The sequence below is a fragment of the Paramormyrops kingsleyae genome, chromosome 6 (genome assembly GCF_048594095.1).
Source record: "Paramormyrops kingsleyae isolate MSU_618 chromosome 6, PKINGS_0.4, whole genome shotgun sequence".
Classification (NCBI taxonomy): Eukaryota; Metazoa; Chordata; class Actinopteri; order Osteoglossiformes; family Mormyridae; genus Paramormyrops; species Paramormyrops kingsleyae.
The window spans coordinates 19,906,454-20,013,665 of NC_132802.1; the positions used below are offsets into that span (position 1 = coordinate 19,906,454).

Below are 107,212 nucleotides of genomic sequence, written 5' to 3' on the forward strand. Positions count from 1 at the left end.
TCAGGGTGTTTCTCAATATGTGTTCTTGACTGTACTTGTGTCCTCGTGTACACATCACTTTACATCATCTTCCGTTGCTGAAGACCAGTTCCAATACTCAAGAACAGAAGTACAGAGGACTGTAAAAATTCCAGGATGTCGTTCTTGCACAACCCCAAAATATCAAGGATGCATCTGTGGCATCCTTGTCAAACAAGACAAATCCCATGATTCATTGCACCCCAAGTTCGGTCTTGGGAAGCAAGCTAGCAAGACTGGTTTTGCCAAGACCACAAGTATGATCTTCTCGTTCTTGGTATTGAGAAACATCCTCAGTTTACGTTGTTATGTTCAAGTAAAAGAGTAAAATGGCTGAAGATTAGAACACTGCTATCTAGTGGACGGGGTTTAAATACAACACAAAATGAACCACCGTCTGCCACGAACCATTGCGTGTAAACTATTATTAATTAAAATTCAATACAGTGTTTTTGAGAATCAATACAGAATTATAAAACATAATATCACAACACTCAAGTGTATTGATATTTTCTTACACCCGAACTGCATAGTAGACGTGTGTGTGCATGCACCACAATGTTCCTACAATGTGATTTAAAAAATTTTGACCTTATGACATCTTTTCGGTCCCCAATTTTATTTTATTTTTGTTTGGTTAGTTATGGTTAAGGTTAAGACTGGGTAGGGATTAAGGTTGTCATAAGTGGGATTAGGGTTTTTCCCGTAGAAATGAATGGAGAGTCCCACAAAGGTATAAATACCTTATCTCTCTCTCTTTCTCTCTCTGAGTGTGTGTGTGTGTGTGTGTTAATGACAAAAATAATGCTTATTGTGATGTGACAATAATAATACTCGGGTAGCCAATAGTGGTGAAAGTTAGGGTCTGGTACAGTGCCATTTAGGTGGCAGCAATGAGCAAATGAGGACTTGTGGTGAACTGTAATTGGACTTCTTTGCAAGCCATGGATTGTCCATAATGATCACCATGTTCAAACACAGGGATAAGTGTGCATGGTTCCAGAGCACCCTAGACCAGTGGTTCTGATCCTGAGGGACCCCCTGCCAGAATGTTTTCTTCCCAACCCTACCTTAATCAGGCTCAGATGGTCCATAATAGGTTAGTAATGAATGTGGCAGGTTGAAAGCAGTGTGGGTTGGAATGAAAGCATTCTGGCAGGGGGTCCTCCAGGAACAGTACTGAGATCCACTGCCCTAGAACAAAGGTCACTGGCTGAATTTTTGAATCATCAGTCCTGTGGCTATGTGTTTGGACACTTGGATTCAGTGCATGGGCAGGAAACTGTATGGGCCAGGGTGACCCAGAAGAGCAGTCATGCTCTTAACTAATTCAAGTCACACTGCCAAAAAAAACTCTCCCATGTGTTGACCGAGGCTGGGAGCCTTGAGCCTGACAAACTCTGTTGAAGGCCTCAGTCATTGCAGTTGCCACAAAGTGTATTTGGTGCCCTGCCATGGCAGTAACCTACTGGTGGACACCAGTGGTGAGGAAAGCTGTCAAGATGAAGAAGGACGCCTTTAGGGAAATGCCTGGATGTCTCGTGAGACAGATGAAAAGTACAGAGAAAAGAGCTGCAGTGAAGGCAGTTATGTTGCTAGAGACCTGTGTAAAGAAGGTGTTTGGAAGGCTATGGAGAGAAGCCAAAAAGACAGCTTAGCAATCCTTTCAACATCTCAGGAGGGCAAGCTGGAGCACTGATCAGGCCATGTTCAGCAGGAGTGGGAATTGGTGAACTACTCTGGAGATATTGTTGAGCGATGAAAGGAACATTCGAGGAACCACTTAGATGTAGAAAACTGTCACTCATTCTGTTGTTATGGTGGTCTCTATGGAAATAGATGTACCATCTATGGTAGATGAAGTCCTTCCTGGGATAATTAGGAATTTGTCTTTAAGTACTATGGTACTAGTTGTTGTGGTGAAATGCTGAAATTAAGTGACACATTACTGAACGGCTAACCCGAAGAGACACATCTGGGATTGGACTGTCTCATTCTCCAGAAACTGAAGATGAATAATTGATACATTGTGGTTGCCTCTGATGATTGGTGAGTTTTTTTGTTGATACACATATGAGAAGAAGAGAGGTTGTGTTTGTGTGTTCTCTCCATGTTTTTGAGAATAGGTGAACTGGTGTCTAAATTGTCCGTACTGGGTGTGCCCTGCAGTACACTCGTAAAAAGTGCTTCTTACCTTGTGTTTTCTTGGACAGGATTCAGGAACTTCCATTACTACACATGATCAGCAGAATGGAAGATAGACGTTTCAACATCTCAGGAGGGCAATTTAGAAGTACTTATCTGTGCAGAGTAGAATACTGAGCGGAATGTATCCTATTACTTCTTAATTCCAGCTTCAAATGTTCCACATACAACTTCAGTCGTCTAAACTCCGAATATTTGCATTTACGAAGCCAGTGAGGTCCCACCGAGATTTGAACTCGGATCGCTGGATTCAAATTCCAGAGTGCTAACCATTACACCATGGGACCACCTTCCTGCAAAACTTCATAAAGGAATATCTAAAGTGTTTAAATTGTGTTACGACTATAGTACAGTAATGTCTAATGTTTTATAGAGTATCCAAGACTTTTACAACTTCATTAACAACTCTGCCATAAAGCACCAGCTAAATGCGCACAATTAGAAACTGCAAGCTACGCATTAGTCAGTTTCACGTCTTTATCGCTACTGACGAACTCTCGCGATACTTCCAGCGCTTCTGTTGCTTCCAGTAACATGAAACATTCCGGGAAATGCATTTTTATAATGGAGTGTTAATAGTTGCTTGTGATTCACTGAATAATACTCATTAGCAACAACATAATTTCACCTAACATCTAGAATATATCGTAAATCCCCGTGTGCTATAAAACAAATGTATAAAGGTACCAAATTTGTCACACATGTAACACCATATGTAATATGTAATAATAACAACACATGTCATGACTGGTTACCCATCCGTAAATATCCTAAAACCACCACTTAAATATTTATTGATATTTTTATACATAGACGGGAAGGATGCAGCGTGGGCTGCCCCTAGTGGTCATTGAACGACAGACATCGAGGCGAATCGCATCGCGCATCCCTGTAACACATACAGGTACATCGTGATTCGTGATACATAGTGAGTGCCAGATGCTGTCGCTGTCAGTAAATATCATTTGGCTGAAAAGTGATTAAATACAAAAGAAATACATGGAATACAAACGGCATGTTGTGGTGAATTGGAGATTTTAAATATTTATTTCCGGTGTTTAACGTTATTCGTAAGAAACTTTACAGTAAGCATTATTGTTTAACGTATACAGGGATTAATTAATATATGATGTGGTTAGATCCATCCATCCATTATTGTAACCGTTTAATCCCCCCTGGGGTTGCGGGGGGGCGGAGCCTATCCCGGGAACAACGGGCGCAGGCGGGAACCAACCCTGTGCAGTCGCCAGCACACCGCAGGGCACTCACACTCACACAGCCACACCCACACTCACACAACTACGGGGACAATTTAGACTCACCAATCAGACTACCCTGCACGCCTTTGGACTGTCGGAGGAAACCGGAACAAAAAAATGTGGTTAGATCTAGATCTGCAGGAAAATAAGCGTGAAGGCAGAATGAACTGAAACTTCTCGTCTTTTATATACATACATACACAGACACACACTCCAGAGAACACATCTCCACTGGTGGAGTGCTTTACAGTGCTGCATCCGACACTTTGCATTGCACTTGGTGATGTAAGGCTTAGATGCCGCTGCTCGGCCATGGAAACCCATTCCATAAAGTTCTCTATGCACTGTTCTTGAGCTAATCTGACAGCCACATGAAGTTTGGAGCTCTGTAGCTATTGACTCTGCAGACAGTTAGAACATAAGAACATAAGAAATTTACAAACGAGAGGAGGCCATTCGGCCCATCAAGCTCGTTTGGGGAGAACTTAGCTAATAGCTCAGAGTTGTTAAAATCTTATCTAGCTCTGATTTAAAGGAACCCATGGTTTTAGCTTCCACTACAATAGCAGGAAGACTATTCCATACTCTGACTACACGCTGTGTAAAGAAGTGCTTCCTCAAATTTGTTTTAAAATGTTCTCCCGCTAATTTCCACTTATGGCCACGAGTTCTAGTATTTAGGCTAATATTGAAATAGTCATTTGGCTGAACGGCATCCAGACCCGTTAGAATCTTATAGACCTGAATCATATCCCCCCTTAGTCTCCTTTGCTCAAGGCTGAACAGATTCAGTTCCGCTAACCTCTCCTCATAAGACATTTCTCTAAGACCAGGAATCATTCTCGTAGCTCTTCGTTGCACCTTTTCTAAGGCAGCAATGTCCTTCTTGAGGTATGGTGACCAAACCTGCACACAGTATTCTAGGTGGGGTCTTACCAAGGAATTATATAAGTGTAACATCACCTCCCTTGACTTAAACGCCACACATCTAGAGATATAACCCAACATTCTGTTCGCCTATTTTATTGCTTCCCCACATTGGCGAGAGTGGGACATGGAAGCATCAACATACATACCGAGATCTTTCTCGTGATCAGCTACCTTTATTTCAGTGGAACCCATAAAATACCAGTTGGTGACTTCTGCACACTGTGCGCCTCAGCATGCGTTGCCCCCGCTCTGTGATTTTACACAGCCTACCACTTGTTCCCAGTTGCTTCTGCTTTGTTATAATAACACTAATAGTCGACCATAGAATATTTCGTAGCAAGGAAATTTCACGAATGGACTTATTGCACAGGTGGCATCCTGAGAGCGACCCATTCTTTCGCAAATGTTTGTAGAAGCAGTCTGCATGCCTAGGTGCTTGATTATATACACTGCGGCTATATGGAAGGGATTGGAACACCTAAATTCAATGTTTTGGAGGGGTGTCTCAATACTTTTGGCAATATAGTGTGTGTGTGTATATATATAACTATATATATATATAGTTTAGTTACAACTAATATGACTGATAAACGCAAGGGAAACGTGCCTGAAATTTTACGTCACGCATATTACAATAAAATCACGTAATTTTAGATGTGAATTAGCACGGTGACCCTCGAGAAGGATCAGGAGAAACGTTTAGAACTGAGATAGGTGAAACAATTTTGACCACTAGAGGGGGCGATACGCCAGCATATCCATCCATCTGTGGCCAGTAATAGTTGATAGCCAAGAAAATTACTATTTACACTAAATAAATGTTACAAAAATCGTATAAAATACCAATTTCCTTATGAGAAATCTCGACATGAAGCCACAGTCAGGTGAAACTGAGTACTTCCAAATTGTTATAGAGGAGTCATTGTAGAAAATGAAGAAGATCTGATAACAAGAAGGTCCTTAAGCTCGATTGCTGCAGGAGCACTTGATGAGCCTGCTCTCTGACCCTCACTCGTATGTTGATTTGGACAAAAAATATCTGCTAAATAAATCAATCTATTGCCTGCTTAGAACAGGTATAAGCAACCAAGGATCCAGCAATCAATATGTCATAGACTGGCTCTTGACAAAGTTGCGATGAAAAAACTGAGGAAAAAAATCATTCAAAGTACTGATATGCCTCTAAGAATTAAGATAAAACTGGGCAAAACATTGTATTTTCTGTGGCTCTTTATGGATATAAAACCTGGAAAATAAAGTAAGACAGGAAATTGTGATATTGATATGTTTGAAGTACGTGGCTGGCAAAGACTTGGACTGCAGGGGTAATATACAACTGGATTCTTCATCAAATTAAGCCTGGACTTTCACTTGAAGCACAAATAACCCAATTTAACCTTAGTCCTTTGTTAGCTTTCTGTTATGTTAAATCAGTCGGTGCCGACCCGTGTCTTAAATCAGCCATAAAATACTTCCAAAACAATTGTTTATTATCCAATTTGTTTCTTACCTCTTGGTGACCTTGTTAGGCTTCCTTATCCATGAAAAGATTGGTTTTACTATTTTTGGTGTGGCTTTCTGGACCTTTCTTTTGAAGCATACCTCTCATTTTCAATAAAAAAAAATAATGGTAAAATAAACCTCAAGAGAATTATATAAATAAACGGAATTGGTCTTATCTTGCCTTACATGTATGGGCATGCCTTGCCTTGATTTTGTTTTAATTTATTTTGTTTAAATAGAGGTTCCTGACAAAGTCAAAAAGCCTTGATGCATTACACAAATTTATGTGGTGCCTTTATGCATTGTAAACTTACAAACGGGTTGGTGCCAAGCATAACATGATAGCAAGGTTAAGCTGTCTCATTTTTGGCATATCAGGAGACCCAGTGATTTGGGAAAGATGTAACGTTTGAAAAATTGATGGTAAAAGACGAAGAGGATGACCAGCAATAATGTAGATTGACTCACACATCACAGAAGACCAGACATTCTGGAGGAACATTGTCTATATGGTTACAAGGAATCAATATCGATGTCATGGTACCTGATAATAATACTACAATTCTAATTCCAAGTGAAGGAAAGTATAACACAAGGTCATGACAGACCTGGGGAAGCTTCTGTCACTTCAGTTTTACCGTCATCTTAGTTTTCCTGCAGAAAACATCCCTTCTCTGGCATCAAGCATACATGCTAGGCTACCAAAAAGCCAGTATGACTGAGAAAATATGATGGATTGCGTGTTTTTCAAGCCAAACTTAGAGGACAAGGAATCCTAAAAATGTTAAGCCAGGTCAAGTGCACGAAAGATCACTGGGGAGGGTTTGGGGTTTTTCTGGGGCAGTAGCTGGAGCTGTTTTCTGGGGCCAGTTGTGGTGTAGAAACACACAGGAAAGAGCCTGGATTTAAAATGGAAAAGCTGAGCACAGAAGTAACCCATCGTGTACAAGCACAACATTGAATTTTACCACAATAACTAAAAATAATCAAGGGCGTAGGTCTCGTTTCAATGTTGGTAGAGATTCAACTAGCCCCGAACCCCTCGTCACCATAAACACACACGGTATTCACACAATATTGGTAAGGACATGTCCCTACTGTCCATACCCAAATCTATGACCTTGAAACTAAGCCTGGAATATATACATTTTCAGATACTAATTAAGTTACTAATTTATTTGCTATGATCAAAGAGTTTACATTAGTTTTGTAGTGCACATCAACAGTTTCAAAGTTCATGTTATACACTGTTGCACCATTACACAGTCAGAGAAAAGTACACTGTAATTCCTTTTGAAAATGCCCAACATCTGCAATATAATAGGAAGAATATAACATGTGGAATGGCTGAACAAGGCCATGCAAAATTGACAACGAGCACACATGTATACATCAGCCTCGAGAGGCAGTGGCAGCATTAGGAATTGTTGGGGGGTAAATGGTTGCATGGCTGGCTGTGCTCTGAGGTTCTTGGTGGCATATCTGTCTCTAATGAGGACCAGCAGCACGTGGGCACAGCATCACACAGAAGCTGAGGCAAGAACTCGGAAGTGGTATACAAGTGTGCAGACAGTGCCAAGGGGAAGAACAGCACACGTGTCAGGGAGCCACAGGGACTGAAGGATGTGCAGGACCCAGAGGTGCTGCATGCTCCCTGTAGGTAAACACACTTGGTTCCAGGGAGAAAACATGGGCTAACCTCAGCCATGCTCCCTAGGACCTCAGCCATGCTCCCTAGGATCTTAGCCGTGCTCCCTATGGCTTCAGTCATGTTCCCTAGTACCTCAGTCATGCTCCCTAGGACCTCAGCCATGCTCCCTAGGATCTTAGCCGTGCTCCCTAGGGCTTCAGTCATGCTCCCTAGGACCTCAGCCATGCTCCCTAGGACCTCAGCCATGCTCCCTAGGATCTTAGCCGTGCTCCCTATGGCTTCAGTCATGTTTCCTAGGACCTCAGTCATGCTCCCTAGGGCTTCAGCCATGTTCCCTAGGATCTTAACCGTGCTCCCTAGGGCTTCAGTCATGTTCCCTAGGACCTCAGTCATGCTCCCTAGGACCTTAGCCGTGCTCCCTAGGGCTTCAGTCATATTCCCTAGGATCTTAGCCATGCTCCCTAGGGCTTCAGCCATGCTCCATAGGACCTCAGCCATGCTCCATAGGACCTCAGCCGTGCTCCCTAGGATCTTAGCCGTGCTCCCTAGGGCTTCAGCCATGCTCCCTAGGATCTTAGCCGTGCTCTCTTGGGCTTCAGCCATGCTCCCTAGGATCTTAGCCGTGCTCCCTAGGACCTCAGCCAAGCTCCCTAGGATCTTAGTCGTGCTCCCTAGGGCTTCAGCCATGCTCCCTAGGACCTCAGCCATGCTCCCTAGGACCTCAGCCATGCTCCCTAGGATCTTAGCCGTGCTCCTAGGGCTTCAGTCATGTTCCCTAGGACCTCAGTCATGCTCCCTAGGACCTCAGCCATGCTCCCTAGGACCTCAGCCGTGTTCCCTAGGGCTTCAGCCATGTTCCCTAGGGCTTCAGTCATGTTCCCTACGACCTCAGTCATGCTCCCTAGGACCTTAGCCATGCTCCCTAGGACGTCAGCCGTGCTCTTTAGGGCTTCAGTCATGTTCCTTAGGACCTCAGTCATGCTCCCTAGGACCTCAGCCGTGCTCCCTACGACTTCAGCCATGCTCCCTAGGACCTCAGTCATGCTCCCTAGGGCTTCAGCCATGCTCCCTAGGACCTTAGCCGTGCTCCATAGGGCTTCAGTCATGTTCCCTAGGACCTCAGTCATGCTCCCTAGGATCTTAGCCGTGCTCCCTAGGGCTTCAGACATGCTCCCTAGGGCTTCAGCCATGTTCCCTAGGACTTCAGCCATGTTCCCTAGGACTTCAGCCATGCTCCCTAGGACCTTAGCCGTGCTCCCTAGGGCTTCAGACATGCTCCCTAGGACCTTAGCCGTGCTCCCTAGGTCTACTTACTACACAGACTTCTCCACACTATTTTGCCTGCCAAGGAGGCTGTTTCAATACCTTCCAGTAAATACGAGCTGCCCCCACAGCAAAAGTTAACTATTCACCACAGATGCTGATCATGTGATTGGCACAGCTGAAGCCCGGTGCTTCTTTGCCGGAAGCACAGAGAAGGCCAGTTACTCCTGGCCAGGAAGTGTATCATTAGCGCTGGCAAACAAAGCTCCACAAACCACGAGGCTGGACAGACTGGTCTCCTGGTAAACATATATAAGTTTTTTGGAGGGCAACCTCCTTCCCCCTCTGTAGCAAATCTAAACAGGACTGGGACATGGTAGAGACAAAGGAATTGACTGGCCTGGAACTGTGTACAGGCCTGGTCCCCTGACCATGCCTTATGATCAGCCAAACAGGCAAAGTTTTGGTTTTTAAAGAATTCTTTACAACGAGAGCAAGGTTTTGCGGAGCCACTCCTTGGTCAGAGAGCTGGCTTGCTCTAATGAGGTCTGTGCCATTTATAATCCTTTCAGTCAGGAGTTCGGTGTCATTATGCTTCACCCTGCTATACGCCCCCCCCCCCCTCAAAGGAATTATGCCTTTTTGGAATTTAGGCCTGTAATCACCAACATGGCAACTTTTATTTAAAAGACAAAAAAATATGAAAAATGATAAAGCATCCTGTTTTGTGCTGAGTTGTATTCCTTTTCTGTGTATCACAGAGATTTATGCCTAATGCATAACCAGCATGCATGGACTTGCATTCCTTCACCAAACATCTGGCCTTTTTTCAGGACTGCTGGTGGATAAAAACGTTTGAAAATCACCAACTGCTTGTGATATCACAGAGTGGAATGTTTCATGTGTAACCTCTATTGGAGTGATCACATGCCGAAAGGCTGTATGCTTTGAGCCTCTCCCTGCTATTGGTGTGCAAGGGTTCTCGCACGAGCTTCATTATACCAGCTACCAACAGAGTGACGGCAGTATGATGGAGGGGTGGGTAGGTGGGTATTGAGTGAAGGGTGTTTTTCCACTCTTGTGCAACTCTTGACATTGATCTGGAGCTAATGAACATTGGGACTGCAGTTGATTTAGGCTTCACTATAGATTTCAGAATCATTTTCCCTCTCTTTCACACTCTTCGTGCATCCGTCTTCCAGCTCTGCAGCTCACGGTATCAGACTACAGTCAAGCAGGCATTTTGTAAATTCATAGAAGCTGCTTGTCTGGAAGGCAGGAGATGATGCGAGCATGCTGATTTATGATCATGTGATATGATGTTGCACCTGCGCAATGGTGCTTGCCTTTGATGCAAATCAGTCGGGTCAAAGTGTAGCTGCTGATTTCATGAAAGGAGGACGGCCAATGGCAGCAGTTAAGGGCCGCAGTAAATTTCCACGAAATGGAAACGGGCAGGTACTAAATAATCAAATCCTTGGTTTAGAGAAAAACTGAAATCTTTGCATCACTTTCCAGTTGCAGATCAAACGGTAACAGTATAAGCTTATGTGCCTGCAGACAATGTTACTGCAAAATATATCCTGTTAGTCCCTAGCTGATCAGTTTCTTAGCTTTACATTTAAGAGAGAAACACACGTAAACAGATAAATCAATTTCTTGAATGTCTTCTTGGAAAACCGAAAGAAGGTCCGGAAAATGTAATCCAGTACTCTCTCTTTGGCATTTACAAAAGCAAAAACTCAAAAAAGATCATGTTTACATTGACAAAAGAATTAGTAATACTTTACTTAAAGTAGTCATAATGCATTCATAAAGAATTATAAACATGGATATTAATATTTATCAAAAGGATATTAATATTTATCATAACACATTATTCTGCACTATAGATGCCTTTGTAATGCATTATAATGGTTGGTATAAGTATCATGGGTGCTTTGTACTGCATTATAAAGGTATCTATAGTGTATCATAGATGAGAAGTTCATAGAGCATTCATAATGCATAATAAACATGGGTATAATGTGTTATGCCTTTTTATAAATAATTATAGCCACATTTATAATGCTCTATGAATGCATTATGATGAATTATGAGGGTATAACGCATTTATATGACTGCTTTAAGTTTTACCAAAAATTCTCATTAAATTATTTACCAATAGCCTAATGCCTTACTTATACTGGACATTAGATGCCTGTCACCGTTCACTTGACACTAAATAGACTGAAGAGTCAGGGTAGGCACTGATATACCTAAAGCATTAAAGAATGAGGGAGCTGTACAACTACATTTACAGCGTGACCAAATGAAGTGATGCGTATGGGATCACCAGTGCAGACTATTCAGTGATGGGAGGACGGTTAGCACCACCACCGGACCGCAGAAACCACAGAAAATCACAGAGCTGCAGATTGATTGCAAACTCAGTACAGACACTGTGCATGTGGATTGTATTGTCTAGACTGTATGTATCAAGGAAGGAAAATAAGGCTTGTTCTGTGCTGTACAGCACTGGCACACCTGCCCTCTACAATGGCCCACCACCACAAAACATCTACCACAGCACGAATAACTGCATATTGAGTATTTTATCAGGGAAATTCACTGCCCAGTACTTCAAATCAATGACATACATTCATCCCTCAATGTGCTTACTTACTCAGTAAGTACGGAACCATTAAATTGATCCAAGTGTCTTTTATGTTTTTGTATAGGGTTTTGTCTTTGCTTTTGTGTTTTACAAGCAGGAACATTTCTAAATAATAACTAAAATAATATCGAGTGCTGAAAAGAGGCTTCAGAGCAGGGTGAAAAACAGACACATAAAAACATAAGTGTTCAGTGTTCACAGGCACACTAACACGCAAGCACCAGGACTCAGACATATTCATAGACAACAAAGTTCGAAGTTCAGGTGCTGCTGGGGAGGTGGGCATTACTGTTATGTCCTTCAAAGTAAAAATATTGAGCTTTAAATTAAAACACGTTAACTTTATATATCAATACTAGCCAAGAAACAAAATTATGTAAATAATATAGAATAGCATTAAGGTATCGGTACACAACATAATACAAAGACACGTGCCATTCAGCACTTCCGGCATTGCCATGTGGGGATCAAGCACGGTGTGATCACATGGCTAAAGGGCACAGCGAGGTCAGAGGAAGCTGGAGTGAGTAGAACAGAGGTCGGTCTCTTTCACCTTTGCCTTATATTCAGAGATTTTTTGACTTAAGAAAGTTTTACTTCAGTTCATTAAGTGATAATCAGCGGCACAGCGGTAAGTTTCTAATGCATTGATTTTGGCAGGCTACTAAAATTCATAACAGTAATGTAATTAAAGCGTGTTCGTGATTTTTCAATTTTGAATTAGACTGCAGAGAAAAGACAGGACAGGACGGTATACATGCAGCAACCGTATAAAATGTTTTCCCGTAGTTTATCAGTGGGACCTCTATACAGCGCATGGGCATAATAATAAGTTACTGCAAAACGTTGTGCATTTGTATATTTTATATAGGAATGACACCTTCAACCTCACGAAGTCCCAAGTTGTTTACCTCTCAGCCAGTTATCTGACGTCACGACACACCCCTATTTCGGAGGGGCGTTGTCCCGTGTAAGTTTACAAGCGTTGGATTCGACCAAGCAGAATGCGGCTGTTAAACAATTAGGCCAATAGAAACGGGGAATGCACTCCGAGCCGGCGCTCCGATTGGCTGTTTCCGTCGTCATGAAGCGCCATCTGTCTATATGCCAATGTCTGGGGCGGGGTCAAACAGAAGTGATGTCTAACTATTTAGTGGCTGTCCGGAAAGATAGGACTCGCTCCTCGTGTGAGTTTGATTAGTTTTTTCTACGCTTTGTTTTTTGTTTTCTTCCCGTGCATAGAGTTTTTCTGTTTCACGTGTCGGTAATATGCGATCGCAGACGTAAAGGTGTGTTGCAGTGTTTTAAATAGTAAGATATGATCCAGCGTAGCCAGCTACGGACCGTGTGTTAACGTGATCAGTGCTGATCAGAAACTTAGTAACGTGAACGTTGGGGAAGGGGCCTGCCGGCCGATGCGTCAGGAATGGTGGTTTCTCGGCGAGCAGCAGTAACGCAGAGTTACATTTATTCAATCACTAGAGGTGAGGAGTCAGCTCGATTGCTGCCTAGCCTATGTAGAGAGATAGAGTCATAGATAGATAGAGTGTTGCTGACTGATGTGCTCGCATGTCGGCAAAGTCAGATACTCCAGTTTTGCGAAAGGCTGCTATCTGTCCGGCCACCGGGTTGGTACTTAGACGGCCGTAGGCTGCAGATCTTGGTGCCGATGTGCCGTATATTATACATTTACCCAAGTGGGTCAAAAGCACGTTTGCTTGGTTCTCTTCGCTTCGCTTTTACATTCCCGGCTGAGTAATGCAATTTCTATGTTGTTTGCAGATCTCTGCAGGATCGCGAAGAGCGCAGTTTGTGGCTGACGGGCAGGCGGCAGCCGGGGTCCTGTTACCGAGACGCGGGCGCCCTGGCGGAAACGACATAAGCCAGCTCTCATATACAGACTTTACGGTGATGCTAGAGCAGGTAAGTCATGCTTTTGTAATTTGCTCTGTTGGTATTTTTAGATCATTATGATATACATATCCACGTTTCTGATTAATGACGTGCCGTGGCAAGTGTATGGGAACAGTGAGGTGATACGATCCTTAACTTTTCAACAAGCACTTAATGGGGAGTTGGTTGTTTTCCTGTTGGACATGATTTCACGTGTAGCTGAAATGCAGGGAATTGCGGTCTGTGCTATCAGCACCGAAAGCGGGACATGCTGTTCACCTGTGAAACGCCATCATCTTTCATAGATATATTATATTATATTAAATTATATTATACTAGTAGCTGGACAAATGAACGGGTGGGGAGCCGAACCACCTTCCCGGATGATCCCAGACATAATGGAAACTTCCTTTTCTGACTGACCTCTGAAAACATTTTCGAGCAAATCTGTTAACGTGGGATCAACACCGTCAGACCTTGGACCTGTCCTATTTTTTTCTTATCTCATTAATAACGTCCCCCCCCCCTGCCTCCGTGTCTCCAGCGTATCCATTGGGTTTATAAAGCTGGTATTCCCTTACTGATGTTTACATTGCCTCTCCTTTATGTTGTCTGAGATATAGTTTCTCATGACTCAGAGGAGCATAACAAAGGTGAAGTGTAGTTTACATGATGGAAAAATGCTAAATCCTACTGGCCGAGGACTATGATCCCTGTCCCAGAAAGACAGTCATGGGAAGGTACATTTTATGAGGTATTGGAAAAACTAAGATAAAAACCATATTTAGTTTATAGTTTGTAATTGGGGTCACTTTCCCTTTTAAGGTTTATTCAATGGGGGGGGGGGGGGGGGTGACTGAAAAACAGGAAACAGAGACTGTCTGCTCTGAGAATGAGCACCTTGAAGCACACCACTGGTCCCAGGACACTGGAATAATGGTGGTTGTGGTGCCCCCCCCACAAAAAAAAAAAAACAAAAATTAAGTCATTGCTTAAAATGTACGAACAACAAAACCTATATCCCTAAATATATGAATTCCTCTTTGCATGGACTGCTGAGCTATGCTTTCATTGATCAGAGTAGCAAAACTGTGGATGTCACTTAGCAAGCACTGTGATGGGAGGCATTTAGGGGGGCAAAAAGGGGCATCGCCTGCACATCTCACTCTGGCCGCCCTTTTGCTGATGTGTTCTACCGTCTGTGGGCCACTGCCAGCCTCCTGGAACTTACAGGGTGGGTGATCATTTTTCCAGGTGCTTGTCTCAAAGGAAATGAGGGATATTTAGCCTGATGGACTGTGTGCAGCCTTCAGCTAGGTGCTGTGGCTGTTAACGTTAAATTACTACAGACACGCACCCCTGAGCATAAGCCAGCAGCCGTTTTTATATGCGCATGCATAATGCATGCAAATTTATAGCAGGCATCTTAAAATGTTGGTGTTTTCCGGTAGTGAAAAGTTCAGGCCCAGAAAGTATAAATCCAGACCAAGATTTTGTTCCAACCAACCAGCTGAACATAAAGAGTCACAGTCAGAGTATTTAAGTGGTTGGTTGGAACAAAACCCTAATCTGGATTTGTACTTTTCTGACCTGAACTTTCCACCTCTGGTGTTTTCATCTGATCAGGTGAGATCATGATTTCTTGTGCTGCTCATGAAATTTTGTTTGATTTTAATCAGTCTTGCTTGTGTGTGGCACTCAATGGTCATGCACCTGTGTGGCACAGAACTGCACAGAGCATCCATGTCTTGTTGAGTGGGGGGGGGGGGGGGAGGGACGGACGCTCTTCGTTGTTGCATAAAACAAGCAGGGCCTCTGGTGCTGAACTGCAGCAGAACTCTTAAAAGCCAGTGTGTTCCACTCAGCTGCAGACGCACGTACATGCTGCTGACTGCCCAGGCAATTAAGATAATGGAGATGGCAGTGAAGCACATGTCTGTGATTCAAAGTCATTTCTGTTGGCAGGAGAATTGCTAATGTGAGTTTTTGTGAGTGGGGGGATTGCTCCGGTGAAGTTAATTTTTACCCGAACTGGACATGAATTGCATCCAGCGCAGACTGCAAAGGGGCAGTCTGTTCTTGTTTGAAGATATCGATCCACTTGAGTGAATCATTGTAACAACCTTTGTTCTGCTTGGTAGGTGTCCCCTTTATCTGTTTTTTGTTGTTTATTGCTCTTAACCATCTTACATGTATGTAAGGTACAGCATCACCACCGTCATTGTGCTGTAATTTTATGCTGTTCGTTGCTGGTTTGCAGTTTATATTCTATGCGTGGTGCTGGGCTGGGCTGGGCTGGGCTGGGCTGGGCTGGGCTGTCGGTGTGACTGCGTGGCTCTGACAAAGCTAATGGGTGGAGATGGGAAATTCTGGTCACCCTGTCATTAATCTATTTTAATATACATGTACACACACACACACACACACACACACACACACACACACACACTGAGAACTCCAACATTTGCTGCAGAAACCTGAAAGGCATATGACTTAATAGAAAGGTTAAAGGTTGGCACTGTGTCGACTCACAGCCATCTGCATAGACCAAGACCAGCCGCAGCGCCCCCTTCAGGGCCCATGCTGTTCGTGCGGAAGGCCTGCGGAATGTCCCACCCAAGCAGGGGCTCTGCCGCAGGGTGCAGCGCCCAGTCAGAATTACGAAATGAACCCAGTTTTATTTGGGGCAGGCATGGGGCCCCGTTTATTTGTACTTATTTTCACTGCTGTACTATAATTTATCATTTTAATTAATTAGAAATGATGTAACTGTGGCAGAAAGGCAGAAGGGGCGTCCCCATAGCCTTGGGCCAGGTCCAGTTTGCGGTGTTGAGTGGCATTGGGAAGGACATCTTCAGGGCAAGTTTCAGTCTTCACTCATAAGCTGCATTTTGCTCCAGCGGTTTGTGAACTCCCCGGCCGGCGGTCGGAAAGGCAAAGAATCGCTGAGCGAGTGCAACTGCGTGGGAGGCATGGTTACCAGCATCACAGAGAGGCACCTGAGTCACCCTGGCTGCGCGGGAAGACTGCGCATCTGGATGCGTTTGGAAGGCCGGCCGCCCGGGACGCGTAGCTGCGGGCTTGGCGGCGGAGTGGACGTCGGGGAATGTGGAACTCCCACGGGGCCGTGTGCGTGCAGTGTAGGCGAAACGCGTAATGCAGGAATTAGCATACGGCCGTCTGAAGTGCATCGCTGGTTTTACTGTCTTCGCAGGCAAATGTTCAGTTAAGCCTAATGAATCACTTTTAAAATTGCAGCATTCCAGTAGCAGCATAGGTCACTTTTAGATGAGGCTAATCACTTCCATATGGCACTAATTTCAGCCAAACAAAATAATCCTAAATACCGTTTGGACCTGTAATGGTTTTGATGGTTGTTCTGTAATTAAGCCCAACCCTGCAGGCCTTTGAGAGCTCTGTGACGTGTGGTTTCCTCTTCCGTTCGGACAGCTTTTTTTCGCGATTGAGTTTAAAATATCTGGGCAAGAGCAGTTTTCTGAACTGGATGAGATCAGAATGAATATTTTTGCTGGTTTGATCTCCAGTTGACTCGTCACTTGCTGTATTCGCTTTGACTTGCGTGCTGTTTGGTTATTGTTCAGTCTTCTCTCGGGCTGTTGAGCACGGTGGAGGATGAGGAACCCTCCCCAGTGGGTCGGTATTCGTGTACCATAGGGTACGGGGGGGGGGGGGGGGGGGGTTTACAATAAGTCTACCCTCTGATTGGTTCTTCCTTCCCTCTGCCCTTTCTATGCGTGAAATTAATGTGATGAAATGTGATAAAAACCTGTTATTCTAACATTGTTGGGACCATTTTTTTCAGTCCCCAGAAGGGGAAATTTGATTTTATAAAAATCTGTCACTGCAGCCAGAAAAAAGCTAAAACTGTGTTTTGTTTGGTTACTTATGGTTACGGATAGGGCTGGTAGTGGTTTTGCCCTTAGAAATGAATGGGAAGTCCCCACAAAGATATGAGTACAGGTCTGTGTGAGTGTGTGTGTGTGTGTGTGTGTCTGTGTGTGTGTGTGTGTGTGTCTGTGTGTGTGTGTGTGTGTGTGTGTGTCTGTGTGAGTGAGTGAGTGAGTGAGTGAGTGTGTGTGTGTGTGTGTGTGTGTGTGTGTGTGTGTGTGTGTCTGTGTGTCTGTGTGTGTGTGTGTCTGTGTGAGTGAGTGAGTGAGTGAGTGAGTGTGTGTGTGTGTGTGTCTGTGTGTGAGTGAGTGAGTGAGTGAGTGAGTGTGTGTGTGTGTGTGTGTGTGTTTTCCAGCCTTAATTGAGATTCAGAATTTACCCTGGGGTGGTGCTGTGCCCTGGCTGCCTTTTGAGGCCCCCTCACTCTGTCTAAACTTGCATTCGGTCTGGCAGAAATGCCCCCCCCCCCTTTTATTTTGATGCAGCTACAAGAGGTCACTTTCTGTCCGATCCCGAGAATTCCTCCGCCGTCCGTAACGGGGCCAGCTGAGGTTCTGCCACCTGTGCGTGCCCAGCTTGCTCACCCCCGATGAGATAATGCCATTCTCCCTGCCCGCAGTAGTTACCTTTGCCTCTGAGATGCCGGTCTTGGGCAAAATACAAAAGGCTGTCCTGTGGAATTCTGAGAAAGCACATGACAGTGGGTCTTGCTATGTGTAGCATTTGAATTGCTGTGTAGTTTAAAAAGTGGAGTCTAAGAAAGACTCCTTATTTAGACATTTGCTCAAAATGTTACTCATTAATTATGTCACTAAGAAATCTGAATAATTTTACCTTATAATTTCTTTATTAAAAGACAATCAGACTCATCTCACAGCCAGTGATTTAAAGTGAATCAGGCTGCAGGATTAGTTTTGTTGGATTTAAGCTGCAGCAAAGTTAATCATTTTATTGTCTGAATTCAGTGGGATAACCAACCATAGTGTTTCTTTTTTTCTTCTTTGTTGAGTCCACACCAAGGCCAACTTGGCGGAGTATATATTTTTTTCGTGACTGCTTTTCAACTTAATTTGTGCAACCAACAGGAAAGGAGCTCATTAGGCGATGACGGGAGATTTTTTGTTATTTCATTATTTGTGTTATCTGATGTGGCGCTCGCCAGCCGCCGGTGCACCGGGAGCCGTGCGACAGTGTAAGTCAACCGGAGTCTCCGGGACGGAGGCGGTCTGTCACCTGATCGCACGGGCAGGTGTTTCATGAATGATCCACGACTCTCCCTTTGCCGCATCTCACCTGGCAGCTTGTGTGTGTGGGCCTTGAAATTTATTTATGAATATTTTAGGTCATCCAGCTTGCTGGGTGGACCCACACCTGTCAGTAGCCCCCCCCCCCCCCCCATCAGGGTCTCCCGTATGTTTCTATGAATTTACTCAGCATCCCCCCCCTCCATGCCCATGGGGATGATGCTGTTGTTCTGGCAGTAGAGACAGACTTTGCTCACTGATTTAACAACAAGATACACATGACATGGTAACCCCCCCCCCAGACCCCACCCCCATTCCATTCACCCCAGAGGTCATGCCAGGTGACCTCACGGCCCCCTCCCTTTGGAGCTCCTCCATCCATTAGATCCCAGCAAGATCTCTGTGGGCGTCGTGGTTTTTCTTCTCATGTAGCAGAGGAGAGGATGAGTCACTCGCGTTCTAACTTACCAAGCCGTTGTTTTCCTCGTTTTTAATTGACGCCAGAGTTGTGGGCCGAAGGGAAACTTCAGCAGGCAGCCTGACAGAAATTGACTCGACTGACTTGGAAGGGAGTGCTGCGCTGGCTGAATCTCTTCCTTTGACTGGGGACGGACCGTGCTTTCCTGTTCTGCAGGTAGCACAGTTTTGTATAGGGAGAAATTTTCAGTGAGGATTTTCACTGCTTGTACTTTTGATCTTCTTTCAGTCATTATTCTCAGCCCATGACTATCGTTGAGGGTATAGATGTTGATTGGCTGGTAAATTGCAATCCTTGTCTGCAGACTTTGCTCCCAGTTCACTACCATGTATCTGCACAGTGCCCACTGCAAACTGCAGTCACTGAACCAGTCTTGCAGTAAATCTCATCTTCCCTCTCTTATGGTGAGCATGGTCTTGGAGTACTCGGTGAGTACTCAGTTCTCAGTGAGTGAGTGAGTACTCAGTTCTTCACTAAGGGCTCACTCTTCCTTCTCACCATGACATCATTCTCATGCTTCTCATCCCTGTCTTTTAACACTCAGTGCTGAACTGCTCAAGTATGTCAAATGAACGACATAGTTTGCAAATGACAGGGATGTCACAACTGGCCACCCATGCTGGATGCCATGGCTGTGCTTTGGTGTGTTCTTAAAACGAAGAGCAGAGATGGGTTACACCCTTGCCAAAGGCCAAAAACCACTCTGACTTTGTTCCATGTATGTAGATTGCGTTCATTCAGGGAGCGATTAACCCACAATAGCAAACCCAGTACGCTATATTCCCACCAGCAGTCTTATACCTTCTGTAGGTCCACAGATGTTTCCAGCAAACACTGACTGCTTCTCTGGATCTTGCGGGTCCATCCAGCCTCCTCCCAAAGTGCTGAACCTCCCAAAGTGCCTGAACCTGGCCATCATTTGATAGGTCTGTCCCTCCAGTGCTGTGCTGTCTGCTGTCCTATACATGGGCATGTGACAGTTTGCCACTTGGGTGTAGATGACGAGGTTTGGATCCAGACGAGCGGTGCACTATGTCTTGTATACCAAATATAAATAACATAAAACTTAAGTAAAAAGGTTGGAACTTCAAATATCCAAGCGACCTCACTGTGCGTGGTTGAACTATAACGTTTCCCTGGTTTTGTTTTCCTTCCTAATGGGTGCAGGTGGTTGCCTGGTCAAAATAATCCTCTAATGTAGCTAAATCCTCCCACACAAAACCCAATTACTGTGTTTGTCATCAACTCTTAGCATAGGGGTGAGCAGAGTATAAGCAAAGGTGATGATTACTTTTAAAGAACATGCCTGATATGATGTCACTGTTAGGCCCTTGAACAAGGCTATTAAAAGTACAGGCTGGCTGGATTAATGGCTGAGCCCCCATTTACTCTCACCTGTGTGTGTGTGTATGTGTGTGTGAATCCCATGGTAGAGCAGTGCTTCTAAATCCTGTTCCTGATACCCCCCCACCCCCACCAGAATGTTTTCATTTCAGCCCTACCTTAATCCGGCTCATATGGTCCATAATAGGCTAATAATGAATGTGGCGGGTTGAAAGCAGTGCGGGTTGGAATGAAAATATTCTGGTGGTGGTGGGGGGGGATTAGGTGCCAGGAACAGGATTGATAACTACTGTGGTGGAGCAGGATGGGTCAAGGAATGCCCATGGACCTGTCCTCGTACTTGTGCAAATAGCAAATAAAAATATCTCTGAAACCAGTAAATGATGTGCAGGTATCCAATAACGGGAATGTGACATGAGATTCGCCTTCCTGCCCATCCTGTTTGTCTCTGTGCTAGTGATGGCCAGATGGCGGGGCCAGGGCGACCGGTCCTGCTCGTGTGACTGCTCAAGCTTGCCTGCTTGCTGTCTTTCGCCCTCAGGACGTGGGCCTGCACTCTGAGGCACAGCCGCTTCCCACAGCCAATCAGACGGCGCTCATTGTTCTCGTTATCTCCAGCATCGCCTCGGTTTTCCATTTATACCGGCTTCATCTCCGTCAGAATGGAAACGTTGTGCTTTGCTGCTGCTTTGCAGCCATGTCTGGACCTGTGAGAGAGTGAGATTGACCCTAAAGTATGCAGGCACATGAGAAGCAAAGAGCATAGGCCCACAGATGCCCTGCGGCGCCTGCCCCGGGAGCTCTGCGCCGCCCGCCCAGTGAGCTCTGCGCCACTTATCCAGTGAGCTCTGCGTTGCCTGCCCAGTGAGCCATGCTCCACCTACCCAGTGAGCTCTGCGCCGCCCGCCCAGTGAGCTCTGCGCCGCCCGCCCCGGGAGCCATTCGCCGCCCGCCCAGTGAGCTCTGCGCCGCCCGCCCAGTGAGCTCTGCGCCGCCCGCCCCGGGAGCCATGCGCCGCCTGCCCAGTGAGCTCTGCGTCACCCGCCCAGTGAGCTCTGCGCTGCTCGCCCCGGGACCTCCTGCGACTACCCAGTGAGCGCTACACCGCCTGCCCAGGGAGCTCTACACCGCCTGCCCAGGGAGCTCTACACCGCCTGCCCAGGGAGCTCTACACCGCCTGCCCAGGGAGCTCTACACCGCCTGCCCAGGGAGCTCTACACCGCCTGCCCAGGGAGCTCTACACCGCCTGCCCAGGGAGCTCTACACCGCCTGCCCAGGGAGCTCTACACCGCCTGCCCAGGGAGCTCTACACCGCCTGCCTAGGTCCCAGGTTGTCTTGCAGTCTGAGTGACATTACAGAAGTTCTGAAGGTGAAACCTTCCCTTCAGCTCGGCATGCTTTTGAGACAGAGCCCCAGGTCAGTCTGAGCTGACAGGTAGACTAGTGTTGCAAACCAGTTTCCCAACTCATACTCTGAAAAAAGCAACAAAGGCAGCCCTTAGGAGCCACCTACAAGATTATATATTTAAGGAAGGTATTGTACCTATGAAGGTTTTTGTGTCCAGCTGTCATATATATGTACACATTCACCCTATGGGATGACCGGTGCTAACCAATCATACTAAAATTATAGGGTGGTTTCAGTAATTCCACTGAATGTGGTCAGGGGCTGCACATGTATCCACACGGTCACTCCTCTCTGCTTTTTCTGGGTTTGTATTATCTCGTTCCTGGCAGAGGTATGTATTTAGCTTTGGGGTGATCGTTGTGTCAATCATGTTGCATGCTACGAGTTGAAGGATGGGACTGACGTATAGTTGACTTCCACTTACAGTACAAAGGGGTGTCTCTGGGTTTCTCTCTAAAGGGGTGTTTACAAAGGCCTGGCTGACTAGGATCTTATCAGGAACTCACTGAAATACTTATCCAAATAATTAAAGTTTTTTATTTGTTGTGCACAGATATGTTATGGTCATTAGTTGTTTTAAAGCTTTGTTGAGGTGTGTATAATCCTTCAGATTGATTGTGTAAGTTGCTGATACACTGAGGTGTGGGAGAGGGATACCAGCGGACGGGGCTCTGTTTTGATATGAGCTCCTGGCTCTCTTCTCGATGGTGCAAACTAAACTATATGGCATAAACTAGACCCCCCCCCCATGGCCTTTACTACACTGTCTGTGCCCCCCGTGCCCTTTACTCCATTGTTTGCAGCTTTTTCTGTGCTGTGTACAGCCCCTACGGCATTTACTACGCTGTCTGTGCCCCCCTCCCCCCTTCACTTTTACAGCACTGTATATAGCCCTCCTGTGGCTTTTACCTTGCTGTATATGGTCCCCCCCCCCCACTGCTGTCTGCATCACCCCCGCAGCTTTTACAACAGTGTCTGCCCCCCTCCCCCACGGCCTTTACTGCACTGTCTGCGCCCCTCATATGACCTTTACTGCTCTGCGTACAGCCTTTACCGCACTGTATGTGCCCCCCCCGCGACCTTTATCACACTGTCTGTGCCCCGCCCCCGCAGTCTTTATCGCACTGGATGCGCCCCCCCACAGCTTTTACTGCACTGGATACGCCCCAACCCCCCCGTAGCCTATATCACGCTGTCTTCGGCCCCACTGTCGCCCTTAGAACACTTACTCTGGCCCCCATGCCTCCTTTACCGTGGTGTCTGAGCCCCCGCCCCCCCCTCCTCCTCCCGCCCCCCCCCCCTGCACTGCTGTCCATTTTGTGTTTGTCCTCCACATCACTCCCGCTGAAGCGTGGTGTGGTGCTGCAAGAGATTAGACAAGTCACTGTGCCAAATGGAGTGGGGGAGTGGGGGAGTGGGGGGGGCGGCAGCGAGTGGAAACACGGCCAGGCACTGATCAGTATGGGCGGGGGCCCAGCATGCAGGACGGGAAGGTGAAGGTGTCACTATGCTTCACTGGCAACAAAAGATCTGTAAATCAGGAAACCGGGCCAAGAGCCAGCCTTCCCCCCCCCCCGGCCATGTGCACAAGCCACACTGTCCCACGCTTCCCCACTAAACCCCCTCCACGTCCACGGGGCTGCCTCCCCCCCACATGAACTTCCCCTGCCCTTCTCTACTGTGCTGGGAAGCCTCTGCTGGCTTTGGTCCCCCCAGACGGGGCCGCGGCGGGCTGACAGCATTCCTGTCATGCCGTGGGCGCCGTGCCCAGCCTGGCCTGGCATGTAGGTGACCCCTCTCATATTCACTTTTTACCTTCTTTAAATGGCTCCTGTTTATCCTTTCCGTCAGATAGCACATGCTTCACTGTTTGCTGTTTTTCCACCTCAGAATAAACCCATTCCATCCTTTTGCGAAAGTGCCAGAGAGTCCAGACGCCGGAAATATTTCCTAATTTCTTATTCCCCGAGTCCCAGTCTCTGGCAGACGACCGCAGGGCCCCGCTGGCCTTCTTTTACAATCCGCACATTGATGTTTGGGATCGATTAACTTGGTCTTGTGGCTATTTACATTCCACCAGCCTTTCTCTTTAAATCTGAATGCTTCAGCGGGTGGATCCGTGGCGCCTGGCCAGGCCTCGCGTCCTCATTGCCGGTGACTGCTGCTGTCTGAGCCACACTTTGTGTCAGGGATTTAGCCACTTCGCACAAGTTGAGGCTTGGGCTGGCCGATATAAACTCTATCTCCTATCTTATCGTCGAATCAAATCTAAATGATAAGAAAATGAGAAACTTCCATAAACTGTCAGTAAGGACCATTGCTCGATGGCACAGGTCAGCCAATCACATGGCAGAGACAAATGTAATTCTAACCAATCATGTGGTAATCTTTTAAGAACAGGCGACACATACACCCAATAAACGCACAGCAAAGTGGACTGAGCTAGTGCCGCATGCCACATGCTACCGTTTTGGTAAGATCATGGAAGAGACGAGTGCTTCCTCAGAGGAAACTTCCGTGTTGGTGAGGAAGGCGACGGATCAGCAGCCACAGCATCTTCTAAGAAAGGAGATACTGAGCCTAAACATGGTAAAGAGACGCTGTTGGTCTGGTGCTACTTTTTGCAGTTTAAGTCCCAAACATGCAATAGACTGGTGCTATGTACTGTGAACTAATACTGAAGATATGAAAAACCCATTTGCATTACCATCCTGTGGAACAGACAGAAGGCAAGTTACTGTAAGAAAACACCCCTTTCAGTCTCAAGGAATGAGACAAATCTCATCGCGTACTGGTTAAAAACCAGACACATTTTATTTTTCATTGCAAGACAGGTGACAACTGTACCAGTTATGTCAAGCCAGCGTCCTGGAACCATCAGCGAGGCAGTCAGAGAAAAAACCCAGCAACTAACCGTACTGTTGCTGTTTCATAGTGTTACATCCTATGACATTTAAAAAAAAAAAAATGTTTGCTTGTTTATTAAAATTAGATTTCACTCCTTTTTGTTTGTTGTGGTTTTTCATTTTGTAAATCTATTCTAAGGGATTTTTTGAATAAAAATGGAGCCTCAAAGTAAAGAAGTAACAGTGTATATCGTGATAATTATTGCTGTCGACGGTTATGTAAATGAATTACCATGATAGATTATTTTGCCATATCACCCAACCCTTAGCGTGTTGCTATTGTGGAAGGATGAGGAAGATGGAGGCCTTTTTTATGGTGTAGAGTGGGCAGGACGTTGTATGAAAGGTTAAGCCTGTGTGCTTCTGATGCACCATCCTCTGGGTCTGTGGCCTTTTCATGCTGTGCATTGTGGGTAGTGCCTGCCCTCCAGCAGCTGTCAGGCTGTGTCTGCTTTTGCAGAAAGTGCCTGTTAGTCCTGTTGTAGCCCCCACCGCGTCGGTGTGTCGCCACCAGCCCGTGCTTCCTCTATACTGCACATTTTTGTTTGGTTTTTAGTCCTCAATGGTCTTTTTGTGCATCTTTTGAGCCAGGAGAACCACACTGGGGTTTAATTTTGTCCTTGGTCACGTGCCAGTCCCGGCCCGGATCCCTAACGCTGTGTGTCCGGCGGTTTCAGGCAGCTGGAGCTGTAGCCGTGGCCATGGAAGACAAGGCATCGCGATGGCCGCCCTGCAGACAGCAGCGCCTTGTGCCAGGCAGCAACCAGCTTCCTCCCTGGCGGAAAACCCGCCATCGCCATGACTAAAATGTACAGTGTTCACAGTGTTCGTCTAGCCTCTGCGCTGAACTTTCACTTTGGGAAACGCGACGAGCAGAAACCTTGGGGAAAAGGAGGAGATATTTTTTCACAGCTCCTTTTAATAGCCATTATATAAAGTTTTTCTTTAATACGTAATAGTCTTTATGTGAGCTTGCTGTGTGCCAGGCTCACCAAATATAATTTCCATAACCGCCGGACCACAGGCCGTCAACAGGCCTGTATTGCTTTATTCCAGGCCTGCGTAGCTGCCTCCAGTGGAATCCAGGGGTGAATCAATGAGCTCTCTTTACCTGAAGAAGCACTTAGGATGCCATCAGACTCAATGCTCTCTACTGTCCGTGTGGTCGCTGTCTGGGAAGCCAGTTTCCTGGCCCTCTACGTTTCCATGCCGACTGTCTCCTATGGCGACGCATGAGGCATGTCACGTAGCCACCAGGTCCCCAGATTATGCTGAATAATCAGCACGCCGGCTTGGATTTCGATCTTGTAAGCATTCATTGCATGTTGGCAAAAGTCCACATAATATATGAATAATTAACCGCTTCCAGAAGCTGGTTTCATTTGCCGTGAGGTAAATAACCTGATTGCAGTCTGATCATGCCGGTTGATTATTATTGATGACTGAGAACTTAATGACTCTCTGGAAAGTGTGAGTGAAAGTTGCGTCCGCATTACCTGGGTTATTGATGAACCCCCGGTGGTGTAATTAAGTGTGAGGCCTAGCTTGTAGTCATATGGGTGCTGGTGAAGGGAGCTTGTTTTGCGTTGGGGCAAGAGGTCCATGATCGGGGGGCGGGGGGAGAGACGAAGATCGTGAATTGCCAGCCTCGTGCCGAACACGTCCGATTCCGAGCGACTCGAAGGGCTCTTCCTGCACTGTGGTCAGGGTGACCCTTCTGGGATTTAAAACCCCATTAGCTAATGCCATTAAAGGGTTTTTTTTGTTCTTTTAATCATTGGCTTAGTGTTTTTCCTTAACTACCGAGCTGTTTATGTTCTGGACGAACTTTTACTGCTGGGAAAGAGCGGTAATGACTTCCACGCCGTCTCTAAGCGCGTCACCAGGTTTGCGGAGTGGGGCCGATTATTTGCAGGAACACCGCGTATGGGATGACGGCACACGTAGTGGCGAGTGGGGGGGGGGGCTGCGCACCGCGGGTGGCGGGGTCATTTCGGGCTTCCCTTCCGGGTGCGAGGGCGCCCTCTCGATGAGCCTTTAACAGGCGCCGCTGCTGCATGAGTCACTTTGGCCGTTGCCATGGCTTGGGGGGGGGGGTTTGCCATTCAGTGTATCGATCCCACATAGGTCAGCGGATCGGAGGCACAGACCACAGTCCCCCCACAGAACCACTGATCTTTCCTCTGGCCTCTGCAATCCCAGAGATAACTACAAACAGCTCAGATACAGCTGACAGTGTCACCCATTGTGAGGAAAAGAATAAGCTCATAGGAGGACAGTAGGGGGCGCTGTAGATAATTCCCATCTGCATTTTTCCAGGGAGAGATTGTCCTTCTTTTGCTCCGTCTACTCTGACTTCCTGTGTTGTTTTGCGTCGTGCAAGAACCCCCCCCCCCCCCCACTCACAGTCTGAGAAAACCAAGGTTTCATCTCTCTGTCTGTTTTTGTCATGAAAACCGATACCTTCCCCCCCCATTGCGGCCATATTTGTGAAACAGGGCTCACCGGGTCACTGGGGATGACGTCCTCTGTTATTTTTCCACCCGTGGGGGAGGGGGGGGGGGGGGGGGGGGGGGCAGATGTCCAAGCGACTGCCCCAGTGAAGCGTTCCTTAGTGGTGGCGCCGTGACACTCAGACTCACTCCAGAGCAGGAACAGCCGCCCCCCCCCCCCCCCAATCTGCCATGATCAGCAACAGCAGCCCCCACCCTCTTGTGGCTGGGTGCCGGTTAAACATTCGCAGGGGCTGTGTGGAGCCGCCACCAGCCGTATGTGTGTCTGGTTGTTGACCCCGCAGGTGGACTCTCCCCTGTGGGGGGGGGGTCCTTACGGGAAGCTGTGCGTGTGTAAGCAGTCTGCAGGATCACGCAGAGTGCTTCGCTTGGGTGTGTCCTCCCTGCACAGCCCTGCTCTACTGACGCTCCCTCTCCTCTCCCACGTTGTGGCATGGCAGTCCCTTCTTTCCAGTTTCACCCACAAATGCCTGCTTCCTCTGTCCAGCCGGCATCGAGAGGAGCGCTGAAGTTCAGGGCTGCAGTGGTGTCTCTTTGAACCCAGGGCCAGTAGGCAGACTCCGACTCGGGGCCTCTCCGGAAGCTGGGGCTCCCCCCTCAGATCCCCAGTGGCTCTGTGTAGCTGGGTGGGGGCTTACACAGTCGGGCCCCTGGGTGGCCCCTGGTTAGTCCCTGCACAGTGCCTGACTCCGCAGGCGTCCACCTGAGCTCTGTGTTTACACTGTTTGTTTGTTTTGCATTTCTCTGGGAATCTGATGCACTCTCATAAGGGCTGCTGCTCTGAACCGCCGGCTGTCAAAATCGGTCATGTTTGTTCTGGTAAAACCAACAGGGGAATGTTTTTGGGAGAGGGGAGATCTCTGCACCCATCTCAGAAATATGTCGTAAAAGACAGACACACACACACACACACAAACACACACATGTTTGTCTTTATATTTTTGTGGGGACTCTATTCATTTCTATGGGTATAACCGTAATCCCAACAATGACGACCTTAACCCCTACCCAGCCCTAACCTTAACCATAAGTAAACAAACAAAATACCAGACTTTTAGCTATTTTAGGTTTTTGATTGTGGTCACACATTTTTATAACATTGAGTTTTCCTGTGTGGACACTGAATAAATGGTCCCCATGAGGTCAAAATAACAGGTTTTTATCACAATGTGGACACACACACACACACACACACACACAGTACTGTGTTCTGCTATCCCGATATGTTAGTTGCAGTAAATGTTTTATTGACTAGGCAGTGTGCTGCCCGCTGATTCCCATTTAGAATGCTGCATGGATGCTTCCCAGCCCCATGTGTTGGTGATGATCTGTTTGTTCCAGTACCTCCTGGTTACCTGACCCCCCTCCCATAGAACGGGGCCCTCACAGTGCTGCCACGCTCTCGGCCGCGTTCACCGCAGCGGCGGCGTGGGCACAGCGCCCCTCCCGTGAGATGATGGAGGGGGCCATTACCGCCTTCTCAATTATTCAGCACTTTGCCAGACATGCAGGTCTCCCCCCACCCGAATGCGGATGTTGAGCAAACCGCTCTGCCCCTCTCATATGTTTACTGCCTGCTCAACCGTGAGGTTTTGGCAGTTGGATAGTTTAATTTGGGAACAGCAGTTCTCAGGGGACAGATACGCTTTTTCAAGGGCTTATGGGTGGGGTGGGGTGGGGTTTTGGAGGGGTCTGTAGATGTAGAATAAAGCCCCTTGAAACCAGTCTGTAGAATTGAAGGCTGTTCAGCTTCCCCCTTGCTCTCTGAAAGGCTTAATCAGCGTCTGGTAGCCAAGGCCTGCCCTGTTGCCATCCTACCTCCTACATCCTACTATCCTGCTTTCATACATGCCTACATCAACAGGTTAATTGCAAGCTCTTTTTCTTGTGGTGGGTGAAAACCTCTGCTTAGGTGAGGAAAGGCCTCGTATACTCTCCTCCCCCGTCTGGAGAGTGACATGCACTTCCATGAAATCAGGGTGCCTTGTTTGCCTGAGCATTAACCTTTCAGTGTAGCCCGAGGTGAAGTCAAGCTAAAAGCCAACAGTGTTGTGAGTGGAGAGACTCTGAATGACTGTCCTCCGCCCTGTTCCTCCACCCTGTTCCTCCAGGCCGCCCCTGTCCCCTGGCAGATCCTGCTAAATACTCTCTGCCTTACTTAAGGCTGCTGTCCAGGCCTTATAAGAGGCTCTGTTAAAAAGTACTCCTTTGTGAAGAGCCAGGTCTTGTGTGGATTATGTTTTGTCCCTTAACCCTCTGGAGTCTCGGGGTAGGGAACACACTTTCACTGACTGGGGCATGGTCAAACATTTCATTCAATATCATAAACTTAATTCATGGCAAATAAATTATTTCTTATATATTTGTTTTGACTTTAAACTCATCTTTATCTTAGTGTACTTTGTAAATATGTCAGATTTATGTTAAGTTTGTAATTTGACATCAAAGTATAGACATTGCAAAATGCAGTTTGGAACAATTGCAGAAACATTATAAAAGTACATAGTAAGCAATGCTGGCAGTTTGTTTTGATCCCAGATATCTGATCAGCAAAGTCTTGGCTACATGAAGATGACTAAATGGTGTAGTTGTTACATTCAGTTGGATAAATAAATAAGAAAAACCGAACTCGTGTCAGTATTTCTGGCTCCTTTCATTGAATATGTAGCAACTTTCATGTGTATGAATGAGCCATTGACACCTGGCCACGTCCCCAACCCCCTTTTATAGCGCTGATGGGGACGTATCTGGATCGCGTTTCACTGCTGCGTTGTTCATCACATTACCATGCGAATGCAATTTGAATACGCGCTACTGCGGCTATTTAGAATGTGAATAGCGATCTTCGGGTGAGAGCGGTACTACACGCCCCCGATGTAGGTAAAACAAAGTAAGGTGACATGGTTTACTTTTTTTTTTTATTTTAAAAACTTTAATACTTCCGACAATGGAAGTTTTGAAAAGAAGACCGATTACGGATTTAGTCTGCATCTTTTTCATGTTTCTATAATAAGATTTCAGCGAGTTATGAACTGAAACACACGAGAAAGATACTCTGCATCGTCGACGATGCCGTCGAGTCCAGAGGGTTAAAGTCTCCCCTTTACCAACCCCCCCCCCCCAGCCCAAATTGTCTGCTTCCTCTGATCTCCATCCCCACATTCATGCCCCGTGGACCGTGGTAGCTGACCAGAGCATGTGGGCTTGCTGGCCCAGCATCAGCTCTAGCAGACGTGGTGAGTGACCTTGAAGGTGTTCTGAGCTTCCAGTGACCTGCGTCGCCCTCTCCTGCCCGCAGTGATGGAAGCCATGGCAGTGAGCACCTCGGCATCCAGCCCGGACGAGTTTGACCGCAACGTGCCGCGCGTCTGCGGAGTCTGTGGGGATAAGGCCACCGGCTTCCACTTCAATGCCATGACCTGTGAGGGCTGCAAAGGCTTCTTCAGGTGGGTGCAGCATGCCGATGATGATGATGATCATGATGATGATGATACCCGCAGTCGGAAGGCAAACGCATCCACACAGCCCAGGGAGGGACGGAGATTTTATTTTTGGGGTTTAAAAAACAGTGGGACTGGAATAAACCCTTAAGCCATTTTAAAATCTATAGCTCGGCAGGTTAGGACCCCATGCTATGATCAGAAGGTCGCTGGTTCATATCCCATGTGTCAGTTTGGCCCTTAAGAAAAACCCCTAAACCTAAATTGCTTCAGAGACCATCTAACCTTACTTTCTCAATAATATGTTACTTTGAATTCTTGATGGATAAATTGATTGTTTGATGGATGGATGGATATTAAATCACTCAATAAACGGTAGATAGGAGATTTGAGATGTTGGGACCTTATATCTGCAGGGGGTTTGAGAATGAACATCAAGGTTTATCGGAATTATCAGTGATTATACCCAGCTTGCGACTGTGACTGTGAAGCTGACTGTGAGGGTGACAGTGAGGGTGAGGATGACAGCAAGGGTGATGGTGAGGGTGACCGTGATGGTGAAGGTGACAGTTACAGTGAGATTGAGGGCGACTGTGATGGTGAAGGTGACAGTTACAGTGCGATTGAGGGCGACTGTGATGGTGAAGGTGACAGTTACAGTGAGATTGAGGGCGACTGTGATGGTGAAGGTGACAGTGACAGTGAGATTGAGGGCGACTGTGATGGTGAAGGTGACAGTTACAGTGAGATTGAGGGCGACTGTGATGGTGAAGGTGACAGTTACAGTGAGATTGAGGGCGACTGTGATGGTGAAGGTGACAGTTACAGTGAGATCGAGGGCGACTGTGATGGTGAAGGTGACAGTTACAGTGAGATTGAGGGCGACTGTGATGGTGAAGGTAACAGTTACAGTGAGATCGAGGGCGACTGTGATGGTGAAGGTGACAGTTACAGTGAGATTGAGGGCGACTGTGATGGTGAAGGTGACAGTTACAGTGAGATTGAGGGCGACCGTGATGGTGAAGGTGACAGTTACAGTGAGATTGAGGGCGACCGTGATGGTGAAGGTGACAGTTACAGTGAGATTGAGGGCGACCGTGATGGTGAAGGTGACAGTTACAGTGAGATTGAGGGCGACCGTGATGGTGAAGGTGACAGTTACAGTGAGATTGAGGGCGACTGTGATGGTGAAGGTGACAGTTACAGTGAGATTGAGGGCGACCGTGATGGTGACTGTGATGGTGAGGATGACAGTGACTGACTCCTTCAGGGGCAGCAGTGTCAGCAGCCGAGCCTTGGCCTGTAACCCGACTCACCCTGACCATGGTATTTTTGGGTCTCTGACACACCAGCTCTGGGCAGTGAGCGAGAATTTGATCCTCGTCCTCTGTTTACTTGCGTGGATATATGCAGCCCCCCCATCCCTCCTTCTTGTGGAGCAGTGTGCCGTGGCGGGGGCTGTGTGCCAGGTGTCTCCGTGTGAAGGGTGATGGAGAGCACAGCACCGCGCCACAGTCGCACAGGCTGTCCTAACCCCACGCTTGCGTAACGTCGTCGGGCTTTCTCCTGTGTGTGAGCTGTGCTGCCGCTAACAGCCCCCCAGCCATGCTGGCTTCGGTCCATATGGGTGGCTGTCGACCCAACGCTTTCGACTAGAGGTTGGCTTGAATGGATTGCAAAGATGCCTGTTTACGTCTGTGTGCTGTGGCCTCGGGCTCCTCGTCGCCACGAGCCGCAGTCAGCTGCTCGGCCATGGAAACGCAGTGAGGCTCCCTGAGCCGCCGTGGGGACCAGCAGAGTCACAGAACGTCATCACAGAGAGAATGTGGCTGCAGGAAGGGAATGGTGTGTGTGATTAGGGCGCATTGGTCCGACGTTTTCAATTTTGTAACTAGTCACCACGGGGATCTCCAGCAAACATTTCCTGTCCTGGGGGCGGTGTGGTGGTGCAGTGCTTAGCAGTTTTCCCTCACACCTCTGGGACCTGGGTTTGAGTCTCCGCCAGGGCTCCATTTGGGTGGAATTTGCATCTTCTGCCCGTGTTGTCGTGGCGTTTCCTCCGGGTACTCCGGTTTCCCCTCTCAGTCCAAAAACATGCTGAGGCTTATTGGAGTTGCCAAATTGCCCATAGGTCTGCATGTGTGAGTGAATGGTGTGTGAGAGTGCCCTGCGATGGATTGGCGCCCCATCCTGGGTTGTTCCCAGACTAGCACCCATAGCCTCTTGGATAGGCTCCAAGATGGATCCTGTCAGATGCCTGGGTGCCTGCAGATGGATCTGACACACGGGCCTGGAGGTTCATCCTCTCCTCCAGGCTGCTTCAGCTTGTCGATTATTCCTGGACTGGCTTCCAGGAGCCGTGGTCACAGCCTCAGTTGGGTTTTTCCTTCTCTTGTTGACGGCTTTCCCGTTTACCGCCGTCGTCGCTGATCCACGATGCACGTTCCGTTCAGCGTGAATCCCGCCGGATCGTGTCACTGTGATGCAGTGATCCACGTTCCTTGAGAAACTGTAACACCTGTGGCTACCCGAAACAATGACGGTCCCATCAGTGCTCTTATGGTCAGGGATGTGGTTCGTTCTGTCAGGACAGTGTTTCACTGGCATTCGAGGTAACGTTTCACATCTGTCCATCTGCTTTATTGTCATTTGTGGGCTGGATCTTGCTCCCGTGTCCTGGTGGATGCTGCTCGCGCTCCCTGGCAGCTGGGGGAGCACACAGCCTTCCTCCCCCCCCCCCTCCCCGGGCTCCTCAAGGGCTCTCGTTTAACACTCATTGTTCTGTGTTCCTTGGACCCTTTAGTTCTGACACGATGAGACTGTCACAGACAGATCTTCATAATATCCTGGAGGTCCTGGGGATTTCGGGAGTGGGGGGGGGGGGCATCTTCTCCCAGGAAAACTGATTTGCCTGGATTTTCTCCATTTGAACATTATCTCCCTACCCCATCAGGCCCAAACAGGTTTTTTAGTCCTGATCACCAACTGCTCTAGGTATGAAGTTCTCAGGAAAGGTTCCAGAAATCTGTTATGACGAGCAGAGGCTGACACTGTGTGTGTGTGTGTGTGTGTGTGTGTGTTTGATAGTTATATTGGGAAGCCCCCCCTGGCTCTTGATTGCCATCCTATTGACTAACTCAATGCCGGAGCCGGTTATTCTAGAGGCTGGACAGAGACAGCAGATTAGTGTGAACATCACTTCAGCAGCTCATGGTGAGCGGTACCCGTACACGTGTGTTGGGACTCATTTAGGTGATGATTAGGCCCTTATCTTCCATCAGGTAAATACACAAAAATAATGGGGTGTGTGATCTGGGTACTCACGCCCTTTTCTATGCCCCCCCCCCCCCCGGTGCCGCCTGCAGGCGCAGCATGAAGCGCAAGGCCACCTTCACCTGTCCCTTCAGTGGCAGCTGCACCATCACCAAGGACAACCGCCGGCACTGCCAGGCCTGCCGCCTCAAACGCTGTCTGGACATCGGCATGATGAAAGAGTGTGAGTCAGTCCTGCCTGAGGCCACGCCTCCCCGCTCCAGCTCCCAGTGTGCCCTGCTGCCCTCTCTGCCCGCCCGCGCTGTGTGCTCATACAGGCATGGCCCAGAGGTCCCAGGGAGTCTGACACACTCTGTGACACCGCACACACACCGTGACACAGTACACTCACCATGACAAGGCACACGCACTGCAAAAACGGTACGCAGACTAAGACTTGGTACACCGTGACGCGGTACATACACCTTGACAAGGCACACACACCGTGACACGGTACGCACACTGCTAAACATACACAGATGGCGAAATGGCACACACACACACACACACACACCATGAAATGACACACTCACTGCAACACGGCACACACACAGTGAGACATACACAAACCGTGACACGGCACATACACCTCCAAGCAGCACACACACCAAGAGGAGTTTGGGTTTCTCCTCCAACGACACTCTGTGTCAAGATGACAGACAGGCATGGGGGGGGGGGGGGGGGGTCACAAATAGCCACCCACAGCCTTGTCATGAGTTTGAGAAATCTGAGCCTAGAGACATGTGGAGAGGAGTGTGCTGGCCGATATGGGGAACAAGGGAAACAAATGGAGAGGTTAACTGAGGGACTGGAGAACCAGGGCTGACGATAGGGAACACTGTTCCCTATCGCATCACAGAAACGGATGCAATTCTGACCAATCATATGGTAGGAGATATTGTGGATAAACAAAGCAAAAAGATGTCAGTGTTATGGTGGTACCTTGGCGGTTTAAAATGCGACATGTAAAGGACTGCTGCTGTGTACTGTAAACTCATGCCAAGTAAAACTGGAAATACGGCAAACGTCGCATTGTATGGAAGCACGTTTCTGCCATCTGGAGGAGGGAAAAAACACATCTTAGAATTCTGATTTAAGTCGAAATTCTGACTTTTTGATTTATCTCCTTGAATGAGCAGCGAGGCAGTTAGAGGACAAAAACAGCTACTAACATACTGTTGGCGTTATTAAATTTATTAAAATTTAATTTCAGTTTGCAGTTCAATCTGTAGCATTTTTCATGTTCTGTATCCGTTTAAGGGGAATTCTTAGGGAATTTTTAATAGAAACAGAGCCTTGAAGTACAGAAATAATGAGTTGAATAATATGATAATTATCAATATTGACTGATATGAAAAATGTTGTAATGAAATATTGTTGCATATTGCCCAGTCCTACTGAGGCTTGAGAAAAACATCACAATATCACTCTTGCCTTATTTCCACCAACACAGAGCTGGAGCCGGTACTGGTGCTGGTACTGGGCTGGTTCTTGCTTGGTGCCTTTTGAGAAACTGCCTGTGTTTCACTGGTTTCAAAACAGAATGGAATGGAAACATTTTGTATGTGGATTGCCTGTATCCAATTTTGTCTGTCTGTGTGTGTGAGTGAGTTTATTCTCACTTGCCATTTTCCCGCTGGCCTTTTAAGGATCACGCAATAAAAAATTTTGCTTACCAGATGCCAGAAAAAAATAAGCTGTCTGCCTCATGATCTCTGCCTCTCGAATACCACAATATTTTATTTATTCAACCTGTGACATGTTTATTATTAAATCTGGCAAACAAATCAATCTTTTGTTTTCCACAGAATAAAAAAAGGATGTAACATTAATCAATCCGTCCATCCATCCATTATCTTCCGCTTGTTCGGGGTTCGGGTCGCGGGGGTAGCCGCTTCAGGAGAGATACTCAGATGTCCCTCTCCCCAGCTACCTCTACCAGCTCCTCGGGGGGGATGCCGAGGCGTTCCCAGGCCAGCCGAGAGATATAATCCCTCCAGCGAGTCCTGGGTCTGCCCCGGGGCCTCCTCCCTGTAGGACATGCACGGAAAACCTCTCCGGGTAGCCGCCCAGGAGGCATCCACACCAGATGTCCAAACCACCTCAACTGGCTCCTTTCGACGTGACAAAGCAGCGGTTCTACTCTGAGGCCCTCCTGGATATCCAAACTTCTCACCCTATCCCTAAGGGAGAGCCCAGACACCCTGCGGAGAAACCTCATTTCGGCCGCCTGTATTTGCAATCTCATTCTTTCCGTCATTACCCATGGCTCATGACCATAGGTGAGGGTAGGGACAAAGATGGACCAATAGATCAAGAGCTTTGCTTTCCGGCTCAGTTGTTTCTTAGCCACGACGAAACGGTTAAGCGCCTGCAAAACTGCAGATGCCGCTCTGATTCGTCTGTCCGGCTCTCGATCTCACCTACCCTCACTCATGAACGAGACCCGGAAATACTTGAACTCCTCCACTTGAGGCAGTATCTCCTCTCTGACCTGAAGAAGGCAATCCATTCGTTTCCGGCTGAGAGCCATGGTCTCGGACTAGGAGATGCTAATCCTCATCCCCGCCGCTTCACACTCGGCTGCGAACCACCCCAGAGCAAGCTGGAAGTCCCCAGCAGATGAAGCCAACAGGACGACATCGTCCGCAAAAAGCAGCGAGGCAATCCTGAGGCAACCAAACTGGACACTCTCAACACCCTGGCTGCGCCTAGAAATCCTGTCCATAAATATTATAAACAGGACCGATGACAAAGGGCAGCTCTGGCGGAGCCCAACCCGCACTGGGAACACGTCCGACTTATTACCGGCAATGCGGACCAAGCTTCTGCTCCGTTCATACAGGGCCTGAATCGCCCACAATAGTGGACCCCGAACCCCATACTCCCGAAGCACCCCCCACAGAGCACCTCGGGGAACCCGGTCGTAAGCCTTTTCCAAGTCCACAAAACACATGTAGACTGGATAGGCAAAGTATTCCTTCCACCTCTGGGTGATGTCCCCTGCTGAGGTCAACAGCACCCCCTCTCCACTATAAATAGTAGGAACCAAGAGCTGCTTCCCCCTCCTGATATTCCGGATGGTTTGCCAGAACCTTTTTGAGGCCGACCGAAAGTCACTTTCCATGGCCTCACCGAACTCCTCCCACGCCCGGGTTTTAGCTTCTGTGACCGTCCGAGCCGCGTTCCGCCTGGCCTGCCGGTACCCGTCAGCTGCCTCCGGAGACCCCCGGGCTAATAATTCCCGGTAGGCGTCCTTCCTCAGCTTGACAGCCCCCCTCTCTTCTGGTGTCCATCATCGGGTACGAGGGTTGCCGCCCCAACTGGCACCGACCACCCTGCAGCCACAGCTCCGTACGGCCGCTTCCACAATGGAGGTCCGGAACAGTGTCCATTCAGACTCAATGTCCCCAACCTCCCCCGGTATACAGTTGGAATTCTGCCGGAGGTGCGAGTTAAAGCTCCGGCGAACAGGAGCCTCTGCCAGATGTTCCCAGCAGACCCTCACTATGTGCTTGGGCCTACCAGGTCTGACCGGCTTCCTCCCCCGCCACCTGAGCCAACTCGCTACCAGGTGGTGATCAGTTGACAGCTCTGCCCCTCTCTTCACCCGAGTGTCCAAGACAGAAAGCCGTAGATCAGATGATACGATTATCATCAACCTGTAACCCTGGGCATGTTCGTAGTATGTCCACTTATGGACAACCTTATGCTTGAACATGGTATTCATTATGGACAAACCATGCATTGCATGGAAGTTCAATAACGGAACACCACTCAAGGAGTCCAAGAAGGCCGGGTACTCTGCACTGTCATTTGGCACAGATGACAGTCAGAGACCTATCCCCAACCCAAAGGCACAGGGCAACAGCCTTCTCATTCATTGCGATAAACTCCGTTGTTAATGCACCGAGCTGTGGGGCCACCAGTAGCCCCACCCCAGCCCCGCATCACTCACCTGCCACAACTCCAGAAGAAAAGAACGTCCAGCCCCTCTCCAGGATATTGGTTCCAGAACCCACGCTATGTGTTGAGGCGAGCCCGACTATATCTAGTCGGTATCTCTCAACCTCACGCACAAGCTCAGGCTCATTCCCCACCAGAGATGTGACATTCCATGTCCCGAAAGCCAGTTTTGTCAGCTGGGGATGGGACCACCAGGGCCTCCCTTGGCCGCCACCCGATCCACAATGCACCGAACCCCTGACATTCCCCTTGCGGGTGGTGGGCCCACCTGGGGACAGTCCCACTTGCCTCTTTTGGGCTGAGCCCGGCTGGGCCCCACGGGCCAAGGCCCGGCCACCAGGTGCTCGCCAACGGGCTCCTCCCCCAGGCCTGGCTCCAGGGTGGGGCCCCGGTGACCCTAGTCCAGGCGAGGGAAGAGACCTTGGTAGAATTCTTTGTCATAAGGGTTTTTTCAGATTGCTCTTTGTCTGGCCCCTTCCCTGGGACCTTTTTCCCTTGGGAGACCCTACCAGGGGCTATTGCCCCCTACAACATAGCCCCCAGGGTCACTGAGGCACGCAGACCCCTCCACCACGATAAGGTGGCAATCCAAGGAGGGGAATTAATGTAACAGTAATTCCGCTAATAAGCTGGCAAATTGTTCCCAAGTCACTGCCAGCACTGGTGATACTAGACAAAACAGTATCGGTTATTTTCCGGGTATTGGGAAGGTTTAGACACAATATCCCATCCTACTTTCAATGATGTTAAGGTTCCAAATTCTGATACCAGGTTTTCTGTGCTGCAGTGTTGGAGTAATTTTTTTTTTGCCCACAGCCCACGCACAGAACTAGTTCCGGATTGGGAAAAAGCCTCGCTCCGGCTCCAAGTTGGTGGAAACAATCTGGCATCTGAGGATGTGTGTTTCTGTCTGTCTTTGTCTTGTATTTTGTTTGGTTGTGGTTAGGGCTCGGTAGGGGTTAAGGCCGTCATTGTTCGGATTAGGGTTTTTCCCATAAAAATGAATGGAGAGTTCCCACAAAGATTTTGAATACAAACATCTGTGTGTGTGTGTGTGTGTGTGTGTGTGTGTGTGTGTGTGTGTGTGTGTGTGTGTGTGTGTGTGTGAGAAGCAGACCAAAGCTGAGATGACAGTCTCTCACTCACTGCCAATGCATGTCGTATGGCCTGTCATGTAACCCCCCACCCCCCCCCCCAACATTTTAACATAGCAGAACGTGCTGCAGGACATGTGCATCAAGCAGTCAGACCTTTTCCATGCGATTCTTATCCCCCCCCACCCCCAATCTTCTGTCCACCTGTAGTCATCTTGACGGACGAGGAGGTGCAGCGGAAAAAGGAGCTGATCCTGAAGCGGAAGGAGGAGGAGGCCCTGAGGGAGGCGCAGCGGCCCCGGCTGAGCGCGGAACAGAACCATGTCATTGCCACCCTGGTGGAGGCACATCACAAGACCTACGACGACTCGTACTCCGACTTCTCCCGCTTCCGGGTGTGTGAGCGTGCCTTTCAGGCTGGGGGGCCACTGCGGGGGGGCGCCGGCCCAGTCCTTAACTCGGGCATCTGGTCCGCTGTGTGTGATTGAGCCAGTTTGCTGTGTGGCAAACAACTGCATACAAACAAAAACATTAATAAATAACTAGTTTGTTAACTGGTTGTTAATTAAATATAACAACTCACAAAGTGGTGGTTTTCTGGAGCACCTGAATCATCAGTGTTTTTATTTACTTATTTCTCTTTGTCTGTGTTTGTGTTTGTGTGTGACACCCAGCCCCCGGTGAGGGAGGGCCCAGTCACGCGCAGTGCGAGCCGTGCCGCCTCGCTCCACTCGCTCACCGATGTCTCCTCGGACTCCTTAGGCCACTCACCAGGTGAGGCACCCGACCCTCGGCTCACTAACCTTCAGTCAGGGGTCTTTAGAGAAATCTAGCGGGGTCTTCGCTGCAGGACCGCCCTGACACTAGAGGCTGTGTGCGAGGAAACCACCATTTCAAACAGGCCTGTCCAAATGCAGGCCTCAAAAAACAGTTTACAGGTAGGAGGTGAATGTGAGTGAGGTGAATCTGGAGTTTGGAATTCTGAAAAGCTTGCCCCCCCCCCCCTCCCCTTTAGGAATCTTCTCTCTGTGTATGAATCAGGTCTGAGACAGGCAGCTGCTGATAAGGAAGCAGAATTTAGTGTGTGCAGTAACTGGTAAACAATGCAGAGCATGCAGTGTCTCTGCGATTTGGTGCAGTGCCACTCAGACCATGTGCTTCCAGGCGTGCAGTGTCTCCTTCTTCTGCTCATTCTGCTGTCAGGGTGACTCCTGAGGTGATACGTCTGTCTTTACAGCCAGGAGTGGCCTCACGTGTGTGTTACAGATCCAGTGTATTTGTGACGCCAATTGCGTTTTAGGTTCTGTGGCTGAAACTGCCACCCTGTCCTCCTCTTCAGAGTCCATGGACCCGAAGATGAACTTCGCCAGTCTTCTGATGATGTACCAGGAGAGCAACAGCAGCCCTCAGAACAGAGAGGAAGACAGCCAGCACCTGTCCATGCTGCCCCACCTGGCTGACCTGGTCAGCTACAGTATCCAGAAGGTCATCGGCTTTGCCAAGATGATCCCGGGGTTCAGGTGGGAGCCCCCTGTCTGTCTCTCTGTCTGCCTGTCTGTCTCTCTGCCTGCCTGACTTTCTGTCTGCCTCCCTGTCTGAATTTCTGTCTGTCTGCTCCCTGTCTGTCTGCCTCCCTGTCTGCCTCCCTGTCTGCCTCCCTGTCTGCCTCCCTGTCTGTCTCCCTGTCTGCCTCTCTGTCTGCCTCCCTGTCTGTCTCTCTGTCTGTCTCTCTGTCTGTCTCTCTGTCTGTCTCTCTGTCTGTCTCTCTGTCTGTATCTCTGTATGTCAGCAACTCCTGAACAATCGACACTATGGATAAGTTCTATAACAAGAAAGCTTTCCTCACAACTTTTTTCCAAATCCAGAAGGAAAAGGGGAAGTGCCAGATCCGTTAATCTGTTTTTCAGATCTGCTGGGGAAGTCAGAAATCGTTATTTTTCAAATACCGGATTAAAATAAAAGTAAATGGGAATTAACCACAAAGAAGGAAATGAGGAATTAGAGCTGCATATGGCTTTCTGTGTGATATCGAACCAAAGCTCACCTACGGATATAGTACAACCTGTATAAGAGTGTTCAGGCGCAAATCAATGGAGCTCCATCTGTCGTTTTGTCCAAACTGTTTGGCTTTTAACCTGCCTGCCTTATGAGTGCAATGGCACCCGGACCCCTGTCGTAATACTAACTGTGAACAAGCAGCTGAATGTCAGTGCCTTTAGAACTGGGGAAATGACCAGAAACCTTGGTCATTTATTAGGGACATTGTTTCAACTGATCTGTCCCTTTCACATGGAGAGAAATTATTGGCAGTGGGACAAAATTATAAAAATCACACGCTGTGAACCAATTAGAATTTCAGCATTCAGTCGTACTGTCATTGAAGTGAGTCTAACAAAAAGTGATCCACCAGAACCACGTATAAAATACATTGTAATTGTGGTCAACCCCCCCCCCCCCCCCACCTGAGGGGGTCCAAAAACAAGTCCATCGTCACAGCGATGGAACTGGCATCATCGCTGTTGCCCTAAATGCATCGTGAGCTTGCTGTGTAATTGTGGATCTGTTGTTGTCTGGGTAACGATGGCGTACTCTGGAGCCCTGGTACATCCTGTCCCGCCGACTCTCGCAGACTCTGATCAGCGCCGCTGACGCAGGCAGCCTGTTTACGTGGTTCTCTGTGTTGCCTGCTTGCGATGGTCAGCTGCCCCTCCCCCTCTTGCCCACAAGACCTGACCGTCTGTGATAGTTCACACTTGTTCTTCCATCGCTCCACTATTTCAGGCCAGACTGCTTCCCCCCCCCCCCACCCTCCACCGCTCGTGGGAGTTTTACGTACGCTAAATTGTTCTGAGGGCAGAAGGAAAAATGAGAAATCAGATTATAAAGAAGGTGGGTCGAAGCAACTAGAGGAGGCAGGACCAGGACAACTGATTGGTTAGTCCTGCCTCCTCTATATTCTGATTGGTCATGTCTTGGAACCAGTCATTTTTGCTTCTGCCCTCAGAACATTTTTGTATAAGTAAAACTCCCATGTGCCCCCCACCCCGACCGCCCAGCAATCAGTGGGTCCTCACTCCCCCCGTGACCCCGGCAGTGGTCCGTCTGTTCCACAGAGAGCTGACTGCAGAGGACCAAATTGCGCTGCTCAAATCCAGTGCCATTGAGATCATCATGCTGCGCTCCAACCAGTCCTTCAACCTGGAGGACATGTCCTGGAGCTGCGGGGGCCCTGACTTCAAGTACTGCATTAACGACGTCACCAAAGGTGAGCTCTACCCTTACTGGCCCCTGACCCCTGCCCGCTTTGCTCCCCCCACACTGACTCCAGCTCCATCTTCTCTCCTTCCAGCTGGACACACTATGGAGCTGCTGGAGCCACTGGTCAAGTTTCAGGTTGGGCTAAAAAAGCTGAACCTCCACGAGGCTGAGCACGTTCTGCTGATGGCCATCTGCCTCCTGTCCCCCGGTACGAGGCCCATGAGCTGCCCCACCTCCCTCTCCTCCTTCCCCTCTCCATCCACCCATTCATCCATCCGCTCTGCCGTTCCCCTTCCCCAGACCGGCCCGGCGTGCAGGACCATGCCCGTGTGGAGTCCCTTCAGGACCGCCTCTCGGAGGTGCTGCAGGCCTACATCCGCGTGCATCACCCCGGCGGCCAGCTGCTCTACGCCAAGATGATCCAGAAGCTGGCGGACCTGCGGAGCCTGAACGAGGAGCACTCCAAGCAGTACCGCTCGCTGTCCTTCCAGCCCGAGCACAGCATGCAGCTCACGCCGCTCGTGCTCGAGGTCTTCGGCAACGAGGTCTCCTAGTGGCTGGCTGAGGGAGTGCTGGGGAGTGGACAGGCTGGGGACCAGGCGGTCAGTGGTGGTACCCATATAGTGAAGAAGGGACTGCAGGCAGATTTAATTATACACACACACACACACACACACACTCACTCTATTAGGGGAGCAATACTCGCATGGGTTGCCTTTTGGGGGAATGACCCCAGGTAAACTGGTGCAAACGCACACTCACGCCTACTATAAATAGGGCACGGTCATGCCGTCTGTGTCCCGTGTTTGTGTAAGGAGATATTTCACGACCGCTGTTGGGGGGGGCGCAGTGTTACAAACAGCCCCACATACAGCTTTGCCAAGTGCCCTCTTACCCAGATTTCCCAAATGGAAGCCTCTGGTTCTGGCTGTGCCCCCCCCCCCAAAAAGCTGTTGCCCAGTTCCTGGTCAGATTGCCCCTAATAGGACAGAAAACAAAACTGCCTCTGTATTACTTTAATTGGCCGAGGGACAAATGGGGGCCGGGTTTAATTGCCCTGCTTCCTCATAGGGCTGAATCGAGCATTGCTAAGTGCCTGCACCTCGCGCCTGGTGGCCCAGCTGTACTTCTGCGGCTCCCCCAGCCCAGGATGTGTGACTGCAGCAGGGTCACTGCTTTGTGGGCGGGGCTTTGGCAGGAAGTGCAGCTGCTCACATGCATTCATTACATTTCCTCTGTATTGCATAGCTTACCACACTCTAAGCTTTACAGTGCTGTTCAGCATCGATTGTACCAACAGCCTTTTCCCTGTCTGTGCAGTTTTTTTTTTTTTGTAATGTCTCCCCTATCAGATACTGATTTAAATGATTCAGTGCCAAAAAGACTTGTGGTACCATGTTAGTAATAAGCTGATCCTATGCTGCCATTTACTGCTGCCCTCTAGTGGTTACATGTTGTAAATATTTTTTTTTTTCTGTACATAAGTATGGCGAAGTAGCTCTACTACTACTAATTAAAGTGTTAAGTATATTCTGAAAATATATGCAAATGTATGGGGAATTCTATTTTTTTTCTTGAAATAACATATTTCTTAAGCAGGTATATCTAGCTGCCTTTTTAGGTGGGATTGTGTTGTCTAGGATGGTTTATTCTGTGCAGATTCTGTAACAGTTTATTTTGTGGTGGGGGGCGTGGCATTGAACTGTTGCTCTGAATGTGTATTTCTAATGGAAGATGGGAGAAAAATTTACACTAAACATAATGCTGCTGTCTAATGAAAGCCATAGATCTGTACGTTTGGGACTAGATGTGCTGTGACTGTGCTGTTCTTGTACTGATTCCATACAGCTGAAGCGGAGAGCTGTAGAATCGGCCCAGGCTGTGTGTGTGTGATGCCTTTATATTTGAGGATGCATAGGCAGGGGGGCGGGGTGACTGGGCCAGCTTACCTGTGGTTCCTCTATGTATGGGCATATGTACGATATGTATGCACACGTCTGCATGCTCACCCTGTGTTCAGGGTGCTTTTCGTGCAGCTGTCCAGCAGCGCCACATAAAGGCGTAGCTGGTGTCATGCTGGATGTCGCGTGTTAGAGGAGCGTGCAGCCTGACACTTGGGTGCCCCCTGCAAGGCATACAGACAAGCTGCAATGCTGGGCTCCATCAAGAGAATGAGCATTCTGGCATTCACTCACTCACCCCTGGGGGCCCCAGACTGAGGAATGTGACCTTTGTGGGTGGGCTTTGGTGGCCTCTGCCGGTCCTATCCCAGGAATGGCCAGCTCCGGTGCCCAACGTATAGTAGCGTCATTGGCTGGATAGTCTCACATCAGTCTGCTTAAAATGCTGTCCGGGGGCCATTTTAAGTGTTTTTCCTACAGCTGCACGCACGGACATGCATCGTTTTGCCATGACTACCCCTGTCTGGGCACTGGGCAGGCTCCGGCGGCTCAGTGGGTGGAGCTGAAGTCAGCTGGGGCGGGGCCAGGCTCTCCTCCTCCTCCTCCTATTGGCTGTTTGGTCATCAGCTTCCCTGCTTTTTCCAGCACAGAAATGCCGAAGGAAGGGCCTCGTGCATTATCCACAGCTGCAGATACTTCAATCCAAAACTCTCCACAACTCTGCTTTTTTTCAATATTTTTATAATTAAGCTGGAAATTTTGACCGTAGCGCCTCAGGCTGGGTGACTCCCCCTAGGGGTCCCCGGCTCTAAATCAGCTGGCCTTTTCGGCTGCATCGTCACCCCCACAGAAGCTGCTTGCTTGTGGCCATTTCCTGACAGGAAGGAGTCAGAGTAAATAGCCAATCACAGTAAGGCAGACTGTGACACTGACTGGCTTCCTGTGTAGAAGTCCTACTTGTACCAGGAAGTGCATTCAAAAGGTCTGATTTGTAACACATTTCCAGGCTGCCCTCTCACAAAGTGACGTCCTTCCCTGCCCTTTTAGCTGGACCTTCTGTGTCCTGTTCCATTTTGGCGATCTCACATGATTTCCTGTGATACGCGACACAAGTTGAAAACTTTTTTTATTATTATTATTTTTTTTTAACAAGAGTGTTAGGGGAGCTGTGACTAAGACAAACTACCTCTGTGATCCACATAAGTATCCTCACACAAAGGCTTATAATAATAATAATAATTATTATTATTATTATTATTATTATTCATCTTCATTCTATATTGTTTACCTCAGAGTTGTTCGCTGCAATGTGCCCACAGTGCTGTGTAAGGTGATGCGATGACTCTATCTGTCCTACTTCGCTTGTAGGAAGTGTGACATCTCCCTTAGAACGGTGCGTAGGGATGGATAGTTAAGAGAGGCAGAAATGAGGCCCAATCCCCCCCCTCCCCCATGCACACTGTCTGTAATAGTCATGTGTAGCTGCTGGCCTGAACAGCTGTGTTTTGTAGTTTTGTGTGGGTGGCTGGTGGATCCCAAGCTTAGTACATAATTGTTTATGTAGCGTGTGTGAAGTCACATACCTTGAGTCACACTCTTGAGTTTTATACTTGAGCGGGTTTTTATGAATAGTCTGACTAGCACATTGGTCTTTTCATTACGTCTCTGCAAGACAGGTGGCGCCACTGCGAAGGAAAGGAAGGGTATTGTGTGCCCGCATGCCAGTGCAGTGCCCGGCTGATTATATACCCTCATCTGTCTATAAGCAGTGACACGATTCTGCTTTACATGCCAGTTCCTGCTCATCGGGTGGCACTAATGCATTGATTTAGCGATTTTAACTTAGATCCCCGGGCAAAATTGTATGATCATGATTTTCTACTGAAACAGAATTATTTGGTGTTTTTCTTAGATTCATTTCCACATTATTCTTGTTCAGATTCCTCCAAAGCAGGGAGTGCTTGTACAGTTACGTGTTCTTGGGGAACCAGTTACGGTAATTCTCAGAACCTCCTCATTGAGCAGTTTTATGTTCGCTGCAGACTGGCAGTCTGAACCCAAAGACGGTCACCACACGTCCACAGACAGATACTGACACACACCAACATTCATGCCTCACAGGCAGACATTCGGGAGACAGGAGAGAGGCAGGTGAGAGCTGATAGTTCCTTTGTAAATATGTATGCTATTTAAATGCTTTTGCATCGCTGCTGGTCTCCTGTTTCTCCTATAAAGCTGAATTAAATTGTAACGGACTGACACTGTGCCTGTTTTTAGAGCAAGCAGGTCTCTGCCCATCTGCTCTTGTATGTTTTTGACACTGGCCCTTACATCTACAGTGTCCTGTTATGTTGCTTTGTCACACGGGTTCTGACCTTGTGTGTGCAGCATGAATGTTTGCTAGCTTTCCTACCTCTGTGTGCCTCAGAGTGACGGCAGGATCTGATGCCAAGCAAAGGCATCCATCCGTGAGTTTGCTGGCGAGGGTTCCCTCACTGTGCGATGGGTGGGGGAAGCCCTTGGACCTTTTGTGTGAGTGTGGGTGTACAGCTATTTGATGCAGATGCATAGGAGATGTGCATTCCCATGGAATGTTTTCTTTTTTTTTGGGGGGGGGGGGGGTCCTGGTTGGTTGGATTGAAATGTCAGAAGTGAATGCCTTAATGAAATGCCCAACAGGCATTCAGCCAACGATGCTGGACTGTCCACAGCGGAGGGCCGTGCCGCCCACGAGGGGCCGCTGATCCGATTAACTCTGACAGCGGGGGGCTTTTGTCACGGCCGGTTAAAGACCCCCACCTCTCCAGTGCCAGGGCTGCATCTGTTGGTCATGCCTTGTCGCCTTGTTATGTCTGTGTGTGAGTGACTCTTTTTTTGGACCGGGACACCAAGTATATTCTGGCCATGCTGATAAATATCAATAAAATATGCTATTGACGTAACATGGACCTCTTACTGTATTCAGTGCTGGCTGTATACGCCTAATATTATTACTGTTCTTGTTCTTTTAGCTGTTTTTAATGTTTTGTGCTGTTTTTTGTCATCTTTGTAATTGGTCTAATCGATAGTATCATTGCAATGCCCTCTGTACACTTACAGTCTTTCTGTTATCCGGAAAACTTGATTGTAAGCTGATTGTGTGCAGCATGTATAGAATGTGAAATGACTCCCAAATCAAGCCGCTGTACATACTGTGGCAGTATCTCTGTGCGCTGTTTTCTTTTTTTTTTCTTCAGTTTCACAATCCCTAAAGGAAAGAGAGGCAGAGTTTCATGGGTGAAAGCTGTGTAAATTCTCAGTCTGTATTTCACTGTTATGTCAACAAGTGCTTGCTGGTCTCTTCGTGACATTCTCTGCCTTACTTTAGTATCCTGATCTGCATGATGGTAAAACTGAAATTAAACAATAAAAAACATAGTTACAGATTATGGGCAGACATTGACTCACAGCTCAAGATGGACCAAAAGGTTTGAAAATAGCGAGGTAAGTATCCCCCCCCCCCCTACATATATATGAATATTTGAGTACACTCCTGTGTTCTTACCTTAGCATAATGGAAATCATTAATTAAAAAAAAAAAGAATCTGAGGCATACAGTGAAGCTTGAATGTATTTGTGAGGAGCAGTGATTCGGGATGAAGGCTACAGGCCATTTCTGTACCAAATAAAGGAGATCAGACGCCTGGCTTGTTTACAGAAAGATGAAGGAAACGAGCTATTGTGTGGTGTGGCGCTCAGTGTCTGTCTTGGTGCGAGGATGGTGTGCGTGATTAAATGTTCACAATATTCATATTCAGCTGGGGGAGGGCAATTTAATCAAACCAAAGAAGAGCTGTTCTCAAATATTAAAACTTTAAGATTTTTTCAGTGTTTTTTTTTTTTTTTTGAGCCCCCCCCCCCCCCCCCAGAGCTGGATATAAGACATGTCTGTCAGGTCATTCTTCTCCCCCCCCCCACACAGAATTGACCTGTCAGTCCATCGAGGGCCACATACAGTGCCCTCGACAATTATTGGCATCCCTTGTAAAAAAAGATTAGAAAGGGTTAGAAATAATTCTGTGTGTGAAGTAACTTCATGTCATGCTGAAAAAAAATGAGAAAAATCCAACCTTTCACTGAAATAAATTTAATCAAAGAAAATGAAATAATTATTTTTTGACAAAAACACACGTCCCACAATAAGCCTCGTCTGTCAGCTAACACAGACGTAAGTGCCTGAAGTTTGCAAAACGCTACATCTTTGACTGGAACCATGTACTATGGTCTGATGAAACAATGTAGTTTTTGGCAATAAACATACAAGGTGGGTTTGGTGTAGAAAGAAGGATGGATATAATGAAAAGAGCCTCATCCCAACTGTAAAATTTGGTGGAGGTTCTGTGATGGGCTCCTCCAAAGGCCCTCTGTGAAGAGCACCTGGTGGACATGGCGTGGAGTGGAACAGTGACCTCACGCTTCTGGAGTCATGTGATCGATGCCCAGCTTTGATGCTGTGTGTGTAGAATTCACATATGTAGATTTAATTGAAAACACTCTAGTTGTCTCCCACAGGCCTCAGAAACACATTTAGGCTGATTGGCGGCTCTGAATGTCCATAGCGTGTGTGTGTGTCTGTGTTTGTGTGTGTGTGTGTGTCTGGGTATGGATCAGCCAGATTAATAAATAAATAATAATCAAATAACCGTCATAGCATGGCCCACTGCCAGTGAACTGAACAGGGCTGCAGATAAGCTGCAGCTGGCCCTCATGCTCCTCCTGCGCTGCACTTTCGTGTTTTGCTTAATAATATTTCTGCAGTGGGCCCTGGGTGGGAATTCCCTGATGACTAACAGAGTAATAATGAGGCATCGGCATACGGCACCAAGAAAATACTGGTCCTTCCCTGCAACTGCTTCTGCAGGCCTAGCTGACCAGCTAACTAGCAGAAGCTAATTGTTCCACTCCCTGCTAAGGCACACAGTCCGTTTCAGCGTCTATATTGCAGCACTCATTATGTCATTACATACCACGTAAGTTCACCGGCCTAGGTATGTTGTATTTTAGACAAAAAGTTTGCTGTTTATGGAACAAGCCCTTACCTGATAGTGTCAGTCAGTGACCGACAATTCTATCCCAAGTTGTTTTGATACAGAGATGTCTGAAATTGCTTTAAACACACACTTGCCCCATGATAATCACGCACAGTGTCAGCAATCACTTTTGGCATTGTGAAACATTACACGACTAGCGAGCGGTGCTCACTGAGCCGTAGTGACAGCCTTCGGCCTGTAGGTGGAGTCTTGCTCTTCCCCCAAAGTGGCGACCTGACCGCTCAGCCTCTATTTGTGTCTGTTTAAAGGGAGCCAATGTGGCTGTGGTTAGCACCCCAGAGAGCCGGCAATGCTGGGGATGCGGGTGATGGCTCAGCAGCGCCCCCTGCAGTGTCATGCGAGTGATGGCATGCTGACGCGCCTTGCCAGCTGCATGCGCCTTGGGTTGCCCTTCGGAGCCACATCATATATAGATGTGATGGGCACCCACTAGCCCTCTCAGTCTGCCTTTCTTGAAGCGATGTGGATTCCAGCGTATAAGCTCTCTGAAGGCTGGGCCTTGGATCTCAGGTGTCCTGAGAAGCACAAGCAGGTCCTTCAGGCGTTTGCCAACCTTCAGCTGTCGAGTAGATTCTCCGCTACCGTTTATTTTTAGTTGTTATAATTTCCAGCTGTGTGGAGCAGGACATTCATACAGGGGCTTCTGGCTTCAGGTCTGGTGCAGCCTTTCCTGGGACCATCAGGTTCAGATAACATCTGAATTGCAATTCCATGTCATTTTAATGCAGAATATGATGTGATCTTCAAGTAGGGAGCAGGTAAAAAGAGAACAGATAAAAAATATATTTTATATTAACATCCATTCACTTCATGTGAATTAAGTGATATATATACTGTCAAAGGATTGTAAGTGAAGGAAGTTACTTTAATAGTCAAAATACATAGATAAGTGTTAATATACGATAAAACGTGCATTATGCATTTTGAAATGTACAGAGTGCTGTAACCTGCTTATACCACAGCTACTACACATTTACTACATCATTTTCACGTTTATAAGTTGAATACTGATTTATTAGTGAACTTCTCTCATAAGCTAATGGTTAAACGTTTATGTTTAGTTCGTTTTAAATTGTGTGGGGACATTTTGGTCCCCACAAAAGGGACTCAATTTTATAAAAATCTGTGTCTGCAATCAAAAAACTACAAATACCAAAAGTCTTGGGGTTAATGTTGTTATTGTTGGGATTATGGTTTTGCACATAGAAATAGAGGGAGAATCCCCATAAAGATATAAATACAAACATGTGTGTGTGTGTTTGCTTGGCAATGCACTGGCATCCCATCCAGGGTGTACCCCAGCTTCATACTGCTTGAGATAGGCTCCAGGTCACCCTGCACCCTTGACCAGAAAATGGATAGCTGGGTGTTGTGTAGCTGGTGTGGCATTGTGGCCCCACACCTCTGGAGTTTGGGGCTGGGGGGGGAGGTTAAATCATTGCCCTGTTCGGTGTTTTTCTGGGTGTGTGTCAGTTTCTTCCAGCAGTACAAAAACACACTGTTAAGCAAATAGGTGTCTCTAATTTGCCTGTAGTTAGTGTGTGTGTGTGTGTGTGTGTGTGTGTGTGTGTGTGTGCATGTGTCCTGATTCTGTTTGCAGTGATCTTACTACATAATACCACATTCACACTAAAACACTCGGATGACTAATACCTGCTCCACATCCCTGCATCAGCCAGCTGTTCATTTGGGGTCATGGGGACCCGCTAAAACAGAACCCTGTGTGTTTATGTTTTGGACACAAGCCACAGTCGGAGAACACTTTGCGAGGTTGACTATCACAGAATAGTTACAGTAATGAGGGTCCTTGACTCGTGTCCGGACGCACCTCTGTGTTATCAGACTTGGCTCCAGCAGTGACGGCACTGCCGCGGGCCCTGTGCTCCGCAGTGGAAATCGTCCTGACATGGTTACTATGATACGGTGACCTGACCCACTGCAGAAGGTCCCCAGTCTGGGCCTGGAGGCTCCGGGAAGACGCAGAGAGGTTACACAGAGATAAACACTGAACCCCAGGGAGAGAACCTGAGTCAGAGACGTCTGCAAAACCAGCTTCTAATGACTGGTGAAAAAAGTGAGCATTTACACAGACCCTTTTGCTGTTTAGTGGGGGCAATCTGATCCTGTACCCTACCATTACCCTAGGTGGCTCCAGACATTCTGTTTACAGTGATGTGGTGCAAATGGAGACAGCTTATCATTACACTGATTTCTGCATCATTTTTGTTTCTTTTTTTTTCTTTTTTTTTTTTTAAAGAACCTGGGAATTGGTGAGTTTCCCAGCAGGACACTGGCTACCAGATTACCAGTTTGCTCCTTGTCTCCTGCCTGTAGCACTGAAGCCCTTAATCCCCTGGGTGACAGCTTGGTCTCAGGTGGATGCTGGCGTCCACAGAAAAGTCACATTTTCAGTGTCCCCCTTCTATAGCTCGAACAAACATAGCGGGAGTGTCTCTGCTTATGACCGCCGGGCTTGTGAATTCAGGCCGCACCTCACAGTGTCATGCCGGTGTGGGTATCGGTCACTTCTGAGAACATAAGCCCCTCCTTTGGGCCCCCTCTGTTAGGGGAAGAGGCATCCCATGCCCAGGCCCGTGTATTTGGATGAAATTAGCCTCCATTCAATACAAAAAAAACCAAAGAAGTGAACGAACACCTACGCCCAAAGATAATGAGACTGGGATGCCCATCAGTACCATTCATGTATCCACCCAAAAGGAACATGTCACCCGTGTGAGTACCCCAAGGCCAGTGGCATAGCACGGGTGATTCAGTGATATCTGGGATGTCATATTTTCTCTGGGTTTGTTCATTTCAGTCCCACTTTGCTGTCATGTGTGTCCTATGCATGCCTTCCTTTACATTCTTAGTGACATTACAATGTAATCACATATAATGACCAGTGTCCTGCAAAGCCTGGAAAACAAACTGGACCACCCAGAAAGCACAATTAACTGATTATCTCCTGACCAGTCACAGAAGCAAGTGAAGTGCTCATTTTAAACAGGCAGTATTAAAATGTATTTTTCAATAGAATGCTCGACTGTTTGAACGGCATTGAGAAAAACAATATGACTGCTTGTTTCCTTCTTATTCCTGAATTTCCACACAAATGTCAAAGGTCACACTGGGGCAGGGGGTGGGTCAAATCTCCCTGAGAAGCTGATAGTGGATAGACGGGCATTATATACAAAAGATTTCCTGGGAGGAAAACTGGTTTTGTTTGTTTTGTTTTTTTAGTTCTTCCTTGCAGACAGTCAAATAGTCATCCCTCAAACAACCACCCTCACTTTACCTCTTCCGTTTGATGATCTATGTATGTTTTTTTGGGTTTTGTCAACCTGCAGGCAGTATGTTGCCTCTGTCCCCCATCCTGCCTCCCTCATACCATTGGTTGGATCAGGCTTCCTCTTGTTTGCTCTCCTTCCTTGGCCATATGCACCTGCTTGCTCTGAACTGCATCTGTGCGCTTGATGAATCCACAGGTGATCTTCAGGTAGGCGAGAGCAGAGACACGTCAGTCAATAACAGGACTTCTTTTGTAACACAGAAGTTTGAGTGAGACATGGACTCACCGGCATAACAATAATAAAATCAGGAATGTGTTCTGAAGTGTCACAAGTACCAATTTAAGGACCTCAGTGTTAGTTCAACAGACCTAAGAGCCGCTGACCAATTATATTTCAGTTATTTATAATTTTTTTAAATCTGAAATGACATGCAAGCAAGTATAAGAACACAGGGTCAGCCAGTGTCCCTGGAGCAATTGGGGTTAAGGGCCTTGCTCAAGGGCTCGATGATGACATCACCATTCCAGCTACAGGATTTGAACTGACACCCTTCCAATCGTGAGAGTTCTAACTCGCAGAGCTACATTAAATTAAATGAAGAATTAAATGTTAAAGAATTAACAGTGAAGACATGAAATGTTCTCAAATTGTTTTTGGTTTAAGTATAATCTGATATATATATATACTGAATGAAAAGCAGTGTTTCCTGGCAGAGGCTGGGAAAGGAAGTGCCCCTTTGTCAGGGCTGCGTGGGGTTGCTGCCGCCCGGGATGCCTCATTTCCTCTTCTCCCAGGACAACCATAGCTGCTGGGGATTATTTAAAGCTGCATTACCTGACAGATAAGCAGGCAGACAGAGGGACAGATAGACAGGTAAGGAGACAGCCAGTTAGGTAGGTTGGCAGATAAACAGGCAGAAAGACAGACAGATATAGAGAGACAGATATAGACAAATGGGTAGACAGACAGATAAACAAGTTGAGAGACAGTTATACAGACAGACAGGCACACAGATCGACTGACAGACAGGAAGAGAGACAAATAGACAGATATAGACAAAAAGCAGACAGACAGGCAGGAGACAAATAGACAGATATAGACAAATGTGCAGACAGACAGGCAGATATAGACAGAGAGACAGGCAAACAAACAAATGTACAGACATAGACAAATAAGCAGACGGACAGGTAGACAGACAGATATAGACAGAGACGGACAGATACAGACAAATAGGCAGACAGATAGACATTATACAGACAGACAGGAAGACAAATGCAAACAAATAGACAGGCGGACAGACAGATAGGCAGGGAGACAAATAGATATATAGGCAGACAAACAGGCAGGTAGACAGACAGATACAGACAAATAGGCAGACAGGCAAGGAGACAGATAGATACAGACAAATAGGCAGACAGACAGACAAACAGATATAGACAAGGAGACAGACAGACAGGGAGACAGATGCAGAGAAATAGGCAGACATATAGGCATTATACAGACAGGAACACAAATACAGGCAGATAGACAGACAAGGAGACATATAGGCAGACAGAGACAGATATCCAGACAGACAGGAGGACAAATATAGACAAATAGACAGACAGACAGGCAGGGAGATGGATAGCCAGATACAGACAAATAGGCAGACGGACAGACAGACAGATATGCATGCAGACAGACAGACAGACAGGGAGACAGATACATACAGACAAATAGACACACAGACAGACAGGCAGGGAGACAGATAGACAGGTACACACAGACAGACAGGCAGATAGCCTGATAGACAGATAAGCAGGCAGGGCTTATTGAGCACTACTGAGACTAAGCACAGCAGCACAGGTTTCATAAGGGAAGATCATAAGGGAACTGCTCCTTGTGTTTTGGGTTTATGCTGTCATCCCATTCCTGAACCCCATGGGGTGTAGAGCTATTCATAGAGTCACTTCAGGGAGCGTGGCAGCACGTGGGGGGCGGAGCCATGATCACCCACAGCACATAGTCATTGGTGGAGCAGATGATAGAGGTGGGCTCACAGGCCTGTGTTATGCGCTGGCATTATCGGTGCTGATTGGCTGTTCAAGTGCCTGTCCACGTATGTGTCCATGCTGGTATGCCACTGAGGGCCCCCTTGTGTTCGTATGGAGCCCTGGGTTGGGGCCAGGGTCTGGTATTTATAACCTTGCTGTCAGGGCTCTGCTGCAGCCTGGGAGCGTGGGAACGCGGCAAGGGATTTCTGTGGTATTTTTAATGTTTGTTATTAAATATTCCCATATGGGACCACGACCAAACCCCTGGACCCCGCCCTCAACCCAGTCCCGGGATCTGCCAACAAATTTTGGAGAGACTTGGGCATGGGTGATGGGAGTGGGGGTGCTGCTATGATTGGAGACATCTTATGGGGGGGGGGGGGGGGGGGGGCGGGGTTCCTTGTGCGTTAACAGCTGTTTCTCAGCTTGTGAGAGAAAACTGAGGAACCCCCCCACTAAGGGAAGACATGAGCTACCGCGCCTCTGGCAGACATTCTTGGATCCTCTACCTGAGAGATGTATTTTGGGTCAGTTGAGCTGAACATTAGTTCAGTCATTTTATGACAAATTCTGGACCCACCCTGACAGGCTCATCCTCCAGGCTTGACGCTGGCGGGCCGCAGAGAGCCCAGGGAGGAATGACATACTGCGTTGACGATCAGCAGCCTCTGTGAGCAATAGACAGAGTCAGTGGAAAATACGCATACATTCACTGACACTGCATGACGGCTTTCTGTTCACACAACAATCACCCCACAGGATCCAGCCCTTTAGCAATTTCAACAGAAGTATAATCAAGTTAATCTTCTTGCCTTCAATGCTTAGTTACCTTTTCATACCTATACTGGTGCATCACTGGATATGTATCTATTAGTTGCATTGGGTATTGTGGTGCTATTTCTTGATGCATGCTTGAGTTTACTATTAGTAAATCTTAAAAACAAAAGATTTACTTCGGTGTGTAATTTTTGTCTTTACCATCTCCATGTTTCCTCTTTCCTCCTTCCAAATGGTTCCATATGTCTGGCAGAACCAGCGATTGGGTGTCCACAGGGCATGCAGCCAAGCCCAGGGCTGACTGTGAGGAAAAGGCCTGCTGTGCTGAGCTGAGGCCTACACATGTCTAGAACTGCCTAGACCTCTAGTCTTGAGTTTGGAGTATGTGAAGCTGATTCTAAGGCATTTAGTAGGCCGTTCTAATGTAGTGCAAACCTACTGCTTCAGGCTAGATCCTGCTGTCCAGGATGAGATAAGAGCCCAACATTCATATAAATAGGATAATAACTTTAGGCTATACCTGTAGACAACATTGTGAATGTCTACCTCTCCAAAATGTGAAGGAAAATAATGGAGCTCTTCGACACCAGGGTTACCCGTGCGTGGGGCTGCCATCCCTTTTAATACGGGATTTCCCACATTATAAGGAACAGGAGGCAGCCCTACTTGTGCTTCGGCTGCTGGTTTAACATTTATTTACGCTCTCGTCCATCCAGTCAATAGGATGTTGTCTTCTTGTGAATGTGCCGTTTCACCGTAGGAAAAAATACACAGAGGATGTCAAATGTAAGTGAGACAACCCCGAAGATGACAGAAACGATAGCCGCATTAATGCAACGTGACTCTGACTGCCAGAGGCTCCGTCCACATTACATCGGGGAGTGTTAAACAGAGCACAGGAGATGGAAAATGGAAAGTAGGACAAAAATGCAGAGAAGAGGGTATTTAGAGACAGGCTGCTAGCTGATGGTTTGTGTTGTTCTCATTCTACCAGGTTAGCTCATTTGAGCCATGTTGTCATAACGGAATAAGAGGCACAGACTAGACATAACGTTACAGGTAGTAGTTTGACTCCATCCTAGAATAGAACACTTATAAACATTACATAGAGGACCAGTCTACAGTCAGACTCCCCCAGGATGTCCACTAGATTAAAAGTGATGAGACTGGACACCTGCAGTGGGGAAATGAGTCCTGCAAGGGTGGGTGGCTTCCTCTGCGTGACCCCGAAGCGAAGCTGGTCACCACACCAGCTGTCACAGGTGTCTGGGCTTCCAGGACACTCTTTTCTAAGTAAATCCCACAGGGGTTTTTCACTCGGCTCGCACAGACAGGAGGAGACACTGGCCTGAATTTGTGTGTGTGTGTGTGTGTGTGTGTCCCTACACACTGCCACCATGCTATAGTGTCCCAAATATGTTTAGCTCTTGGTTCCCTGGAACTGAGAAACCACTGAATGCTACAACTGAGGTCATGGTGATTTAATGGAGGGCATGGCTTACTCGCCGATGTCATGAGATGACCAAAGCGGTGCGGTATTCTCCTGAATAAACCTCTGCATGGAGAGAATGACCAAGAATAATTTAAACCTTTACCCATGCTATGTTCACACGGACCACAGCTGAGTTAAAAGAACACAGAATCATCTATCCATCCATCTTCTACATACGTATCTTGGGTAAGATCATGGGGAAGATGCAATCATCTAGAATTAAATTAAGCTTAAACACTGAATGTAACTTTATGGACTCTTGTGTCCACACACACTCATGCAGTACTGGCTAACTTATACATTAATCATATAATAAAACTCCTCCCTTGAACAGTACAATGTATTGTACCTTAATATTTAATTACAAGAGATATGCAAAATAGATTGAAACACATTTGCAGAAATGTATTTATATTTTTTCCCCACAAATCCCCTGTTTAGTGTAATTAAAAATCCCATTTTACTGGACTCCCCCCTGACAGCTTCCTGCAGGTTAATAATGCTCTCATGTGTCATGTACAGAATTATGCAAAACCAACAGGGCCCAGCTAGCAATCAGCTGTGACAGCTCATGCTTACTTAGTATCTATTTAAAAGCCCAGACATTTTAGCAAAAAGATGGTTTGGGCAAAACTTTAATAACATTAGCATCAGATTATCTGAACACAAACTGTTGTGGCTCAGTTATCTAATGACTAATTCAACCCTTGAGGATTTTAACCACAAGTTGATTGTTACAGACATGAAACAAAATAGCAGAAATCGAGGTGTTTTTCTCATGCTGATCCGTGAAATGTTTTAACAATTAAGGTAAAACTAATTGTTTTGCTTTTTACTGTGTTTCCCTAGATCAGTGTTTCCCAATCTGGTCTTTGAGGACCCACAGATAGCCCACATTTTTGGTCAGTTCCAGTTCCCGGTAGGGAGCTTGGAGGGAGCAAAAACATGGACCGGCTGTGTGTCCCGAGGACCGGATTGGGACTCACTGATCTAGATAACCAAAGACTCGCTCAGTTACAGTTGGAACTGGTTTGATTCTGGCACAGACCCACAGATCCTGACTTCTCACCACAGCAGGAAAGTCTTTGTTCTGCGTTTTCTAGGCATTGTTAAATTCAAGCCGTAGAACTATCATCAGTTCCCCCTTTTGTATTGACATATTTTCCCTTCCTGCTGCCTGGGTGACAGGGGAAGAAGACGGTGTTTGTTTGGATCCTGTAGGCTTAGTGAACGAGGGTGTAGATAGAGGGTTTTGTGCTGGAGATGCTAAAGAACAGGGGAGCACCTGATCTTGCCTAAACTGCACGCAGGCTGTGCCCCCCCCCTGTCACCACAGCGCCCTGAGTGGGGGATTTGGGTGGTTGCATCTGTGGGGGTGTTTGAAATGAAGGTTGACTTTTCCTTTTGAAAATGCAAACATTACATTTTCTTGTGTCGACAGTCACCGGCCTGCTTCCCACGTGCTGCGTCTTTACTCAGCTTGGAGTTCTAACTGGGCGTCCTGAGGGCGTGGCAGCTTGGCTGAGGTTCTCCTCGTAGTGCCTCCATTTGCTCTTTCCTTTCAGGCCTCACCCCAAAGACCAATCCACTGTGAAGAGACGGTGACACATGTTGGTCAGTGAATGGACTGGGGTTCTCTTCCTTCAGCCCCCCCCCCCCCCCCCCTTATTTTGGGGGCGGCTTTTGCCTCAGACATCTTTATCAGTGTAATATCTTCCCTCTATTGTGCAAATGTCCTTCCTACAAGAGATTTATTTTCTCATTCATTCAAACATCCACATTCTAGTATCATTTAAAAACCGTGGACACCGTGGGAGCATTCAGCATGGCTAATTATTTCATTACCGCCGTGCTTTGCAACCCCACCCGAAATATGTGTAAACAGTCCAATTAATATCTGCATTTATATTGTAAATAATAAATATTGTAACCGTGTAATGTTTGCTGTGGAATGTGTGTTTTCATCAGCATGTAATCGTGTAATTGTATTGCGTAAATTGTTGGCTTCCATGTCTGTACTACTGCTAGTTTTTAGATTAATAGTGAGTCATAACTGACGACTGAATGTCCATTTTTAAAAAGCTGCCATCTCCTTTTATTAAAAGGACACACACACTCACTACACTGCCTCTCATCTTCTCATCGTCATGCTTTGATTCCATCTCGCTCGTTAAGCCTTAAGGTGAAAGTGCATTCACACTTAAGTGTTTTAACCATTTCTAAGGTCCCCACAAAGATCTGTGAATGCAGTGAAAAAAACAAAAATTTTTTTTTTTTTTTTTTTAAGGTTGTCATGTTGGGATTAGAGTTCTCCCCATAGAATCAAATGGAGAGTCCCCACAAAGATATAATTACAAACCTGTGCGTGTGTGTGGGATGTATGTGTGTGTGTGTGTGTGTGTGGGTTTATCTTAGCTTCAATCTATTAACACTACCATTACAATCATTAGTTTAATAGACCAAACTCTAAATACTAAAGAGTGTGAATTTAAATGACAGTAATGATAGCAATTTTAACTATGATAGTAAAGAACTGATAAATTATATGAGTTCATGGATTTCTCTTCAACTGCCTATTCTGTACAGTGTCGGGGGGAGGGGGAACTGCACAGGGCAAAAGGCAGCAATATGCAATAACCCCAACCCAATAGCCTGGGCAGGATGCCAGTCCACTACAGAGCACAGCCACTTCAGGTTAACTGCACGTCTTTGGGCCACTGGAGGAAGCCACCACAACACAGGGAGAACATGCAAACTCCTCAGACATAGCAGGCTGGGATCTGAGCCTCCAAGCCTGCAGGTGAGAAGTGACAGTGTAGTGAGTTTATAGATGTTTATAGCAATTAATTTTCGCTTGCTTATCTTCCTTCTTCCTTCCACCCCATCTATTTGCATGAATCATTTGATGTAAATTTTACCAAATTTGTTAAAACCAGGTAAAAAGTATAGAAATGAAACATTTGAGTACTAACAGGAATGATCACTGCAATGGCAGGAAGCTGACCAAATGGCTCATGTACTTGGTCTGTTTCTTGCTCTCCTCCTCTCTTTAAGCTCTGCACCGAAGGGATAGACTCTGTTTAATCATGTTGGAAACTGTTTTTTACCCCGCCCCCCCCCCCCCACTCCCACCCAGGCCCGCCTGCTCTCCGCTCCCAGAGGAAGAGCAGCTGGCGGCCGGAGCAGGAGGAAGTGTGTGGGGGGAGATAGGAATCCTGGAATGGGAAAAGCCTTCGGCATGATGCAGAGGGCCCAGTCCCCACACACACTCGTGCACGCCCACACGTACCTATAGCAGCGCACAGTTTGCCTGTTAAAGGGTCCAAGCGGGCAGTTCAGCCAGGTCACATTACACAGAGTCACAGGGAGCCATGCACCAGGACACGCAGATCACACAGAGTCACAGGGAGCCATGCACCAGGACACACAGATCACACAGAGTCACAAGGAGCCATGCACCAGGACACACCGATCACACAGAGTCACAGGGAGCCATGCACCAGGACACACAGATCACACAGAGTAACAGGAAGCCATGCACCAGGACACACAGATCACACAGAGTCACAGGGAACCGTGCACCACGATACACAGATTACACAGAGTCACAGGAGGCTGTGTACCAGGACACACAGATCACACAGAGTCACAGGGAGCCACGCACCAGGTTACACAGATCACACAGAGCCAAAGGGAGCCACACACCAGGATACACAGATCACACAGAGTCACAGGGAGCCACGCACCAGGATACACAGATTACACAGAGTCACAGGGAGCCACGCACCAGGACAAACAGATCACACAGAGTCACAGGGAGCCACACACCAGGATACACAGATCACACAGAGTCACAGGGAGCCACGCACCAGGATACACAGATTACACAGAGTCACAGGGAGCCACGCACCAGGACAAACAGATCACACAGAGTCACAGGGAGCCACGCACCAGGATACACAGATCACACAGAGACAGAGAGGGAGGATGTCACCTCACAGCTGACAGAGAGGGTGTAGTTGAAAAGGCACAGAGGGACAGGCCTGTCAACAGAAGGCATCAGGAGAATGATTTGGAACAAACGTGGTGAGGATTATCAGCATGACAGGAGCACACTGGGGTGTTTGCATGAAAGTTGAAAGTGTCCCCCCCTTGACTGGGTGGCACAGGACCAGGCTACCTGCTCTCACTAGGCACTGGGAGCTGTGGTCAGACTGGAGTTGGCTATCCACTGACAGTGTTTGAGCTCCGCCTGAGGTCCCCCTTCATCTGCTCCCTGCAGCTGCCCAGGAGCCTTTGGAAGCGGGGAGGGCACCATGGGGTTTTTCCGTGCCCCCCCCAACTCTGTTCCAGCCGTGGGCAGCTGTCCGGGCTGTGGGGATGAGGCGCCGTCGCTCTCTCACTGGAAAAGGTGAGGTAGTGGAATAGGCTGGGGGGTTTGGGAGGCTCAGCTGAATCACACCCGGCTGCAGGGAGCTGCTGATGTCTTTGGGGCTCATTGCTAAAGCACCTCTCCCAATTACCGCCGGTCCCAGAGACCCCTGTGCGCCCCGCTGCTCCAGCTCTATGTACACAGCAACTTTTATACTCCATAAGAAATCACACATGCAAACACTCAGGTGGTGTGTTTGTGTGTGTGTGTGGATTATGTTTATATTACATTGTGGGACCCAAATGTCCCCCACAATGTGATAAAAACTTCTTGTTTCGACATTGTGGGGACCATTTTTCAGGTTCCCACAAAGATCATTGAATGCAATCAAACAATTAAAAATGCCTTGTCTTGTATTTAGTTTGGTTACTTATGCTTAAGATTAGGACTGGGTAGGGGTTAAGGTCGTCATGTTGGGATTACAGTTTTGAATGGAGAGTCCCCAGAAAGATACTCTGCCCGGTCAAAAAAAAAAGTCACCATTTGAATTTATATCAGCAAATGACTGGATCATTATTACAGCTCAGCAATGTTATGCAACAATAAAGTGAAGTCAGCTGAGAACCTGAATCTACTGGCCAGGTTACACAATGGATTTTTTCTTCCATGTTGGCATGAGCATATTCCAGGACAGGAATGCCAAGATTCATCGGGTTCAAATTGTCAAAGAGTGGTTCAGGGAGCATGAGGAATCATTTTCAAGCATGACTTGGTCACCACAGAGTTGTGACCTTAACCTCATTGAAGGTCTTTGGGATGTGCTGAAGGAGGCTTTATGGAGGTTCAACTCACTTGTCAATACAGGATCTCGGTGAGAAATGAATGCAAATCTGGATGAAAATAAAGGGTGAGATGTTGCATAAGCCTGTGGAAACAATGTCATGACAAATGTGCGCCATAATCAAAGCTAAAGGCGGCCCAACAAGAAATTCAAATGGCGACTTTGTTTTTTTTGCTGGGCAGTGTATATTTATGAACCTGTGTGTGTGTGTGTGTGTGTGTGTGTATGTACATGCGTGTGCATGTACATGTTGGGGAGGTGTAAGGGTCTGTGAAAATATCCTCCAAAAGCACTCCAGAAAAACACACCATGTGTGGGAAAAACAATCAACCTCATTTTTAGAAGAAAGTGCCAGAACTTTGTTTATTTTGCTCTTGCTTGGTTTTTCACTAATGGGGTCAGGGATCATTAACTCTGTTAAAGTAAAAGTCAATAGGAAATCCCCATGAAATTAGAGATGCATGTGTGTGTGTATTGCAACATAATAGAAACACATAAAAATAATCCTGAAATCTGTATGAGAAGCTTCCACCAGCTTCTGAAACTGTTGCATGCTCACTGGCCTCACTGTGCACTGCACAAAGTGCACTAATGACTGCAGTGACTGCAGTGACTGAAGGTGCTTGCAGAGATCCTGGCACAGTTGCAGGACTGGACCAGCAACTGGAGAAGGACGCAGCTCTGTGAGTCAGAACGCTGTTTTTGAGGAAATGGGTTCACAAGGCGCTGCACTGCAGGACCTCACTGCCATTGTCTGTCTCCTTCTGCTGCTTCAAGGCTTCAAGTGCCCCATTTATTTTTGTTCACTTGCGAGAGTTAAAAATGGAGTGTTCATGTAACATAAAACATTTCCTGTTTTGATTACCCCCATTGGCCACCTCCCCACAAATCCCTCAAAACGGCTATTGTCAGTCCTTGTTTGTGTGTGTGTGTGTGTGTGTGTGTTCATATTTATGCTTCCCATCGACTTTCGGTTATTTGTGAGTTTAGTCTTTTTGAGTTGGAACGTAGCGGGAAGACGTAATGGTGTGTAAGCGTGTTTGTTGTTTCGTCTATTTTTTCTTTTTTCTTCATGTATGTCGTGCACACGTCATGTCACCATGGTGGGATGAGGGGAGAGATAGAGAGAGGGTGAAGGAAATGAGGGGGGAGAGAGAGCGAGAGAGAGAGGGTGAAGGAAATGAGGCAGGGGAGAGAGGGGTGAGTGTGAGAGAGGAGTGAGAGAGGGTGAAGGAAGAGGAGGCGCAGACAGGTGGTGCCGTGAGAAAGCTGTCAGACACCTCAGTTTGCACAGGTGTGTGGGGACGGGGACCTCGTTCTCACCACATCGATGGCAGATAACTCGCACCCCCTCACACGCCGCCCACCAACGTGCCGCTGGAGGTACGCTCCGCTGTGAGAACATTATTACAAAACACGCTTCTTGTAAAACATGTGATTTCACTATAATCGCTGCTTCTGGGGTGCAGCCAGGTTTGTGTGAGCCCCCCCCACGTCCCCCCACCAGGGAGCCCTGAAAGGACGAGGCAAAGCAGCAACATTAAACAAGCCCTGAGCTGCCAGTCCGTTCCGGGAACATGCTGTGGTGCCGGCTGGGGGATGTAGTGTCACATACCTCCGCTCTCAGCATCAGAGCAGTGGCACCACCGGGGGGGGGGGGGGGGGGGGGGGGGGTCACGTGACAGGTGCTTTTTGCAGTCCAATGAGCAGAGTTTTGATGTGAATCATTAAATAATAATAATAATAATAATAGATTCAGGGAAGCCCTGTGCTACCTGGGCCAATGCCGCTGTTCTTATCCATACAGACTCACAGCCCCTCTGACAGGATGGTTTGACGCATTCGTTTCGCAGCCCAGGTCCTGCGTCTCTGCCCACTCAGCCCGACCATCACATTGACCACTTGAAACACATCCAGATGGTCCCTGTAAGGCCTCATACAGCTGTTCCCTCTCTTCATGGAGCAGCGCTCTTCACAGTTCTACTGTGTGTGTGTGTGTATGTGTGTGTGTGTGTGTGTATGTGTGTATGTGTGTGTGTGTGTGTATGTGTGTGTGTGTGTATGTGTGTGTATGTGTGTGTGTCTCAGCCTGCACATGTGGTTAATGGCTCGTGTGTTTCTGGTTTGCAGACTTAGACAGGCACATGACAGCTGCATGCGGGCTGCACACAGCCTCCACCTCCCCTTGCAGCCCCCCCCCCCCCCCCCCATCTCTCCCCTGGCCAGCCTTCCTTGCAGCTTTCATCCTGCTCCACCTTCCTGCTCACTCTCCATTTTTAGCTTCCTCTGAACCAGACTGCGGGGAGAGCAGGAACTCCAGTGGGACACTTTACACAAACCCAATGCTGCAGCTCATAATTCCACCTTCTGGCCTTTATCTTATAACCTTCAACTTACATGAATTTACTCATAACTCCAGCTCAACTGAACTCAACCCAGCTCAACTCAACTCAACCCAGCTCAACTCAACTCAACTCCTCAACTCAACTCAACTCAACTCAACTCAAGCTTTTAGCCCCTTTTTCCTCATTTCTAGCTTTTGCCTTTAAATCATAGCCTTCAGTTCTTAGCCTTTGGCTCACAGCCTTTAGTTCTTAGCCTTTAGCTCATAGCTTTTAGTTCTCAGCCTTTAGCTCATAGCCTTAGCTCATGGCCACCCCATACCGGCTCATAGCTCTTAACCTTGTCATCCAGTTCTTATCCCTATTATAGCCCACATGTCATAGTATGAGGTCTTTAAACTTCAGCCCTTCTTCCTGTTTATCCCCCAAAAGTCACACGGCTTGTACCACACAGTGCATATTATATAGTAAATGTGAACGTTTGCAGTGAAGATGCACCACTGTGTTGTACCCCGCTGTCTTGTTAAGTCAAGTCAAGTTTATTTCTATAGCACATTTACAGCAGTTGTAATACTGCACCAAAGTGCCGTACAAGGATCATAAAAGAATCATAAAAAAAAAAAAACGAAACAGCAACAAAACAGAAACAGCAAAAGACATAAATGGAAATAACTTTAAAAGTCTGGAAAGGCGATCAAGAACAAATAAGTTTTAAGCCTAGATTTGAAAGCAGAGGTAGTTGGAGAAATTTTAATATCACGTGGTAGCTGGTTCCATAAACGAGGCGCGGCAATTGCAAAGGCTCTACCTATCACCCTTCTGTTGTAGCCCAGAGCGGGGGATGTGCAGGAGGGCCCCTTAATACCCCAGAAAGGTGGATATTGACAGTAGTACATCTTGTCTTGTGCTGTGAACTGGATGTGTGTCTTTATGTGTCTGAGGCATAGTTTAAGTAGTGTATACATGTCTATGTGTGTGTGTGACTTATGTCAGAACCCAGTGGGGAACCGCAGAGTATATGTGGTCCAGTTCCGGAGCCGTAGGAAGCCCCGACCTCATCAGGAGCTTTTATCCCAGGAATCAAACACAGCACTTACCCCCTGGGGCCAGATGACAGTAATAAACATTACCGCCTTCCAGGAGTATTAGTCTGTGCTGCGTGTCGCTGTTTAACGAGGAATAAAAAGGAATATTCTCATTTGAAAGCCAGTGCCATTAAACTACTGGGCTGGACATTAACAAGCAACAACGTGCTGATGTTCACATGGCATACTGAGTGCCCAAAGCGGTCATGCTAAGGCTGAGAGAGAGTAAGGGCATGTTAACTGGCTGTTGTAGACCGACAACTCTACTGCAAGATTTCTAGCAACTAGGCCACTGATGTGTTCCAAGTTCCTGATAAGGTGAAGCCCCACCCACCTGCCACACCGCCATAGACCCTAATGGGAAAAAGCATCATTGGTGCCCCCTACTGCCTTGGAGGTCACACAGCACATATTAGGGCATCTCCTTCTCTCTGTCCACTGTCATGTAGCATCTCTAAATCCCTTTTTGCTTTCAGGTGCCAAACTTTTAGCAGCATTGTTCCCTTTCTGATAATGAGATCTTCCAGCAAATTGAATTATATTTTGACAAACTGTGCCTCCCCCCCCCCCCATTGCTGAAGGCACTGACAAGGTGCTGCACTGCACATGAAGTCCACTGGTGTAGTAGGGGGTGGGGGGGGGGTGTCAAGGTAAAGGTAATTCCCTCTCCTATCAGTCCCCCTGCCTTATCAGCTTTCATTCTCCTCTGTTCCTTCATTAAGGCATCTCAAAAAATGCTGGTTGCTCCAAAGAAAGAATGAAAAGTGCCCTGTGGACTGCTAATGGCCTCCGAAGCTGCGGAGGATGTAGCGGCTGATCCACAGTAAAGGGGACTGGGACCCTTCATATTACATCCTGAAGGCTGGTTATTTCACTGCATTGTTTGAAAAGAGAAGGTGGCCATGGCCCTTTAAGATTGTCACGTCAAATAACTTCATATTTTAAGGTTTTTTCCTCTTCACTCTCTCCCTTTGCATTCCAGTGCTGCTCCTGCCAACAGCAGAGAGAAAATATCACAGTGGATGAAAACCATTTCCCAGTGAATTCCTCCGCCCTGAGTCCAACTGATAATATAATAAAAATGTGTATCCAATTATTGTTCTTTTTTTATGCAGGAATTCAGATGTGTTTCATTTTATGTGGCTGTTAGCGGGAGCCTGGCATAGGGAAGCTACCCCAGGGTTTTATTTCTGGGTGCATTTATCATTTTTCGACTTCTTTTTTGGTCAGGTGAGGGGGCGCCGTTTATAAATGGAATAACATCTGGGGAGTTTAACCACGGGGCTAACCCTACTGGCGAAACGAAATTAAAACAAGACTTGCAAAAATTAAACAGAAAAGCATGTAATCACATGCTAGGCAGTATTGCACAGTGGGAGTCACTGGTGAAATCTGCCACAGCATTCATTACAGGTAATCCTCTCCCACTGGCTGCTGGCACAGGTCACCCACACTGAGAGAGAGTGTTTATGCGCAGCCTGCAGGAATTCACGTGGCGTTTATCTGCAATCTGTGCCGTTACACAGTGTTTATATGTGACACACAGTCATTTGTGTGGTTTTTATACACAGCCTGAACTGAGCTGCACTGCATTGATCCGTAAGCTACAGTGGTGCCACCTATGGTAAATTAAAAAGTCTTTCCGTGAAACCGTAGCCAGCACTGGTATGCAAATTTCCTGGGGGTTCTTCAGGTTTGAAGTTTACTTCAAGGTGCACTTCCTGTTCAGTTAATAATTCTTTTGCTTGTTTAATAAATTTCCTCTCTCTGTACTGGCAAAAGGACATAAAGCTGGGGTACATACAGGCCAGCGTATCAGCCCACTGCAGGGCACAGACACACACAGGCACCAATCAGCCTCACTGGCAGGAGGACACTGCGATACTGTACCTTAAGGAATCCCTCACAACACAGGGAAAGCAGGTAAACTTCATACATACAGAGCACTGGTGGGGTTCAACTCCTTGGTCAGTTCTACTATCCCCAGATGCAGTGACAGAATTCCACTGTCTCCAGCTCCACAGACAGATTTTCACTGTCTCGAGCCACACAGTGACAGATTCACACTGTCCCTAGTTACACACTGGGACAAATTTGCCCTTTATTTCATTTCCATTCTCTGAAGTTCCCTCAGTTCTCAGTTATTCCGATCTTGATTCCCATGGCCTCAGATTCCACTGATGGCTCCGCCTCCTTTTCACTGGTCGTATGTTGTTTTGTGGAAGTGTCTCACAACTGCGATGTGAATGACTCAGGCCTGGGTTAGAACAGGGCACGGTCAAATCTGGACCACACAGATGGCAGGACCAGCTGCGGTCCAATCTACAGTCTGTCCTTCATCTATCATCAGACTGGGAGACTAGTCTTATTATACACTACCAAATATTTACATGTCTATCTCTTGGTAATGTTACTATCATCACAGGCGAAGAGCTTCAGCGAATCTCAGAGACATTGTGTGGCCATTAGCATGTGGTAACGCTAATTAACCCAAAAGTGGAGCAGGGAGGCTTTTCTTATGCCTTCTTGTCTAGTTTATAAAATAGTTGTCCTTGTTTTACTGTGTGTCACGTTGGGGTGATGGGGATACATTTCCTTGGGTTTCTTTCGACTTTGCTTAGTGATGGACGTTTGAAAGCTCTACTTCAGTACTTATTATACAGCATATTAAAATCCCCAACACTTACAAGTGCTGATTCCAAGAGGACAAGATCTACTGTGTGATCTTTGGGGACCCACAGACAGTCCACATTGTTGGTCCCTCCCAGTTCCCAATAGAGGAGCAAAAATATGAACTGCCTAGTATTGAGCTGGGAGGGAGCAAAAACGTGGACCGACTGTGGGTCCCTGAGGACCGGGTTGGGAAACACTGACTTATGATAATGACAGTGGACACACAGGGTGCCCTGACCACCCTGCTAACTCTGGGACAACCTGCAAAGATTATCTCGTGGTTTGTGATTTATGGCTGGATGGGGACTATCTGCTTGAATAGCGGAAAGTAATGATCTATTATTGATTCACAGAGTTTCTCAAAAGCTTGTGGGAAAAGGAAAGCAGAAAATGTTTTCTGGGATACATAGCGAACACGAACCCTGGTGGTACATAGTTCAGCTCCAACAACTTTCTCCAATTTTTTTCTCCACGCACTGCCCGGCCCCGCGGACACACAGAGGCGTGTATCTGTGTAGAATACAGGGAGGGCATGATGAACACGCGGTTTGAAAAAGAAACAGAGATGCAAACCAACACTTATACTTTGTTTGTAAGTGAGACTGGGCCTCTGTCCTGGGGGTTCACAACAGAGGGTGGAGGGGTGGGGGTTGAACAGGATGTGGGGAGGCTCCCCTGGATTACATCATCAGAGCCCGCAGGTTTTGTCCAGATTGTAGCAGTACATACAACTCTCACCCCCACACGGCCCCGGTCAGGCCTCACAGTCATGTCCTCAGCTTCCAGAGGCCACACATCTGTACTCGCCATCCGCCTGCCTCATCCACAGAGTCCACGTCACAAACCAAGGCTTTCCTATTAATTCAGTTATTTTGATTATAAACACATTGTTCCGACTGGCCGTGACGCCGGGAGTGACGCACGGCCCTCCAGCGCCCTGCCAGGGCAGCAGACTGAGGATCGCGCCCAGCAGTTCCTCAAACGAGAGCCGCAGCTCGCCGGACGCTCCAGCCGCGCTCCTCACGTTACGGGACGCGCCCCTGCCTGTCTCCCCCTGCCCTCCCGCCAGCGTTTTGTGAAGCAGGTCCAGGACGGGGCTGGGCGGTTCTGTAGAAGGGCCACCTCATGCAGCTCTCCCAGAATATGGCTCTCATTTGGCTAAATCATAAATCATACACTTGCGGGTTTTCAGTATGTTAATGATGACGCTGTGTATGCAGTATTGCACTCATATTTTAGAGCAGACATTACTGTGTATTTACTGCAGTGTCTGGACCTGAGCTGGCCTGTATACTAAGTGGAGTTGCTCTTGCAAGGACCCTCTCAGATGGAATCACGCAGTCGGTAGCCCTGGGTCACTGTGGGTCTGTCTGGTTACCGGATGTCATTCTGCCATAAAAGCTTCACCCAGGTGACAGGCAAGGTTATCATGTCAGATCATTTGCTTATTAATTGGTTAAGCAGTTTACTGACGAATCGCCCACTGAGATTGTTTCTGTACCCGATCCTACTCATCCCCCCCCCCCCGCCGCCCCCCGCCAACCCTCCCTGACTCCTGTTTAAGAGGAAATTGAATTACTGTGGCCATATTCTCTTTCCTGTGTGACCGATCAAACCGAGGCAAGAATGAGGCCGCTGTCCGTTGTACCTTTAGGGCCACAATGAGAAACAGACTCTGGGTTTCTCGACTGACCCTGACCAGGGGCCCCAGTCAGAGGGGGTCAGGGGACTGGGAGCCTAGTGGATGCTTGGGTGCTAGTTTAAGACTCTCTCTGGAGCTGCAGTGTGAACATTGGTACCCAGATAGCTACAAGGGAAAAAATGCTGAATAAATCGTGTCTGTCTGTGTGTGTGCGTGTGTGTGTGTGTGTGTGTGTTTAATGCATGCTTGCAAGAAAAAAGAACTTCCCAATTTCACAGGACTGTTGTTGCCATTCTCTCCATTTGACAGTAGGCGGCATAGCAGTTAAAGGAATACATCCAAAACATGGGCACTGACGGTCCCTGCAGGGCTGGTGGCCACAGGGTCCTGAACACAAATTGTTCTGGTATGAATATCCAGCTGAATAAATAGATATAAAACCTGTGTAGCTGCTGCGGACTAGCATAGAACGCAGAATAGCTCCCATGATCGGGGGCTGCTGAGGGGCCAAGCGGGGGCCCCATGCCTCCCCAGGGGAGCAGCTGTCCCTGGGTAAACTTTTATTGTCAGCAAAGGGTTTTTTTTTAAAAAGTCCGGGACGGGGTTGACGCGCACGTTTTGTTTTTACCGTCCGCATACTTGTTTTTTTTTCCTCCTGATTATTTTCGTATTGGTATGTTGCGTCCCCATGTAGCGTTTCCTGCCATTGTCTCTCTCCGTCTGCCTCCGGCCTCTTTGGAGACGGGCCCTCCCCCTCCCCCTCACGCCCCCCCCCCCCCCCGTCTCGCACTACTCTCCCCAGCTCTCTCTTTCCCTCCGCCCGCTGTTTCAGGCTCTCAGGCTGCGCTGACAGAAGTTTGCGAGCCTCGGCGAGAGGGACTCCAGCATCCGACGCTCAGAGAGAGAGCGAGGGAGTGAAAGAGGGTGGGAGCGAGGGAAGGGGAGGCCGGCGACCCGGCGCATTTAATCTGCAGCTCCTGCTCCCTGTCCTCTATTTCTTGCTCTGTCTTTATGCCTCTCTTTGCGGACCCAAATCCTGCCTGCACTCCGCCGGCTGTGAGGAGCTGACAGCACGACCTGCTCCCAGGGCTGGCATGCCCGCGTCGGGCCGCTGAGCGCCACCTACTGGATGTTCACACCACGCTCTGGTGAGTGCCTCTTTCTATGCTTGTCTCGTGGCGGCGACTGTGGAGCGCGGTGACACGGCGACAGTGCAGAGTCCCCCAGGCTCCAGCAGCATAGCAGAGTGTGTGAAATGGGTGGGGGGGTGGGGGGGGGGGGGTTGCTCTCATACCGGCGACCTCTGCTGCACGGTTTGTCTCTCACTCCTTCCGGCAGCCTAGACCGAGCGAGATGCAGCAGATCTGTGATTCCCCCCGCTGCGGGCGGGCCGACATGAGCGGGAGGTGCAGGGAGGGGCACGGGAACTTTCTCATGTGTTGATCTTGGAGGTGGCGGCTCCGGGGCGGGTGGGGTGAGAAAATTGGAAACAGACCCCCTCCCCCACCCGTGTAATTCCGTCAGGGCCGGCAGAAGCGGGCGTCTCCGTGAACAGCACACGGACACGCTCATGGCACTTGCCAATCACAGGGGTGGCTCAGCCAGGGGGTTACTCCTCTGTGACCTCACTAGCCATTTTTTTCATCCTTGGGGAGGGAGCGGCCACAGGACGGAGGGCAGGACCCAAGGTGGAAGCTGGCCTCCACCTTGGGTGAGGCTGGAGGGGCATAATCTCCATCTTTCTGCTGAGGGGTCAGCCTTGAGCCCCCCCCAACTATTCTTTGTGGGGCAGACGGTGTTCTGTGCCACGTGACCTCATCTCCTGTTTGCTGGGAGAAAAGGCAGGTGGTTATTGGCCCCCACCATGCCGCCCTCTGACAGTCCTCGCGCTCTCAGCCAGGCCGCTGCCCCGTCCCACCTCCGCTCTCTCCATGTGCCCCTCATCACATGTCAAAACAACATTTAGGGGTAAGCTGTGGGGGGCATGGTCTTTGCCCCAGCAGAAGGCCCAGTGTCCAGGGTCCAGTCCCCTGGTCCAGTCCTGGGTTAGCGCTACTGAGTAGCAACCCCAGGTTTTTCATGCCCTCCGGGCGGCATTTCGGCTGTTTGGCTCAGAGCTTGTAGGCACTGGCAGAGCTGGTCAACAAGCACTGCATAAACATTCTGAAATCTTTGCAGCTGCGTAGCAGGAAAAGACCAGAGAAAGTCAAATACAGCAGTGCAGTGTGATGATGCCCAAGTGACGCTTCGCAGTGTGGTGGGGCCCAGGTCACGCCTTGCAGTGCAATGGTATCCAGGTGACACCTCGCAGTGCAGTGGTGTCCAGGTGATGCCTCGCAGTGCATTGATGCGCAGTGGTTCATTAGTTTTTATGCATTTCATGCAAACTAATTACCAAGAGCAGACAAAAAACAATTCACAAATGGCAGTGAATCTACTGCAAGGAAGTTCTTTTAGAAAATGGGTTTTTCTTGAATTAGATTAATTAAAATAGCATGACCATCACATAAAGAGCCTGTGTTTTTCCTCAGAACACTGTCACTTGCTGGTACTCTCTCTGGCGGGGTGAGTTACCATGGCAACTGCTCAGGGCGTCTTCTGACTCCGGGCCTGACGTTCATCCTTTATTATTATTATTATTATTATTATTATTATTATGTGGATTCTATTTTGGCAGCATCTTCTTAACTGCCAGGCCACATTGTATCTCCTCTGAATTTGCGTGTGAACACCCACCCTCACGCTGGTATCCAGAGCACATACCTTCTTCACGTCTGTGTTTGGCACTCTCAGTTTAGGCCAGTTTTGCCCCCCCAGTCCCGTGTCCCTCCCTCATTGATTTGCCGGCCGGGTCTCTGATGGGGAACGATGACAGCAATGGCCTCGCACAGGATAAATGGGTTCCTCGCTTAAGCACCGGTCTGGGAGCTCAGAGCCCACATTGTTTGTCTTCTCTCTCTCTCTGCAGCGCTTTTCCAAAACCACTGGGTCACCAGCTGAATTGGCGTCTGTTGTAAAGTGCTGGCTTTTCCTCCAGCGGGGGGCAGTGTTATGGCGATGAGGCGACATGAGAGTGTAAGGGGGGGTGACGCTCTAAGCCAGGGATCTTACTCAGCGCCTCATGTTTTTGGGCCGAATTCTGTGATCCAGGACCGTGCAAAAAGCGGAAACGAAAAGCTGTTCTGGCCTTTCCCGAAAATAAGACAGTGCTATTGTTTTATTTTATTTTATTTATCTAGTGGGGCATTACAGAGCAAATGAATAGGTTTCAGCAGTTTATTTCATTTGTGGGGAGCAATAGGTTGTGGATTGTACTGCAGTCAGAATTCAAACAAATGTTTATATGCCACATGTAGTCACAGAAAACTACAAACATATCAATCGTTTGGTTTAGCGTGATGTTAGCTATTATACTTTAACTGAGCATTTTGTATAATCAAGTGGTTCTAAATTTAGAGCGACGATAAAGAGAATAATAGGTAGATTTGTAAATAGATTTTGGAATATTTCAGCTATGGAGAAATATGTAAAAACCTTTTTTTCCGAAAAGTGGAGAGAAGTTTTTGTAGGGCAAGAATTCAAAAGAGGACTGAAATGGTTTATTGTCATTCGTCTAAGTACTGAACGCAATGAGATGCTTAAGCCCTATTTGGAGGGTTTTAGTTTTACCTGGAGATACAGATGAAGCAGGGGGTGGCATGGTGGCACAGTGGTTGGCACCGTTGCCTGACATCTCTGGGACCAAGAGTCTCCACCCTGGCATTGTATGTGTGGAGGTCATGTGTTCCTGTCCTGAGGTTTCTTCTGGGTTCTCACAGTCCAAAAACATGCTGAGGTTAATTGGAGTTACCAAATTGCCCATAGGTGTGAATGGTGTGTGAGTGTGCCCTGTGATGGGTTGGTGCCTCATACTGGGTTGTTCCCTGCCTGGTGCCTAAAGCTTCTGGGATAGGCTCTGCACCCCCATAATCTTGAATGTGACAAGCAGGCATGGACAAAATTGAAGCAATTACTGATGAGGTCCCTCATTTTAATCCAGTCCAAATCGGCCAAGTCTGTAATTATTACAAGGCTTCACAGTAAATATCAGCAGTAAATTACCTTCTGTATTTCAGTGAACATGGACCTCTTTCCATAATTTTAGACCAGGCTGAATTGTGATCTCAGTAATAAGGTCATATGGAATTCTGCTCTTCGTGTAAGGCAGAACAAGCATTTATTGGTTAAAAATTGATCTTGGATGGGTACTGAGTTTTCCACATAAACATGTGACAGGCGTTTAGGTCACTGTCAGAAAGCAAAAGCTGCCATGACCATCTTGATAGACCGAGCATGCTGTCGCAGTCTGTTTTCCTCCGTGTTCCAGGCTAATTACACTGCACTGTACTATGTTACTGCTACCACAACTGGCGATATAAAGAGTGTGAGAACGCAGTGAAATAAGCATGAAAGATAAAACGCTGTTTTAACAGAGACGGGAAATAAGAATCAGGCGCGAGGCAGGGATGTGAATAAATCAAAGCGGACCTTTCCTGCCATCGCTGCTTCCCATGCGTGGCTTTCGGGATGCAGGACACGCTGAGTTATGTCTGTACCAGGAAAGAGGGCAGGTGATTTTAATTATCTGACTCCACAAATAATGGCAAAAGTGTAGCAGCTTTTACATTTTTAGTTAACTCCCATGACAGAGAAGCGCACACTACAACTAGCCAGGATTTATGCTGTCTGGCTGCATTCTGAGTGGAGTTTTTATCTACGTACATAAGAATCTGTTGCTTCAGTGTGCATATAGACACCCTGCAGTGTGCATATAGACACCCTGCAGTGTGCTTATAGACACCCTTCAGTGTGCATATAGACACCCTGCAGTGTGCTTATAGACACCCTGCAGTGTGCATATAGACACCCTGCAGTGTGCATATAGACACCCTTCAGTGTGCATATAGACACCCTTCAGTGTGCTTATAGACACCCTGCAGTGTGCATATAGACACCCTGCAGTGTGCATATAGACACCCTGCAGTGTGCTTATAGACACCCTGCAGTGTGCATATAGACACCCTGCAGTGTGCATATAGACACCCTGCAGTGTGCTTTCCACAGTATCTTGTCTTTATTTTGATCTGTCTCACTGCAGTTTGGTTTCTCTTTATCTGGCTCCTTCTCTGTTGTTCTCTTTGACTGTCTACGCTGTGCTGCTTCTGATACATGACACTGGAGGTAGGCCTTCCTGTCCTGGCAGGAAGCGGTGGGTTTCCACCCCTGTGCCCCCCTTGTGGGTGCCCTGCCTCCAGGCTGTGTTTCCTTTGCTTGTGAGGCCTTTCTCAATGTTTTACACACCATATCCCTAGTGCTAGTCCCCTCATTATTCTGAGCCTGTGCTGCTGCAGCGTTCCGGGACAGATGTGCAGCTTGTGCCGTCTCTGCTTGTCCAAAACTTTTCCAATTCCAGGTGGTTGGAAAGCAGCGTTTGCGGGCGGCCACCATTACGGAGGCTTCCACTGAATTTCCAGCACCTCTCGTTGTGTTTAGTAGATGCATAGTTGTCCACAGTGGGACTGAGGGGGTTAAGAGGCCACACGGAGCCAAGGGCAGACCCCCGGGACAGGATATCCTGCTAGGAAGAGCTGCCAACCTCATCCTCATTCTAAGTGAATGACCTGAACTGGTGGGGAGGAGGAAAGGAAAATATGGAGAAGCTAAGATTGCTTCCAAAATCTTGAAACTCCTGGTCAGTTTAGCCAGATGTGGCCTTCAGCTTGTACTCACAAATCTCTCTGTAAGCTGTAGCTCTTTTTCTGAGCTCTTTGATGCCAAAAAATAAAAACATGCACTACCATTCAAAAGTTTGAGGTCACTATGAAATGTCCTTGTTTTCCAAGAAAATATGCATGAAATGAGTTTGAATAGAAAATATAGCTAAATAAATAGGAAATACTCGTTGACAATGTTAGAAATAATCATTTTTGAAATTAAAATAAAAATTGTGTCCTTCAAACTTTGCTTTCGTCAAAGACTCCTCCATTTGTAGCAATTACAGCCAGGTAGACCTTGGACAATCTAGATGTCAGTTTGTTGAGGTAATCTGATGAGATTTCATCCAGTGCTTCCTGAAGCATCTCCCACAAGTTGGATTGGCTTGATGGGCACTTCTTACGCACAGTTCGGTCAAGCTGATCCTATAACAGCTCAATAGATTTGAGATCCAGTGATTGTGCTGGCCACTCCATCATACACAGAATGCCAGCTGATGGCTTCTTCCCTAAAGAGTTCTTGCATAGTTTGGGTCATTGTTCTGTTGCAGGGTATGGCATTGAGTTGCAAAATGAATCGATAGCCTTTCTTCTTCAAGATCCCTTTACCCTGTACCAATCTCCCACTTTACCATCACCAGCAGCCCCAGACCATCACACAGATGGCGTCAAGCTCTCCTCCAGCGTCTCTCCATTTGATCTGTGTCTCACAAACGTGCCTCTTTCTAATCTGAACAACTCAAACTTAGATTCGTCTATTCATAGCACTTTTTTTCCAACCTTCCTCTGTCCAATGTCTGTGTTCATTTGCCCGTCTCAGTCTTTTCTTTTTAATGGCCATTCTGAGATACAGCTTTTTCTTTGCAGTTCTGCCTAGAAGGCCAGCATCCTGGAGTTGCCTCTTCACTGTTGACGTTGGGGCTGGTCTTTTGGGGGAACTATTTAAAGCTGCCAGTTGAGACCTATGAGGCGTCTGTTTCTCAAACTCCACACTCTAATATATACTATATCTAATATATCCTCTCGCTCACTTGTGCACTGGGGCCTGCCTCTCCTCTTTCTGTTGTGGTTAGAGCTAGTTTGCGCTGCTCTGTGAAGGGAGTAGTACCACAGCATTGTACGAGATCTTCAGTTTCCTGGCAATTTCTCGCATGGAATAGCCTTCATTTCTCAGAACAAAGAAAAAAAGTTCTTTGTTTCTGACCAGTTTGAGCTTGTAATTGAACCCAAAATTGCTGATGCTCTAAAGAAGGCCAGTTTTATTGCTTCTTTAATCAGCACAACAGTTTTCATCTGTGCTGACATCATCGCCAAAGGTTTTTCTAATGATCAATTAATATGATAAACTTGCATTAGCAAACACAACTTTCCACTGGAATACATAACTAATTGTTGCTGATAATAGGCCTCTGTACACCTATGTATATAGCCGTGTGCAGTTTTGATAATCATTTGCTACATCAACAATGACTAGAAAGTATTTCCGATCAATCTGATGTTATCAGATGTTATTTTAATGGAGAGAAAACTTGCTTTTTTTTCAAAAGCTAGGAGATTTCTAAGTGACCCCAAACTTTTGCACGGTAGTGTAACTAGGATGTGTATAAGGAGGCACAGCTCAAGAAGGTCTTCCATGTCTCCAAGTCTGTCACTGTCCAAAAGATCTACTTCAACTGGCTACGGGACATGTGAGGCTGGAGCTTCATAGCAGGGTATTATTTGAAGGCTCATTTGAGGACAGCTTCTCACACCCAGTTTATAGCAGCTAGTTTTCAAATGGGGAGCTTGTCCCTCTAGTGGCCACATGGGGCTACTGCACATTTGGAGGTCAGGGTTGAATATTCACATGCTGACATTTAACATGTTTTGCATCTTTGGTGTTAGTCAGTTTCTTCACCTGGAAGCTTTCGGGGAGATATTTGAATGCTTGAGGGACTGTCAGGGGTGCAGATCTTGAGCCAAGTGAGCGGCTGTGTGTTCTCATTTTTAATTTCAAGTTTCAAGTTTTTATTGTCAGCTGTGTCCTGACTAACACATGGAAATGTTGTGTTCTGAGTAACACAGGGGAATTCTGATGCCACAGTTGCAGGGGTGGGGACAGGAGTATGGGGGACAATACTGCAAGACTGCAAGCATACTGTAAGCAAAACAATAAATATGCAAAAGATAAGCAATGAGTAGGTGATTCAATTGTGATAAGGACAGGCAAGTCACCACAGAGGTAGTGAATTACTGGTGAAATGCAGAAATGGAATGTTATCAATGGTGTGCAGTGGGAGGACAGATGCAGGTCACTGGCTGTTTGGTGACCTGATGACTTGGGGAAAGCAGTTGTCTTTGAAATGAGTGGTGATGCACTGGTAGCACTTTTCCAGAGGATGTGAGCTGGGATGCTGGTTTCCCTGATCTCAGCCCTCTCCAGGCAGCGGGAGAGAAGATAGCTGAAATGCAGGTGTGGAAGATCTGTGCCATTTGTCTTTGAAGTTAAGACAGATTTTTCAGTGATCTGAGGTCCACGTTGGTTAGGTTACCCAACCACACCGTGATGCTTCCAGTCAGGAGTCTCTCAATGGTACAGCGGTAGAAGTTCACCTGGATTTTGGTTCCTAACCCAAAGCTCTTTAGCCTCCTCAGCATGAACAGCTTCTGCTGAGCCTTCTGGAGGAAGCAGCTGGTGTTTAGAGACCATGAGAGGGAGTCGGTGATCTGGACGTGCAGGAACCTGATGCTGCTGTCTCAACGGGAGACTCATTGATGAGAAGTGGAGATTGAAGCCCTCTGGTCTTCCTGAAGTTGACGATGATCTATGTCATTAACATTCTGGGAGAGGTTTCTGTCATGGCACCATACAGTCAAGTGTTGCACCTCCCTCCTGCAGTCAGCCTCATCACTGTCACTGATGAGGTCAGTCACGGTGGTGTCTTCCAAAAACTTGATGATGCCGTTGCCCACGTGCTTTTCCACACAATCATAAGTGAATGGGCTGTACAGCAGCAGGCTGAGGTAACAGCATTGTGGGAAGCCAGTGCTGACGATCAACCTGGATGATCTCCTATCGCCCATTCTCACCGTCCGGGGTCTATTAGTTGAAGTCAAACACCCAGTCACAGATGGTGCTCCATGGGAGGTCTCTCAGCTTTAACACCAGTTTGCATCGTATAATGGTGTTAAAAGCAGAGCTGTTGTCGATAAACAGCATCCTGACGTAGTTTTTCTTATTTGCTATATGTCTCAGCGCAGTGAGCAGGGTGAGAAAGATGGCATCACTGGATCACTGACACCAGAATGCAAACTGGAGTAGGTCCAGTGTAGAGGGGATGTTGAGGTCGATGTTTGACATGACCAATTCTTCCAAGCACTTCATGACTACGGAGATGAATGCAATGGGTCATTTAAACAGGAGACAGTACCTTTCTCTGGTACAGGCATGGCTGCGACCTTCTTAAAGCACAGTGGGTCAGTGCATGAAGACAGTGACAGGTTGATGATGACAGTGTACACTTGAGACGGCTGCGCGGCACATGCCTTCAGGACACGTGATGAGATGCCATTAGGTATGGCGGCTTTGTGAGATTTAACTAATTTAAAGGCTTTACTCACGCCGGCCCCCGACACCTGTAGAGTGGCTCCATCATCGTGCCCCAAGCGTCCAAGTGCTCCAACTGGGCGTAAACACTGTTCGGCTCGCCCTGGAGTGAATAATCTGTTATCGCATTTCACACACGATGTGGATCACAGCTGCCTAGTCTACTTCAGTCCTAACCCCTTTTCTCTGTGAGCGAAACAGTCCTCCATCAGTCATTTCTACCGACCCTGCCATTTCAGTGTGTGGCCTTTAGCATTAAGTCAGAAGAGCCATATGACAAACGGCCCCGTCCGCTTTGGGGGCCAACAGAGAACAAGGGAGAGCTACAATTCCTGCTGCCTTTTCCCAGACACAGTACATCACTCAACACAGGAGGCTGACATTCGTAGGAACAGCCCCCCCATGGCTGCAGTGACACGTGTCTCGGTCGGACCAGTATTCCATCAAAGGAAAGGTGCTTTGGTGGAAACATGATCCCCTTTTATGTGAGAGAATAAAACATCTTTTTATTTGCATGTGATTTATTAGTTTGTAATCCTTTTACTTATTTAGCTGTTTAAAATGTGAAGCGAGGTGGATTTACGATGCTTTCTCACGTCCAAAGTCCAACCGTTTATGTTGGCCAACGTGATCTGAGCTGTGTCCCCCGGAGCAGAGGGCACAAGGCTGGGCGATGCCAGCACGGTGCAGCACGATACAGGCAAGCCAGAGATGCCAGTTAGCCACGTAACAGAGGGCGAGCATGCAAGCTCCGAACACCCACAGACTGAAGGGAGGACCTGGTCCTCCCCATACCAGGAGCCACTGTGTGCAGGGAGTGGGGGGGGGGATAGGGATACGGTCAGTGGCATGCTGGCTGAGCAGATAATGAATGTGATAACCACCTTACTACAATGAACATTTTTCCCTAATTTCCATATGATGTGAACAGGATCCACACTCTAATGGCCGAAAAACTAAAAGTGACTCATCAGTCTCTTCCGCTTAATTTTGTTTTTCTTTCAACAGGATAACAAAAAATACCCACACTGTCCTGACAGTTAGTATTTCCGAACACTCAAATTGACTGTAAATAACAAAAGCTGGTGACTATCATTGTTGATGCAGTAAAAACACCGACAAGCGATGAATGAGGAGAGTCAGGTGTCTCCCGCTGGATGTGTGACACCATGGGGGCGAATGTCACATGTCATCACACAATGCATTAGGGGGCAACCATATCAATCATATAAAAAGACACTTTTTTGGTACTGTTCTCATTTATGACATTGTTATATCTGGAATATAGATCATTTGTGGTTATTCTACATTCATTTGGTGATTGATTTTACATTAATTTATGTATTATAACAAGCTTTAGTCTTAGAAAAAAAGAAAAAAAGCTTTTAATAGCGATTAACTGTGATTAATTCATTGCAAAATGTGTGATTAATTAGTTTTTCAATCAATTTGTCACCCTAATCTTTATATGTATACAAATATATACACACATACATACATATACATACGCAAATACACAAATATATTCATATTCATAAACATATGTTATTACTATTTCCATTATTACAACTACTACTAATATTATTGATATTGCTATTTATGTAAAAATGAATAGGAGGGAAAGCCATATTATTATGTATTTAAAAATGACATTATCGCGGGAGGACTGGGAGGAGGACGCTGTGAATCCTGAAGACTGCTGAACTGCACAGCTGAGGCCAGAAGACACCTCCAACAAAGACAAGAAGACGCATGTCTATGACTGTGCCTTGTCTTTATTCGGCGATGCAGATATTCTATAACTGATAGTCAGGCACTCTGCCTGGTGCACTAAGCTTTATGATTATTTACCATAAACACTATCACATATCCGTAAACCACAAAAACTGCTCGCATATACTGTACATGTACTCCGGATAGGTGAAATATCTGTGCATTTTCTGATGTGCATTTTAAAACAGTTAAAGGTGAAAGCAGGAAACAGCAGCAGCTGTAGAAGGAGGTGAGCATGTTGAACTGCATGGGGGCGGTCTGCCTGTGGAGGGGGGGGGGGGTTGGGGGGATGTATGTCTTCTGTCTCTCCCTGGTGCCCTCCGGTTGCCTGTGTGTGCTGCGGTAAGCCGGCGGAGGGGCGGGGCCTGACCGTATGCGGCATCACTCAGGGGACGTCCTGCCCGCATGGCAGTAAGGGTCGGAGGTTTCGGGGAAGTGACTTAGTCAGTGCTGTCGTGTCAAGGCCGTCGGGCTGCTTGACCCTGAGACGCCTGCAGGGTACTTCCCAGCCTGGAGCGCCTTGCGTCTGTCACACTGCCCGCATCGCTCCTGACTGCGGTATCGGCACCCCCTGCGAGGTTCATTTCAATACCCCCCCCCCCCCCCCCCCATCGTCGTCATAGACACAGTTCTTTCCACAGCCATCGCTGTGTGTGTCACTATTTGTAAAATCTACACTGACTTTTTTTTCCATCACCATCTCCACAGTTTAAGGTGAATGTCACAATTATATACACACACACACACACACACACACACGGGTTTGTAATTATATCTTTGTGGGGACTCTATGGGGAAACTAATCCCAACATGACGACCTTAACCCCTACGCAGCCCTAACCTTAACCATAAGTAACAAAACAAACTACGAGATTTTTGGCATTTTTTACTTTTTTGATTGCATTCACAGATCTTTGTGGGGACCAGAAAAATGGTCCCCACAATGTAAATAAATAAATAAATTATATATATATATATATATATATATATTTTTTTTTAATTGGTCCCCCACAATGTTATACATGCCTAATCCGCACACACATGATATATATCCTATATATAAACTACACACACATATACACACATACAGCTCTGGAAAATATTTCGTTTCACTCATTTCTCAATTTATGGGTGTGTCTGTGAATAATATATATGTATGTGTGTACATATACTGTACATATAAACCAGGGTGGTAAATTGAAAAACTAATGAATCATACATTTTGCAATGAATTAACCACAATTAATCGCTATTAAAAAATCTTTTTTTCCTCTTAAGACTAAAGCTTGTCACAAAACATATTTTAATGCATAAACAAAATATCATATATATGCAAACTGCAGCCTGGTTCTTCCCTGTTTCTCTTCAATGAAGGGCTTCTTCCATACTTTATGGGACTTCAGTCCTGCTTCTAGGAGCCTGATACACACTGTCCTAGCAGTGCACTTCACACCTGCACTTAATGTTTCCCATTCCTTCTGAAGGTCACTTGAGGTCACCCTCCGATTCATGAGAATCTATCAGATAAGTGGCTGGTTTTTGGTTGTTGCCAGTGTCTCCTACGTCACCTTATTCTTGCCTACGGCAGTCTTGAACCTGAAAGCAGCCTGTTGCTCAGCGTAGCCTTAAGCGTACCACGATTAAACTGGGATTTAATAATATATATATATATACAGTATACAGTGGTGGAATGTAACAAAGTATTTGTACTTTGTTACTGTACTTAAGTACATTTTTACGTATCTGTACTTTACTTAAGTAAAAATAATAATGCATACTTTTTATTTTACTCCATTACATTTTGCGGCAATTATCTGTACTTTCTACTCCACTACATTTCTAAAATTTATGCCATTAGTCGTTACATTTTATGAACACAATTTCCTCAAAATCTTGCATGAAAAAATAGTTAGCCTATTGCGTTCTGGCGTTGCTTGCCATTTCCTACCAATCAGGTGGCTTTATTAGCTCCAATGATGGCAAAGCGCACGTCAATTAGCAGCACGAGCTGGTAGACTGGCTTGATTTCAAGAAGACGAGACATTCAACATGGATCCATTCAACGTGGTTTATCTTAATGGTATATTAGTGGGTAATACCTAGTAGATAACTTGTCATCCACATAATTCTAAGTTAGGGTACAGACAGTATTGCAGAGTGCACGCACAATAAGCACACCAAACTTTCCAATACACATATACTGCATAGTTCCTTGTAATTGTTACGAGCAATGACATCAGTAGAGGCGAAAGTCATAATATCTACTATTCTTTTACAAAATGGCACACCCCAGACGTTGAGACAAACCACTGTGTGAGTACTTTTACTTAAAAAAATACTTTAAAGTAAATTTAAAAGTAAGTACTTAATACTTCCACTTAAGTAAGATTGTTGATGTAGCACTTCTACTTTTGCTTGAGTACATATTTTGCAGGATATTTGTACTTTTACTTAAGTACTAAGCTTCAGTACTTCCTCCACCACTCCATCATTTTCCTGTACTTCTCAGTGATTCGTAAGCTCATTCTATACTGTCTTTTACTGTCTTTTTTCCTGCATACAGTAGGATGTTTTCAATTTTTTCCCTCTAAAATGTTATTCATTGAGGACTCTTCTGAGTAATTTAAAGTGCTCTGATTTATGAGCGTATGTACAAAATGACACAACAGCACTACTAAGTTTAGGACCGGTTCTCTGTTATTAATTTATAAATAACTAAATGATTGATCAGAATATTCTCATTAATACATAGATAAATGAATCTACAGCTCTACAGCATTAGCTTCATGCTGACAAATGGACTAAAAAGTAGCTACTAGTGTTGGGTTCTGTTCTGGGATGGTGGGCAGCTCTGTGGGTTTGGCCGCTGTGGTAATGATCAGAAGGTCACTGGTTCAAACCCCAGGACTGAAAAAATAATATCTCCCTTCAAGTGGGGCTTTTAACCCCAATTACCCCACAGACTCCGGCCACCCCTGTTATGTGATTCCTCAGCTTGCTCAAACCTGAACATGTGTTTCACAGAGAGTGTGACTAAATAAGGAAAGTATGAGCCACTCAGGTCTGATTCTCATTGTCCATCCAGCGCATCACGGCCAACATGTGCTTATGCAGTATTATCTGTGACTCTTGCATGACAGGGAGAGTTACCGAATGACACAGAAATCGAGATTGTGGTGCAAATCATTTCCGCACTCCTCCAGGCTGGGCTATTCATAGCCTTTCTTTTCCTTACATCCTCCCACCCTTTTCAGCTTGTTGTTGTTGAAAGTGGTGGGCGTTCTTGCCAGTTTTCACGAATGTGTTCAGAAAATGCACGAGGTGCCCTCACGGCAGCGTGCGGAGTTTCCCTGCGGTGTCGTGAACTACCACCCATCTGGTTTCACCACACGCAGGCTGGGGAGGCGAGTCGGATGGACCGCTGCCTATGACACGGCCCTACAAGACGAGCTGTGTGTGGCTCGGTGGGTTACGACTGGTACTGTGTTGCTGGTTCAAATCCCAGTATCTGCATGATCCGTAACCCCCACATGCTCCAGTATATCACTTTGGATAAGGATCTGCTAGAGAAGTGACATAAGCAAACACTGGCCAATCGGAACAGCTGGGTCTCCTTTAAACCAGAGTACCCTGTTAGACACTAGCACCTACAAATTTATCTATTTTAAACTTTATATATTATATTGTATAAAGCCATTGCCATATTCTTATAAATTCATTTTGTTGGACAGTTTTTATTTATTATAACCAAACTTTAACTGCATCCGGCTCCAGGGCAGGAGCAAGACCCGCAGGCCACCTGTCGCCCGTCACCTGGGGCTAGCAGACATGCCACTGTGCTCCTCCTGCTGCTTCTCCTCCTGCTGCTCCTTCGGCTGCTCCTTTCTCTGAAACTTTTACCGTAGATAGTGCTGCAGGGATTTTTTTTTTCCTGTTTTGGAAAGTCTGCTGTCGGGCCGCGAACCCGACCCGAGGCGAGTGTCGCTGTGTTTCCAGTGCTGCCTGTCCTCCCACCCCTGTCCCCCCCCACCGGGGAGCGTGTAGGAAAATCGCGGCCTGGCTTGGCTGCGCTCAGAGCGTGTGGAAACCTGCGCATACGTGCTCAGCGCTACAGACAGCCGCTATTTGAGGTGTATTTTTTTTCTTTCCCTTATGTGTGGTGTTTCTTAGTCACCGGCAGTTACTGGTGTGAGAGGTCCCTGAGAAGTGTGCGAGCCTTGTGTGCAAGTGTGTGCACTTTCACATGTGCCCATGGGTGCGCACTTCCTGGAGGGGGACAGAGGGAAGTGGGGTCAGAGTTTAAGCCGCTGAATGACAGGTGACCCTGATAAAACCTGATGCTGCAGCGAACAAACTCAATGCTCAGGCAAAACTATAAAACTGGAAATACGTTCAGGTTACTTTTGGGTCCACCTCAATAGCGCAGGCTCATTTACACCCGAAGCAGCCAGGTCTCATGCAAAACAGGCCTAGTGTGTGAGGCGAAGAACGAGGGAGACATTCTTTTTCCATAGACAAGCAGATGAGGTGAGAAAGGCTGGGTTAAAGGGGGCACAAGAATGACGCACTCGCGGAAAAGGGCCCGTTTCGGACAGGGGAGCGGCTGAATCGCCGAGACCGCCCCGCCCACGTGCTCCTCACAGCAGAGGTCGCCGCAGGCCTATCTCGACACAGACACATCTGATATCACTGCAGCGGCGTGTGACCCTGGGGGGGAGGGGGGCTGCAGTGTGACGGAAGAAACAGTGAAGAAACAGTGAAGTCCACACAGACAACTTATTTATCTGAGTCACATTTTGGCTTTCGCAAAGCAGCAGAGATTGATGAATAGTTCATAGGCTTTTGGTTCCTCCCTGTCGAGGCATGTTTCAGAGGCAGCCCCTGAATCGCACGGTTCCGCTTTTCACAGCGCTGACCTTTAAAAAGCTACAATCGACCAGAGAAACAGCGGCTTGTATCTTCCTGACCACATTAAAGCATACCTTTGACTTATTCTGAGTGATTCTAGCTGGGACTGAGGGTAAGCAGAGTAACCAAGATAGTCTACCAGGAAATGCAGGGCAGAGGGAAGCACATGACTGCTTCATACACACAAAGCTTAACTACAACCACAGTCTGCTTATATAACAGTATCTGTAACATTTTAAACGGAGCGTCTGAGTGTTGCTATTAAACATTAGGAGTTAACCGAACAGGTGTTTTTTTGGTCTGAAAAGATGAAAGGCAGCTTGCAGGCTTCTTCAGAAGATGTGTAGATGTTTATCAGGTGCTGGAAACCAGTAAGCGCCCCACCATGGGAAATTTACGGCCCTCGTGGCTCCCCGTTCATTTCGTAGCAAATGGGGCGGCTGGCCAGCATCCTGCTGTGACATGGCATGCACTGGGGAGTCGCTGATTGTGATGTTGGGTGCGCAGTGAAGTATGTTTGTGAGTAACGTAGAGACTGCTCTGTTAATCTGTAATCTGTGTGTGTTCATTTGTAATTGGTCACTGGTGAGATGTAGGTTAACTGACTGTACATAAATACCTTTCCCAGGGTAACTGTTACTCCCCCCCACCCCCATATCTACCTTCAGCACATTTCAATTCAGTTCAGCTTATTTTTATATAGCGCCTTTCCCAGTGGTTGTCCCAAAGCACTTAACCGGGTACCTCCTCTTAAGTGCGGGTCTGCATCTCCACTGGAGGTATCTGGTTTGCAGGCCGTCAGAGTCAGAGGTTAGAATCAGCTGCACCCAAACTGCACATTGACTGCACCCTAACTGTACCATAGGGGTACAGGGGGGACGGGGGTGGGAGGACAGGCAGCACTGGAAACACAGCGACACTCGCCTCGGGTCGGGTTCACGGCCAGACAGCACATTTTCCAAAACAGGAAAAAAAAATCCCTGCAGCACTATCTACGGTAGAAGTTGCAGAGAAAGGAGCAGCCGAAGGAGCAGCAGGAGGAGCAGCAGGAGGAGCACGGTGGCATGTCTGCTAGCCCCAGGTGACGGGCGACAGGTGGCCTGGGGGTCTTGCTCCTGCCCTGGAGCCAGATGCAGTTAAATTTAGGTTATAATAAATAAAAACTGTCCAACACACACTTTCTCTCCTTGTTTCCCACCCCAAGCACACATCTCTCCTTGTTTCCCACCCCAAGCACACATCTCTCCCTGCCTCCCACACCAAGCACACATCTCTCCCTGCCTCCCACACCAAGCACACATCTCTCCCTGCCTCCCACACCAAGCACACATCTCTCCCTGCCTCCCACACCAAGCACACATCTCTCCCTGCCTCCCACACCAAGCACACATCTCTCCCTGCCTCCCACACCAAGCACACATCTCTCCCTGCCTCCCACACCAAACACACATCTCTCCCTGCCTTCCACACCAAATACACACACCTCTCTGCCTCCAATGCCAAACACACATCTCCCTGCCTTCCACGCCAAACACACACATCTCTCCCTGCCTCCCACCCCAAACACACATCTCCATGCCTCCCACCCCAAACACACATTTCCCTGCCTCCCACCCCAAACATACATTTCCCTGCCTCTCACCCCAAACACACATCTCCCTGCCTCCCACCCCGAACACACATCTCCCTGCCTCCCACCCCGAACACACATCTCTCCCTGCCTCTCACCCCAAACACACATCTCCCTGCCTCCCACCCCAAACACACATTTCCCTGCCTCCCACCCCAAACACACATTTCCCTGCCTCCCACCCTGAACACACATCTCCCTGCCTCCCACCCCGAACACACATCTCTCCCTGCCTCCCACCCCGAACACACATTTCCCTGCCTCTCACCCCAAACACACATCTCCCTGCCTCCCACCCCGAACACACATCTCTCCCTGCCTCCCACCCCAAACATACATTTCCCTGCCTCTCACCCCAAACACGCATCTCCCTGCCTCCCACCCCGAACACACATCTCTCCCTGCCTCCCACCACAAACACACATCTCCCTGCCTCCCACGCCAAACATACATTTCCCTGCCTCTCACTCCAAACACACATCTCCCTGCCTCCCACCCCGAACACACATCTCTCCCTGCCTCCCACCCCAAACACACATCTCCCTGCCTCCCATTCCTAGCCCGCACTTTCTCTCCCTGCCTCTGTCCTCGGACATCTGCTCTGGCTGCTGCTGCCTCCATCCCTGTGCTGCCAGCATTCCACAAATTCCAGGTGGCTTCCTGAGGGAGTGATCCGGGGAAGGCCCCGAATCCTCACAGCAGAAACCCACCCCTCCCCCCCCGGCCCTAGAGGCCCCTGGCCCACACCATCCCTCACATTCCGGCTCCCCTTTACCCCTCCACTCCTCCATGGTAACCAGCCTTCAGACTCTGGGCCCTCCTGTCTCTCCCGCAGCCTGTGATAGATCTATTTGTCTATCTGTCAGTGTAAGGTGTCCTGGAGGTGCTTTCAGCAGCTCAGCGATGGTCTTCCTGGGCAAGCCGTCATTGCCAGTTTACCTTTAATGAGCCAACAGCAAAGTTTGCCTCGATGATAGCTGTGTGAATAGCAAAGGCTGAAGACCCTTAGAATGCCGGAGACTAACCCAAAATGCTGACATACTTTTCAGAGCTACCCTCTGCTATCAAGCAAAATGTAAATGATTTTTTATAATAGCCTAATTAATAAAAACACACCTTTTTAAAAACATATGTTAACATGCCGTATGTTACTGATGCAAATGCTTGCAGCATATATAATTAATTGATTTATAATTACGTAATGTCATGCATGGTATTATCTTATTATGAACTGATTATTGACAAAGTTTTGATTATTGTTCAAAAAATTGGGTACATATAACTAGTACTGGGTAGGACCCCCTTTTTGGCCTTGAAGCCTTTCTTAACACCACTATAGTACTGGGCTGGATTTCCTGAAAAGTAGTTCATTACCTAGCACTTAAGATCAATCGTTAATTGGCGAGTGTTTCTGAAATCCTCTTCCTAGCTAAAGTAGTTTGTAATCTAGCTTGGAAATTTATGAGTAGCCTGACCCACTCATTATTTTCTATGTCGTACTTTATTTGAACTGTAGCCTGCTGTCCTGTCTCAGACAGAAAGATCGGCCAAAACTGATCAGAGAAGACAATGACGCCCTTTCTTGGACATCGTGATAATGCTGCTGATGTAATAATGATAATATGAAGTCAATGTTCCAATATAAAGCTGTAATATGGGCTATAGATCAGTGGAAAAAGGGCTCGTTGTAACACCTGTAGGCTGGGGAGGAGCCAGCAAAGTACTACTTAAAGTTTGTTTGTTAATTCTGGAATAATGAAGGGTTTTGGGAATCACTTGCAAATCTCTCTTGTTCTTTTCCTATGTCTTTCGTTATCTTGTTCCATATCGGCTAAGAATGATCATTTTTGGGAACCGCAGCCCTGAACTGTTATTTTCACACTTGTGGAATCCCTGGTAAATCTAACAAGTCCTGCCATCCTCCTCCCTCACTGACAAGGTCTTTAGCCCACAGAAGTGCTGCTGAATGGATGTGAAAATCCCAATTGGCCTGCTGTTTCTGACATACCATAACCACCATATATGGCACCAACAATAATGCATGTTCAAAACTGTCTATATCACACATCAAATATATTACTCAGATGACATTAACAAGCAGGTGTACCAAATAAACAGGCCAACAAAAATATCTTCATGGAAATTTTTCACTGTCATTATCTAAGACTAGAGCATTACCTAAATGCAGAGCTGTGTTACCCACCAAATACCCCAGACCGCCATAAAATGTCAGAGGCTACTTCCTGAGCTAAACATCTGTTGGAAAAAGCAGAGAGTTCAGTCTGCCCCCCCCCCCCCCCCCCCAAAAAGCCCCCCACATGGTCTTCCCTGTTTCACCATGATCGTTAGCATGAGATAACTGTGATGTGCCCATGACCGTGTAGAAGACAGGGACATTTTGATTTTGCCAAGATCGACGTGTCCCTGGGTCAACAAGGGAGGGGCTTATGTTTCATGTCGTTAACCAATCGTAGTCTTCGTTGTATGACATCACTGCATTGGTCATTTTTTTCTCATTTTCAAACTCCAGCCTTCTAGCCATCCAGTTACCTGGCTTGGGTGGTTTATGGCTCTGCAAGCTGAGCCTCTGTGTTTGTCACTGGAAGGTTGTTGGTTGAAGCACTATTATTATTATTATTATTATTATTCAGCCTTTGCAGGAAAGAATGTTCGTATGTGTTGTATCTATGACGTCTCTTAACACAAGGCATACACAATAAAACAGGTACTTCAGAAGTCTGTGCCCCTTCCTGCTTAACAGAAAACACTGATTTTAATTAATGTAGTGATGTTATACAATAAATATTGTGATTGATAAAAGGGGGGGTGAGACGACCCGGTCTGAACGGCAAACATAGCCCTATGGGTGAACCCGCCAAACTCTGCGGGGAATGGGATCACATCCCGCTCATCTTTATCCCCTCCCAAAGTATCAACCCACGTGTCTAACCTGCTTACTTCAGCAGAGCTGGCATCTCCCGGCTCTCTCGGGGTTATGGGGCCAGGCAGGGGGGCCTCTTGCTCTCCAAGCTATGACAGACTCCCCCCCACTTTCCCATTGTGGCTTTGTGTCTAATTTCGTGAGCCTTGCTCGATCCAGAATCTGCCTTTCCGTATTCTGTCTATCTGCCTGGCACTCATGTCTCTCGGCTCTCTTGAAGCCATTCTACGCTTATTAAGCTCTGAAGTAGAACCGGAGAGCTTGAGCTCCCTGTTGGATGGACATTAAACAGAGACAGAAAGCAGCAAAAGGTCCTTCACAGTTTACTTAAAAGCAGCCTGGTAATTGGTGCTAATCTGATATTCTAATAGATTGTATCATTCTCCAGAGAGAAAGATCCCCCACAACAGGAACCTTTTTCAGGAACCAGAACCTTTTCCTGGAACCAGGAACCTCTGGTGAATTTCCACTGAAGGAACTTGCCTAATTGTAGTCCCTCGGAGGAAGTTCCTGGACCTTTTCAGATTATTAGAATACACATTCCAAATAACTATGAATTACATTATCATCATTTTTACTGGTAAGAACTGTAGAACTGTCATCGGAATTCAGTTGTCACTAGTATAAATTCAAACTTGAGATACGTGTTATCTCTGAAATATCATTGCAGATATCTGTACAGACGCTCCTCTACTTACAAACTTTCAACTTATGAACTTTCAGACATATGATCGAAGAGGACTGTAAGTCCAAATTGTGTTCGTTGGACTCTCGTTTCCTGTCTGCAACATCAGTTTTTTTTTGCGTGCCAATTCCGCTTCTGCCTGCTACTCCCACCGCGCAGCAGCGTAGCGTGTGTACTCCCAGCATCCTAGTTCTTTGTACTTGCATATACCCTTAAAATGATGTTGAATAACGACTTACAAACATTTCAAGTTACGAACGGCTGTTCGGAACGTATTTCGTTCTTAAGTAGAGGATTGTCTGTAGCTACATTTTTACTAGTAAAAAATGAATTATGGATATCTGGCCCTTGAATTTTTACTAGTCAAAATTAAAATCTATATATCTACAATGTGGGTTTTTACTAGTAAAAATTGAATTACAGTGATCCCCCACTGTATCGCAGTTTAGCTATTGCGCTCCCGCTATATCTCGGATTTTTCCCTGACACGTCACAGTTCTCTGTGTATCGTGTACCGTGCTTGTGATCCAATTGTTTTTGTTTTGTTTAAAGCCCTATGATGGTTCCCAAGCATCCTGCATGTTCTAAGCCTTCTGATAGTAGTGAGCCTAAGCGCTGTAGGTAGGGAGCGGGCAGGCTGTAGGTGGGGAGCAGGAAGGCGGTAGGTAGGGAGCGGGCAGGCTGTAGGTAGGGAGCGGGCAGGTTGTAGGTAGGGAGAGGGCAGACTGTAGGTAGGGAGCGGGAAGGCGGTAGGTAGGGAGAGGGCAGGCTGTAGGTAGGGAGAGGGCAGGCTGTAGTTAGGGAGAGGGCAGGCTGTAGTTAGGGAGAGGGCAGGCTGTAGGTAGGGAGAGGGCAGGCTGTAGGTAGGGAGCGGGCAGGCTGTAGGTAGGGAAAGGGCAGTCTGTAGGTAGGGAGAGGGCAGGCTGTAGGTAGGGAGCGGGCAGGCCGTAGGTAGGGAGCGGGAAGGCGGTAGGTAGGGAGCGGGCAGGCCGTAGGTAGGGAGAGGGCAGGCCGTAGGTAGGGAGCGGGCAGGCCGTAGGTAGGGAGAGGGCAGGCCGTAGGTAGGGAGCGGGCAGGCTGTAGGTAGGGAGAGGGCAGGCTGTAGGTACAGTAGGGAGCGGGCAGGCTGTAGGTAGGGAGCGGGCAGGCTGTACGTAGGGAGAGGGCAGGCTGTAGGTAGGGAGAGGGCAGGCTGTAGGCTTGTTTATCGTCCTTTTTAACAGAATGTTATGTAGATGTTAACCTGGGGATACCTGTACTGAACTTCATACAGGCAGATATTTAACCTGAGAAGCTTGGATGAAATCTCATACACCTTCAATAAGTGGGCCCCCCAAGATGGGGGATCTTCTTTGGTTGACCCCAATCCCCAAGCCTACGGTATCCCCCATCACTTTCAATCCTTCATTCCTCTGGTCATTGACATCGCAGCCCCCCAGGGGTCGTCTCTGGGGAAGCAGAAACCTTGCTGTGATTGGTGCTCATCTCTGGGGAAGCAGAAACCTTGCTGTGATTGGTGCTCATCTCTGGGGAAACAGAAACCTTGCTGTGATTGGTGCTCTTCTCTGGGGAAGCGGAAACCTTGCTGTGATTGGTGCTCATCTCTGTAGAAGCGGACAGCTTGCTGTGATTGGTGCTCATCTCTGGGGAAGCGGCAACCTTGCTGTGATTGGTGCTCATCTCTGGGGAAGCGGAAACCTTGCTGTGATTGGTACTCTTCTCTGGGGAAGCGGAAACCTTGCTGTGGTTGGTGCTCATCTCTGGGGAAGCGGAAACCTTGCCGTGATTGGTCAGTACAGGGGCTTCAGCAGCAGTGTCAAACTGTTTATTCACTTATATTCACTTGTCCGGCTTGTTTCATGGTACAGTACTAGTGTGTGATCGTAGTGTAGGTCTGATTGTTACATCTGTGTGTGGGTCGGTAGATCCATCTGTTAAGTCTGTGTTTATTACCACATGTGGATACATCTGTTACATTGTGTGTGTGTGCTACATTTTGACACGTCTATTGCCACGTGTGTGGCAAAATGCTGCAGCGTGTGTGGGGTTCTTAACGAACGGCTGACCACATCCTGTGCTAATAAAAAAAGGAGGTGTTGGGTTTTTTTTTTAATCAAATTACTGGAATGTGAAATTTCAAAGTCTGCCTATTTTTTATTTGAAACTACTTTTTCCACCGCTTGCCTGCCTCCTCCTCAGCTACCTCTGACCCTGTTTTGCTAAATGTGAACACTGATTGGCCGCGCTTTGACGTGGCAGCTTAAATGACGAACCACTGACAGGCGGTGTGTGACTCACCAAGCTAAGCCTCTGTGCCTCGCCAGTGACCGAAAGGGCACCAGATCGAGCCTTGGCAGAATAGCCCCCCATTTGTGGCCCTTGATTAAGGTCCTTAACCCCCAGCTTCAGGGAAGTTTGCACCCTGACTGACCCCACGCTGTGACCCCCAAGCTTGCTATCAGTGGAATGTGTGTCTCATGGAGATCAAAATGGGCTAGATGAAAAGAGAAAATCCCACAGGTGTAATAAAATATCACTATTCTATTCTATAATGGACTTCTGCTCCACCACAATGGTGCCACAGATTCACTGCTCACTGGGACCAAACAGCAGCAGGGCAGCTGAAGTCGTGTCATTGCAGTCATCTTGATTTGACCCTTTTTGTGTCTGAGAGTAGCCTCTTGCTGTGTCCTCTTTGAGACGTGGCTGCTCTTCTGGCCTCGGTGGCCCGGTGCAGTGTGGCTGAGTGAGCGCATCGGCCCTCCCGGCCTGATGGCCAGGTGCAGTGTGGCTGATTGAGCGCATCGGCCCTCCCGGCCTGATGGCCCGGTGCAGTGTGGCTGAGTGAGCGCATCGGCCCTCCCGGCCTGGTGGCCCGGTGCAGTGTGGCTGAGTGAGCGCATCGGCCCTCCCGGCCTGATGGCCAGGTGCAGTGTGGCTGATTGAGCGCATCGGCCCTCCCGGCCTGATGGCCCGGTGCAGTGTGGCTGAGTGAGCGCATCGGCCCTCCCGGCCTGATGGCCCGGTGCAGTGTGGCTGAGTGAGCGCATCGGCCCTCCCGGCCAGCCTGCCGCAGTGCTTCAGTGTCACACTGTGGTTTTGCTATTTTCAGCTTGCGCCGGATGTGATTCAGACTGAGGAATTGCATAATTGTCAGGCTAAACTGCACACTTGGACAGGCACACAAACAGACATGCGTGCACGCACAAGTGCCCCTGGTTCATAAAAAAGTGCAGTTTTTCTCCTCTGACGCTCCAGTCTTTGTGTTCCTCTGATAGTGTGAAAACAGTGGCTTGCAGAAGGAACAGAAAACAAGACCAGCAAATGAACCAGGAAAGACTCTGCTGTTGAATGAACGGAATATTATATCCAAGCCCTGCATCAATGCTCTTGTGAGTTATCAAGTCTCGGAGATACACGCTTGATTTATATAGCGCTTGTTTACTTGTGGTTCCAGCAGACTTTAATTATTCCTTTTCTGTGAGGGAAAAGTGTGATTTCACCCTTATTCATAGTGCATTGCTCCACTTATTTTAAACTTAGTTCAAAATGAAAACCAAAAGCCAGTGATTAGGTACTGAGGTTTGGAGTGGATACAAATGCAGTACCTCCCTCCCAGCATAAGGATATAACCTCTGAACCTCAAAATGTCCATTAAAAGATGCAACCAAACTGTTATATGAAAACTTTTTCCAGCATTTCAGAAGTCCTATAATGAAAAACCTTAACGTTTCTTGGGGGTGGAAACTGGCCGTTCTTCCTGTTGGGAAGTTATTTTGGCTGAAGGGTTGAAAGGTTGGCTAACACCTGTAACAGGGGAGGATAAAGAGCCAGAAAAAAGCATAGGGTTTATAGCCCTGAGTGTCAGAAAATGTGCCATAAAGTCGCCTTTATATGTCAAAAGATCATAAATTCACATTATAAACGAATAACTCATTAAGTGAGCAGCTACCTTAAGAACACATTTTTGGGTTGAAAAAGCAAGATTTCGGAAAATACCATAAGAAGTTTAGTTTTGATCTACAAAATTGTATCAACATTCGTTTGCATGATTCGTTTTATGCGTTTACTGGTCGTACTATTGCAAAGTCAGTCCTCGTATGAAAACTACTATAAAAGTTATATCATAAAAATCTATCATCTAATTTGGGTAATAAAGTCAGCAGTAAAGAAGAGAAATAATTAAAAGCCGGGATAGGTCATAAGGACACAAAAGACATTGTAAAATACAATACCCACTTTCAAACATCTTGAGGTGCAAAAAGTAGTGAATAGCGACAGACTGTAAAGTGCAGTTAGATACCCACTAAAGGTGCACGGTGTAAAATACCGTAAAGACACTGTTAAAAAAGGAGAGAAAAAAACAATACAATAAAACACAGAATTTTAGTTTACCGGATTTTTTTGTCTGTCCTTTTCTATTAGTCTATTAAAGTAAAATCACCGTACGGTATTAAGAAGCTTTCATAAATCTAACTTCATGCTAACGATTGTCTCGCGCTGGCTGAAGAATGACTGCAGCTCGGCAGGTGGAGCCACAGTTGAGGCCAAAGTTACGAGAAGCGGAAAAAACGGAAAGGTTTTTGTAAATAAGAAAAAAAGAGAGGAGTATAGTGTGAGATTGGCCCCAGGCTCGCCAATGGGAGGAACAATGCGAGAAAGAAGCGTGTGATGTCAAGGCTATTTTTGGTGGGACCCGCCTCGTTTTCTATTTTCGTCTTTCTCTGGGGCTGCTTGGAGCGACTTGCTGCTGGTACCTCTGTCTCACTTATATTACCGACGGATCTCATTTTACCGTCTCTGTTGTCGCTTAGGCTTTATTTATTTTGTAAGAGGAGTGTCCTTTTTCTGCACATAAAGGAGACCGGTCAACTAAGCGAAAGAAGGGGGAAACTGGAAAAAGTGGATTTTAAAGGGGGAAAACTCGAGAACAACCTGTTGCAATCTTTTTGTTAGTCATTAATAGAAATACTAGATGTTGAGCGGGTTCGGCATTATAACGCCGGTGATTTTTTTCAGCTTTTGATCTTTGTAAGTGAAATGCCCTTAGTCTTGTAAAAGTGTTTCTTTGTTTTATTTTTCATTTTTAAGGCTTTACCGCCGAATAGACTACTTGTGTTGTCCAGAGCACAGAGATCTGGACGCCGAAAAAGAAAGTAAATTGTCGATTTGCGTGTTAACTCTACTTGGGGCGACACGAAGCGCGTTCGGCATCTTCCGGTCTCCCTGGGAGCTGAAAAGTGTTTTATTGCTGTTGTTATTTTTTTTTCACGGATCTCCGACGAGCCGGATGTTTGAAGGAATTTATTTTCAAAATGAACCAATTTGCTGATGTGGGATCAGGATAAGATCTTTAAAAAAGTGTCAGCAGTTCTGGTGTTGGGTGACAACAAAACAGGTTTGTATTGTGAAAACCGCTGTTTCTGTACGGGCGATCTGAATGGGACCCTTGCAGCGCAGGGTAGCGTTTCTCTGCATTTGCTATTAGAAGTCGCCGAAAAGACTACTCGATTTGTGTTGTGTGAAATGTGTCTGTGAAATGTTTGCCTTGTTTGACATGTGCGAAACTGGGACTTGATGAGATAATCGGCTCCTTTCCTGCGAACCCCGGAGGCGAATTATCCATCCATCCATCCATCTATCTATCCATCCATCCGTCGGTCCGTCGGTTCCTCGCTGCCCTCCTCACGCTCTGCCCGTCTTTGCAGATGGGATCACGGCATCGGGACAGACTGTAGGCGCACGCGGACAGCACGGTCCCACAACCGGAGCGGCAGGTAGGTCACCATCCTTTCAACTTGGTGAATTAATAAAAGCGGTGTGGCTGGTATCCTTAATAATGCTTAAAACGATAGCGGATTTCACTGGTTTTTATTAAACTGCACACGAAATTGCTCTTATTGTGCAGCAGTACTGTATCACGGAACTGACTTTTTGCACGCTATAAAAGTTGTTGTTGGTGTATGTGTATGTTTACCAGTCTTGAGTTCATTCATTCACTCGGATTAATTTGATGTATTTTATCATTCTCTGCCGCAAAATCGAACGGCTATCTTATTGCCCGAACCGGACCCAGTCTTGCAGCTAATTCTAGTGGGCGCTCCTATAAATTTACTTGCAATGACACAATACTTGTGCAAACAACAGCAACGTTGTAAACTTTGTAAATGTTCAGACTATTTAACCTTTATTGTTTTTTTTTTTTTTATAAATATTTGTTTATATAAATATTTCCGAAAAGGGCTCTTTAGGTCCACTTATACTAAAGCTGTTCTTTTATGTGAGCGACACATTGTCCAAAGCGGCTGACCGTAAATGCCTTGGCGGTCATATGACGGCCAGACGCGCTTAGCTACCCGCTCTGTCTGCAATAGTACTGAGCCTCATTTGAAATTATTTAAATAAATAACGACTCGCGGCTCTCAGGGTGAATTTTATTGTTTCTACGGTGGTTTTATAAATGCTCGTTTTGTACCATTAAACATACTGTTCGGCATGATATGCGTGCCTGATCCCCCCCCCCCAAAAAAAAAACAAAAACATTTCGTATCGATTGTCCAGGTGACATTAACCTGGCTGAGCGACTCTTTTTGTGTTGTTCAAACTTTTCTGCCCTTCTTAAAAGTCCGGCTACAAGTTATTTGTTTAAGCTAGAGCTTAACTTGTCAAAAGCTCTACCAACATAAATCACAGAGTATATAAACGCGTATATGTTGTTGTTTTCTGAAGTGGTGTTAGGGTTGGAGGGCTGAGTAACTGAATGGATTCCATGTGCTTCCAGAGTGGGCTGGTCGGCACCCTTCACAAGCTGTTATCAGCTAAAGGTGTTACATTTCCTGTCTTCAATGGTACAGATTTCATCACCAATAACAAGAGCTGGACAGTATTCATCATGTTTAAAGAGGGGAAAAAAACTTTAAAGATTTTCCAGGAAATCCTTGCATCGGCCCAGTGAAATCTGCAGATGATGTTTATTTTGAGTGTTTTTAGCCCCCCGCAGAGCCCCCCTGTCTGTAGGGCTTCCTGAGTGTAAAAGGACCAATCATGCTTCTGGATTTAGTTACTGTTCATTATGAGTTGGTGACACTGCAGAAATTGCCCATTAAGTATTGATCGCAGCATGACAACTGTCATTTTTTTGATCTTCAAAGTAAAAAAAAAAAAAAATGTGGGAAATGTGATTTGCATGGTTAGAATATTTGTACAGAAATAGAGTATTTGCTTAGTGATGATTAGTGTTTTGAGAGTATTTGGAGGTATGTCGTTCTCGGGGTAATGGTGGCGTTTTCTTCCCTCCTGGATTTTGTTTTGCTTCTCTGAGTAGCTCATTGTGGGGTTCTGTGGAAAGGCTCGCTGACGCCTTACCAGGAAGAGGGCCGACCTGCCGGCTGACCCCGGATCGGGTGTCCCGGTACCGTGTGACAGCTTTGAAACCATGTATCCTGAGCGTTTCAGATACCCTGTCACACATGTCACGCACACGCAGAGATGCGGATCGCGGACCCGGGACATGGAGACATCGCATTTTGCTGGGGGGGGGGGGGGGGGTTTAATCAAAATAGCAGCTAATTGGCCAAATGATGGTGTACTGCATTTTAATTGGGCATCAAGGAACATGCCCAGGACAGTAGATTTTGGGGGTAGCTTGTGGTTGATAATGGATTAATTACATTTTACGCTGCTAACATATTAGTCTGTGCTGAACATGCTCTGTTGACCTTCATGGAGGAGAAAAGCATGCCCCATCCCCCCCCCCCCCCTCCCTGGGCCCTCGTAAATAAGTGCAGGTTCCGGACCTGCGGGTCACTGCATGCTCTGCCATGGCGCCCTCGAGCGCTGCCCTGGCTCTGGGCTCCTCTTGCTGGAAAAACAAGGTGAGGTCATTGGTAGGCCCAGCAGTGTCTGGTTTCACTTATGTTGGGGGTAAGAGAACTGACACTACCCTCCTTTGTGTCCCCATAAGTTCTTCGGGTTCACCAGGGGCAGGCCCTGATTAGTGCTCACTAGCAGTGCAACGGAAGATCATTAAGTCTGACCGCCCCTCCCCTCCCCGCCACCAACACCACCTCTTAAGTCTGGGCCAGGTGGCATTTAGGCTTGTATCAAGGTCTCTCGGTGACCTTCGCAGGAAAGGACTAGCCAGCGTTTGCGAGAAGTCAGGGTGACGGACAGGTTATTAAAACGGAGCTCCGATACCCAAAACCAGGAGCCTTACCTCACATTCAGGTGACGGGAGTGTGTGTGTGTGTGTGTGTGTGTGCGTGCGCGCACGCCGATTGTGTTATTTAATGCTAGCGGTGGCTATTGAGTCAAGCGCATTTAAAGGCGTGCAGAAAGCTGAAGCTCTAGTGAATGCAGAAGAGGAAAGAAAACTTGAATGAAAAACTTATTTAGAGAAAAAAACCCATATTTGCCAGAAGAGGAGATAACAATGGAGAAACTGTTAGGCAGGGCCATGCTGGGGATCACGTTTCCCGTTCCTTGCTGAAATACGGATCAGCTGACTTCTCCTGGTCTGTTAGGCCTGCCAGCAAAACCCAGCAGTGAGTGAGTGAGTGAGTGAGTGAGTGAGTGAGTGTGTGTGTGTGTGTGTGTGTGTGTGTGTGTGTGTGTGTGTGTGTGTGTTTGATTCAGTTTGTTTTGGGGGGGCAGTCTGTTTGACCCAGTGCCTCTCTTCCTTTCTTAGCCATTACACTCAGTCTCCCGGAAAGCTAAGCGTTAAGTGGAGCTGCACCACATTTTGATAGCTTTTTGAAAACCTTTTAGTTTCGCGTGTATTTAAATCTACAGTGTTGAGAGGCTCTTGGGGACCCTGCCAGTCATGGGTGTACTGCTCAGCCCCATGGGGTCGGGTGAGCAGAGTGCGTGCTGTGCGCACTCCAGAGCACTCAGGCTCACGCACGCTAATTGTCACCATTACCTTCTCATTGCTAATGCTCCAGGAATTTAAAAAATGTGTAATTCGTGTGTCATGTATTTCACTGGCTGAAAAAATAAACCCAATGCCTTTAAAATGAACCTGGCACGGCGGTATGATTCATAGAAAAATTATGGCTTATACACAGGAAGTATGTATCTGCGGGGTTAAGTACTTAATCCGGGGTGATTTATAAAGTGTACCATTGTACCTTTCATTGACAAATTTGTTTGTTTTTTTTTGTATTGAAGAAAGATGCAGTTAATTATGGTGAGGGGTGGCCCCCACCTGGCCCGTCGCTGCAACACCCTCTTACAAGTCATCTTGACTGGGGGCCACTTGCAGGAAGCGGCTCTGGGCAGACTGATCAAATTATTCAACCATAAAAGTTTATGCTCTGTTTTGGTAGTTATTCAGTGGCAGACTTGTGATCGTCTTTGGCCGTTGATCTGTTGGTGCCAGGATTCTGGGAAGCATTCAGAGGGTGTGACCTGCACTGGTGCTGCTGGTCTGCTGTACTGGTGCTGCTGGTCTGCTGTACTGGTACTGCTGGTCTGCTGTACTGGTGCTGCTGGTCTGCTCGCTTCTGACCACCACTTAGCTGCAGTGCTGTGATTCCTGACCTCAGTAACCACCCTGTCTCCGTGAAGTGAAGCCCGATCGTAATTCACCCTGAGTGGAATATTATGATGTAGACTTGGGTTATTTTATTCTCGTTCTTTCCTTGGTTAGCATCCATTCTTTGTTGGCCCATGGCGAGCAGGCCACTTGCTGACAGGAAGTGCCCCTCCCCCCACGCACCACCACTTCCTGTCACTCTGCCAGCATTCCCAGCTTCTCCCTGTCTCGTCCTTGTTCTGCTGTTTACCTGTGCTGCTGCCTGCCAGCAGTTTATGTGTAGCCTGCCTGCACCCCCCCCCCCCCAACCCCGCCCTGCCCAGAGTCTCGTGTTCATACCTGAGCTCCTGGGTTCTTCACTGCGAATGGCAGGCCAGGCTCGTAAATTACGGGGGGGGGGGTGGAATTCCTCCCCTCTGACTTGGTGCCATTTACCATCCATCCCCAGACAGCCCCTTGTCCTCGTCCCCTTTGAAAGTGAGGCAGCTTCAAGCTCACTGCCTTCTACCTGTGAATCAATATCCACTGAACTCTGTGTGTGTCCGCGTGTGTGTGCCGCGCACGCGTGTGTGTGTGTTTGTTTTTACAATATTGTAGGAACATTCAGTCTTGTTCAAACCTGTTGTGTTGTAGCTTGTGGGGACATTTTTCTGGTCCCCCACAATATAAACCTCAATTTTATGAGAAATCTGAATGCATTTTTCCCATCTAAATGATCAGAGAGTCCCCATGAGTACAAGTGTGTCTGTCTGTCTCTGTGTCTGTCTCTGTGTGTCTGTCTCTGTGTGTCTGTCTCTGTGTGTCTGTCTCTGTGTGTGTGTGTCCGTGACCCCTTAGTTAGCCAGTAGATGCCCCCCCCCCCCCCGCCATACATACTTATACTGCAGCAGCTGCTGAGTGTCAGCCGGCCCTGAGCCCTGCAAAGGCGCCATTATCTACATGCTTTTATTCCCCCAAGTGCAGCTCAAGCCTGGAAGGAATTTTTGCTGCTTCAGCAGATCCTGCCGGATAGAGACGCAGCCACCTTCCCTCTTCCCGTTTAGATCTTGGGTTTGTTCTAGTAATCTGCTAAGACAGCCCCCCCCCCCCCCCCCCAGCCCGTTGCTGTCCCGGTTTTAATGGCATGTTCCCTGTAATCTCAGAATGTCGCCGATCCTTCTGTGTTGACCTACGACCTGCCGGTCAGACACTGGTTGACCGCATCGGTTTTGTTGAGGTAGGGAGACTTAAAGGAAGTTGCAGCCAGGCTAAGGACACACCCCTTGCGGGTCTGACCCAGCATGCGGCACCACATCAGGCCAATGATGAGGGGGCTCATTGGCATTAGCCAGTAATTTGATTGTGCTGTCACTGATAAGGAGAATATGAGTGGTTGGCTGATGGGGTGGGCGGACTGTGCTCTCGCCTCAGTGTCTCTGTCTCACACTGATTGGCTTGACGCCCCTCTGTGCCCAGCGCCTGGGTTGGGTCGTTTTTTATGATCCCGTTAAGGCTTAAGCAGAAGGGGATTTTCTTTTTTGATTGTGTTGAGAAGTGCATTGAGGAACATTTCCCCAGGTCATGCTGGGAATGTGTTTGAATTTTGCCAAGGGTGAAGGACGGGTTGCGGAGGCGGGGGCAGTACAAGAGGGGGGGGGGGGTCAAATGTGCGCCAGGAGTGTCTGACTTAAAATGGAAGTAACCCTGCATTATGCATGAGTGAGTCAGGACTGCCTTACACTCTTAATGAAGAACTCGATGGAAATTGATGCACCTAGCAGACTGGCTGTCTGCCCTCAGAAAATATTTTATTTTTATATTTTATTATTGTGCATTAGATTCTTTTAGGGCTTTTTGGTACTGTTACTGCTGCAGTGAGTCCCTTAACAACAGGCAGACTTCATTAGTGTGAGTGGTGTGGCCTGACTTCCAGTTATTCAGCTGAAAGCAGAGGGATGTGGGTTTCATTGCCACCTTGCAGAGAAAGTGACATGCAGGCTGCTGCGCATGGGAGGCAGGAAGCTCTATGCAAAGGGGCAGGGGGACACGCACCGTGCCTGCGCCGCCGCGCACACACACACAGAGCGCGGCGCTATAAATAGTCACACGCGCATGCACACGCGCAGGCACACACGCGCATAAACGTGCACACATGCGCAAAAGTCGGGGGATGGTTTCTGCAGCTGCTCCGGAAGCTGGGGCCTCTGCATCCCTGACAGCTGTGGATTCCTTTTGCAGCCGCCCCCACCCCGTTGTGGATGAGGGGCCATCGGGGGCAGGCAGTGAGTCGGGAGGCAGAGTGATGCGGTGAGGGATGGGGGGGGGGGGGGGGTGGGGGGGGGGGACCTGGCTGAGGGGTGCAGGCGCTAAGGTTGGAGATCCGGTGCTGTCACGCAGCTGGGACTCATGCTGAATCTGACTGAAAAAAAGAAAACAAACAAAAAAAAAAAATACTGTGAAGAGGCAGAGGATCTTGTGTCTTCATTAGTGGTGTTAGGGCAGTTTGGGGCAACCCTGAGGGGCAGTAAATAGTCACCCAGCCCCCCCCCATTAAGCAGTGTGGCGTAATGCCCGCCGCAGGTCTTCCTACAGCCGCCAGCAGAGACCTGTTGTGGCTGGACTTGCCAGAACGCACTGGTCAGCAGCAGCTCTCCCCGCTGCGTCGCAGAGCATAATCGCAGTTTCCCAGAACACCCTGACCAAGAGAAAAGCAGAAGTCAGGAGTCGGATTTTAAAGTCTGACATTATGCAGATGCTGTTTTCTCGAGCCGCGACGCCAAGCCAAAGCGGGAGGCGGGACTTGGGGCCGGGAATCGCACCTCCGGTACTGGGCCCCTGGGCTTTGTGGGGGCCAAACATTAGTCAAATTGCTTTAGAGATTAAGGCCAGCTGATGGGAAGTTGTGTGTGGGGGGGTATGACATGTAACCGACCTGCAGAGCTTGAAGAGACAACAATAAATAAACAAGCATGAAAAGTATTTGTCGGAAAAGAGAAAAAGTAGTGCCAATAGAAAGTGTCTTTTTCTTGTTGCCTGCAGTGGTTGTCTGCCCCCCCAATTTAGTGAGGTTGCCGTGGCTACCCGGCCCCTGGCACAGTGTCCGCCGCGGCCGTGACAGAGCGGCGGCAGCGAGGCCAGAAGAAAAGAAGAACAAGTGGAGACAAAAGAGGATGTTGGCTCTGACGAAAGTCAAGCGTTGGGGAGCTGCTCACAACCTAATTATAGTTCAAAGAGAGGCAGTATGGGGGGGGGGGGCTGCAGTTTTCATCTCTGCTATTTTTAAAGGCTTATTTTCGATCTGTTGATGGTAGGAACTCTAATTGCATGCGTTTCCTTGACTGAGCAGGAAACCAAACAATAGCGAATACTATCTTAATGATCTCAGAGGGAGGGGCCTGAAGCTAATTAAAACGGCTCAGGCTTTTTAGGCTGTTTATTAAATTTTTTTTGGGTTAATGATTAAACCTTTCTCTGAGGGATTAAGCCCCCCCCCTTCACAGTTCCATGTCTCCTGTTGCTGGAGGGTCTCAGAGGTGACGTCTCGCTCTCGCCCCAGACCCCAGCGTCCCTCTCTTAGCACGCTCTCTTCGTGTGTGAGTTTTGCGCACTAATGTATAGAGCAGTGACTCACCGCCATGGGACTCGGAGCGCGGCCACGCCAAGGGCATTCCTCACAAATAGCTCTCTGATTTCATACTTTGTCACCATCAAGGGCTTTTCACTATACAGTATGTTATATGTTCTTTTTGTGACTTCATCATCGCCTGGGTGCTCTTTTATTAGCATATGGCAACGTAACAGAATTTCTTAACAGCTGGTCGGTGAGACTTATTTTACTTTGCTGGTTTTGGCGGCACAGTGGTAACGCAGAATTAGACTCAAGATTGTCAACATGCACTTCCCACAGAACTCTGCCGCGGAGCAGAGCTGCTGTCACATGCTGAGTCATTTTTCTCCTGAGCTGGATGGGAAAATCCTGTGAGCTGCACTCAGACTGCGAGCCTGCGTGCTTGACTCGTGCTCTATAGACCTGCAGTTGGAAGTTCCAGTATTTATTTGCGTTTGAAAGCGTAGGACCTATTTAGCTGGCAGATGTATTGACCAGTCATTGGTTGTCTTTAAGTCCTTACTGCTGGCCCTTGGATTCTCTGTCTCTGCTTTCTCAAAGTTGCACTGCGACTGTTGGGATAGACTTGGTTGTTCGATTACAGTCAGTGAGATGCGCAAAGGTTGGCGAGCTTTAGCCCGGCGACCTCGACGCGGGAAACGCAATCGGCTTCGGAAACTTGTCGCTGTGGAAACTCTAGCCTCTGGATAGTAGGGTGAGGTGTCGGGTGATCCCGCTCTCCTGCGTGGTCTCGGCCTGGTGCTGCCCTGCCGCCCGCCTGAATGTGAAGCAGTACGTAAACTGTGTTATGCCCAGATATGCTGGGGCTGCACCCTGTGTGGGAGAGAGAGGCTCACAGAGAGAGAGAGAGAGAGAGAGAGAGAGAGAGAGAGAGAGAGACCCACAGAAACAATCACATGGAATAAAAACCAAAGAAACTTTTAATTTTTCGGTCAATTTCAGTCATGAATTAATGGACTTTAGAGTAGCTCAGTGTGGCCAAGGGCATGGTCAGGTGCCCCCCCCCCCCACTCCCTGCAAAGGCAGGTGAAATCTTCCCTTAGCCCCCCCCCCCAACTGGGCCACTCGTACCTGAGACCAAAGGCTGCTATTATTAGCTCTGCCCCAAAACTTGCTGAACCAGACACCCTAAAACATTCCTGTGCGTGTTTGCATAATTCCCCCCCCCCCCCCCCCCCGGGACAGGCCCGCTCATTGTGCGGGAGCCTCTCTCTCCTTCTTGAATGTTGCTCCGGCAGTTGCCCCGCCCCGGAGAACTACAGTTCAATGCCCCTCGTGCTGGGAAAGCTGCCTTCCTGAAATCCCTGTGCCTCATCGTCGAAGGCGTCTGCTGTGCATCATGGCTCCTTTGGAGTATGAATGCTTTAATGCCCGTACATTTTCATCTGGAGGTCTCGCTGGGTTGCTGGGACAGAGCTGGGATTATTTTTTTCCTAGCCTCTCACTGCCCAGGACCTGTGTAAGAGTGCACTCACGCTAGGCCCGATTGTTTGGTGTTGTGCATCAGCACGGTTTGCTGCCATGTCTGTTAATTGCTCAGTCGTGTTTGGGCACAATTACTGATCACACTCAATGCACTGTGCCCGAGTTCAACGTAACTGGAGCGATCACACTAGTGAAATGAAGTGGTATTTCGTGGTCAAACATGCTCAGGTATGGTGGAGATTGCATGACCCTTCACTCTGCCCCATGCCCCCAAACACCTGCCTCCACCCCAAACCCCCCCCCCCCCCCCCACCCCCCGGGCCCACCACGCTTTTCCGAAGAGAAGTTTCACTGCTGCATTTTGGTCCCAGAGATGCTTCTGTACGCAGCATGTCTGCAAGGTGGGCAGAGCTGGTCACTGAACCTCACTACGCTGTGACATACTCGTCATCTCCCCCCCCCGCATGTGGAAATGAACTTGGCCCGGCTTCCCATGGTGCTGCTCAGGGTCCGCCCCCCCACCTCGCAGTCATGGTAACGAGAGCCAGTTGAAAACCTCTGGCCAGCCACAGGAGGCCCTGGACCGGGGCTGGTGGCCTTCCGAAGAGCCACGGCCCACGACATTCAGCTGGCCTGGGCGGGGCTGGAGTGGGGGGGGGGTTGTGTTACTCTGCATTCCAGCTGCAATACTCCGCATTTTTGACACGGGCAACAAAAAAGACCCCCCCACCAATCTCATTTCACAGAGCTCTGTGCTGCTTCAAAGCCCTTATCAGCCGCTGGGACCCGCCGGCCTGACAGCTCTGTGTTTGAGCTGCAGCTTGGTCGTGAACCCCCCCCCCCCCCCCCATGGCACCACCCTCGCATGGCAGGCCCGGAACGCCTCGCACGGACACTCTGTATCAGAACCAGGCAGGCCCACCCGTCAGCTGTGTGTCCGAGAGCGGGGGACCCAGGCCAACACAAGCGTGACAGCAGGGAGAGGTGCTCAGCTCGCGCGGTTTCTATGGTGATGGAGTACCTACTTGGGGGTGGGGGGGCAGCAGCTGTAATGATGGCTGCTGTATGTCTGCCCCCCAACGCGCACACACATGCACAGACACACACTCACTTGGCTGGGGGATGCTTGGAATATTTCAGCTCTGATGCAAGTCCTTTGGGATGACTTTCCCAGGGGTGTCGAGTTTTCACAAAAAACCTGCCCCCCCCCCCAAACTGTTATTCTTTGCAGTACAGTTGACATAGTAGTGTGAGATTGCCAGCTAAAAGTGCCCCCTTCCCTTTGGTGAGTCCAGGGTGGCGGACTGACATCACGTCGCTCAACGGTGTGCTGCAGGTAGGGGGCGCTACTCTATATATATATATAGGGGGGCACTGCTGGTGTGTAACAAGCTTGCAGTGACAGTTCAGAAGAACTCTGTTCTTGTGCAAACTCACTCGTAGTTCTTACAGAGAGGTAGTCCTCAGCGCTGATAGGGAGATCACCAACGTTAAAATCCCTCTAAGCACTCTTTGGTGAAGCTGAACTTGTTTGCTGACTTACCTTGGATCTCACTCAAGCTGTGCTCTACTTCGGTGTGG

At 47.7% G+C, this 107,212-nt stretch overlaps 1 protein-coding gene and 1 non-coding gene across 5 annotated transcripts; one reads left to right on the forward strand and one right to left on the reverse strand.

Moving 5' to 3' along the window:
* Positions 1–2,438: 2,438 nt before the first annotated feature.
* trnaq-uug (transfer RNA glutamine (anticodon UUG)) lies at positions 2,439–2,510 on the reverse strand. Its single transcript has one exon. It is a non-coding gene; the product is annotated as a tRNA-Gln (tRNA).
* Positions 2,511–11,989: 9,479 nt separating this feature from the next.
* LOC111840340 (vitamin D3 receptor B) lies at positions 11,990–47,574 on the forward strand. Of its 4 annotated transcripts, none has more exons than XM_023805057.2 (10): positions 11,990–12,116; positions 13,268–13,408; positions 30,479–30,626; positions 33,986–34,116; positions 39,203–39,387; positions 39,667–39,766; positions 40,332–40,512; positions 42,106–42,257; positions 42,342–42,458; positions 42,551–47,574. In XM_023805057.2, the coding sequence occupies exons 3-10, from the start codon at positions 30,481–30,483 to the stop codon at positions 42,802–42,804; spliced, it is 1,266 nt and encodes a 421-aa protein (XP_023660825.1). In that variant the 5' UTR covers positions 11,990–12,116; positions 13,268–13,408; positions 30,479–30,480; the 3' UTR covers positions 42,805–47,574. The 4 variants fall into 4 exon arrangements, with proteins under 4 accessions (XP_023660825.1, XP_023660824.1, XP_023660827.1 ...); XM_023805056.2 differs by lacking the exon at positions 11,990–12,116 and adding an exon at positions 12,560–12,672; XM_023805059.2 differs by lacking the exon at positions 11,990–12,116 and adding an exon at positions 12,657–12,774.
* Positions 47,575–107,212: the final 59,638 nt, after the last annotated feature.

Coding starts and splice junctions, on each gene's coding strand:
- LOC111840340 (XM_023805057.2), top strand. CDS start 30,481: ATGGAAGCCATGGCAGTGAGCACCTCGGCATCCAGCCCGGACGAGTTT. Junction 30,627..33,985: donor GGCTGCAAAGGCTTCTTCAG/GTGGGTGCAGCA, acceptor TGCCGCCTGCAG/GCGCAGCATGAAGCGCAAGG. Junction 42,258..42,341: donor CATTAACGACGTCACCAAAG/GTGAGCTCTACC, acceptor CTCTCCTTCCAG/CTGGACACACTATGGAGCTG.